Below are 115,391 nucleotides of genomic sequence, written 5' to 3'. Positions count from 1 at the left end.
TCTTAGGTATATTTTGTATGTAGCAAATTTGTTTGTGCTCCATGCCACCCTAGCTATGCTGGTGGGAAACCAGTTTTTGTTTTATTTCCTTGTAGGCTTCGTCTTTCATCTTTTGTTGAAGGTTCTTTCTGTGTAACCAGAAATGTCTGCATATTTACTACTGTATAATGTTCTTCTCACAACCTCTCCTCATTTGAAGTAGAACAGAGTAGATGGAACTATACTCAATATCTTGTAATAACCTACAATGGAAAAGAATCTGAAATATATATATATATATATATTTATATTTATATATCTGAATCAATTTGCTGTACACTTGAAAGTAACAGGATATTATAAATTAAATATACTTCAATAATAAAAACAAAAGCAAAGAATGCCTGTTCTTCCCTTCCCCTCTTCCCCAAATAATTGAAAAAGAACATCTTTTTCATGTTTCTAAAATATCAAGAAATGATACTTTAGAAATTAAGACTGGAAGTTGGCTTGTCATGATGAAATATAATTTGGCCTTTGACCTGGGGCACCCAAGCCAGATGGTACAGCTGCACTGAGGTGGCGTTCTTGAGGGCCAGGTTGTCATCTACCCATCCATCCCCTTATCTATTCAGTAAATATCTCTTGAGTTCCTAATAGGTAATAGGAACTGTTTTAGGTTCTGGTGATAAAACAGGGAGTGAAAAACAAATGCAAGTTCTACAGAGATTTTATTCTAATGAGAGAGGTACATCTTTTTCTTGACCACAAATGAATGAATTAATAATCTGAGGTAAGACTTCCAGCTGAAAGGAAGACAGCATTTGGAGAGCATGTGTCAAGGAAGCCTAACAACAGCCAGGGGTTAGAGTGGGAGCTGTCAGCTGAGGCTTCTCTTGGTATATGACTTTTGTGCTAAACTCTGAAAATGAACAGGAATGGAATGTATCTTCAGTTAGAGGAAACACAGTGTGAAAAACACCTGTGGCAGGAGTTTGACTTTCTTAAGGGTTTGAAAGACAATGGGGGTGGCTGTGGTACAGAGAATCTCCGAAGGGTGGTATGATGCCTTGTAAGGCCTGTAGAACATGACTAGAATACTTTGTTTCCAGAAAAATCAGAAGTGATCGAACAAAAGGTTTTGAACCATAGAGTGATAATAGAGTTCATTTTAAACTGATCCTTCTAGATATTATTTGGCAAAAAATGAGTAGCCAATTTGACTTTGGGGAGAACAGCTATTGCCATAGGCCTGGATGAGATACTAGTAACTTTGATTTGGAAACGTAGAAAGATATACTGAATTGAGAGAGATTTGAGAAGTATTAAGACTTGGTGATGATTAGAAATGAAATGTTGGTGAGTAGGGTTTGTCAGGGAGTATATTTTAGTTTTATCCAAATAAGTTACCAGGTGAAATATACATATATATAAGTATATATATATACACATGTATATATACCTTATACATTAAATATATATAGGTATATATATGTGTAAATATTTATATTAATTTTTATTATAGTATATAAAAATAAAGAAGGTACACAGATTTAAGACTACAACTCAACAAATTATCAAAAAGTAAATGTAACATGATATATTGTCTTATTTATTTATTTATTTTAACTTATTTTATTTATTTTTTTACTTTACAATATAGTATTGGTTTTGCCATACATCAACATGAATCCACCACGGGTGTACATGTGTTCCCCATCCTGCACCTCTGAAGTCCCTTTTTTGCTCCAAGACACACTTAAAGATTGCCATTATATTGAATTCTAAGAGCAAAGATTAATTGTACCTATTTTTCAATATAAAAAGAATTTTACAGTTTAATCTATTTTGTATCTCTTTTCAAATGACATTAGTAGCCTGTAGCAGTTGTTTCCCACTCCATGTTCTTGCCTGGAGAATCCCAGGGACAGAGCAGCCTGGTGGGCTGCCGTCTATGGGGTCGCACAGAGTCGGACACGACTGAAGCGACTTAGCAGCAGCAGCAGCAGCAGCAGCAGCAGCAGCAGCAGCAGTTGTTTGTTCATTTTAATTTCTGTACATTTCATGTTTTAGTTTTATACATATAATATATGAGAGAGTCTACTGCTGATTGTTATTTGGGGACATTATGAATACTGCTGCTATAATCACATGTTCATTACAAATATTATAAACATTATATACATGTCTTTTCATTTATATGTATGTAAACATATGGGCTTCCCTGGTAGCTCAGCTGGTAAAGTATCTGTCTGCAATGCAGGAGACCCCAGTTTGATTCCTGCATTGGGACAATCTCCTGTAGAAGGGATAGGCTTCCTACTCCAGTATTCTTGGGCTTCCCTGGTGGCTTAGATGGTAACAAATCTGATTATAATGTGGGAGACCTGGTCCAGTCCCTGGGTTGGGAAGATCCTCTGGAGGAGGGCATGGCAATCCACTCCAGTATTCTTGCCTGGAGATCTCCATGGACAGAAGAGCCTGGAGGGCTACAATTCTTGGGGCTGTAAAGAGTTGGACTCGGCTGAGCGAATAAGTACAGCACAACATATGCAATCATAGAAGTATATATATATAATACTGTATATGTGTATAAATCTTTCACTTGACTATACATCTATGAATGGAGTTAATGGAAATAAGTTTAGTATATATTGAATTTTAGCAAACAGTGCCCAACTATTTTCCAAAGTGATGTAGCAGTTTGAAAATTTTACTTAGATCAGTTTTTAAAAAATCTTATTATAAAATATTTGCCATTTTAAAGAGTATTTTAATATGAATTTCTCTGACAACTTTTTTTTAATTTAAAAATCAGTATTTATTAATCTCCAAAGTACAGAAATGATATATCACCTATGTTAAACAAAACAATCTCTTTTTGACTAAATGACAATCCCCTCATGAGGGTCTCTTCTCTTTTGTACCTTTCAAATAAAGAATCTTCTTCTTGTTCCAAGTTCCCAAAATGGCCACTGCAATTCTATTTTTTTTTTTTATTATTATTTTTTAAATTTTATTTTATTTTTAAACTTTACAATATTGTATTAGTTTTGCCAAATATCGAAATGAATCCGCCACAGGTATACCCGCGTTTCCCATCCTGAACCCTCAACCTTCCTCCCTCCCCTCCCCTCCCTCTGGGTCGTCCCAGTGTACCAGCCCCAAGCCTCCAGTACCGTGCATCGAACCTGGACTGTTGAGGTTGAGCACAATTTGTATTTATATGGTGACTAGCCATTTGTATATCTTATTTGTCAAGTGACAATTCATTTTTTGCCTACTTATCTTGTGGTTTGTCTACCTTTTAAATACATGTGTATGAGAGTAATTTATATTCTGAACACCAGTACTTTATTTTATATATATATATGCACACATATAAAATATTGAAAAGTGAACCCCTTGGATATATTATTATCTCAGTCAATACATGGAAATCCGTCTGTTCTCTCACTTTGTGGCTTGCCTTTCACACTCTTAATAGTCCCTTTGGGGAACTGGATGAATTGATGCTGTGGTATGTTGTAAACACAGCTATCACACCTTGCATTGCAACCATGCAGATGCTCATCAGGAGGTGGAAATTCTGTTTCTTAACCTCTGAAACTGTATGTAGGCATGTGATTTGGTTTAGCCAATGGGGCATTAGGAAACATGGAAGGAATGAAAACTACTTGTACACGGGAGCTTGCCTTGTCTTATTCCTGGGAACCCTTCTGTCCTCATGTGAACAAACCTTGCTTACCCCTTAGGTGATGAGGCACCACAAGGGCTGAGGCCCCAGTTATCATAGTCTTCTCAGTCTCTCAGTTGAGGTCCCATACGAGTGTGAGATGTCATATGATCATCGAACTTCTCTGAGCCAATCACTATTGCAGAAACTGCTTGGGCAATCTACAGTATTATAAGAAATAATAAATGTTTGTTGTTTTAAGCCACTAAGTATGGAGTGGTTTATTGTACAGCAAAAATCAACTGATGCACTCCCAGTCTTTTGTGGTATTATTCAGTTCAGTTCAGTTGCTCAATCATGTCTTGACTGCAATTCCATGGACTGCAGAATGCCAGGCCTTCCTGTCCATCACCAACTCACATAGCTTGCTCAAACTCATGTCCATCGAGTTGGTGATGCCATCTAACCATCTCATTGTCTGTCGTCCCCTCTCCTCCCACCTTCAATCTTTCTGAGCATCAGCGTCTTTTCCAATGAGTCAGTTCTTTGCATCAGGTGGCCAAAGTACCAGGGCTTCAGCTTCAACATCAGTTCTTCCAATGACTGCTATTATTATTATTATATATTTCACCTCTGCATGTTATAATCACATACAATGTCATCAATATCATCATCATCAGTGTCACTGTCCTCATCACTGTTGTGATATTAAACTGCCAATACTCTTCATATTTACCCATGTATTTGACTTTTTAAGTGTTCTTCATTATTTCATTAATTTATTGCTTCTGTGTAATGTTTCTTTCTTATAGTCTGAATAATTCCCTTTGTTATACCCTACAGTAGGTTTCTGATTAATGTATTCTTGTAGATAAACATTTGTATCTGACTTCCATTTTTGAAAATACTTTATATTGCTTTCTTATTCTTTCAGTGCTTCAAAGATGTCCTTATAATACCTTCTAGAACATAATTTCTATTGAAACATCAGCTATTGGGCTTATTACATTTCCTTTCAATGCAATGTGTGTTTTTCTTCTTAGATCTTTTAAGATTTTTCTCTTTGTTTTGTTTTCCATCAGTTTGTCTGTGATATACTAAGTTGATGCTTTCTTTGTATATTTTCTGCTGATGGTTTACTAAGCTTCTGAAATCTATGCATTGATTCCCTTTAAGTTGTTGGCAAACTCTCAGCCACCATCTCCTCAAATATTCCTCTGCTCTGTTCTCTTCCGCCTTGGAATTCCACAAACAGGACATGTTGAACACTTTCTACGTATTTCTTTATGCTCTCTTCTGTTTTTTCATTCTATTTTTTTCCTTTGTTTGATTGTGTTTTTGTGATTTCCATTGACCAGTTTTCTAGATAATCAATGTTGTCATCTGCTGTATTCAGTCTTCTCTCCAGTCCTTCCAATGTGTTGTTAAAAGCAGATATTGTATTTTCATCTTTATAAGATACATTGGCTGCATGTACATACATCTTTATAACATACATTACCATCTTTTATAGATGGTAATTCTTTGTTGAAATGATCTATTGACATTTTCATCAGTATTATATGCATCATTTCCTTTCTTTAACATGACAATCTTAGTTATTTTAAAACTCATATCTAATTCCCTAATTTTGTCATAGGTGGTTTTGCTTGTGTTGCCTTCATTTTTCTTGATTATGACTCTTTAGATTCTTGGTTCATCATTTTTTTTTTCTTGATGTTTTCTCATGCTTTTGAGTACTATTCTTCTAAATAAAATTTTCTAATTTTTGTATTTATTTTCTGTGACAGGATTTGTTCCTAATAAGTAAGCCCATCATTGTCAGAGGCAGAATGTGTTCATGTGTCATTATATTCCTATACCTCCATATCCGAAGGATTTACCTGCTGCTACAATATGCTGATGCAGTTGCAGGATGTCTGTGTGTGTGTGTGTGTGTGTGTGTGTGTGTGTGTGTGTATAATCCCAGGGCAGGTTTTGACTCAAGATAATTTTACTTTATTCCTGAGGGGAAATAATATTTACATTCTCCTCAGATGTCTATGTTCAATCTCTTTGGGTTAATATGTGTTTGCTTACTTTTAACTAGTTGATAATAAATACAAACAGAAAAAAGGAACAAAGCTAGTGAAAGATCAAGCTGAAGTGATGCCTGATGCTTCTGCAGTTCCCAGAAGTCTCTCGTCACATTAGGTGTGATGGGCAAGTGGAGGAGCCTCAGTCCTTGTCGGAGCATCCTCCAGTCACTGTCCTTGTCATGTCCCACATTGGAGTCCTCTGTTCTCTATCATACAACATGCAAGTAAAGAGAGCAAGGCTATAATATGAATGGTACATCTGGGTAACAAAAAGAGAATTCATTTTCATTGGATTAAACATCTATTGAGCTCCTAATCTCTGCCAGGCTCTGGGCATCTTAACACATTGTTACAGGGTAGATTCTATCAGAAGAAAACTCTGAGATAGACAGTGGTTTTCAGGCAATACCTGTGAGAGTGCTCTCAGGATTAGTACTTGGGAAGGAATGATGTAGGAGAAGAGCAAGAATTTCAGTTCCATTGCATCATGACAAAGACCCCAGCCACTCCACAGGGAGCTCAGAAGCCGGGAGTGCCTTTCAGAGTTGTCATGATTTAGGTGCAGAAAGGAAGATCTTTAGGCACCTGTGTTAAGATGATGTAGCCTCCTCAGGCAAGAGTGATGACTGGAGAGGGTCTTGGCTTCTGGAATGATTATCTTTTCTATAAAGGAGCAGGCTTCTCAGGTGGCTCAATAGTACAGTATTTCTCTCAGTTTACAAGGAGATAAGATTCATACGCAAGTGGTACCTTCTAGTTATCAGTAGTGAAAATACACATTATCCAACTATGGGTAAGTGGTATCAAAGATGAATCTTTGAGTAGACTTGAGTGAATCTAACTGGCCACCTGATGTGAAGAACTGACTCATTGGAAAAGACCCTGATGCTGGGAAAGATTAAAGGCAGGAGGAGAAGGGGATGACAGAGAATGGGATGGTTGGATAGCAACACTGACTTGATGAATATGAGTTTGAGTAGGCTCTGGGAATTGGTGATGGACAGGGAAGCCTGGCATGCTGCAGTCCATGGAGTTGCAAAGATTTGGACCGACTGAGTAACTGAACTGACTGAGTGAATCTGACATTTTCCTGAACTGGTTCAGATAGTCTGTGTCACTGTCCATCAGTGTCCTCTAGTGAGTAGACATGTCCTGCACTCCAGGTCCTAGTAGAGATCCCATTCAGAAGTGCCTACAGTTTTCCTTGTACATATAATTTTTTTCCTCTATTTTCCTTTGACTCTAGACAGCAAGTTCCTTTTCAAAAGCAGCATTTGCTTCTAAAACAACCCACTTCCTCATAACTTATCTCAGTTAACTTGGAGAAGAACAAAGAAAAAAATTAGTATTAATCTTGTCACCTAGAGAAAACCTAGTTGATATTGGTAACTATCTAATGTGTTTGTATGTGTGACTTGTTTCCTCAATAAGAAAAACATTGTGTATTCTGTTTGGGGCCTTTACTTTTTTGGGGTCAATTATAACAGTTGACCTCACTATTCCTCTAAGGCAGTTTTAATATTTATATAGTGCTTTATTGTTTGACTATAGCAAATTTTACTTAATTAAATCCCTATCCATCTGAATGCAGAGTTCCAAAAAAGTAGGAATGAGGATAAGAAAGCCTTCCTCAGCGATCAATGCAAAGAAATAGAGGAAAACAACAGAATGGGAAAGACTAGAGATCTCTTCAAGAAAATTAGAGATACCAAGGGAACATTTCATTCAAAGATGGGCAAAATACAGAACAGAAACAGTATGGACCTAACAGAAGCAGAAGGTATTAAGAAGAGTGGCAAGAATATACAGAAGAACTGTAAAGAAAAAAAATGGTCTTAATGATCCAGATAACCACAATAATGTGATCACTCACCTAGAGCCAGACATTCTGGAGTGTGAAGTCAAGTGGGCCTTAGAAAGCATTACTATGAACAAGGCTAGTGGAGGTGATGGAATTCCAGCTGAACCATTTCAAGTCCTAAAATATGATGCTATTAAACTGCTGCACTCATATGGCAGCAAATTTGGAAAACTCAGCAGTGGCAACAGGACTGGAAAAGGTCAGTTTTCATTTCAATCCCAAAGAAGGGCAATGTCAAAGAATGTTCAAACTACCACACAATGACACTCATTTCACAAGCTAGCATGGTAATGCTCAAAATCTCTGAAGCTAGGCTACAACAGTACATGAACTGAGAGCTTCCAGATGTACAAGTTAGATTTAGAAAAGGCAGGGGAACCAAGAAATCAAACTGCCAACGTTGTTTGGATCATAGAAGAAGCAAGAGAATTCCACAAAAGCACCTGCTTCATTGACTACACTAAAGCCTTTGACTGTGTGGATCACAGAAAACTGGAAAATTCTGAAAGAGATAATAATACCAGACTACCTTACCTGCTTTCTGAGAAACCTATATGCAAGTCAAGAAGCAAAAGTTAAAATCAGACAAAAACAATGGACTGATTCAAAATTTGGAAAGGAGAACATCAAGGCTATATATTGTCACTCTATTATTTAACTTATACGCAGAGTAAATCATTTGAAATTCTGGGCTTCATGACTCACAGCTGGAATCAAGATTGCTGGGAGAAATATCAATAACCTCAGATATGCATATGATACTAGCCTAATGGCAGAAAATGAGGAGGAATTAAACAGCCTCTTGATGAAAGTGAAAGAGGAACATGAAAGAGCTGGCTTAAAAACTCAGCACTCAAATAACTAAAATCATGGCATCAGGTCCCATCACTTCATGCCAAATAGATGGGGAAACAATGGAAACAGTGACAGATTTTATTTTCTTCAGCTCCAAAATCACTATGGACAGTGACTGCAGCCATGCAATTAAAAGATGCTTGCTCCTTGGAAAAAAGGCTATGACAAGCCTAGACAGCATATTAAAAAGCAGAAACATCACTTTGCCAACAAAGGTCCATATAGCTAAAGCTACGGTTTTTCCAGTAGTCATGTACTGATGTGAAAGCTGGACCATAAAGAAGGCTGAGCGTCGAAGAATTGATGCTGTTGAACTGTGGTGTTGAAGAAGACTCTTGAGACTCCCTTGGACAGAGAGGAGATCTGACCAGTCCATCCTAAAGGAAATCAGTCTTGAATATTAATTGGAAGGACTGATGCTAAAGCTGAAGCTCCAATAGTTTGCACACATGATGTGAAGAACTGACTCACTGGAAAAGACCTTGATGTTGGGAAAGATTGAGGGCAGGAGAAGGGAACAATCGAGGATGAGACTGTTGGATGGCATCATCGATTCATTCAATGGACATGAATTTGAGTGAACTGCAGGAGATAGTGAAGGGCAGGGAAGCCTGGTGTGCTGCAGTCCATGGGGGTCACAAAGAGTCAGACACGACTGAGTGACTAAACAACAAGAAATTATTTCAATTTTTGTAACTATAAATAGCAAGATGTAATGCTTTTCTATAAACCTTAGTGGGTAGCTTCTTATTTCTAAGGGTAAATTTATAAACATACAATTGATTCTTCTTTTTAATTCTTCCTATAACTCACTCATAGAATCTCTGACTTAGGTCATTCCCTTTGCTCAAATTTAGCTTAATCTCTCATTTTATCAAGCAGAGGAGTGTTTCTAAAAATTTGGGAAGGTTGTGCAGATATTTCAGCTCCCTCACTTATCTACCATTCAGTTTAGTTCAATTGCTCAGTTGTGTCTGACTTTTTGTAACTCCATGGACTGCAGCATGCCAGGCTTGCCTGTCCACCACCAACTCCCAGAGCTTGCTCAAACTCATGTCCATTGAGTCAGCAATGCCATCCAATCATCTCATCCTCTTTTGTCCCCTTTTCCTTCTGCCTTCAATCTTTCCCAGCATCAGGGTCTTTTCCAATGAGTCAGTTCCTCTCATCAGGTGGCCCAAGTATTGGAGTTTCAGCTTCAACATCAGTCGTTCCAATGAACACCCAGGACTGATTTCCTTTGTTGTCCCAGGGAATCTCAAGAGACTTTTCAAACACCAACTTGATTCTAGCTTGTGCTTCATTCAGTCCAGCATTTCACATGATGGAAATGCTGCATATAAGTTAAATGGAAATGCATATAAGTTAAATAAGCAAGGTGACAATATACAGCCTTGACGTACTCCTTCCCAATTTGAAACCAGTCCATTGTTCCATGTCCAGTTCTAACTGTTGCTTCTTGACCTGCACACAGATTTCTCAGAAGGCAGAAGGTGGTCTGGTATTCCCATCTCTTTAAGAATTTTCCACAGTTTGTTGTGATCCACACAGTCAAAGGCTTTGGCATAGTCAATGAAGCAGAAGAAGATGTTTTTCTGTAACCCTCTTGCTTTTTTGATGATAGAAGATGTTTTTCTGGAACTCTCTTGCTTTTTTGATGATCCAAAGGATTTTGGCAATTTTACCCTGGTGCCTCTGCCTTTTCTAAATCCAGCTTGAACATCTGAAGTTCTTGGTTCACGTACTGTTGAAGCCTAGCTTGGAGAATTTTGAGCATTACTTTGCTAGTGTGTGAGATGAGTGCAATCATGTGGTAGTTTGAATATTCTTTGACATTGCCTTTTGGGAAGGTTGGAATGAAAACTGACCTTTTCCAGTCCCGTTGCCACGCTGAGTTTTCCAAATTTGCTGGCATTTGAGTGTAGCTGTTTAACAGCATCATATTTTAGGATTTGAAATGGCTCAGCTGGAATTCCATCACCTCCATTAGCTTTGCTAATGATGCTTCCTAAGGCCCACTTGACTTTGCACTCCAGGATGTCTGGCTCTAGATGAATGATCACACCATTGTGATTATCTGGGTCAATAAGATCTGTTTCTGTTAGGTCCATACCATTTCTGTCCTTTATTTTGCCCATCTTCGAATGAAATATTCCCTTGGTATCTCTATTTTTCTTGAAGAGATCTGTAGTCATTCCTAGTCTATTGTTTCTTATATTTCTTTTATTGATCACTTAGGAAGGCTTTTTATCTCTCCTTGCTATTCTTTGGAACTCTGCATTCAGATGGGTATATCTGTCTTTTTCTCCTTTGCCTTTTGCTTATCTACCGGAGTAAAATGAATATTCAAGACAGTATTTGGTGGAGGATTGAGAACATCTTGTGCTCTAATGGAGTCAGAAGAAGAAGATAGGATGAGAGTCACTTTTTTGCCTTAATTTTCAATGTCTCAGAGGTCTGATGTGCTCTTTAAATATAGTAGAAAAACAAGGATGCAGATCAGGGAGTCTGCCTGCAAACTCTCTTCTGAACACAGGACATGAAATCTTCCCTAAAAAGGCTCTTGTCAGTCTAGATCTCATATCTCTTTCTGACTCCTCTATGTCTCTTCCTTTGACTCCACCTATCTCTGGCTGGCTTTCTGAGGTTTATCATAAAGAGTGAAGAAAAGTCTCCTTAATTGTATCTTTTTTACTCAATCTAATATCTTTCTTCTGTTGCCTTCAACCTTAGCAGAAATAGATGGTGGTCCATCAAGAATTCATCAGGCAAGAGTGTTTCAGAAGGGCCCTGTGGCAGTCATGGTACTGGAAGCAATGAAGGCCCAAGAAAGGGAAGCAGGAGATGTGTCATGCTGCAGTGTCTACTGAGAGTGAATTCTTTTCTTGTAAAAGTTTTCAATAGCAAACTGAAGGATAAATTCACTCCAAGCAAAATAATTATGATATCAAAATATTATTGGCACAGTTGTTTCCTGGAAGTGATGCTGAATTTCCCTGGTGTGTGACACTGAATTTGACCAGATCAGTGTCTCAAAGCATATTATCAGAAAAGATGGTGATACCGTAAGGTCAATAAACTTCAATTTCAGCCCCAGAGAACAACTTGTGAATGGGCTGTTTGTAGTCTAGGTAGTTTTCTATATATAATCTAAAATTGATTTGTAAGAATAACTTATTCTCAGCTATGAGCTTGGAGAGATTTTAGAAATTATTCATTTAAAATATTTTAAAATAAAAAAAGTAGATAAATGAACCCCCAAAACTAAAAGAGCTGTAGAGTGAATGTACTAAAACTGAAATACATTAGAAACATTTTTATTTTCAAGAAGATGTCATTATCCTGTTTCGAATTTCTCTTCTTTTTGTAGCTTCTGAAAAAGCACTTGCCTGAGTGCTAATTTGCTGGAATCAAGATTGCCAGGAGAAATATCAATAACCTCAGATATGCAGATTTCCACCCTTATGGAAGAAAGTGAAGAGGAACTCAAAAGCCTCTTGATGAAAGTGAAAGTGGAGAGTGAAAAAGTTGGCTTAAAGCTCAACATTCAGAAAACGAAGATCATGGCATCTGGTCCCATCACTTCATGGGAAATAGATGGGGAAACAGTGGAAAGAGTGTCAGACTTTATTTTTTTGGGCTCCAAAATCACTGCAGATGGTGACTGCAACCATGAAATTAAAAGACGCTTACTCCTTGGAAGGAAAGTTATGACCAATCTAGATAGTATATTCAAAAGCAGAGACATTACTTTGCCAACAAAGGTCCGTCTAGTCGAGGCTATGGTTTTTCCAGTGGTCATGTATGGATGTGAGAGTTGGACTGTGAAGAAAGCTGACCACGGAAGAATTGATGCTTTTGAACTGTGGTGTTGGAGAAGACTTTTGGGAGTCCCTTGTACTGAAAGGAGATCCAACCAGTCCATCCTAAAGGAGATCAGTCCTGGTTGTTCATTGGAAGGACTGATGCTGAAGCTGAAACTCCAATACTTTGGCCACCTCATGTGAAGAGTTGACTCACTGGAAAATATCCTGATGATGGGAGGGATTGAGGGCCGGAGGATAAGGGGATGACAGAGGATGAGATGGGTGGATGGCATGACCGACTCGATGGACATGAGTTTGGGTAAACTATGGGAGTTGTTGATGGACAGGGAGGCCTGGTGTGCTGTGATATATGGGGTAGCAAAGAGTCGGAAATGACTGAGTGACTGAACTGAACTGAACTGAATATCTATTAACTATATATCTGCTCGTTTCAAGCCTGTATGTGTGTGTGTGTATATATATATATATATATATATATATATATATATATTTTTTTTTTTGCCTTATATCTCTTTCTGGAGGCTGTTGATGACTTCTGATGTCTGATTGATGTGGCATTCCTTAGTCAGATTACCAAAAGTTTGGTGTTGGTTTTATCTTTTCAGAAAGCAGAACAGAAGATCATATATTATGTGACCTAAATGACAGCACAGGAATGATAGAAGTACTGATGCTTGGAAATGAGGAGAAAATCCAGTGCAAGGAACGGAATAAACTTCAACTTACATTCTTAGAGCTATCAAAGACTGGAGAAAAACTATACCTGAAATCTAGAGTTCATAGTTTCATTAACGGAGAAGGCAATGGCACCCCACTCCAGTACTCTTGCTTGGAAAATCCCATGGATGGAGGAGCCTGGTTGGCTGCAGTCCATAGAGTCGCTAAGAGTTGGACACGACTGAGCGACTTCACTTTCACTTTTCACTTTCATGCATTGCAGAAGGAAATGGCAACCCACTCCAGTGTTCTTGCCTGGAGAATCCCAGGGACGGGGAGCCTGGTGGGCTGCGGTCTGTGGGGTCGCACAGAGTCGTTCACGACTGAAGCAACTTAGCAGCAGCAGCAGCAGCAGCAGTTTCATTAAGGTGGGAACTTAATGAAGGAAAGTCAACTCTCCAAAGGGGTAATGTTTTGTGTTTGTTTTCAGCAAAATGGACAGGTGCTATTGAACAGAATGTGGAAGACCCTGATATATAGTAAATCTACAGCTCAGAGAACTTAGGAGCCTCCTTGTTAGAAAATACACACCCTAGATACACAATTAGGAGAACATGGGCTTCATAAGGTTAAGACACATGCTGTGGTATCCATACAGCCCTACAAACAGTTCTTTGGTAACACTGTAAGTCTACTTCCTCAGAGTTAGACAAATACTTCTGAAAGACATATTTACAAGTAGACACAGCCCAGCTGTACCTTGAGGACATGATATATTGAGGATATCTCTCAGAGTCAATTTGGCCATCCCTGCATCCTGAATAGTCCAGGAAAATTGAGTCAGGGTATCACTGATGACTGACATCCTTGTTTACTGATATGGCAGGAAATACTTCATTTCTCAATACCTTTAAACCATGAAAATGCAAGCCATAGATTGAGACATAATATTTGCTAGACACATAGCTAGTAAAGATTCTGTACCCAGAATTTATAAAGAATTCTCAGAACTCAGTATTATGAGAAAAAACAGCTGAGTTTTTAAGATAGGCAAAAAAAAAAAAAAAAAAAGATACACAGGCAGTAAATATGCACATAAAAAAATACTCAACCTGATTTATCTTTAGGGGAATGCAAATTAAAACTACAGTGATATACCACTATGCACCAATTAGAATGACAAAAATTTAAAAACACTGACCATATCAGTGGTTAGTGAGGATGAGGAGGAATTAGAATTCTCATACAATGGTAAAATGTTAAATGGAACACTTCTTTGTAAAAGAGTTAGACTGTTTTTTAAAATTAACATTCATCTACAATCTTAAACTCTGAGGAGGATACAGAGCAACTGAAATTCTCACAGATTGCTCTAGGGAATGAAAATTGCTACAGTCACTTTAGAAAACTGTTTGGCAATTTCTTATATATTTGAAATACATTTGTCATTTGACCAACAATCTCACTCCAAGGGTTTCACTCATTGAAATGATATCACAGGTAACCACACAAAAATTTGCACGTGAATATTTGCAGCAGTTTTATTTGTAACTATGCAAAAGTGTCAACAATCCAATTGTTTCTCTCTTGGGGGATGGATAAACAAATGTTAGTGGGTCGACGCATTGAATTCTACACAGCAATAAAAAGGAATAAACCAATACACACAACTTATAGATGAATCCTAAACTCACTATATTAAATGAAAGCAACCGGATTAAAAATGCTATATATATTTTAATTTCCATTTTAGGAAATTATGGAAATGAGTAAAGTTTATAAAAGTTTTCTTATTAAAAAAAAAAAAACTATGTTAGTGGTTACCAGGAGCTTGGATTGAAGGAAGCACTGACAATAAAGTAGCGTGGAGGAAATTCTTGTTATGAAGGAACTTTTCTAATCATTAGAAATATTATCTTACCTTCTGTTCCACACTTTTCTTATGAAAGAAATACAGTATCAACCTTCTAGAGCTAGTTTAAAATTAAGTGATATGAAATAATTGTAAAATATCAGGTATCAAGTATGTGATCAATAAATACACTGTAAGGAAGATACATTTAATGTCCTATAACAAACTATCATGGAAAAGAATACAAAAATAGAACATTAAAATGTACAGCTGAATCAGTTTACCATGTAGCAGAAACTAACAGATTGTAAATCAACTGTACTTCAATAAAATAAAAGTTAAAAAGTGCATTATAAGTTTCAGTGTTAGATATCCACTTTCTGTCACTGTATTTCAATGTAAATTCTTCAGTGTTTGCCTAATGCAAATCTCTGCCTGGAGCAGCTTCCTCATAGGATTCACACACTGAGGACCAGAAAGCGTAGCTGGAAAGCTACTGACCTATTGTACCTGAATAAATAAGTTGAAACAGTTATTTCACATCAGACAGGGCTAGAGTTACTTCCAACATATAGTACTGACTTCATGTAAAATATCAGAAGCTGTCTTATTTGGTTCTTAAATTACCTAATTATGGCCCTTCCACGAGTCCAATTCTAAAATGTACACACTCTATATTTAAAATAGATAACCAGCAAGGACCTACTGTATAGCATATGGAACTCTGCTCAGTGTTATGTAACAGCCTGAATGGGGAGGTGAGGGGGAAGTTTGGGGAAGAATGGATACCTGTATGTGTATGGCTGAGTTCCCTTCTCTATTCACCTGAAACTATCACAACATTGTTAGTTGCCTACATGCCAACACAAAATTAAAAGTTTTAAATAAATAAATAAAAATATCCTTGTTTTGGACTGAAGCAATCCACCCTAGGACAGGGGTTGGCAATTGAAGCACAGACTGGATTGCAGCTGGTGTGCAGAAACCCCTTAGGTTTCTCTAAGGAGAGCACATCTTAGTCGGTCTGTTCATACTTGACCTGAGTTATATCCTGTAAAGACCATACTCAAGCCCATACCATGCTTTGGACCTTAGTGTCCTTCTCTGGTTTTCAGGCCACATAATATTTGTTTTTAAGAAACAAACCAATGACTTAGACTTCTAAGGAGGCATGCCTTTAGGGAAAAACATGATGTCTATTATTTTTCTAAATTATAAAAGTTATAGATGCAAAATTAAGCATTGTAATAGACATATAAGTACAAAAAAGAAAATGAAAAGCACCATAAGATCCCATTCCTAGGAGTTAATAGGTAGTTGTATGTTGCTGTATTGTGTGTGTATGTATGTATATGCATATATGCTAAGTCACTTTCATCATATACAAGCCATATGTCAGCCATGTATAAACCTACTGGGAATGTTAAAAGACAAAAGTAGTAAAATCAGCTACACCTGCAATAAGTTATCAGGGGATACACAAAACAAAAGTATGTGAAATATGATGGCAAACCTCTTCATGGATCATTGCCTAGTCATGGCGAGAGGGGCTTGTGTAACTCAGTGAAGCTATGAGCCATGGCATGCCAGGTCACCCAAGACAGATAGGTCCAGATGTACAAGCTGAGCTTAGAAAAAGAAGAGGAACTTGTATAAGTTAGTTTTAGAAAAGACAGAGGAACCAGAAATCAAATTGCCAACATTTCCTGAATCATAGAGAAAGCAAGGGAATTCCAGAAAATATCTACTTCTGCTTCATTGATCACATGAAAGCCTTTGACTGTGTGGGTCACAACAAACTGTGGAAAATTCTTAAACAGATGAAAATACCAGACCATCTTACCTGGCTCCTGAGAAACCTGTATGCAGGTCAAGAAGCAATAATTAGAACCTTACATGGAACAACTGACTGATTCGAAATTCAGTTCAGTTCAGTCGATCAGTCGTGTCTGACTCTTTGCGACCCCATGAACTGCAGCACGCCAGGCCTCCCTGTCCACCACCAACTCCCGGAGTTCACTCAGACTCACGTCCGAGTCAATGATGCCATCCAGCCATCTCATCCTCTGTCATCCCCTTCTCCTCCTGCCCTCAATCCCTCCCAGCATCAGAGTCTTTTCCAATGAGTCAACTCTTCGCATGAGGTGGCCAAAGTACTGAAGTTTCAGCTTTAGCATCATTCCTTCCAAAGAAATCCCAGGGCTGATCTCCTTCAGAATGGACTGGTTGGGTCTCCTTGCAGTCCAAGGGACTCTCAAGAGTCTTCTCCAACACCACAGGTCAAAAGCATCAATTCTTCGGCACTCAGCCTTCTTCACAGTCCAACTCTCACATCCATACATGACCACAGGAAAAACCATAGCCTTGACTAGATGAACCTTTGTTGGCAAAGTAATGTCTCTGCTTTTGAATATGCTATCTAGGTTGGTCATAACTTTCCTTTCAAGGAGTATCTTTTAATTTCATGGCTGCAATCATCATCTGAAGTGATTTCGGAGCCCCCAAAAATAAAATCTGACACTGTTTCCACTGTTTCCCCATCTATTTCTCATGAAGTGATGGGACCAGATGCCATGATCTTCGTTTTCTGAATGTTGAGCTTTAAGCCAACTTTTCACTCTCCTCTTTCACTTTCATCAAGAGGCTTTTGAGTTCCTCTTCACTTTCTGCCATAAGGGTGGTATCATCTGCATACCTGAGGTTATTGATATTTCTCCAGGCAATCTTGATTCCAGCTTGTGCTTCTTCCAATCCAGCATTTCTCATGATGTACTGTGCACAGAAGTTAAATAAGCAGGGTGACAATATACAGCCTTGACGTACTCCTTTTCCTATTTGGAACCAGTCTGTTGTTCCATGTCCAGTTCTAACTGTTGCTTCCTGACCTGCATAGAAATTTCTCAAAAGGGTAGATCAGGTGGTCTGGTATTCCCATCTCTTTCAGAATTTTCCACAGTTTATTGTGATCCACACAGTCAAAGACTTTGGCATAGTCAATAAAGCAGAAATAGATGTTTTTCTGGAACTCTCTTGCTTTTTCCATGATCCAGCGGATGTTGGCAATTTGATCTCTGGTTCCTCTGCCTTTTCTAAAACCAGCTTGAATATCTGGAAGTTCATGGTTCACATATTGCTGAAGCTTGGCTTGGAGAATTTTGAGCATTACTTTACTTTGGGATTGAGCCTTTCTTTGGGATTGGAATGAAAACTGACCTTTTCCAGTCCTGTGGCCACTGCTGAGTTTTCCAAATTTGCTGGCAAATTGAGTGCAGCACTTTCACAGCATCATCTTTCAGGATTTGAAATAGCTCAACTGGAATTCCATCAGCTCCACTAGCTTTGTTCATAGTGATGCTTTCTAAGGCCCACTTGACTTCACATTCCAGGATGTCTGGCTGTAGGTCAGTGATCACACCATCGTGATTATCTGGGTCATGAAGATCTTTTTTGTACAGTTCTTCTGTGTATTCTTTCCACCTCTTCTTAATATCTTCTGCTTCTGTTAGGTCCATACCATTTCTGTCCTTTATCGAGCCCATCTTTGCATGAAATGTTCCCTCGATATCTCTAATTTCTTGAAGAGATCTGTAGTCTTTCCCATTCTGTTGTTTTCTGTTGCATTGATTGCTGAAGAAGGCTTTCTTATCTCTTCTTGCTATTCTTTGGAACTCTGCATTCAGATGCTTATATCTTTCCTTTACTCCTTTGCTTTTCACTTCTCTTCTTTTCACAGCTATTTGTAAGGCCTTCCCAGACAGCCATTTTGCTTTTTTGCATTTCTTTTCCATGGGGATGGTCTTGATCCCTGTCTCCTGTACAATGTCACGAACCTCATTCCATAGTTCATCAGGCACTTATCTATCAGATCTAGGCCCTTAAATCTATTTCTCACTTCCACTGTATAATCATAAGGAATTTGATTTAGGTCATACCTGAATGGTCTAGTGGTTTTCTCTACTTTCTTCAATTTAAGTCTGAATTTGGCAATAAAGGGTTCATGATCTAAGCCACAGTCAGCTCCTGGTCTTGTTTATGCTGACTGTATAGAGCTTCTCCATCTTTGGCTGCAAATAATATAATCAATCTGATTTTGGTGTTGACCATCTGGTGATGTCCGTGTGTAGAGTCTTCTCTTATGTTGTTGGAAGAGGGTGTTTGCTATGACCAGTGCATTTTCTTGGCAAAACTCTATTAGTCTTTGCCCTGTTTCATTCTGTATTCCAAGGCCACATTTGCCTGTTACTCCAGGTGTTTCTTGACGTCCTACTTTTGCATTCCAGTCCCCTATAATGAAAAAGACATCTCTTTTGGGTATTAGTTCTAAAAGGTCTTGTAGGTCTTTATAGAACCATTCAACTTCAGCTTCTTCAGCATTGCTGGTTGGGGCATAGCCTTGGATTACTGTGATATTGAAAGGTTGGCCTTGGAAACGAACAGAGATCTTTCTGTCGTTTTTGAGACTGCATCCAAGTACTGCATTTCAGACTCTTTTGTTGACCATGATGGCTACTCCATTTCTTCTGAGGGATTCCTGCCCGCAGTAGTAGATATAATGGTCATCTGAGTTAAATTCACCCATTCCAATCCATTTGAGTTCGCTGATTCCTAGAATGTCTACATTCACTCTTTCCATCTCTTGTTTGACCACTTCCAATTTGCCTTGATTCATGGACCTGACATTCCAGGTTCCTATGCAATATTGCTCTTTATAGCATCGGACCTTGCTTCTATCACCAGTCACATCCACAGCTGGGTATTGTTTTTGCTTTGGCTCCATCCCTTCATTCTTTCTGGAGTTATTTCTCCACTTATCTCCAGTAGTATATTGGGCACCTACTGACCTGGGGAGTTCCTCATTAGGAAAGAGTATGACAAGGCTGTATATTGTCACTCTGTTTATTTAACTTCTATTCAGAGTACATCCTGTGAAATGTAAGGCTGGACAAGTTATAAACTGGAATCAAGACTTCCAGGAGATGCAACGTCAGATATACAGCTGATACCACTCTAATGGCAGAAAGAGAAGAAGAACTAAGAGCCTCTTGATGAGGGTAAAAGAGAAGAGTGAAAAAGGTGGCTTAAAACTCAACATTATACATGTTACAATGCGATTCTCCCAAATCATCCTACCCTCTCCCTCTCCCACAGAGTCCAAAGACTGTTCTATACATCTGTTTCTCTTTAACCAATACAATATTGTAAAGTAATTAGCCTACAATTAAAATAAATAAATTTAAATTAAAAAAAAACCTCCACATTAAAAAAAAAAAAAAAAGATCATGGCATATGGTCTCATCACTTCATGGCAAATAGAAGGCAAAAAAGTGGATGCAGTGGCAGACTTCCTTTTCTTGGGCTCCAAAATCACTGTGGATGGTGAATGCAGCCATGAAATTAGAACACACTTGCTTTGTGGAAAGAAAGCTACGACAGACTTAGATGGTGTATTAAAAAGCAGAGGCATCAATTTGCCAACAAAGGTCCATCTAGTCAAAGCTATGGTCTTTCCAGTAGTCATGTACAGATGCAAGAGTTGGACCATAAAGAAGGCTGAGTGCTGAAGAATTTATCCTTTTGAATGGTGGTGCTCAAGAAGACTCTTGAGAACCCCTTGGGCAGTAAGAAGATCAAACTGGTCAATTATAAAGGAAATCAGTCCTGAATATTCATTGGAAGGACTGATGTGGAAGCTGAAGTTCCAATACTGTGGCCACCTGATGCAAAGTGTTAACATTTGGAAAGACCCTGATGCTGGGAAAGATTGAAGGCAAAGGAGAAATGAGTGGCAGAGGATGAGATGGTTGGATGGTGTCACCAACTCAATGAACATGAACTTGGGCAAACTTCAGGAGATAGCGAGAGACAAGGAGGCCTGGTGTGCTGCAGTCCATGGGGTTGAAAAGAGTTGGACACGAGTTAGTGATTGGACAACAACAATGAATGATGACACAAACATTAAACATATTGATGAGGAAATGCAGTGATGATGATGAAAATGATGATAATGATAGTGAAGATTTTAGCTCAGGAAAGTTTTCTTTTGTGTATCTTCCCTTATTCCTTCTTTTGTTTTGGTCTTTTTATTCTGAAGGCTATTTGTCTAAAATTGGCTAATGTTCAGTTCAGTTCATATTAGTTCAGTTCAGTCACTCAGTCTTGTCTGATTCTGTCACCCCATGGACTGAAGCATGGCAGGCTTCCCTGTCCTTTACCAACTCTCAGAGCTTACTCAAACTCACATCCATAGAGTTGGTGACGCCATCCAACCATCTCATCCTCTGTCATCCCCTTCTCCTCCTGCCTTCAATCTTTCCCAGCTGATGCTGGTCTTTTCCAAGGAGTCAGTTCTTCACATCAGGTGACCAGAGTATTGGAGTTTCAGCTTCAGCATCAGTCCTTCCAATGAATATTCAGGACTGATTTCCTTTAGGATGGACTTATTGGATCTCCTTGCCATCCAAGGGACTCTCAAGAGTCTTCTCCAACACCACAGTTAAAAAGCATCAATTCTTCTATGCTCAGCTTTCTTTATAGTCCAACTTTCACATCCATACATGACTACTGGAAAAACCATAGCTTTGACTAGACACACCTTTGTTGACAAAGTAATGTCTCTGCTTTCTAATAAGCTGTTTAGTTTGGTCATAACTTTTCTTTCAAGGAGCAAGTGTCTTTTAATTTCATGGCTGCAGTCATCATCTGCAGTGATTTTGGAGCCAAAAAAAATAGTTTGTCAACTGTCTTAAGGGAGGTAAAAAAGCCATGTTTTGCATATCTGTGTTTGTGGGATTGAAAATTGCTCTGCTCTGTGAGCGCATGTTTTCTAAAATTAGAATAATGCCATACAGTACAGTTTTATATCCAGTTGCATTTCTTTTTTTAACTGAATATTATTTTCTGAATTTTTTATCATGCCCCTATTGGACTTTTACCCAGGCCTCCTACCAAGTTTCCTGTGCATCTTTTAGGGAAGGAAACCAAACTCTGTTTCTGAATATAACTCACACTGATAGTTGCCTGGGGAATACATCTTAATATCTTCTATTGTCAAAATGCATCTCCCTTCAGGCTTCAGGTGCAGTGGAATAAAATGTCTATTATTTGGCTAGGCAGTAAAAGATTAGAATCAAGCTACTTCTGTTTTCACTTTCCTCAATGTACTTGATACCAAACTGTTCCCCCCAAATTCTTCATGACTAAAACTCCCTTTGTCATCTTGAGGTTACCAATCTGGTGCCCACAGTTCTCTACAGAAATCCCTACTGGTCTTACCTCAGTGGAAATATGTTCAACAGTATTCCAAATCTTGAGGTTTTCCTTAGAAATGCAGGAATCACTGCTCATTTTCTTTAGGTAGGATGATAAATTGATAAAGCTCTCAGAGATTGAATTGTGGGATTTTGTAATCTCCTGAAGGGCAGAGGAAAAAGAACTATTTTGAAAAATTACAAGGAAAAAGGACATTGGCTAGTTTTCAAAAAATGCGATTCAGTGCTGGTTACCTCATACTGTTCTTTCCCAGAGAGAAAGAATTTATGAAACAACTTTGAGATTCCTCATACCAATGTTCTTAGATTTTGATTTCCTTAGAGAAAATATACAGTTTATTTTCTATAAATATCTTAATCAAAATGAAAAATTATGGCAAGGTTACACTCAAAGATTTTTATTATGAATATCAGTAGATGAAAAGTTTTAACATTAGAACTTTCTTATCCAGCAGACTTACATGAGAGTCATTAAAAATCTATATTCATTTAAATGCCTCTCAAATATAAGAGAAGTAAGGTGAGTCACCTGGCTACTTACCCTTTATTTCTTGTTTTCAGAGTAGCAGTGGCAAGAAGAGAAGTTGGAAGAGCCATCTATCTCTACTGTTTTTTTGACTGAAACTTCTGGTTTCCCTGTTGGATTAGATGGTAAAGCATCTGCCCACAGTGCAGGAAACCGGGATTTGATCCCTGGGTCAGGAAGATCCTCTGGAGAAGGAAATGGCAACCCACTCCAGTACTCTTGCCTGGAAAAATCCCATGGGTGGAGGAACCTGGTAAGCTACAGTCCATGGGGTTGCAGAGTGTCAGATCTGACTGAGGAACTTCACTTTCGTTTCTGGAAGAGGGTGATTTTTTCTATAAATTAGGTATTGGTTTAAATAAGACCTAAAACACTCACCCAGTTAATTATTGACACACCTGGAGGTTGATAGAAGAAGAAGATCATTACAAATACATGGATCCTTCCTCAGATGCTAGAAAGATATGAGGCGCTAATTGCCCTGTTGACTCTATCTACTTAACCTCACTGATTAAATTCACAATTACTCATCATGGTTTCTGCATTAGTCATGGATAAACAGAAGTGAGCAGGGGGTTCATATCATGACAGCGTTGAAACCTTACAAATTCTGGATGAACACTCAACCTCTGGAATGAGAAGTCCCAATAAATCTTTGGGTGTTACTTCTGTGAAGGACAGTGGATGCCTTCCAGAGTACCATAAGCCCTAAGACATCAAATAAATGACACCAGCCAGAAGACATTATAGTAGTTACTCACCAGATGACCTGCAAGTAGAATCAGGTCATGACTGTAAATGGTTCCTAAAAGACAGTCAATGTTCGTAGATGACCCATGGTCTTCTAAAGAAAATAAAACCGATCAGTTCCATCCAAACTAAAGTCATGAGGGGATATTGAAGTCTGGGTTTGAAACCATCTGAATAACCTTTCTAAAGTAGGGATAAGTCAGGAAAAAACAAGGAGGATCTGGACTGATGTCCAGAAAAATCTGTGAGTGTTCACTGTTTCCTTTCACAGGTTGTAGGCTGCTGTAGGATGCATGGAGCTGGTGTTGAAGTAATGGATAAAGAAGGAATTCAGGGATATCAGGAAAGCCCATTCCAGAGATCAGAGGTTAGAGGACATGGGAGAAATCACCATAATTCAGAACATTTTCCTCCACCTTACCTTGGAAACAGTTCACGCGGAATAAAGTTCTCAATTGAGACTTCAGTGTACAACACACAGTATTGTTCTCAATAAACACAATTCAGAACAATGTTTTGTAATTCTAATTGTGCAGTTGGCATTTTAATTGATGATGCAAAGGAATGCTAAACAATGTGCATTTTTCCTCACTCATGGGCAGTGGCAAACCATGGGTGATTTGTGCTATCACATAGAAAGCTGACTAGTAGAATGTACAAGAATCCTGATTCTGGGGAAAATGTCTGGATAAGCTTGAACGACTTTATCATCTGAAGCATTAATTCACAGGGTCATTCAAAATTCTCAGGAAAAATCCCTACCAAATTGATGTCATAACTAAGATATAGGCAGTTTATAGGCTGTGGGAGAAATTAAAACACTGTGTTTAGAAAAGATGTGCTTTTTGCAAAGAAAGTTTTATTGGAACACTTATAGCTCACTCATATATATATTGTGTATGTCTGCTTTAAGGTGTAACCAAGTGGCAACAGAGTCCCTCTGACTGCTGAGCCAAAAGATTTTAACTATTTAACTCTACAAAAAAAAGTTTGTCAACCTGTACCCTAAATCATTAGTCTAGATAGCAGAGAGGATCTCGATTAAGGAGGAGATACTTGACACTTTTGAAACATGATATTCTTTAATAAAAGAAATACATTTTTGTATATTATGTACATTTTGTGTACAAAATAATTTTTTTTTATTCCCAACCCTTCACATATTTATTGCTGGATGGGGGTGCAGCAGAAGACACATTTTACTTTCTAGTCTATGTATTTCTGTTTTATTCAACTTTTTAAAAAGAAGATTCTATAGAATGTAATGTTTTCATAAAATACAAAAAAGCATTTACAAAAATACAGAAGAGTGTAAAGAAGAAAAGTTAAAAAAGAAAGCAACCCAATCCATTACTCAAATATAAAACTCTTCATATGCTGGGATATTTCTACTGCATTTCTTATTTGCCTGAGTCTGAACTTTTATAAAATCATTATGCATACCATGTAAGTTTTTTGATAGGAGCTTCTTTACTTCAGCTTCCAGATTTAAATTGGAATTTATTTCTCCTTTCTTTCTTTTCTACTCTTGATTATCCTGAAAGAGAGATAAGAAAGCCACAGTTTTTGTTGCCCACACAGTTTTTCCTCCCCATAGAGCACACCTTTCCTCTGGTTCTCTCAAAGGCAGTTCATTCTCTTACCTATCTCCTTTAATACTCTCTTTAATCTCTTTTCTTTTACGTCTCCTCACTTTTCTTTAGACACTGAAAAGAGATATAGTCATGTCCAGTATGGGCACATTTGGATAGGGCAGTTGTCCCAGAAAGGAGATAAGGGAGAACCACAGGAGAGAGGAAATGGTTGCTTCAACCACAGCATGGCATTGCAGGGAGGTCCTAATCGGAGCAGCAAAGAGAGAGGTGGAGCCCTAGAATAAGGATAATCTGGGTGCAAATGCTGTGACTTAGAGATAGAATACAGGGATTCTTGAATTAAGGGATCTGAGAAGCGGAACAACTAATGTGCATGTACCTGTCTGTGTGCTTGGTTATGTCAGTATTTCTACTTGAATTATTTGCATTGAAACTTTAGCTTTGATTAGCGTAACCAACAATCCAATGGAGGATCTTTGTGAGTGTGTATATTTCTGTGTTTATGCGACTGAGAGAGTGATGCCGTGTTGGTCCTATCACATCTTTATAAGTGTGCAAAAATGTGTATTTTAATAAAGACAGGTACCTTTTGTACTAAGATGCAGTTATTGTAGACTCAGGGACCACCAACTGGTTACTCAGTTATCTCAGCCCTAAAGTCCCATAGGCATCTCAAACATGATGTAGCACGTTTGAAATGCCTATAGGCATCTCCCGTGCATATCTCTTATGCTAATCTTCTCCCATGCATATCTCTTAGACTATGGTAAATTGATCCTCCTTACTTATTTTTGTTTACCACTCAAGTTTCTAAACTAGAAACTGAAGATATTTGTTGTCTCTTTCTCTTTTTCTCTTTCATCTTTAATTATTAGTGACTGCCTGTAGATCAATCACCCTAAGCTCCAATTCCTCCTCTTCTATACTATCTTTTCCATTTTGTGATTCCTTAAGACCCTAGTATATATCTTGAAAACTCAAAAGCCAAACATAAAATATGTTATGTTGAGAGCAATTTAGATTTATCATGGACAATATAATTCTTTGGTCAGAAGGGAACTTGAGAAGGCACAAGATCCAAATGCCTGCATCTGTGGTGGACCACACACCAACCATGAACCTTTTTCTCTTTAGAGGGAGAAGGGCATGGTAGAAAAAGCATGACTTCTGTAATCAAATATATGGAGGCTTTCCAGGTTCCACTATCGACTGTGTATTATTGGACAGATTATGTAGCTGTTATGATTTACAATTCCCAGGTTTTTAAAATGAAGACGATAATATTATCTACATCAGGGCATTCTTCTTTTGATTGTCATACAAAAATAATCACTGAGCCTAGACTCTGTGCCAATCACCCTCACATATGCTGGGAATATAACAGGAAATGAGATAAAGTTTTTTATCCTTATGGAACATACATTCTACCAGATAAAGACAAATAAATACAAAGACCGGTTCCAAATAGGAAAAGGAGTACATCAAGGCTGTATATTATCACCCTGCTTATTTAACTTCTATGCAGAGTACATCATGAGAAACGCTGGACTGGAAGAAACACAAGCTGGAATCAAGATTGCGGGGAGAAATATCAATAACCTCAGATATGCAGATGACACCACCCTTATGGAAGAAAGTGAAGAGGAACTCAAAAAGCCTCTTGATGAAAGTAAAAGTGGAGAGTGAAAAAGTTGGCTTAAAGTTCAACATTCAGAAAACGGAGATCATGGCATCTGGTCCCATCACTTCATGGGAAATAGATGGGGAAACAGTGTCAGACTTTATTTTTTTGGGCTCCAAAATCACTGCAGATGGTGACTGCAGCCATGAAATTAAAAGGCGCTTACTCCTTGGAAGGAAAGTTATGACCAACCTAGATAGCATATTCAAAAGCAGAGACATTACTTTGCCAACAAAGGTTCATCTAGTCAAGGCTTTGGTTTTTCCAGTAGTCATGTATGGATGTGAGAGTTGGACTATGAAGAAGGCTGAGCACCAAAGAATTGATGCTTTTGAACTGTCGTGTTGGAGAAGACTCTTGAGAGTCCCTTGGACTGCAAAGAGATCCAACCAGTCCATTCTGAAGGAGATCAGTCCTGGTTGTTCATTGGAAGGAATGATGCTAAAGCTGAAACTGCAGTACTTTGTCCACCTCATGCGAAGAGTTGACTCATTGGAAAAGACTCTGATGCTGGGAGGGATTTGAGGGCAGGAGGAGAAGGGGATGACAGAGGATGAGATGGCTGGATGGCATCACTGACTTGATGGTCATGAGTCCGAGTGAACTCTGGGAGTTGGTGATGGACAGGGAAGCCTGGCGTGCTGTGATTCATGGGGTCGCAAAGAGTTGGACACGACTGAGTGACTGAACTGAACTGAATTGAAATACAAAGAATAAAATATATAGAATATATAATAGAAAGTGATATGTTCAAACCATATAATCCTGGGGAAAAAATCTTTCAGACAGGAAAAAAATCAAACAATTACAATTGTTTTTGAAATTAAATTCTGATTGTGTGTGTGTGTGTGTGTGCCACGCTACTACTGTGGCTTCATAGTATAGCCTGAAGTCTGGGAGTCTGACTCCTCCAGCTCTGTTTTTCTTTCTCAAAATTTCTTGACAATTCAGTCTTTTGCATTTCCGTATAAATTTTAAAAAGTTTTTGCTCTAGTTGTGTGGAAAAGTAATTTGGTAAGGATTTAACTGATTTTGTAGATTGCTTTGAGTACTATAGTCATTTTGACAATACTGCTTCTTCCAGTCCAAGAACATGCCAGTGACTCTGTGTGCTTCTTGGAGTTGAGTGAGTGTTTCCTCTCTCATGTTAGGGAAATTTTCTATGAGAATTTCTTCAAATATTTTCTCATTCATTTTATCTCTCTTTTCTCCTTCTGGGATCCCTATAATGTGAATGTCGGTGCATTTAATGTTGTCCCAGACATCTCTGAAACCATCCTCAGTTTTTCATTCTTGTTTCTTTATTCTTTTCTGCAATTTCTACCATTCTGTCTTTCAGCTCAATTATTTGTTCTTCTGCCTCATTTTTCTGCTATTGATTCCTTCTAGTGTATTTGTCATTCATATTGCATTGTTCATCTTTTTTTTTTCCTTCAATTCTTCTATCTCTTTGTTAAAGATCTCTTGTAACTTCTTGATCTGTGCCTGAATTCTTTTTCTGAGATCTTGGGTTATCTTTACTATCATTACTGTAAGTTATTTTTCATGTGGGCTGCCAATCTCTTTTTCATTTAGTTGTTCTTGTGTATTTTTTTCTTGTTTCTTCCATCAGAATGGATTTCTCTGCCATCTCATTTTGTCTAACTTTCTGGGTTTGTGGTCTCCTTTCTGCTGACTGGAGGACTGTGACACCTTTTGCTTCTGGTGTCTTTTCTGGTGAGTGAGCTTTGTTCTGAGGCTTGTGCAGGCTTCCTGGTGGGAGGGAAGGGTGGACCTAAGTCTTGTCCCTCTGGTGGGCAGGGCTGTGTCAACGAGAGTATTTATAGGTGACTGTGAGCTCAGTATGGCTTCAGGTACCCTGTATGCTGGTGAGTGTGTGTCTGTTTCCTATCCTGATGGTTGTTTGGCCTAGGGCATTCCAGTACTGTGCAGGTTTTTCGGGAAGGCTGGGTCTTGATGCCAAAAGTGTGACCCCAGAGGAGCTCTCACTGATCAATATACTCTGGGGGTTCTGCCATCAGCATCCTTTCTCCCCCACCACCCCAGTGAGCCACAGCCAACCCCACCTTCCCAGGAGACTCTCCAAGACTCATAGTTGAGTCCTGCCTCCTATCCAGTTACTGCTTTGTCCCAGAGTATGTGAATCCTTGTGTGTTCCTTCCAAGTGTGGAATCTCTTTTCCCCCCAAGTCCTGTTGGAAATCCTGCACTCAAGTCCTGCTGGACTTCAAACCCAATGCTTTGGGGATTCCTCCTCCAGATGCCAGGCCCTCAGGCTGGGGATCCTGATATGAGGCTCAGGGCTCTCACTCTTATGGGAAAACCTCTGCCATATAATTATTTTAAAGTTTGTGGGTTACCCACCTGGTGGGTATGTGACTTGAGTATGTCACAAAAGTGCCTCTCCTGTTGTCTCATTATGGCTTCTTCTTTGTCTTTGAATGTAAAACATCTTTATTGGTAGGTTCCAGTCTATCAATATTTGTTCAACAGTTAGTTGAATTTTTGGTGTTTTTTGCAAGATGAGATGAGCTCAAGTACTATTCTACATGCTTTTCTAGAATGGAGGAGTTGCTTTTAGTTTGGATGCTTGCTACCCCTTTCCTAAGTGTGTGTTGGCCATTTCCCCTGTGATAGGGGGTGTGCAAATACAGCAGCCCTTGCCTGATCCCAGGACAGCAAGGGCAGTTCTGAGACCTGCTGTGGATTTCCTAGGGGAGGGTTCTCTTTGAGCCCTCCTAGGACAGTGGGGGCTAGGTCCTGGCATCTACTGATGAGTTTCCTAGCAGCATGAGCTCTCCATGAACTCCTGGAATAGCAGGGGCAGGTCCTGGTGCCTACTTGTGAATTTCCTAATGGTGGGAGGTACCTATGTTCTCCCAGGATACAGGAAGCATTTCCTGGCCCCTTTTTGCTTTGATAGGACAGCAGACCTCAGACAGGCACCTGCTCACGATTTCCTGGTGGCAAGAACTATTTTACTTAAAAAAAAATTTCAACTAATATAAAAAATCTGGGGCAATTCTTGTGGCAGAAAAGGTATCAGTGGCTCTATGGTTATTTTCCCCATTTTAAGTGGAATAAAGATAGGACTCAGTGTTGGAGCAGGAGAGGGGAGCAAACCTCTATGAAAACATCAGGGGAGATATAGCTAATTTCTGTCCTACTGTACACACCTAGAAATGGTAACATTAAGCTCATCTTTATAGCACAGCATAGCACAGGGAAAGTATATGGATGAATACAGTTCCTGGTCATCATAGCTACTGTTCTCTTGTCTTCACCATAGTGTACAAAGCATACTTTCCTACCTCTTTTGCTTTTATCTCTGATATTATCATCCCCTATTTAATCATTTTGTCTGAGACAGATCATCCTCCAGGAGGGCTTCTGTGATGATCCTTGCTAGAATGAGAATTCCTTTACTCTGCTTTATTTTAGGATTTCCTTTTTACTTTCAATGTTTTCTCTCAACATTTTCTCAACAACTCTTAACTTGGAGGTGAGATGCTTTATTCTTGCAAACAGTGAACTCTCCATTCTAAATGTCTAATTTGGAGATTCTTCCATTACTAAAATATAAAATTTACATATTATGTCTATATAAGATTTTCTCAGCCAAGAAGGCAGAGTGAATTGGAACTATTCACACTATTTTTTGCTTGATATTTATTGACTTATCAAGATGAAGAAAATTTCTTAAAAGTACTGGAGTAGTGGTGTTTGAATTCAGAATTCCCTTTTAGTTTCATACTTGGGCTTAAGAATTTTGGGCACATGGGAAACTCTTATGCACCCAAATAAATGTTCCTACTTTCTTAAAATTGTAAAGCTATTGCCTCATAAGTGTCAGAAGGAAAACAAATGGGAATTATTTGCATACAACTGGTAGAAATTTAATGGAGAGAATGTTTACTGACAGCGGCAGTCTTGCTCCCTGGCTATGACAAAGGCTGGACTGCTTGTAAGAATTATGAAACCAAAAACTGAGGCAACCAATTCACTCTAAGATTCTAGTATTGGGAACCAACTAGCAAAGAGTAAGATCACTTTGGGAACAGAGATATAGCTGCTCCAGGGATTTGAAATATGGCAAGTTATTGCTTCTTAGTGTTACAACGGTAATTTTGGGCTTGTGCAATTTTGTAGTTTCAAAATGTATTGATATAACAAAAATAAAAATATGACCGTGGCATAAATTATTATTGTATTCACCACTAAAAATATGGCTAGAAATTATTATTAGCAAAAATGCATTCAAATTACTCCAAGATTGATTTGGTATCAGTCTACTTTACAAAAGAACACAAACAGGATTATTTTCAGTTCAGTTCAGTTCAGTTCCTCAGTCATGTCCAACTATTTGTGACCCCATAGACTGCAGCACACCAGGCCTCCCTGTAAATCACCAACTCCCAGAGCTTGTTCAAACTCATGTCCATTGAGTTGGTGATGCCATCCAACCATCTCATCCTCTCTCCTCCCACCTTCAATCTTTTCCAGCATCAGGGTATTTTCAAATGAGTCAGCTCTTCACATCAGGTGTCCAAAGTATTGGAATTTCAGCTTCAGCATCAGTACTTCCAATGAATATTCAGGACTGATTTCCTTTAGGATGGACTTGATGGATCTCCTTGCTGTCCAAGCAACTCTCAAGGGTCTTCTGTAACACCACAGTTCAAAAGCATCAATTCTTTGGAGCTTAGCTTTCTTTATAGTTCAACACTCATATCCATACAAGACTACTGGAAAAACCATAGCTTTGACTAGACAGACCTTTTTTGGCAAAGTAATGTCTCTGCTTTTTAAAAAATATGCTGTCTAGGTTGGTTATAACTTTCCTTCCAAGGAGTAAGTGCTTTTTAATTTCATGGCTGCAGTCACCATCTGCAGTGATTTTGGAGCCCCCAAAATAAAGTCTCTGATTGTTTCCACTGTTTCCCCATCTTTTTGCCATGAAGTGAAGGGACAAGATGCCATGATCTTAGTTTTCTGAATGTTGAGTTTTAAGCCAACTTTTTCACTCTCCTCTGTCATTTTCATCAAGAGGCTCTTTAGATCTTCTTTGCTTTCCACCATAAAGATGGTATCATCTGCATATCTGAAGTTATTGATATCTCTCCCAGCAATCTTGATTCCAGGTTGTGCTTCATTCAGTCCAGCATTTCTCATGATGTTCTCTGCATATAAGGTAAATAAGTACGGTGAAAATATACAGCCTTGACATATTCCTTTCCCGATTTGGAACCAGTCTGTTGTTCCATGCCCAGTTCTAACTGTTGCTTCTTAACCTGTATACAGAATTCTCAGGAGGCGCATCAGATGGTCTGGTGCTCCCATCTTTTGAAGAATTTTCCACAGTTTGTTGTGATCCACACAATCAAAGGCTTTGGCATAGTCAATAAAGCAGAAGCATATGTTTTTTTCTGGAACTCTCTTGCTTTTTTGATGATCTAGCATATGTTGGCAATTTGATCTCTTGTTCCTCTGTCTTTTCTAAAACCAGCTTGAACATCAGGAAGTTCACGGTTCACATATTGCTGAAGCCTGGCTTGGAGAATTTTGAGCATTACTTTACTAGCATGTGAGATGAGTGCAATTGTGCAGTAGTTTCAGCATTCTTTCGCATTGCCTTTCTTTGGGATTGGAATGAAAACTGACCTTTTCCAGTCATGTAGCCACTGTTAAGTTTTCCAAATTTGCTGGCATATTGAGCAAAGCACTTTTACAGCATCATCTTTTAGGATTTGAAATAGCTCAACTGGAATTCCATCACCTCTAGTAGCTTTGTATGTAGTGATGCTTCCTAAGGTCCTTGACTTGGCATTCCAGGATGTTTGGCTCTAGTGAGTGATCATACCATTGTGATTATCTGGGTCGTGAAGCTATTTTTTGTGTAGTTCTTCTGTGTATTCTCGCCACTTCTTCTTAATATCTTCTGCTTCTGTTAGGTCCATACCATTTCTGTCCTTTATTGAGCCCATCTTTGCATGAAATATTCCCTTGGTATCTCTAATTTTCCTGAAGAGATCTCTAGTCTTTCCCATTCTGTTGTTTTCCTCTAGTTCTTTGCATTGATCCTTGAGGAAGGCTTTCTTATCTCTCCTTGCTATTCTTGGAATTCTGTATTCAAATGGATATTGTTGGAGATAAGTCTCCGGGACTTGGAAACAGTGAACTTGAAAGAACAAAACTTGGACAGTCTCTGCAAGGACTGATAAGTTTATTTCTGCAGTCAAGCCTTTTTATAGGAGCAAGGAACAAAGAGTTTAGAGCATACAGCCAGCAGAACACGTATAAGGCTAGGATATAATCAGTAAAAGATATTTCAAGGAAGAGCGTATTCTTAACCACCCATGTATTTATCCATGACCCATTTTCTCAAGCAACGTCTTTAATGTTTAATTGTTAAATCTAGGCGCGGAGCATAGCCAAAAGCAGGAAATGTTCTTCAGCAATCAGTACACAAATGCCTGGGTACTTCTGGCCCTTCGCCATTTTCCCACGGACTTTCTCCTTCAAGGCTATTTAGCACTGTGCCTCCCAACAGATATATCTTTTCTTTTCTCCTTTGCCTTTCACTTATCTTATTCTCATAGCTATTTGTAAGGCCTCTTCAGACAACCATTTTGTCTTTTTGCATTTCTTTTTCTTGGGGATGGTCTTGATCACTGCATCCCATACAGTGTTACTAACCTCCGTCCATTGGAGCACTGGAGCAGCAGTTGTGCAGCACTGGAGTGACTGTAAGGAGATATCCCATGTCCAAGGGAAAAGGAGAAGCCTAGAAAGATGGTTCAGTTCAGTTCAGTTCAGTCACTCAGTCATGTCCAACTCTTTGTGACCCCATGAATTGCAGCATGCCAGGCCTCCCTGTCCATCACCAACTCCCTGAGTTCACCCAAACCCATGTCCATTGAGTCAGTGATGCCATCCAGCCATCTCATCCTCTGTCGTCCCCTTCTCCTCCTGCCCCCAATCCCTCCCAGCATCAGAGTCTTTTCCAATGAGTCAACTCTTCACATCAGGTGGCCAAAGTACTGGAGTTTCAGCTTCAGAAAGATGATAGGGGTGCGAAATTGCATTTAGAATCAAACCCCATACTAGCCAGAGACTCTTAGAGGGCTCAAACGTACCTTCTGTACACCAGGACCCAGATAACCCACAGAGACTGAGAAAGAACTGTGTTTGTGTGTCTCCTGAGGTGGTATGGATCAGCAGTGGACTGCTGTGTGGACAGGCGCTCTGGGTGCAGTAGATCTGGGTATGGTATAAGCCCTCTTGGAGGAGGTCATCATTAACCCATCATAGAGCTGCCAGAACTTACACAGGACTGGGGAAACAGACTCTTGGAGGGCACAAACAAAACCATGTGTACCAGGATCCAGGAGAGAAGAGCAGTGATCCCACAAGAGACTTTCCCCAGACTTGTCCTGAGTGTCCAGGAGTCTCTGGCAGAGGCGTGGGTCTGTGGTGGCCTGCTGCAGGGTTGGGGGCACTGAGTGTAGCAGTGCATGCATGGGATATTTTGAAGGAGGTCACCATTATCTTCATTACCTCCACAATAGTTTGGCCTCTGGTCAAATAACAGGGAGCGAACATAGACCCACCCTTCAACAGAAAATTGGATTAAAGATTTACTGGCCATGCCCATCAGAATAAGACCCATTTCCCCCCTCAGTCAGTCTGTCCCATCAGGAAGCCTCCATAAGCCTCTTATCCTTCTCCATCAGAGGGCAGCAGACTGAAAACCACAATCACAGAAAACTAACCAATCTGATCACTTGTCTAACTCAATGAAACTATGAACCATGCCATGTAGGGCCATCTAAGACAGATGGGTCATGGTGGAGAGTTTGACAAAGCATGGTCCACTGGAGACGGGACTGCCAAACCACTTCAGTATTCTTGCCTAGAGAATCCCATGAACAGTATGAAAAGGCAAAAAGGTAGGACATTGAAAAATGAACTCCCCAGGTTGATAGGTGCCCAATATGCTACTGGAGATCAGTGGAGAAATAACTCTAGAAAGAAGGAAGAGACAGAGCCAAAGCAAAAACAACACCCAGTTGTGGATGTGACTGGTGATGGAAGTAAAGTCCAATGCTGTAAAAAGCAATATTGCATGGGAACTTGGAATGTTAGGTCCATGAATCAAGGGAAATCGGAAGTGGTCAAACAGGTGATGGCAAAAGTGAACATTGACATTTTAGGAATCAGTGAACTAAAATGGACTGGAATGGGTGAATTTAACTCAGATGACCATTATATCTACTACTGTGGGCAAGAACCCCTTAGAAGAAATGGAGTAGCCATCATAGTTAACAAAAGAGTCTGAAATGCAGTACTTGGATGCAATCTTAAAAACAACAGAATGATCTCCATTCATTTCCAAGGCAAACCATTGAATATCACAGTAATCCAAGTCTATGCCCCAACCAGTAATGCTGAAGAAGCTGAAGTTGAATGGTTCTATGAAGACCTACAAGACCTTCTAGAACTAACACCCAAAAATCCTTTTCATTATAGGGGACTGGAATGCAAAAGTAGGAAGTCAAGAAATGCCTGGAGTAACAGGCAAATTTAGTCTTGGAGTACAGAAAGAAGCAGGGCAAAGTCTAACAGAGTTTGTCAAGGGAACACACTGGTCATAGCAAATACCCTCTTCCAACAACACAAGAGAAGACTCTACACATGGACATCACCAGATGGTCAATACTGAAATCAAATTGATTATATTCTTTGCATCAAAGATGGAGAAGCTCTATACAGTCAGCAAAAACAAGACTGGGAGCTGTGTGTGGCTCAGTTCATGAACTCCTTATTGCTAAATTTAGACTTAAATTGAAGAAAGTGGAAAAAACTACTAGATCATTCAGGTATGACCTAAATCAAATCCCTTATGACTCTACAGTGGAAGTGACAAATAGATTCAAGGGATTGGAGCTGATAGACAGAGTGTCTGAAAAACTATGGACAGGATTATTTTAAGTTTCCCTATAATATGTTTTACTTCTTTCTTATAACCTAGATTAGCTCCGATAATGGTACTATAGAAAGCTGGATTGTTTTCTTTTGGGATAAATGTTTCTAAGTCACTTACTTCAATACTTTTTACCTAAAATTCTTAGATTTTAACAAACCTTCTCAATCTTTCTTCTTTTTGAAATCATCCTATAAGAAATATGAGTTGACCACAGAGATGTTTTTCTGACTTTCATCTACACTATTCCAGGCTTAGAAAGCCCAGTTAGAAAATACATAAGGAGGGGAAAAATGTAAATGATGACTATAAACAATGGTATAAGCACATGGTTCTGCACTGATATAAATTGTTATCTAGTTTCTAAGGCACTTTACAGAGGAACTGATTGTGTCTTTCATTTTCCTTCACTCTGTGAAGTTAGGAGGTGTAGACTGTAGAGATGGCCTCAAGGTGGCAGTGATTACACGTAATAGCTCCAAGAAACCCAAAGCCCTGTGATTTTCTGAGTGTGAGTGTTAGTGAACATTGGCTGAAAATACTTAGGAATATCTTTTATTTTTTCTCTCAATGGAAGAATTCATTTCTCTCTGTCAGCACAGCACCACATTTGCCACACTACAATCTTTCCTCCTTTTGCTGTTGCAATGATCCTAGAATTTTATTATCCTGACTAGGTAAAAATGATCCAATATGAAATGAAATGGTAATTACTGAAATGGTAATTTCAGTAAGAGAAATTATCAGTACAGAATTACTTGTAGCTCTATGCCACATATAAGAAGTCAATTAGGTTCCTTTTTATTTTAAGTTCCATCCTAGATTATTCTTAGATATACTTTGTATGAAGCAAATTTGTGCTCCATACCATCCCTAAGTATTCTTGTAGGAAACGAGTTTTTGTTTTGTTTTCTGTAGGTTTCATCTTTCATCTTTTGTTGCTGGTTCTTTCTGTGTAACCAGGCATATCTGCACACTTATTACTGTACAATGTTTTTCTCACAACCTCTCATGTGAAGTAGAGGAGATCTGGAGCCCAGGGATTTATACTCATTATCTTGTAATAACCTATAATGGAAATGAATCTTAAAAAAATCATATATATATATATGATTTTTTAAAGATATATATATATATATATATCACTGATTCTGTTCGTGATGTCAATTGTCTTGCTGTTCACACTGTTCATTGAACCCAGGGTAGGCAAGACACAAGCTAAAGGGCTGAAAGAAGACTCAAGGAGCCATAGGAACGCAGACACATTTATTCTTTCCTGGCTGGCATAGCAGCCATAACACAGCCTCTCTCCTGGCTGACACAGCAGTCACAGCAGCAGTCAGAGCATAACCATAGTGTAGCAATAACTAGCCATGACATACCTCATATAACATAACCATGATGCCACTCCAGTGTAGCCCAAATGTCACAGAAGCCAGGGCTTTTGTGATGAAGCTCTTACAGGTATACCGCACAAAGCAGCTTATAACCAAGAGAATACTTCATGTTGCATATGTGCCATGCTATAAGTGATCTCAGCTGTTACAAAAGCATTATTTACAAAATATGGAGCAAGCAAGAGTGAGAGACTATGGGGTGAGAGAGCCTGACCACATCATCTTGGCTAATTTGCCACCCCCCCCCCTCTCTCTATATATAATAGATTCACTTTGCTGCATGCTCAAAAGTAACAAAATGTTGTAAATTAATTGAACTATAATATAAAAACAAAGAATGCTGTTCCATACCCCGTATCCCCAAATAATTAGAAAAGAACATGTGAAACATGGTATTTTAAAAATCAAGACTGGAAGTTGGGTTTTCACAATGAAATAAAACTTGGCCCTAGACCTGGGGCACCCAAGCCAGATGATCCAGCTCCACTGTGGTGGTGTTCTGGAGGGGCCAGGTTGTCATCCACCCATCCATCCACTTATCCATTCAGTAAGTTTACCTTGAGTTCCTAATAGGTAAAGGAACTCTTTTAGGTTCTGGTGATGAAACAGGGAGTTAAAAAGAAATCCAAGTTTTACAGCACTTACATTTCAATGAGAGAAGTTTCTTTTTCTTGACCACAAATTAATAAACTAACAACCTGAGGTAAGAGTTCCAACTGAATGGAAGATAGTCTTTAGAGAGCATGTGTCAAGGAAATCTAACAATAGCCAGGGATTAGAGTGGGAGCCAGTCAATTGAGGATTCTCTTGAGAAGTGACTTTGGGCTAAACTCTGAAAATGAACAGGAATGAAATGTGTCTTCAGCCAGAGGGAACGCAGTGTGAAGATGGCCTGTGGCAGGAGTTTGACTTGCTTAAGGTTATGAAGGCAATGGCACCCCACTCCAGTACTCTTGCCTGGAAAATCCCGTGGATGGAGGAGCCTAGTAGGCTGTAGTCCATGGGGTCGCTAAGAGTCGGACATGACTGAGCGACTTCCCTTTCACTTTTCACTTTCATGCATTGGAGAAGGAAATGGCAACCCACTCCAGTGTTCTTTCCTGGAGAATCCCAGGGACGGGGCAGCCTGGTGGGCTGCCGTCTATGGGGTCGCAGAGTCGGACACGACCGAAGTGACTTAGCAGCAGCAGCAAGGGTATGAAAGACAACAAGCAAGGCTGCATTTCAGAAAATCTCTGAAGACATGGTATGATGCCACTTGAGGGAAGACTTTGTAAGGCCTTGTAGAACATGATTAGAATTCTTGGTTTCCAGGAAAATGAGAAGTGATTGGTCAAAATGTTTTGAGCTATAGAGTACTACTAGAATTCATTTTAAAGTGATCCTTCTGGAAATTATTTGGGAAAAAAATGAGTAGCCAGTTTACTTTGGGGAGAATAACTATTATCATAGGTCTGGAAGAAGTAATAGTAACCTTTGATTTGGTTATAAAATGGAATAGAGGAAAATATACTGAATTGAGAGAGATTTGAGAAGTATTATGATTTAGTGATAGATTAGAAAAGAAAGGTTAGTGAATAGACATTCAGGCAGGATACTCTAGTTTTAATAATTTAAGTTTCTAGGTGAAATATACAGAAGTATACATACACCTTATATATGTAAATATATACATATACATTTATGAACAGGTCTGTGTATTTACTTACTACATTTAACTGTAGCATGGGCTTCCCCTGTGGTTCAGCAGTAAAGAATCTGCCTACAATGTAGGAGACCTGGGTTTGATCCCTGGGTCTGGAAGATCTCCTAGACGAGGACACAGCAAGCCACTCCAGTATTCTTGCCTGGAAAATGCCATGGACAGGAGCCTCGTGGGTTACAGTCTGTAAGGTTGCAGAGAGTCAGACACGATTGAAGTGACTGACCACACACACACGGTAGTGTATCACAAACACAGAAGATACACAGATTTTAAGAATACAGCTCAACAGATTATCAAAAGTAACTGGAAGATAACATACTATCTTAGGCAGTAAATTTTACTAGCACCACTGAAATCCTTTTTGTGCCCCCTCTAAGACTTACACTTAAAGATAGCCGTTATCTTGAATTCTAATCCCAGATATTAGTTTTGCCTGCTTTTGAATATAAAAGGCCTTTTACAGTGCAAATTATTTTGTCCTTTTAAAAATATTGTTAGCAAAATTTAATCCATGATGTAGTTTGTAGCAGTAGTTTATTCACTTTAATGGTCTATAACATTTCATGTTTTGTGTAATATATATTTGTATTCAGTTGCTTCAGTTAGGTCCAATTCTTTGCAACCCTATGGACCATAGCCCCCAAGTTCCTCTCTCCATGGGATTTTCCCAGCAAGAATACTGGAGTAGGTTATCACTTCCTCCTCCAGGGGATCTTTCTGACCAAGGGATTGAACTCCTGTCTTCTGCATCTCCTGCATTGCAGACAGAGTCTTTATTGCTGAGCCACCAGGGAAGCCGCATATACATATACATGAAGAAAGTGAAAGAAAGAAAGTGAAGTCGCTCAGTCGTGTCCTACTCTTTGTGACCTCATGGACTGTAGCCTACCAGGCTTCTCCGTCCATGGGATTCTCCAGGCAAGAATACTGGAGTGGGTTGCCATTTCCTTCTCCAGGGGATCTTCCTGACCCAGGGATCGAGCCCGGGTCTCTTGCATTGTACATATTCATATGTATATGCATATATATGTATGTACAAAATTACATATATAGGTTTGTACACACACACACACACACACACACACACACATATATATATGTGAGAGAGTCTACTGTTAGTTTTTGTTTGGGGCCATTATGAATAATGTTGCTATAATCATTTATGCCCATTTTAAATATTATGGATATTATGTACATATCTTTTCATTTATATACATGCATACATGCATAGTTATATAAGTATATATATAATACTGTGTGTGTGAATCTTTTTCTTGCCTGTAGACCTGTGAATAGTTATTGTACAATAGAAAGTGAAAGTGAAGTTGCTCAGTCGTGTCCGACTCTTTGTAACCCCATGGACTGTAGCCCACGAGGCTCCTTTGTCCAAGGGATTCTCCAGGCAAGAATAATGGAGTGGGTTGCCATTTCCTTCTCCAGGGGATCTTCCTGACCCAGGGATTGAACCCAGGTCTCCCACATTGCAGGCAGACGCTTTAACCTCTGAGCCACCAGGGAAGCCCTGGGTTGTACAATAAGGTTAGTATATATTGAAATTTAGCAAGCAGCCCAACAGAAAATAGCCTATTTTCTGAAGTGCTGTAGCAGTTTGAGAATTCATAGTTCACATTAAAAAAAAAAATCTTATTTACTTAAAAACTAGTCACTATTTTTAAAAGAGTATTTAATATGCATTTCTCTGGCAACTTTTGAAGTTGAGCACTGTTTATGTTCATGTGATTTATCCTTATGTTCATATGGTTATATGCCATTTGTATATCTTAGTTAGCAAAACAATTCTTTTTTTTTTGCCTACTTATCTGGTGATATGTCTGCCTTTTAAACATGTGTGTATGGGAATTATATATATTCTGGATACCAGTATTTTGTTTTATATATATATGTATACACATAAGATATCAAAAAGTGATTAAGGAAATACCTGAATGTAGGCATGTGACTTGCTTTAGCCAATGGGGCATTAGAAAACATGATGAAAAAACAGGTATGAAAGCTGCTTGAGCATTGTTTACTCTTATTGCTGGGAACCTTTCTGCCTTCATGTGAATAAACCTTGCTTAACCCTTAGCTGAGGAAACACCGCAAGGGATAAGGCCCCATTTATTATAGTTTTCCCAGCACCTACACTGAGGTTCCAGACATGTGTAAGAGACATCATTTAATCATTCAGTTTCACTGAATCAGTCAGGTTTGGAGAAACTGCTCAGACAATCTACAGAATTGTAAGAGATAATAAATGTTTGTTATTCTAAGACAGTAAATTTGGGGTGGTTTATTCCACACTCAACGCAAATACATTGGTGACCAACCAGTCAGTGTACCAAAGCACGTTATCAGAAAAGCTGGTGAAACCCCAAAGATCATGGGCATCAAATTCAGCCCATTGGAACAATTGTGAATAAGCTGTTTGTTGTCCAGAAGGTAATTATATATAATTTTATATTTATTAGCAGAAAGTTCATTCTCCACTATAATCTTGGAGAGACTTTAGAAATTAGCCTTTTCAAAATAATTTCATATAGAAAAAACTAAAACAAATTAACCCCTCCCAACCTAAAAAACTATAGAGTGGACGTTCTAAAATTGAAATGCATTAAAAGTGTTTTTATTTTCAAGAGGCTGTCACAATCCTGCTTCAATTTCTCTTTGTCATTGTAGTTTCTGAAAAAGAGATGATTTCATATGCAAGTAATGTTTGCCTTCTAGGTTATTTTTATATTTATACACATGATCTTTATTCCAACTGACTATCGTTATAAATTCAGAATTACTATAGTTGAGTGATAAACTAGATTAATTGACTCAGAAGGCCAATACATAGGGCAGGATTACAGAACTGTGCTTAAAAAAAGAAAATAGAAGACAGAGTTAGTATAAGGAAATTTATTAGAAGTGAGAAATAATAATGTATTCTGACTCTGAGCCCCAGGGAACTAGCCTTGTGTGACTGCTTCCAATATAGGCTGGCACCAAGAGCCCCAGAGAGGGAACCTGCTGATTCTGCCTCCAGGAGCTTAAGGCTAAACTCCACTGTCTTGGGTTTAGTGAAGAGGACCTGATAGGAAGAATCTATCTTCCTGAAAAATTCAAGCTAAAATTAACCTTGGGTAAGAAGGCCATGGTCTTTACCCTAGTTTTGAGCTTTCAATTTAGCCCACTATCCACAAATATATATTCAATGAGCCCAGCAAATTAAGCCTAAAATAAAATAAATCTCCTAGGCAACTGAACAATTAACTAAAAGTGTAAAAAATCCAGTTGTTCCTCACTTGAGGGATGGATAAGCAAACTTTGATGGGTCCACACACTGAATTCTACACAGCGATAAAAAAGATCAAGTGATACAACTGTATGCATCCTAAATGCACTATACTAAGTGACAGAAGTTAGACAAAATGTCATACACATTTACATTTCCTAGAAAATGCTGGAAAAGTGAAAAATTTAAGAAAACTACATCAATGACTTCCAGAAGCTTGGATTGGAAGAAGCATTGACAATGAAGTAACATGGAAGAAATTCTTATTATGATGACAGTGAAAGTGAAAATGTGAGTTGCTCAGTTGTGTCTGACTCTTTGCAACCCCCGGACTGTAGCCCACTAGGCTCCTCTGTCCATTGAATTATCCAGGCAAGAATACTGGCATGGTCAGCCTTTTCCTTCTTCACAGGATCTTCCCAATTCAGGGATTGAATCCAGGTCTCCTGCATTGCAGGCAGATTCCTTACCATCTGAGTCACCAGGAAAGTCCATAGTATAAGATTAAGTGACACAGAATAAATGCAAACACCAAGTACCAATTATGTGATCAAGAAATACACTGAAATATATTCAGTATCCTATAATAAACCAAAATGGAAAAGAATATGAGAAAGTACTTTTTTTTGTATAATTGAAACACTTTTCTGTACAGCAAAAACAGTACATTATGATGTTACAAGATTGTATATCAACCATACTTTAATAAAAAAAATATATTGTAAATTTCAGTGTTAGATATCTACTTTCTGCCATTACGTTCTAAAGTAAATTAATTATTCCTCAGTGTTATTCTTCAGAGTTTGCCTAATGCAAGTCTTTGCCTGGAGCAATTTCCTCATAGGACCACACATGTGAGGACCAGAAGTTTAGCCAGAGAACTACTGTGCTGTTGATATCTGAATAAATAAGTGGAACCAGTTATTTCACATCAGACATGGCTGGAATTACTTTCAACATATACTAGTGATTTCATGCAAATCACCAGAAGCTGCCTTAGTTTGTACACAAATTATGTCCCTCCAGGAAACCAATTCTGAAAAGATAGCATTGTTTTGGGCTAAAGCAACTCCACTGTAGAACATGGGTTGGCGATTGAAGCAAAAACTGGCTTTCAGCCTGTCTGCAGCCCTCCTGGGTTTCTTTGAGTGGAGCACAGCTTGTTCAACCTATTCATTGTTTTTCTTTCTTTCTTTCCTTTTTTTTTTTTTTGGATAAAAGACAATTTTATCTTCTTTAAACAACTCCACAGAAAAGATGACTACCATGGTCTAAATAAGACTCACTTGATATCAATAGCATACATTATATGAAACTTGGAATCTCAAAGGAATTAAATATTCCACTGACATTTTGCTTACACAAGTTCACCTAACAAATGCTCTTCCTTCACCATGAAGTTAGACAATGACTCAGTCCCAATGTTTGGTTTATTTTGACTCACTCAAAATAGATGGAAATCTGGATATGGGCTCCAGACTCTGTCCTGTTCCATCATGAGATAAACTGGAAGTGAGTATGAACACTGTCATCTACTTTGGAAAGCTTTTCAACTGGTGTTAGCTTTATAAAGCACCAGTTCTGTTGAAGCATCAATCTGTTCGTTCTTGACCACAATTATATCCTGGAAAGTTCATACCCAAAGTATAAATCCAAATATTGCTTGGGGCTTAGGTGTCCCTATATGATTTGAAAACCACAGACTATTTATTTTTAGGCAACAAACATATGAATTAGACTCCTAGGAAGGCAGACACTTAAAGTACAGCAAATGATGCTTAATTTTTCCAAATTATAGAAGTTATAGATTTAAAATATGGCAGTGAGATGATACAGAAAAGTATATTAAAAAAGAAAGTGAAAAGCACCCTTAATATCCCATTCCTAAGAATTAATAGCTGCTGTATATATATTGCTGTATTTCAAATATATGTATATATATATTTTTATGTAATTAAATTTATCACAATCAATATCAATATTAATGACATCAAGGTCTTATCTGAACACAGACATGAAAATAGAAGAGCTTCTGTATAGAAGAAGACCTCTAGTCAAGTTTCCATATATGAATCAAGATTGAATGGTTGTTCCTTCCTTTCCTTATACTTGGTGACCTTGAAGAAGAAAGAGACAGAGATCAACAATGAGATGACCCTGATTGTACGTCTCTTCCTTCAGTCACACTGTGTCAGCTTGCTATAGGCCACATCCCTTTTTCTCTTTCAGTCTAGAAGGCTCTTCTCCCACTCTCACCTAGCTTCTTTAGTGAATTTCTCTTTTGAGTCACCACCTCCAGTTCTTCATTGGGACCCCCAAATGAGATAGGCATTCATATCCAGCATGAGTGCATGTGGACAAGTAGGAGTTGTTGAAGAACAAGAGAGGAAGAAGCAATTGTACTCAAGGTTAAGAGTTGAAGGAAAAGTTCTTACTGGGAGGAAAGGTGGAAGGAATGGGCAAAAGGTATTTCTGGTGCCACGCTGTGAAGGAAGGATTGGGATGTCTCATTGGGAGTCTGAGAACTGGCAAGACTAAAAAGCATGTGCATTTCTGAGTGCTTGGATATGCCAGCCTTTGTATCTGATCTGTTTGCATTCCAGTACAGGCACACCTCAGAGATATTATGGGTTCAGTTCCCGATCACTGTGATAAAACAAATATTGCGAAAAAGGGATACCTAATTTTTTGCTTTTTCAGTGCATAAAAAAATTATGTTTTCACTATCCTGTAGCCTATTGTGTGCAAGAGTATTAATGTATATACTTTAATCAAAAAATACATTAATGTTAAAAACTGCTAACCCTCATCTGTCTGTCAGTTCTCATGGAATTGAAGAGTGCTAGGGCCTTACCCTGCGAATACTGTGGCTGATTTAACCTTCTATCCAGGCTACTAAAATTTTTTCCATATCAACAGTAAGACTGTTTTTCTTTCTTACCATTTATGTGTTCACTGAGATAAAAATTTTAATTTCCTTTAAAAATTTATTCTGAGCATTCACAAATTGTCTATTTGGTACAAGAGGCCTAGTTTTTGGTACAAGAGGCCTCTTTTCTTCCTTCCTCACTAACCTTAACCATTTCTAGTATTTGATATAATGTAAGAGATATTTTTCTGCGCTCCAAAATCACTGCAGATGGTGACTTCAGCCATGAAATTAAAAGACGCTTGCTCCTTGGAAGGAAAGTTATGACCAACCTAGACAGCATATTAAAAAGCAGAGACATTACTTTGCCAACAAATGTCCATCTAGTCAAAGATATGGTTTTTCCAGTAGTCATGTATGGATGTGAGAGTTGGACTATAAAGAAAGCTGAGTGCAGAAGAATTGATGCTTTTGAACTGTGGTGTTGGAGAAGAGACTTGAGTGTCCCTTGGACTGCAAGGAGATCCAACCCATTCATCCTAACTGTGATCAGGCCTGGGTGTTCATTGGAAGGTTTGATGTTGAAGCTGAAACTCAAATACTTTGGCCACCTGATGTGAAGAGCTGACTTATTTGAAAAGACCCTGATGCTGGGAAAGATTGAGGGCAGGAGGAGAAGGGGACGACAGAGGATGAGATGGTTGGATGTCATCACCAACACAATGGACAAGGGTTTGGGTGGACTCCAGGAATTGGTGATGGACAGGGAGGCCTGGCGTGCTGCGGTTCATGGGGTCGCAAAGAGTCAGACACGACTGAGCGACTAAACTGAACTGAACTGAAGAGATATGTGACTCTTCCTTTCATTTGAACATTTAGAGGCTTCTGTAGGGTTCCTAACTGGCCTAATTTCAATATTCCTTTGTTTCAGGGAATAGGGAGTCCCAAGGAGAGAAAGAGAGAGAGGGGAATGGTCCATCAGTGGAGCAGTCAGAACACCCATAACATTTATCAAAGAAATTATCCAACTTAGGAGGGTGTGTAGTTCACAGCATCCCAAATGATTTCAGTAGTAACATCAAATTCACTGATCTCAGATCACCATGACAAATATAACAATAATGAAAAAGCTTGAAATATTTTGAGAATTACCAAATATGAAAAGAAGACTCAAAGTGACAAATGTTTTGGAAAAATTGTGCCAATAGATTTGCTCTACACAGGATTGCTACAAACCCCCAATCTGTAAAAAAAAAAACAGAGTACTTATGAAGCACAATAAAGTGCAGTAAAGCAAGGTGTGCCTGTATTAGCCTTTGTTAGTGCTCCAGGAGTCTTTCCTACATGGATGCATGCATGTGAGTGTGACAAAGACCATGGGGTTTGTCCTGCAGGATTAACAGCTTCTGTTGTAGACAAGCATGTGTATCTCACTAAAGGCAGGTAACTTTGTGTTCTGAAAGGCTTAGGGGCATCCTTCGTCATTTAAGTCTGAAATGAGCTCTGATAACTTTCCTCTGGGTAAAAGGTATTCCTTCCATTCTATAGATGATGGATCAGAGGTTCCTAGTATTTCAATTATTCAATTCAATTCAGTCTCTCAGTCGTGTCCGACTCTTTGCGACCCCATGAATCGCAGCATGCCAGGCCTCCCTGTCCATCACCATCTCCTGGAGTTCACCCAAACTCACATCCATCGAGTCGGTGATGCCATCCAGCCATCTCATCCTCTTTTGTCCCCTTCTCCTTCTGCCCCAAATCCCTCCAAGCATCAGAGTCTTTTCCAATGAGTCAATATCTGAATGCAGAGTTCCAAAGAATAGCAAGAAGAGATAAGAAAGCCTTCTTCAGTGATCAATGCAAAGAAATAGAGGAAAACAACAGAATGGGAAAGACTAGGGATCTCTTCAAGAAAATCAGAGATACCAAAGGAACATTTCATGCAAAGATGAGCTCGATAAGGACAGAAATGGTATGGACCTAATACAAACAGAAGATATTAAGAAGACATGGCAAGAATACACAGAAGAACTATACAAAACAGATCTTCATGACCCAGATAATCACGATGGTGTGATCACTGACCTAGAGCCAGACATCCTGGAATGTGAAGTCCAGTGGGCCTTAGAAAGCATCACTACGAACAAAGCTAGTGGAGGTGATGGAATTCCAGTTGAGCTATTCCAAATCCTGAAAGATGATGCTGTGAAAGTGCTGCACTCAATATGCCAGCAAATTTGGAAAACTCAGCAGTGGCCACAAGACTGGAAAAGGTTAGTTTTCATTCCAATCCCAAAGAAAGGCAATGCCAAAGAATGCTCAGACTACCACACAATTGCATTCATCTCACACGCTAGTAAAGTAATGCTCAAAATTGTCCAAGCCAGGCTTCAGCAATATGTGAACCGTGAACTTCCTGATGTTCAAGCTGGTTTTAGAAAAGGCAGAGGAACCAGAGATCAAATTGCCAACATCTGCTGAATCATGGAAAAACAAGAGAGTTCCAGAAAAACATCTATTTCTGTGGTATAATTGTTTTCCAGTTTGTCACCCACCCAGCATGAATAGAATTTGCTTTCATCATGATTGTGCTTCTTCTACCATCTCATTGTGGCTTCTTTGATTTTGGATGTAGGCTAATTTTTTGGTAGCTTCTTTTTTTTTTCCCCAATGGTTGTTCAGCAGTTAGACGTGATTCTGGTATTCTCATAAGAAGTAGTGAGCACATGTCCTTCTACTCTGCCATCTTGAGCTTCTGAGGCCTCTCCTTCACTACTGAGTGATATTAATAACTTTTCTAGGCAGGCTATTTTTGGTTGGCAGTTTTTCTTTAAGCACTTTGAATATATCATTCCACTCAGCCTGTAAGATTTCTGCTAAAAAGGATATGAAACACTTCGCAAATTTGCACACTATTCTTTCATAGCAGCAAGGCTAATCTCTGTAATCATTCTAATTTTTGTGTTGCCAAAATTAATAGTCTCATTGTTGTTTTACCTGCATCCATACAAAGACTCAGCCAATGAATGTGCCAGTTCTCTCTACCTTTCTTCTCTCCACATTTGTCTCATGTGGGGTTTTAAATGATTCAAATCAAAGCAAAACATGAATGCAAACAATGCATGTCCAAATACTGATATGTTCAGGCACATCCAAGTCCACTTAAGTCACCTTGCTTATTAGAATCCCTGAATTGGCCATCCTTGCATTCAATTTAACAACAGCAATTAAACAAAGAAAAAACTTTACTTGATGTACTCCTCCAAATAATTGTCCTATATAAGGGTCTTTCACACTGAAGTTTTAATTTTCTAAAAACCAAAGGTCACTCATTTTCTGGCTCCATACACTCCTCTCTAGCTTCATTTTCCTGCACACTTCTCTATCTACCAAAATTTAATTTGTACAAAACTCATTAGGCTGTTTCACACTTCTGAGTATTTACATAGGACATTTCCTCTTAGGCACTCTCAGTTTCTCTGTTTTGCTAAGAATAATAGTATCTACTAATTTCTCAAAATGTGTCAGATCTGTAATAAGTAATACATATGCATTATCTCATTTAACTTTTAAATCATCACTATGAAGTAGAGAGTTCCCTTATTTTAGAGAGTTCCATTTAAACTATTTTCCCAATATCATGTAACCAGTGAGCAAAAGCCAAGACTCAAACCAGGTCTGATTTATTTCATGACCCCACTTTTGAATGCTAAGTAACATCACTTCTCTGTCATGCTAATTTCTACAAATCTTTTCACATTTAACCAAGGTTTCATATCCTCTGAAGCCTATCAGAATGTGATTTTCTTAATTTATTAATAAAAAAATTATCCCACTGGGATTCTTTGGTGGTCCAGTGGTTAAGACTCCATGCTCCCACTACAGGGGACACAAGTTCAATCCCTGGTCAGGGAACTAAGATCCTGCTTTCCATGCAGCATGGCAAAAAAACAACAGCAACAACAAAAAAAACCTTCCACCTAAAATGTGAGTACAAAAGAACTGTTTAAATTCTTATGCTTCCTGGTATCTGGTATAGGTGTAAAACAGTGATCTAGTTTCCCAAAGCCTAAGCCAAATGGTTTGCCTTTTTGAAAAACTGATCTATCTGAAGTAAACTTTGCCTATCCATTTACCACTCTGATGAAATTATAAATTTCAGGTATCAGCTTTGACCTCTGGTCTGTTCTCAGTCAAACCAAAAGAATAAAATTTACCTCCCTCCATGTTTGTGATGTGCTGTCACTCTCCATTCCACACTATACTTACATTCAGTATATTATCCTTAATTTCAGAGATTGTAGCTTTCTTATTCATTGTTTCTGCAACAGAAAACCTACATACAGTTTTACATTTTTTTGAGAACATAGTAACTACCACTTATAAGGAAAGATGCTTGTGAAAGCATAAATAGAATATATAGGACAATGATTATAGATGCAGATATACTTGTGAGCTTCCCTAGTGGCTCAGATGGTAAAGAATCTGTCCAAAATAGAGGAGACCCAGGTTCAGTCCCAGGGTAGGGAAGATGCCCTGCAGAAGGGAATGAAAACCCACTCCAGTATGTGCATCAGGAGAACTCTATGGACAGAGGAGCCTGGTGTGCTACAGTCCATGGGGTCACAAAGAGTCAAACACAACTGAGTGACTAACACACACACAAATACATGTATCTTAGACTAAGTCTTATTACACAGCACTCCTTTTAGGGAACCATTTTAAAGCTTGTGCTAAGTCTCTTTTCCTCTGTAATACCAGTGTCATGGGTGGCTGCTGCTGTGTAGAGGGTCCCCATTCTACCATGAACTACTACCACGTGACTGTGACAAGACCCTCGGGACCCTCCACTACCTCATTGCTTTCAAGAAGAGATTCACCTAGAACCCAGACTCCAGGTGATTCACAGACTGGTGGGGATCCTTTACAGATGTGACTGAAGCAGTTAGTATGGAGGGGTGTAGAGTCCCATATAGGAGGATTCTTAAGATGGTGAAGTAGAAGGACGTGTGCTCATCTTCTCCTGTGAGAACTCCAAAATTGCAACTCACTGCTGAACAACCATTGACAGGAGAATGTTGGACCTCAACAAAAAAAGATACCCCATGTCCAAGGTCTAAGGAGAAGCCCTAACAAGAAGGTAGGAGGGGCAAAATCATGTTTAGAATCAAACTCATACCCACCAGAGGTGCTTGGAGGGCTCAAACAAAACCTTGTGCATGCCAGGACACAGAGATGCCACAAGAGACTGAGCCAGACCTGCCTTTGTGTAAATGAGTGTCTCCTGTGGAGGCACATATCAGCAGTGTCCTGCTGTGGGGACAGGAGCTCTGGCTGCAGCAGACCTGGGAGGTGCAGCCTGTGGCATAAATCCTCTAGGAGGAGGTCGCCATTAACCCCATCATAGAGCCACTGAGTAGATGACCCACAAGCTATAGAACAATTATATAAAAGTAGTTTTCACACTGTTACAAAGTTCTTGGGACCACAACAGATTTCCCAACCTGAGGATCCAGCAAAGGGACTGAGAACTCCTAGGATATTTGACTTTTAAGACCAGTAGATTTGATTACAGAACTTCCACAGGACTGTGGAAACAGAATTTTGGAGGACACAGACAAAATGTTGTGTGCACCAGGACCCAGCAGAAAGCAGCAGTGAGCCCAGAAGAGACTGAGCCAGGCATGCCTGTGAGTCTCCAGCAGAGGCGTGGGTGGACAGTGTCCTCCCTCTGGGTCAGAGGCACTGAACAAAACATTCCTGGGAGCCCCAGCATGCTAGCATAAACCTTTGTGAAGGAGGTCATCATTACTCCTGCCATAGTTTCACCTCACACCAAACTACAGGTATGGAACACAGCCTGACCCATCAACAGAAAATTGGACTAAAGATTTACTGAGCATGGCCCAGAAATTCAGAGCAAGACCCAGATTCCCGCAAGGCCAATTCCACACACCAGGAATCTTCCACAATCCTTTTATCCTTATCTATCAGAAGACAGATAGAATAAAAACTACAATCACAGAAAACTAACCAAGCAAAAACATCTACTGCTTTATTGACTACACCGAAGCCTTTGACTATGTGGATCACAGCAAACTTTGGAAAATTCTTCAAGAGATGGGAACACCAGACCACCTGACCTGCCTCTTGAGAAATCTATATGCAGGTCAGGAAGCAACAGTTAGAACTGGATATGGAACAACAGATTGGTTCCAAATAGGGAAAGGAGTATTTCAAGGCTGTATATTGTCACTCTGCTTATTTAACTTATATGCTGAGTACATCATGAGAAATGCTGTGCTGGATGAAGCACAAGCTGGAATCAAGATTGCTGAGAGAAATATCAATAACCTCAGACATGCAGATGACACCACCCTTATGGCAGAAAGTGAAGAAGAACTAAAGAGCCTCTTGATGAAAATTCAGTTCAGTTCAGTCACTCAGTAGTGCCCGACTATTTGCGACCCCATGAACAGCAGCACGCTGGGCCTTCCTGTCCATCACCAACTCCAAGAGTCCACCCAAATCCATGTACATTGATCTGGTGATGCCATCAAACCATCTCTTCTTCTGTCGTCCCCTTCTCCTCCTGCCCTCAATCTTTCCCAGACTCAGGGTCTTTTCAAATGAGTCAGCTCTTTGCATCAGGTGGCCAGAGTATTGGAGTTTCAGCTTCACCATCAGGCCTACCAATGTACACCCAGGATCGATCTCCTTTAGGATGGACTGGTTGGATCTCCTTGCAATCCAAGCGACTCTCAACAGTCTTCTCCAATACCACAGTTAAAAAGCATAATTTCTTCAGTGCTCAGCTTTCTTTATAGTCCAACTTTTACATCCATACATGACTACGGGAAAAAACATAGCCTTGACTAGATGGACCTTTGTTGACAAAGTAATGTCTCTGCTTTTTAATATGCTGTCTAGGTTGGTCATAACTTTCCCTCCAAGGAGGTAAGCGTCTTTTAATTTCATGGCTGCAATCACCATCTGCAGTGATTTTGGAGCCCCCCCAAAATAAAGTCTGATACTGTTTCCACTGATTCTCCATCTGTTTGCCATTAAGTGAGGGGACTGGATGCCATGATTTTAGTTGTCTGGATGTTGAGTTTTAAGGTAACTTTTTCACTCTCCTCTTTCACTTTAATCAAGAGGCTTTTTATTGCTTGTAGACTTTTGGATCGCAGCCATTCTGACTGGCGTGAAATGGTACCTCGTAATGGTTTTGATTTGCATTTCTCTGATAATGAGTGATGTTGAGCATCTTTTCATGTGTTTGTTAGCCATCTGTATGTCTTCTTTGGAGAAATGTCTATTTAGTTCTTTGGCCCATTTTTTGATTGGGTCATTTATTTTTCTGGAGTTGAGCTGTAGGAGTTGCTTGTATATTTTTGAGATTAGTTGTTTGTCAGTTGCTTCATTTGCTATTATTTTCTCCCATTGTGAAGGCTGCCTTTTCACCTTGCTAATAGTTTCCTTTGTTGTGCAGAAGCTTTTAAGTTTAATTAGGTCCCATTTGTTTATTTTTGCTTTTATTTCCAATATTCTGGAAGGTGGGTCATAGAGGATCCTGCTGTGATGTATGTCGGAGAGTGTTTTGCCTATGTTCTCCTCTAGGAGTTTTATAGTTTCTGGTCTTATGTTTAGATCTTTAATCCATTTTGAGTTTATTTTTGTGTATGGTGTTAGAAAGTGTTCTAGTTTCATTCTTTTACAAGTGGTTGACCAGATCCCAGCACCATTTGTTAAAGAGATTGTCTTTAATCTATTGTATATTCTTGCTTCCTTTGTCAAAGATAAGGTGTCCATATGTGCGTGGATTTATCTCTGGGCTTTCTATTTTGTTCCATTGATCTATATTTCTGTCTTTGTGCCAGTACCATACTGTGTTGATGACTGTGGCTTTGTAGTAGAGCCTGAAGTCAGGCAGGTTGATTCCTCCAGTTCCATTCTTCTTTCTCAAGATAGCTTTGGCTATTCGAGGTTTTTTGTATTTCCATACAAATTGTGAAATTATTTGTTCTAGCTCTGTGAAGAATACCATTGGTAGCCTGATAGGGATTGCATTGAGTCTATAAATTGCTTTGGGTAGTATACTCATTTTCACTATATTGATTCTTCCAATGCATGAACATGGTATATTTCTCCATCTATTAGTGTCCTCTTTGATTTCTTTCACCAGTGTTTTATAGTTTTCTATATATAGGTCTTCAGTTTCTTTAGGTAGATATATTCCTAAGTATTTTATTCTTTCTGTTGCAATGGTGACTGGAATTGTTTCCTTAATTTCTCGTTTGGTTTTCTCATTATTAGAGTATAGGAATGCAAGGGATTTCTGTGTGTTGATTTTATATTCTGCAACTTTACTATAGTCATTGATTAGTTCTAGTAATTTTCTGGTGGAGTCTTTAGGGTTTTCTATGTAGAGAAAAGGGAATCCTCTTACACTGTTGGTGGGAATGCAAACTAGTACAGCCACTAAGGAGAACAGTGTGGAGATTCCTTAGAAAACTGGAAATAGAACTGCTTTATGATCCAGCAATCCCACTGCTGGGCATACACACTGAGGAAACCAGAATTGAAAGAGACATGTGTACCCCAATGTTCATTGCAGCACTGTTTATAATAGCCAGGACATGGAAGCAACCTAGATGTCCATCAGCAGATGAATGGATAAGAAAGCTATGATACATAAACACAATGGAGTATTACTAAGCCATTAAAAAGAATACATTTGAATCAGTTCTAATGAGGTGGATGAAACTGGAGCCTATTATACAGAGTGAAGTAAGCCAGAAAGAAAAACACCAATACAGTATACTAATGCATGTATATGGAATTTAGAAAGATGGTAACAATAACCCTGTGTACGAGATAGCAAAAGAGACACTGATGTATAGAACAGTCTTATGGACTCTGTTGGAGAGGGAGAAGGTGGGAAGATTTGGGAGAATGGCATTGAAACATGTATAATATCATGTATGAAACGAGATTCCAGTCCAGGTTTGATGCATGATACTGGATGCTTGGGGCTGGTGCACTGGGATGACCCAGAGGGATGGTATGGGGAGGGAGGAGGGTTCAGGATGGGGAACACATGTATACCTGTGGTGGATTCATTTCAATATTTGGCAAAGCTAATACAATTTTGTAAAGTTTAAAAATAAAATAAAATTTAAAAAAAGAGGATTTTTAGTTCTTCTTCAATTTCTGCCATAAGGGTGGTGTCATTTGCATATCTGAGGTTATTGATATTTCTCCCGACAAACTTGATTCCAGCTTGTGCTTCATCCAGCCCAGCATTTCTCATGATGTACTCTGCATATAAGTTAAATAAGCAGGGTGACAATACACAGTCTTGACATACTCCTTTACCTATTTGGAACCAGTCTGTTGCTCCAAGTCCAATTCTAACTGTTACTTCCTGACCTGCATACATGTTTCTCAAGAGGCATGTCAGGTGATCTCGTATTCCCATTTCTTTCAGAGTTTTCCACAGTTTCTTGTTCCACACAGTCAAAGGCTTTGGCATAGTCAATAAAGCAGAAATAGATGTTTTTCTGGAACTCTCTTGCTTTTTCGATGATCCAGCAGTTGTTGGCAATTTGATGTCTGGTTCCTCTGCATTTTCTAAAACCAGCTGGTCATAGCAAACACCATCCTCCAACAACACAAGAGAAAACTCTACACATCGACATGGTCAACACTGAAATCAGATTGATTATATTCTTTGCAGCCAAAGATGGAGAAGCTCTATACAGTTAGCAAAAACAAGACTGGGAGGTCACTGTGGTGCAGATCACAAAGTCCTTATTGCCAAAATCAGACTTAAATTGAAGGAAGTGGGGAAAACCACTGGACCATTCAGGTATGACCTAAATCAAATCCCTTATGACTATACAGTGGAAGTGAGAAGTAGATTTAAGGGACTAAATCTGATAGACAGAGTGCCTGATGAACTGTGGTCAGTGGTTCATGACGTTGTACAGGAGACAGGAATCCAGACCATTTCCAAGAAAAAGAAATGCAAAAAAGCAAAATGGCCTTACAAATAGCTGTGAAAAGAAAAGTGAAAAGCAAAGGAGAAAAGGAAAGATATACCCATTTGAATGCAGAGTTACAAAGAATAGCAAGGAGAAATAAGAAAGCCTTCCTCAGCAATCAATGCAAAGAAATAGAGGAAAACAATAGAATGGAAAAGACTAGAGATCTCTTCAAGAAAATTAGAGATACAAGGGAATATTTCATGCAAAGATGGGCTCAATAAAGGACAGAAATAGTATGGACCTAACAGAAGCAGAAGATATTAAAAATAGGAGGCAAGAATACACAGAAGAACTATACAAAAAAAGATCTTCATGACCCAGATAACCACGATGGTGTGATTACTCACCTAGAGCCAGACATCCTGGAATGTGAAGTCAAGTGGGCCTTTGGAAGTATCACTATGAACAAAGCTAGTGGAGGTGATGGAATTCCAGTTGAGTTATTTCAAATCCTAAAAGATGATGCTGTGAAAGTGCTACACTCAATATGCTGGCAAATTTGGAAAACTCAGCAGTGGCCACAGGACTGGAAAACGTGTTTTCATTCCAATCCCAAAGAAAGGCAATTCCAAAGAATGATCAAACTACCACACAATTGCACTCATCTCACATGCTAATAGGAGAAGGTGATGGCACCCCACTCCAGTACTCTTGCCTGGAAAATCCCATGGACAGAGGAGCCTGGTGCGCTGCTGTCCATGGGATCGCGAAGAGTCGAATACGACTGAGCGACTTCACTTTCACTTTTCACTTTCTTGCATTGGAGAAGGAAATGGCAACCCACTCCAGTGTTCTTGCCTGGAGAATCCCAGGGACGGCGGAGCCTGGGGGGCTGCCATCTATGGAGTCACACAGAGTCGGACGTGACTGAAATGACTTAGCAGCAGTAGAAGCACATGCTAATAATGCTCAAAATTCTCCAAGCCAGGCTTCAGCAGTACTTGAACTGTGAACGTGAAAGAGGAGAGTGAAAAAGTTGGCTTAAAACTCAACATTCAGAACTAAGTTCATGGCATCTGGTCCCATCACTTCATGGAAAATAGATGGGGAAAAATGGAAACAGTGAGAGACTTTATTTTGGGGGGCTCCAAAATCACTGCAGACACTTGCTCCTTGGAATAAAAGTTATGACCAACATAGACAGAACATTAAAAGGCAGAGATGTTACTTGGTCAACAAAGGTCCATCTAGTCATAGCTAGTTTTTTCCAGTAGTCATGTATAGATGTGAAATTTGGACCATAAATAAAGCTCAGTGCCGAAGACTGATGCTTTTGAACTTTAGTGTTGGAGAAGATTCTGGAGAGTCCCTTGGGCAGCAAGGAGATATAACCTGTCCATCCTAAAGGAAATCAGTCCTGAATATTCTTTGGAAGGACGGATGCTAAAGCTGAAACTCCAGTACTTTGGCCACCTGATGCAAAGAACTGATTCAATTGAAAAACCCTGATGCCTGGAAAGATTGAAGGATGGAGGAGAAGGAGACAACAGAGGATGAGATGGTTGGATGACATGATCAACTCAATGGACATGAGTTTGAGTATACTCAGGGAGTTGGCAATGGACTGGGAGGCCTGATGTATTGCAGTCCATGGGATCGCAAAGAGTTGACATGACTGAGTGACTGAATTCAAGTAAACTGATACAACTCACAACAACAAGAATGAAAGAACTTGGTTAAAGAATAAGTAGAGAATCTGAATGGACAGTTTTCCAAAGAAGATATACAGAAGTCCAATAGGCCTGTGAAAAGATGTTCAATATCACTAGTTATAAGAGAAATGCAAATCAAAACCACAATAACTTATCACTTCACAGTTATTTGTTATAAAGACTATTATCAAAAAGGTAAGAATGAACTAATATTGGAGAGTACGTGGAGAAAAGCGAACCCTAATACACTGTTGATTGGTCTATAAATAGTGCATCTACTCCAGAAAACTGAAATTTCCTCAAAAAAACTAAAATAAGAACAGAACAATCACATGACCCAGCTATTTCACTACTGGGTATTATCCAAAGGACAACCAAAACACTTACCTGAAAAGATATATGCAATCCTATGTTCATTGCAGCATTATTTACAAAAGCCAAGATATGAAATGATCTAGGTTTTTAGTGATGTATGGATAAAAATAAAGAATGTGGGTTACATATACTAGTAGAATTCTACTGGGACATAAAGAAGTATAAAATCCTTCCATTTGTAACAAGGATGACTCTTGAAGGTGTTATTCTAAGTGAATTGCTTTAGACCAAAAAATAAAAATACTGTATGATTTCAGTCATATGTGAAATCTGAACAAACATCAAAAACAAACATATAAATAAGAACAGTTTAAGGTCTACCAGAGGGAAAATGGATTGTAGGGTGGGTAAAATTGGGAGTCAACAGTATTGTAATGATGGTAAGAAGATTTGTGGCCATTATTCAGTTCAGTTTAGTTCAGTTGCTCAGTTGTGCCTGACTCTTTGTGACTCCATGGATTGCAGCATACCAGGCTTCCTTATTGATCACCAGCTCCCAGAACTTGCTCAAACTCATGCCCATCGAGTTGGTGATGCCATCCAACCATCTCATCCTCTGTCGCCTCTTCTCCTTCAATCTTTCCCAGCATCAGGGTCTGCAATGCGGCAATGAACATTGCGATACATGTGTATTTTTCAGTTTTAGTTTCCTCAGGGTATATGCCTAGGAATGGGATTGCTGGGCCATATGGTAGTATTGTTACTAATTTTTAAAGGAATCTCCATACAATCTTCCATAGTGGCTGTATCAATTTACATTCCCACCAGCAATGCAAGAGGGTTCCCTTTTCTCCACACCCTCTCCAGCATTTATTGTTTATAGACTTTTTGATGATGACGATTCTGACTGGTGTGAAGTGGTATCTCATTGTGGTTTTGGCTTGCATTTCTCTAATAGTGATGTTGAGTATCATTTCATGCATTTGTAAGCCATTTATATGTCTTCTTTGGAGAAATGTCTTTTTAGGTCTTTTTTCCACTTCTCGATTGTTTTTTTTTTTTTTTTTTTCTGATATTGTGTTATATCAGCTGCTTGCATATTTTGGAAATTAATTCTTTGTCAGTTGTTCCCTTTGCCATTATCTTCTCCCATTCTTAGTGTTGTCTTTTCATCTTGTTTGTAGTTTCCTTTGCTCTGCAAAATCTTTAAGCTTAATTAGGTCCCACTTGTTTATTTTTGTTTTTTATTTCCATTACTCTAGGTGGTGGGACATGGAAGATCTTGTTTTGATTTATGTCATTGAGTGTTCTGCCTATGTTTTCCTCTGAGAGTTTTATAACTTCTGGTCTTACATTTAGATCTTTAATCCATTTTGAAAAGACCCTGATGCTGGGAAAGATTGAGGGCAGGAGGAGAAGGGGACGACAGGATAAGATGGCATCACCAACCCAATGAACATGAGTTTGGTTGAACTCCGGGAGTTGGTGATGGATAGGGAGGCCTGGCGTGCTGCAGTCCATGGGGTTGCAAAGAGTCAGACACGATTGAGTGACTGAACTGAACTGAACTCTATCTTTTTCCATTGCTTTATATTTCTGTTTTTGTGTCAGTACCATACTGTCTTGATGACTGTAGCTTTGTATTATAGTCTGAAATCAGGAAGGTTGATTCCTCCAGCTCCATTCTTCTTTCTCAAGACTGCTTTGGCTATTTGGGGTCTTTTGTGTTTCCATATAAATTGTAAAATTTTTTGTTCTAGTTCTGTGAAAAATGCCATTGGTAATTTGATAGGGATCACATTGAATCTGTAGATTGCGTTTGGTAATATAGTCATTTTCACAATATTGATTCTTCCTACCCAGGAACATGGAGTATCTCTCCATCTGTTTATGTCGTCTTTGATTTCTTTCATCACTGTCTTATAGTTCTCTGTATACAATTCTTTTGTCTCCTTAGGTAGGTTTATCCCTAGATATTTGATTCTTTTTGTTGTAGTGATGAATATGATTGATTAATTTCTCTTTTTGATTTTTCATTGTTAGTATATAGGAATGCAAGTAATTTATGTGTATTGACCTTGTGTCCTATGACTTTGCTGATGCTGAATTCACAGCTCTAGTAATTTTCTGATAGTTTCTTTTCAGTTTTCTCTGTATAGTATCATATCATCTGAAAATAGTGAGAGTTTTACTTCGCCTTTTCTGATCTGGATTTCTTTTATTTCTTTTTCTCCTCTAATTGCCATAGCTAGGACGTCCAAAACTATGTTGAGTAATAGTGGTGAGAGTGGACACCCTTGTCTTGTTCCTGATCTCAATGGGAATGCTTTTAGTTTTTCACCATTGAGAATAATGTTTGCTGTGGGCTTGTCATATATGGCCTTTACTGTGTTGAGGTAGGTTCCCTTTCAGCCAAGTTTTTTAAGCGTTTTTATCATAAGTGGATGCTGAATTTTGTCAAAGGCTCTTTCTGCATCTATTGAGATTACCCTATAGCTTTAATCTTTCAGTTTGTTAATATGGTGTGTCACATTGATTGATTTGTATGTATTGAAGAATCCTTGCATCCCTGGAATAAACCCAACTTGATCATGATGCATGAGCTTTTTATGTGTTGTTGAATTCTGTCTCCTAGAATTTTGTTGAAGGTTTTTGAGTCTGTGTTCACCTGTGATATTGGTCTGTAATTTTCTTTTTTTGTGTTCTCCATGGCTGGTTTTGGTATCAGGGTGATTGTGGCCTTGTAGAATGAGTCTGGAAGTGTTCCTTCCTCTACATTTTTTGGGGAAGAGTTTAAAAAAAACAGGCATTATTTCTTGTCTAAATATTTGATAGAATTCCCCTGTGAAACCATCTGGCCCTGGGCTTTGTTTTTGGGGAGGTTTTTGATCACAGTTTAGATTTCAGTGTTTGTAATTGGCTTATTCATAATTTCTATTCCTTCATGGTTCAGTCTTGGGAGGTTGAACTTTTCTAAGAATCTGTCCATTTTTTCTAGGCTGTTCATTTTATTTGCATATAGTTGCTCATAATATTCTCTTGTGATCCTTTGTATTTTGATGTTGTCTGTTATAACCTCTCCTTTTTCATTTCTAACTTTGTTGATTTGATTTTCCTCCCCTTTTTTCTTGATGAGTCTGGCTAGTCAAAGACAAACTTGAGCAGAAGTAAAATGCAACTTATCACTTACAAGACAGCTTAAATAAAATTATCAGCAGATTTCTCAGCATAAGCCTTACAGGCCTGATGGTAGTGGGATGATCTATGAAGTGCTGAAGGAAAAATCTGTCACTCAAGAATTCTATGTCTTACAAGTCTGTCTTCATAAATGATTGAGAAAGTCAGGACTATCCAGATAAATGCAAACTGAAGAAATTCACTACCAGAACTCCCCTACAAAAACATGCTAAAAGGAGTTTTTTAAACTGAAACAAAGGGTACCACTCTGTTATTTAAACCCATCCAAAAATATAAATTTCTCTGCTGAAGTAAATATATTGGACAAATAGTAAATTTTGTATTATAACAATTTAAGTCTGTAACTTTATGTCTTTAATTATTTTAGGGTTTAAAAGATAAAAGCATAAAAATTATAAATCTGTGTTAATATATATAAAGATATATATATATATAAAGTATATAGATGCTTTACATACATACATATATATATATATATACAGTATATAAAGATATATATTTGTGACATCAATTACATAAATATATGTATGGAGCTCAAAAGGTGTAGAGTTTTTGTATGTAAACTTAAAATTAAGTTTTTATCCATTGAAAATAGATTGCTATAACTTTGAGATTGTTTTTTGTAATCTACATCGTGACCACAAAGAAAATAACTATTGAACATACACAAAAGGAAGTGAGAAGAGAATCAAAATACATCAGTACAAAAATTCATCTAAACACAAAGGAAAACAGTAAGGGAGTACTAAATGAGATTCAAAGACATTTTAAGACATATAGAAAGCAAATAACACAATGGCAATTGTAAGTCCTTATTTAGAAGTAAATAGTTTAAATATAAATGAATTAAACTAATGGGTTAAGTTAAATTCTTTAAAATATTGAAAAGCATTATTGGCAGTATGAATTTTGAAAAATCAAGATTCAACATTACAGTCTACAAGAGATATTTAGATCTGAGGGCATACATAGGTTGAAATTTAAAGGATGGACAAAGACATTCCATGCAATAATAACCAAAAAAACAGCAGAGGTGTCTATATTAATATCAGACAAGGTTAAGTTTAAGATTAAAAACTGCTACAAAAGACAAAGAAAGACATTGTATAGTGATAAGTGGGTCAATTCACCAAGAAGATACAATAATTATAAAATGTATGCTTCAAACATCAGAATATATAAACACAGGGAGCAAATATTAACAAATTTGAAGGAGGCAATAGACTTCTATAAAATGATAATATTGAACTTCAACACCCTACTTTCAATAATGATTTATACCAAACAGAAGATTAATAATGACATAGCACTACAGACAAATCAAGCCTAAGAAATATACACAGAATACTTCACCCAACAACAGTGGGAAAAACATTTTTCTCAAGTGCACATGGAACACTGTCCAGAGTATACAATAAATTAGACCACAAAATAAGTATTAATAAAATTTAGAAGTTTGAAATAATATGTATTTTCCAATCAAAATGGAATAAAGCTAGAAATCAGTAGCAGAAAAGAAATGACAATGACTTTGCAGAAATCCATGTATGTAGAATTAAACAGCACACTTTCAAACAAGCAATCAATCAAAAAATAAATCACCAGAAAAAATTTTAAAACATTTATAGAAATGAAAGCACAAAATATCATTTTACTGGATGCAGTGAAAGCAGCTGTAAAAGAAAAATTTACAGATACAAACCCTTACAAATAAGAACACTCTCAAATCAACAACCTAACTTGATACCTCAAGGAACGAGAAAAAGGAGAAAGAATAAACTATCCAAAATCCAAAGCCAACAGAAGGGAAAAAATGGTAGGATAAACAAAATAGATATTAGAAAACAATAGAGAAAATTAATTAAAATAAGTTATATTTTGAAGAGATAAAATTGACCAACTTTTAGCTAGACTAAGAAAAAAGAGAAGACTCAAATAAGATTATTAATGACAAGGGGACATTACAAATGATGTCACAGAAATAAAAAGGATCCTGAGACAAATATGAACAATTGTACACCAAAATTTGTATGACATAAGTGGAAGGATAAATTCCTAGAAAAAGACAACCCTGCCAGACTTAATCATTAAAAAATAGAAAATCTGAACATCAATGACAGATAAAGAAGTTGAATAAAAATTTAAGATCTCTTAATATTACCCTGATAGAAAAGCTAGACAGAGGCACTACCAGAAAAGAAAACAACACATCAATATTCCTGACAAATATTGATGCAAAAATCCTCAATAATATAATAAACAATACAATAGCACATTGAAAGTATCATACAGCATCATTTAGTGGGATTTATGTCAAGAAGGTAAGGAAGTTTTACCATATGAAAATTGATAAATGTGTTAATATACATTAAGAGAAAAAAAGGACAAAAATATTATCATTTCAATAAATACATAAATTTATGGAATATTCAATACCCTTTCATGAATTCTCAACAAATTGTGTATGGAAGAAAACCACTTCAATATAATAAAGGCATATATTACCATCCCATGGCTAAACTTCATGCTTAATGTCCAAAAGCTGAAAACATTTCTCTAAGTTCAGGAACAAGAGAAGTTTGCTCATTCTTACCACTTCTCATCAATATATCACTGAAAATCCTGGCCAGAGCAATTAAGAAAAAAGAAAGAATCCATTCACAGTAAAAAGGAAGCCAGAAAATTACCTGTGTTTGCAGATGCCCTATATATAGAAAACTTTAAAGACTCCACCAAAATCTTAGCACTAATAAACAAATTCAGTCAAGTTAAAGGATACAAAGTTAACATACAGATATCAGTTGCTCTTTTTTACATAATAAGAATGAACCATCCAAAAAGTGATAGGGACAAAGTGAAGGGAAAAACAGATGATTAAATAGCTAATCCCACTAGGAGATTATAAACAAAAAATTCAGAGACCCTTGTAAGTTAATGATTACTTAAGAAAGGAGGTTTGCTTAACAACAAAACCAAGCAGGCTTGCTTAGCAACATAACCATGCAACTGACACGTAAGACATGTCCCCAAACAATAGAACAATGGTGGTATGAGACCCACCTACTGCCCAGTGAGCTCAATAAGTTAGCGATCCTTAGGACGTGCTCTTTGCACACACAAAAAACTAATTTGTGGACTGACCTAGTTTGACTATGTAGGGAGAAAACTCCTTTGCCCAACCTGGAGGAGGAGTTCATGATGGAAACATGATATCTATTCAAGAAAGACAAAGAAGTTCTCCCCCTGCCCACCTCTCCTTTGATTATAAAATTGTAGCCCACTAAGTTTTCAGGTGTGGGATTTCTTGCCCATTTGCTCAGTTGTGTCCAACTCTTTGCCACTCCATGGACTGTAGCCCACCAGGGTCCTCTGTCCATGGAATTCTCCAGGCAAGAATACTGGAGTGAGTAGTCATTCCCTTCTCCTAGGGAGCTTCCCAACTCAGGAATCAAACCTGGGTCTCCCACATTGCTGGCAGATTCTTTACCACCTGAACCACCAGGGAAGCCCCTTGTAAATCTCAGCTCAGTTCAGTTGTTCAGCAGTGTCTGACTCAAGGACTGTAACCCACCAGGCTTCTCTGTCCATTACCAACTCCTGGAGCTTGCTCAAACTCACATCTGTCAAGTCGGTGATGCCATCCAACCATGTCATTCTCTGTCATCTCCTTGTCCTCCTGCCTTCAATATTTCCCAGCATCAGCGTCTTTTCCAATGAGTCAGTTCTTTGCATCAATGGACAAAGTATGGGAGCTTCAGCTTCAGCTTCAGCATCAGTCCTTCCAATGGATATTCAGGACTGATTTCCTTTAGGATTGACTGGTTTGATCTCTTTGAGGATGGACTGGATTGATTTCCTTGCTGTCCAAGGGATTCTCAAGAGTCTTTTCCAACATCACAATTCAAAAACATCAATTATTTGGCACTCAACTTTCTTTATGGTCCAACTCTTACAACGATACATGACTACTGGAAAAACCATAGCTTTGATTAGATGGACCTTTGTGAGCAAAGTAATGTCTCTGCTTTTTAATATGTTGTCTAGGTTGGTTATAGTTTTTCTTCCAAGGAGTTTTTAAGTTTCATGGCTGCAGTCACCATCTGCAGTGATTTTGGAGCCCAAGAAAATAAAATCTCTCAATGTTTCCACTGTTTCCCCATCTATCTACCATGAAGTGACGGGACTGGATGCCATGATCTTTGTTTTTTGAATATTGAGTTTTAAGCCAGCTTTTTTCATTCTCCTCTTTCACTTTCATCAAGAGACTCTTTAGTTCCTTTTTGCTTTCTGCCATAAGGGTGGTGTCATCTGCATATCTGAGGTTATCGATATTTCTTCCAGCAGTCTTGATTCCAGCTTGTGCTTCATCCAGCCCAGCATTTCACATGATATACTCTACATATAAGTTAAATAAGCAGGGTGACAATATATAGCTACTCCTTTGGAAATTTGGAACCAGTCCATTGTTCCAAGTCTGGTTCTGTCAGGAACCATTTAACAGGAGGCTTCCTGTGTGCTGTTTTGGATCTGTCAGGAATTCTCTGCTCCTTATTAATTCCTGAATATTCAGGAATTAAGAGGAGAGGCAAGCCTCTCCCGGGACTGAGAAATCCAGGCATTTCCTTCATTAGTGTTTCTATATGGTGATAAGTACCCTCTTCCTTCTTGTGATCCATATGGTAAAAGTGATTGTTTACAAATCACTCTCTTTAATATGGATTGCCTATGTTTTGTAAGTCTGGAATTTTAATCTTTATCTTTGCTGAGAATAACTACTTTGTAAGACGGTATATATGCCCACACCATGTTGATTAAAACATCTTTGCTCCATCAGAGCTCTGGTCCCCGTGTCTTTCTTTCTTTCTCTCTCTCTCTTTTTCAGGCTGATCCCCTGGAGCACAGAGGCTCTCTGAGTTCACTTTCCTGCCCGGGCTTCTAAGACCCTCTTGAGAAGGTGCTCTGCACCTTCAACCCATCGAGAGGGTGCCTGAGGCCTTCGTGAACAGAGTAAGCCCCATGCAGGGGCTTTATTGGCTTTCTGTGTAAACCAAGGAATATCAGCCTCTTTCTCTCCTTTACTTTCTTATCGTCGACTCCGGACCACCAAGTTCTGGTCCATTAAAAGACCTCAACAAGTGGCGCCCAGAACAGGGACTTGGTACACATAGGCAGATTCTTGGACGGAGTGACCCCAGGGCCTATTGAGGCTGGTAAGTACTAAGACATGGGTAATACAGCTGGAAAGCCCCATCACTTTTCTACTTTACTTCATCACTTATTTAAAGTTCAGGGAACTAATGAAATGTATGCTGATTTTTTAGCTAGATTAGAAACTGCTATTTCCCATACTGTAATTGGAGAAGAAGCCAAAAGGTAACTAGAGAAATTACTTGCTTATGAAAATGCAAATCAGGAATGTAAAAAAGCTATAGCTCCAATTCGTGAGACACGGACTATTATTGATTATTTGAAGGCTTGTTGCAATCTAGGATTAGAAACTCAAAAGATGCAATTGGTAGCTGAAACAATATCTGCTGCCTTAAGAAAGGGAAATAAAGGATGATTTACATGTGGAAATAAGAACCATTTAAAAAGGGACAGCCCTAAGAAAGCTAAAAAAAAAGAAAAATAAAAAGAAAAGAAAAAAATAAAAAACCCTCCACAAATCTGCCTTGCTACCATAGAGGAATGCATTGGGCCAAAGATTGTAAGTCTAAATTTGACATTGAAAGAATACCTATTCCGGAAAACTCCAAGCAGGGACCCCCCAGGTCCCCTTCAACAAAAACCTGGGGCAAATTCCATCTTTTACCTGAAATCCTCAACATCTGGCAGTGCTGTCATCGATATACCAGCTTTGTTTTTAGACAATATGAAGTTAATGAGCTATTTAAATTCAAATTCACATGAACTGAAAAATGTTCAATATATAATGTTTATTTAAATATAAATATAATTTAAATATAATTGTTTGCTAATCTAATTAAGACATGTCTTACATACTTAAAGTGATGAAAGAAAATAACCTACAGCCCAGATTACTGTACCCAGCAAGGATCTCATTCAAATATGAAGGATAAATCAAAAGCTTTACAGACAAGGAAAAGCTGAGAGAATTCAGCACCTCCAAACCAGCTCTCCAACAAATACTAAAGGATATTCTCTAGACAAGAAACACAAAAAGGGTGTATAAACTCGAACCCAAAACAATAAAGTAAATGGCAACAAGATCGTACTTATCAATAATTACCTTAAATGTAAATGGGTTGAATGTCCCAACCAAAAGACAAAGACTGGCTGAATAGATACAAAAACAAGACCCCTATATATGTTGTCTACAAGAGATCCACCTCAAAACAGGGGACACATACAGACTGAAAGTGAAGGGCTGGAAAAGATTTTCCATGCAAATAGAGACCAAAAGAAAGCAGGAGTAGCAATACTCATATCAGATAAAATAGACTTTAAAACAAAGGCTGTGAAAAGAGACAAGGAAGGTCACTACATAATGATCAAAGGATCAATCCAAGAAGAATATAGAACAATTATAAATATATATGCACCCAACATAGGAGCACCGTAATATGTAAGACAAATGCTAACAAGTATGAAAGGGGAAACTAACAATAACACAATAATAGTGGGAGATTTTAATACCCCACTCGCACCTATGGACAGATCAACTAAACACAAAATTAACAAGGAAACACAAACTTTAAATGATACAACAGACCAGTTAGACCTAATTGATATCTATAGGACATTTCATCCCAAAACAATGAATTTCACCTTTTTCTCAAGCTCACACAGAACCTTCTCCAGGATAGATCACATCCTGGACCATAAATCTAGCCTTGGTAAATTCAAAAAAATTGAAATCATCCCAAGCATCTTTTCTGATCACAATGCAATAAGATTACATCTCAGTTACAGGAGAAAAACTATTAAAAATTCCAACATATGGAGGCTGAACAACACGCTGCTGAATAACCAACAAATCACAGAAGAAATCAAAAAATAAATCAAAATGTGCATAGAAACGAATGAAAGTGAAAACACAACAACCCAAAACTTGTGGGACACTGTAAAAGCAGTCCTAAGGGGAAAGTTCATAGCAATACAGGCATACCTCAAGAAACAAGAAAAAAGTCAAATAAATAACCTAACTCTACACCTTAAACAACTAGAAAAGGAAGAAATGAAGAACCCCAGGGTTAGTAGAAGGAAAGAAATCTTTAAAATTAGGGCAGAAATAAATGCAAAAGAAACAAAAGAGACCATAGCAAAAATCAACAAAGCCAAAAGCTGGTTCTTTGAAAGGATAAATAAAATTGACAAACCGTTAGCCAGACTCATGAAGAAACAAAGGGAGAAAAATCAAATCAGTAAAATTAGCAATGAAAATAGAGAGATCACAACAGACAACACAGAAATACAAAGGATCATAAGAGACTACTATCAGCAATTATATGCCAATAAAATGGACAACGTGGAAGAAATGGACAAATTCTTAGAAAAATACAACTTTTCAAAACTGGACCAGGAAGAAATAGAAAATCTTAACAGACCCATCACAAGCATGGAAATTGAAACTGTAATCAGAAATCTTCAGCAAACAAAAGCCCAGGTCCAGACGGCTTCACAGCTGAATTCTACCAAAAATTCAGAGAAGAGCTAACACCTATCCTACTCAAACTCTTCCAGAAAATTGCAGAGGAAGATAAACTTCCAAACTCATTCTATGAGGCCACCATCACCCTAATACCAAAACCTGACAAAGATGCCACAAAAAAAGAAAACTACAGGCCAATATCACTGATGAACATAGATGCAAAAATCCTTAACAAAATTCTAGCAATCAGAATCCATCAACACATTAAAAAGATCATACATCATGACCAAGTGGGCTTTATCCCAGGGATGCAAGGATTCTTCAATATCTGCAAATCAATCAATGTAATACACCATATTAACAAATTGAAAAATAAAAACCATATGATTATCTCAATAGATGCAGAGAAAGCCTTTGACAAAATTCAACATCCATTTATGATAAAAACTCTCCAGAAAGCAGGAATAGAAGGAACATACCTCAACATAATAAAAGCTATATATGACAAACCCACAGCAAACATTATCCTCAATGGTGAAAAATTGAAAGCATTTCCCTAAAGTCAGGAGCAAGACAAGGGTTTCCACTTTCACCATTACTATTCAACATAGTTTTGGAAGTTTCAGCCACAGCAATCAGAGCAGAAAAAGAAATAAAATAAATCCAAATTGGAAAAGAAGTAAAACTCTCACTGTTTGCAGATGACATGATCCTCTACATATAAAACCCTAAAGACTCCACCAGAAAATTGCTAGAACTAATCAATGAATATAGTAAAATTGCAACATATAAAATCAACACGCAGAAATTCCTTGCATTCCTATACACTAATAATGAGAAAATAGAAAGAGAAATTAAGGAAACAATTCCATTCATCATTGCAAAGAAAAGAATAAAATACTTAGGAATATATCTACCTAAAGAAACTAAAGACCTATATATAGAAAATTATAAAACACTGGTGAAAGAAATCAAAGAGGACACTAATAGAAGGAGAAATATACCATGTTCATGGATTGAAAGAATCAATATAGTGAAAATGAGTATACTACCCAAAGCAATTTATAGATTCAATGCAATCCCTATCAAGCTACCAACGGTATTCTTCACAGAGCTAGAACAAATAATTTCACAATTTGTATGGAAATAAAAAAAACCTCGAATAGTCAAAGCAATCTTGAGAAAGAAAGGCAATGCCAAAGAATGCTCAAACTACCGCACAATTGCACTCATCTCTTATGCTAGCAAATTAATGGTCAAAATTCTCCAAGCCAGGCTTCAGTAATACGTGAACCCTGAACTTCCTGATGTTCAAGCTGGTTTTAGAAAAGGCAGAGGAACCAGAGATCAAATTGCCAACATCCGCTGAATCATCAAAAAAGCAAGAGAGTTCCAGAAAAACATCTGTTTCTGCTTTATTGACTATGCCAAAGCCTTTGACTGTGTGGATTACAATAAACTGTGGAAAATCCTGAAAGAGATGGGCATACCAGACCACCTGACTTGCCTCTTTAGAAATCTGTATGCAGGTCTGGAAGCAACAGTTAGAACTGGACATGGAACAACAGACTGGTTCCAAATAGGAAAAGGAGTATGTCCAGGCTCTATATTGTCACCTGCTTATTTAACTTATATGCAGAGTACATCATGAGAAACGCTGGGCTGGAAGAAACACAAGCTGGAATCAAGATTGCCAGGAGAAATATCAATAACCTCAGATATGCATATGACACCACCCTTATGACAGAAAGTGAAGAGGAATTAAAAAGCCTCTTGATGAAAGTGAAAGAGGAGAGTGAAAAAGTTGGCTTAAAGCTCAACATTCAGAAAACGAAGATCATGGCATCCGGTCCCATCACTTTGTGGGAAATAGATGGGGAAACAGTGGAAACAGTGTCAGACTTTATTTTTTTGGGCTCCAAAATCACTGCAGATGGTGACTGCAGCCATGAAATTAAAAGACGCTTACTCCTTGGAAGGAAATTATGACCAACCTAGATAGCATATTCAAAAGCAGAGACATTACTTTGCCAACAAAGGTCCGTCTAGTCAAGGCTATGGTTTTTCCTGTGGTCATGTATGAATGTGAGAGTTGGACTGTGAAGAAGGCTGAGCACCAAAGAATTGATTTTTTTGAACTGTGGTGTTGGAGAAGACTCTTCAGAGTCCCCTGGACTGCAAGGAGATCCAACCAGTCCATTCTGAAGGAGATCAGCCTTGGGATTTCTTTGGAGGGAATGATGCTGAAGCTGAAACTCCAGTACTTTGGCGACCTCATGCCAAGATTTGACTCATTGGAAAAGCCTCTGGTGCTGGGAGGGATTGGAGGCAGGAGGAGAAAGGGACGACAGAGGATGAGATGGCTGGATGGCATCACTGATTGATGGACGTGAGTCTCGGTGAACTCCAGGAGTTGGTGATGGACAGGGAGGCCTGGCATGCTGGGATTCGTGGGGTCGTGAAGAGTCGGGCACGACTGAACGACTGAACTGAACTGAACTGAATGCATATATATGGACTTTAGAAAGATGGTAACAATAACCCTGTACACGAGACAGCAAAAGAGACACTGATGTGTTGAACTCTCTTTTAGACTCTGTGGGAGAGGGAGAGGGTGGGATGATTTGGGAGAAATGCACTGAAACATGTATAATATCATATATGAAACGAGTTGCCAGTCCAGGTTCTATGCACGATACTGGATGCTTGAGGTTGGTGCACTGGGACGACCCAGAGGGATGGTACGGGGAAGGAGGAGGGAGGAGGGTTCAGGATGGGAAACACTTGTATACCTATGGCGGATTTATGTTGATATATGGCAAAACCAATACAATTTTGTAATGTTAAAAAATAAAGTAAAATAAATTAAAAAAGAGAAAAAAAGACATCTTAAGTCATCAACATTTTATAATACTTTTATTATGAACTCTTTATATATATATATATACACATATATATAAATATATAAATGAGATAAAAACTTTTAGATAAACTATTAAAATAATTATATTTTAATAAAACAATCTATTATAATCTGTTATTATAATCTACTATAATCTCTTAAGTTTGGGATAACTTAAATTTCTAGAGTTATACTCAATTAAATAATAAAAGTTTATTAAATAGCTAGGTCATTTCCAAATAAAATAAGATTTTAAAACTTTAATTACTAAACATTAACTTCCTCTTACAAAAAGTTTCTGACAGAAAAACTAAAGAGATTTTAAACTATTAATAAATATATAATGTAATATATTGATATATATAAATATAAACATATATTTATATTTATAATAAATATATAAAATATAATATAATAAATATATTCACCGATCTATAAAATGCTAATATACAAGACACTTCATAGTTGCTAAGGAAAAGTACAAGTTTGCTTTTTAATATACCTTTACACCCTTTAGAACTAGAGAGATTCGCTTTCTCTCTCCCTTATCCTAATCATATTGGACCTCATAAATGGTACCAATGGACTGTACTGCCACAAGGGATGATGAATTCTCCCACCATGTGTCAGTACTACGTAGCCAAAGCCCTTGAGCCTGTGAGAAAGCAATTTCCTAATTTTCTTGTTATTCACTATGTGGATGATATATTGTTTTCGGCTCCATCTATCTTAGAAACTCAACACATGTTTGATATAGCTCAACTATGCTTTAAAAACTCTAATCATTGCCCCTGAAAAAATTCAAACCTCTACACCTTACCATTAGTTGGGGTTCGTTGTTAATAGGCAATGCATTACTCCCCAACTAACTCAGATCTGTACTGATAAATTATCAACCTTAAATGATTTTAAAAAACTCTTAGGTGATATTAATTGGATTAGACCTTGTTTAGGCATTGCTAATTATCAACTGAATAACCTATTTAATACCTTAAAAGGAGATCCTGATTTAAATAGCCCTCGTTCACTTTCTCAAGAGGCACGAGAGGAACTCTGGTGCTAAATAAATTACAGAAACAATTTCTTACTCGCATCAAAATAGATTTACCTCTAGAATTGTTTATACTCCCTCTCACCATTCTCTCACAGGACTTCTTGCCCAACAAGAACACCCAGTACAATGGATCTATACCCATTTTAGGGGAATGAAGTCACTTACACCCTACCTTAATTTAATTGCTCTAATCATTATCAATGGAAGAAATAGGACTAAAACTCTAATTGGCTCCAATCCTCATTAAATTGTAATACCTATCAATAAATCTCAATTTGAGAATGCTTTACAAACTTCTACCAATTTCCAAATAGCTTTTCTGGAATATTTTGGAGAAATTTCATTTCATTATCCTTCTGGTAAGCTGTGAAATTTCTTCAAAAATACCGAATTTATTATTTCTCACATTATCAGCTCACAGCCTATACCACAGGCCGAGGTTTTTTTATATAGATGGGACTAAAAATGCCAAAGCTTCATTCTGGTCTCTTAAAGAATATAAAGTCTTTTATACTAAATTTCATTCTGCTCAACAAAATAAATTATGTGCTCTTATTTAAGTTATTTGCCTACATCCTTACCCCATTAATATAGTCTCTGACTCTATATATTCTGTTTTTGTATTAAAAAATATAGAAACCTCCACCATAAACTCCAATCAACCTATTATTCAACAACTGTTTTTCAAACTATAATCTGTTGTTAAAAACCACAATTCTCCCATTTATATTACACATATTAGAACGCATTCTTGTCTTCTGGGCCCCATGACTTATGATAATGAACAAGCTCATAAACTGATTTCTTTTGCTACTCCAGAGGAACAGCATGCTCTGTTCCATAACAATGCTGGCTCCATACACCAGCAATGGAAAATCCCATACCGCCAAGCTAAAGAAATTATTAGTAATTGCTCTACTTGTAGACTCCTACATCTTCGACTCATTGCACAAGGTATCAATCCTCACGGTTTACAACCTAATGAACTATGACAAATGGATGTAGTAACTCATTGCCCTGAACTTTCTCCATTTTCTTTCCTACACGTTTGTATAGACACAAATTTCTCTTTTATCTGGGCCACACCTCTTCGTGGTGAAGCTACACAACATGTTATACCCTGCCTATATTTCGAGACACTTTAAACTTCAAACAATTTTTACAATCTTTTCCCATTATACATATTACAGGTATTCCTTATAATTAGGACACAAGATATAGTCAAACACATCACACACTAAAGTTACAAATAAAAAAAAATTTAAAAAAGGGGAATACACAGGTACAGTACTGTCTTCCTTATCTAAAGCAGACTTTACTAGATTCCAACATATTTTCTAAACCTATAACTATTGTTAATACAGCTTTATTTGTTTTAAATTGTTTAACCTCTTAAGATTTGACCCAAGGGGGCCCCCGTCATTCAAAATGGAGATGAAACAAGAACCCCAGGAAGAAGAAATTCCAATATGGGCTATGTATGCTCTAAAGATCTCCAGAAAGCACTGCCCTTGGAGGCATGACCCCTATGATCTTCCCACTTGGGGACAAATAAAAACCCTTACTAACTGAGCTGAAAATTTGGTCTCTCAACAGGGATTGCCTTGGAGTCCTGAATACATTCTCCTGGCAATGCTCAGTCTTTTGGCCTGTACCTCCCCCAGCTCGAGCTCAGACTAATACCCAACCCTCCCTTTATTATAGATGGTTGAATGGACAGAGAGCAGACCAATCGTTTCAACTAATGACTCTATACTTTAAAGGGTCCTCACACCCTGGGGGGTAGGGAAAACTAATTAACATTTCTTTAGGATATGCAGTCCTTCCCTTGTGCAGGGGCCTAGGGAAATTACACATAAATGTCAGCTGACAAACTTGAGTTTTCATCCTGCCTCCAAAAGAAGACCTTCGGAAACTGCTTGGGTTATTTACTATGAACCATGTTTACACTACTGAAACTTTAGGGAAAGAGTTAAGGAAAGAACAAAAAACAATATGAAAAAGGTTACTAACAAAACATTACCATGACAAAGGACTTCTTGGCTGACTTGACGGTGGAATGACACCCCCTCCTCCTCGAACAATAGGCCATTTGGGCCTAAACAATGGGACATTTGGGCTGCGAGCACCAAAAAGCTTGGAACTTGGACCAGACATTTTACAGGGGCCAGTCGTGGTCATAGTAACTATTTCCATAATCAGTCATATGTTATTCAGGCCTATGTCCCACTTCCTTTTGTTATTGCCATAGGAAATTTACAATAAGACTTTACGTTCTGTAATTTGTATTAATTGTAAACTATATACTTGTCCTAACTCCTCTATCTCTTTAAGAAATGATTCCCTTTTGCTTCTTTGATCTGTACGTAATTTGTAGTTAGCAGTAAATCTCCAACGACCCTGGGAGGAAGGTCCTATGGTTGGACTTGCTTCCAGATTACCTCAATATTGTGTTACTCTTGATTCATTATAATCATAGTGCCTACAACTGATACAAATCAAATTTCGTTTTACAAATATAATAAAATAGGGGGAATTGTCAGGAAGCATCTAACAGGAGGCTTCCTGTGTGCTGTTTTGGATCTGTCAGGAAGTCTCTGCTCCTTATTAATTCCTGAATATTCAGGAATTAAGAGGAGAGGCAAGCCTCTCCCGGGACTGAGAAATCCAGGCATTTCCTTCATTAGTGTTTCTATATGGTGATAAGTACCCTCTTCCTTCTTGTGAACCATACGGTAAAAGTGATTGTTTACAAATCTCTCTCTTTAATATGGATTGCCTATGTTTTGTAAGTCTGGAATTTTAATCTTTATCTTTGCTGAGAATAACTACTTTGTAAGACGGTATATATGCCCACACCATGTTGATTAAAACATCTTTGCTCCATCAGAGCTCTGGTCCCCATGTCTTTCTTTCTTTCTCTCTCTCTCTCTTTTTCAGGCTGATCCCCTGGAGCACAGAGGCTCTCTGAGTTCACTTTCCTGCCCGGGCTTCTAAGACCCTCTTGAGAAGGTGCTCTGTGCCTTCACCCCATCGAGACGGCGCCTGAGGCCTTCGTGAACAGAGTAAGCCCCATGCAGGGGCTTTATTGGCTTTCTGTGTAAACCAAGGAATATCAGCCTCTTTCTCTCCTTTACTTTCTTATCATCAACTCTGGACCACCAAGTTCCCGTCCATTAAAGGACCTCAACATGGTTCTAACTGTTGCTTCTTGATTTGCATACATATTTCTCAGGAGGCAGGTAAGATGGTCTGGTATTCCCATCTCTTGAAGAATTTTCCACAGTTTCTTATGATCCACACAGTCAAAGGCTTTAGCATAGTCAATGAAGCAGATTTTTTTTCTGGAATTCTCTTGCTTTTTCTATGATCCAATGGATGTTGGCAATTTGATTTCTGCTTCCTCTGCCTTTTCTAAATCCAACTTGTACATCTGGAAGTTCTCACTTCATGTACTCTTGAAGCCTAGCTTGGAGAAAATCTCACAAGCATCTTATTCTAATAAATCACTTCTTATCTATCACTTTGCTTTCACTGTATTCTTTGTGCTGAGATCTAAAGTACTATGGTACTGGAGCTCTTCAGAGCTCCTGAACCACAGACAAAGTGTTTCAAAAGGAAATTAAGAAAACAATCTCAGTATAATAGCATTGCAAAGAATAAAATGCTTAGGAATAAACTTATCCAAGTACACAAAACACTTGTACACTAAAAACTGCAAATATTGACAAAAGAAATTAAAGGAGAAACAAATAAATGGAAGGATATCCTGTGTTCATTGATTGTCCATACTACTCAAATTTACAGATTCAATGATATCTACATCAAAATCTCAATTGCATCTTTCACAAAAACTAAAACAAAAAATCCTAAAATGTATATGAAATCTCACAAGACCCAGAATAGCCAAAACTATTTTGAAAAAGAAAAATAAAGCTGGAAGTATCACATTTCCAGAATTCAAAATATATTACAAACTGTGCTAATAGTTAATACAGTATGGTAGTGGCACAAAGACAGTCATACAGAAAAATGGAACAGAATATAGACATGGAAATAAACCCATGAATATACAGTCAACTGAGCCAACTGATTTTTTACGAGAGTGCCAAGAATATACACTGGATAAAGCATAGTCTCTTTCACAAATTTTGTTGGGGATTGTAGATATCCACATGCAAAAAAGGAAAGGAACACTACCTTATAACATATAGAAAAAACAACTCAAAACTATATGATTTTATATGCATAAAACTCTAAAGATTTCACTATTAGACCTAATGAATGAATTCAGCAAATTTTCAAGACAAGAAAACATGCAGAAATCAATATATTTTTATACAATAGCAATCTAAAAAATAAATTAAGGAACAATACAATTTATGATGGCTTAAAAAACAAATAAAGTAGTTAGAAATAAACATAGCTTAAAAGGCAAAAAACATATATACTGATAGCTACAAACTGTTTCTGAAATGAATCAAAGTCACAAATACTTGGAAAGCTATCATGTGTTCATTGATTGGAAGACTTAGTATTGTTAACATGTCAATACTATACAAAGTGATCTACAGAATCAATATAACCCCTACCAAAATACCAATGTCATTTTTTTTTGTAGATAGAGAAAAATTCATCCTAAAATTTATACAGAATGTCAAAGAACTCCAAGTAGCCTAGGCAATTTTGGAAAGGAATATCAAATTTGGTGGTCTCCCACTTCCTGATTTTAATCAAAGCAGTGTGGTATTGGTATAAAGGCATACATGGAACAGACCAATGGAATAAAACAGACAGCACAAAAATAAACCCTCACATATATGGTCAAATTATTTTTGACACAGTTATCAAGATCATTTAATTAAGAAAGGACAGTTTTGTTTGTTTGTTTGTTTGTTTGTTTTAATGGTGTTGAGTAATAAGTATACTGCTACTGCTGCTAAGTCACTTCAGTCGTGTCTGACTCTGTGCGACCCCATAGACGGTAGCCCACCAGGCTCCCCCGTCCCTGGGATTCTCCAGGCAAGAACACTGGAGTGGGTTGCCATTTCCTTCTCCAATGCACGAAAGTGAAAAGTGAAAGTGAAGTCGCTCAGTCGTGTCTGACCCTCAGCGACCCCATGGACTGCAGCCTTCCAGGCTCCTCCATCCATGGGATTTTCCAGGCAAGAGTACTGGAGTGGGGTGCCATTGCCTTCTCCGGAGTAATAAGTATATTCACTTGCAAAAGATTTAAACTGAACACTTACTTACATCATATACAAAAATTGATTCAAGTTGATCAATGATCCAAACATGAGTTAAAACTATGAAACTCTCAGAAGAAAACATTGGGGAAAGTTTCATGACATTGGATTTGGCAATGGTTTCTTTATTGTGACATTCAGTGTGTAGTCAAAAACAAACAACAACAACAACAAAATAGATAAATCCGAGAACATCAAAATTAAAAACTTCTATGTGTTAAAGTAAGCAGTCAACAGAGTGGAAAGGAAGCATATAGAATTTTTAAAAGTATTTGCAAACTATATATCTGTAAAGGGATTAATATCCAGATATGTAAAAATTCTTATAATTCAATGAGAAAAATCAAACAATTTGATTAGAAAATATATGAAAAATTTGAAATAAATCTTTCTCTAAAGATGCTATATGAATGATCAATAAGCACATGAGAAAGCACTTAATAACAATAATCATTATGCAAATTAAAATAAAATACAATAAATTACCACATCACATTCATTAGAATGACTGCCATATATATATATATATATATACACACACACACACACACACAAAGAAAATAGAAAATAATCATTATTGTTGAGGATGTGGAGAAACTGGAATCCTTGTGCTCTATCAGTGGGAATGTAAAAGAGTGCATGTTGTGGTCCATATGTGGGTTGGAATGAGAAGAGAATAAAGTGTATTAGAGTCGGAGATGCTGTACCCTTTCACAGGCTTGCAGCCCATTTTTGTAGCCTCAAGAAAGAAAAAAAATCCTACTGGAATGGTGGCATTATGTGATTGGTTAGGATGCTATACGGTGGATAGAAGGGTGGATATTTTATATAATGCGCGGCCAGGGAACTGGCCAGTTTAGATATGGAAGCTCATGGCAACAGTTGTAATGGGGCTTGGTCGGTTCCTAAGATTTTTATCCTGTGACCTTAGTACAGGGCTCCACAGTACAGTTGTATGGAAGACAGTATGGAGAGTCCTCAAACACTTAAAAATTAAATTATTATGATCCAGTAATTCCACTTCTAGGCATATACCCATATACCTCAAGATGTGAAAGTACAATCTTAAGGGAATATTTACACACCCATGTTCACTGCAGTATTATTCACAGTAGCCAAAAGGCTAAAACAATACAAGTGTGCATTAATAGATAAATTAATAAACAAAATGTCATATACACATACAATAGAAAATAACTGTATCTTAAAAAGAAGGACATTTTGACACATGCTACAACATGGATGAACTTTGGGAACCTTATGTTAAGTGAAATACATCAGCCACAGAATAGCAAACGGTGTATGATTACACTCAGAAATTGTTGCTTTCTGGTATTTGCCAGAATCTGGGGGGAGGTGGAATAAAGGAATATTGCCTAATTGGTATAGTTTCTGTTTTGCAGGATGAAAAGAGTTCTGGAGATTAGTTGCACAAAGTCAACATACTTAACACTCTTGAATTGTATACAAGTGTACCCTGCATATATTGTGTGTTTGTTTTCAGATGATTACAATAAAGCAAGTGATATGATTTTTTTTTTTCTTTTGGTTTCCCAGTGCATATAAGAGTTATGTTTACATTATACTGTGGTTTACTGTAAAAATAACATTATATTAGTTTTAAAAAACAGTAAACTTGCCTTGAAGTCGTTCAGTTGTGTCTGACTCTTTGTGACCTGATGGACTATACAGTTCATGGACTTCTCCAGGCCAGAATACTGGAGTGGGTAGCCTTTGCCTTCTCCAGGGGATCTTCCCAACCCAGGGATCAAACCCAGGTCTCCTGCACTGCAGGTGGATTCTTTACCAGCTGAGTGACAAGGAAAGCCCAAACATGCCTTAATTTAAATATAATGCTGTTGAGAAATGGTGTGGATAGATTTACAAGAACTTGGGTTGCCACAGACCTGCAATTTGTAAAAACACAATATCTTCCAAGTTCAATAAAGTGAATCACAATAAAATGAGATATGCCTGTGTTTAAAAATGGCTATATTTATGGTATGCATTTTAACATAGTTAAACAAATCAAAACAATTCTCAATATTCAAAGTTTCACTAGTTTTGCAACACAAAATCCCTCATCAACAACTGTTTGGGAAGAGCTTTTCAATAAGAAAATAAATAAATCTAAAAAATATTGGCAGCCAGAAAAAAAAAAAAAGTAAGTGTGAGCAAATGCCTTCATTAGATGTCTTATAAATAAGTAAAGCCAGAACAAAAGAGAACTCCTAGAGGAAAACATAGGCAAAACACTCTCTGACATACATCACAGCAGGATCCTCTATGACCCACCTCCCAGAATATTGGAAATAAAAGCAAAAATAAACAAATGGGACCTAATTAACCTTAAAAGCTTCTGCACATCAAAGGAAACTATAAGCAAGGTGAAAAGACAGCCTTCAGAATGGGAGAAAATAATGGCAAATGAAACAACTGACAAACAACTAATCTCAAAAATATACAAGCAACTCCTACAGCTCAACTCCAGAAAAATAAATGACCCAATCAAAAAATGGGCCAAAGAACTAAATAGACATTTCTCCAAAGAAGACATACAGATGGCTAACAAACACATGAAAAGATGCTTAACATCAGTCATTATCAGAGAAATGCAAATCAAAACCACAATGAGGTATCATTTCACACCAGTCAGAATGGCTGCGATCCAAAAGTCTACAAATAATAAATGCTGGAGAGGGTGTGGAGAAAAGGGAACCTTCTTACACTGTTGGTGGGAATGCAAACTAGTACAGCCACTATGGAGAACAGTGTGGAGATTCCTTAAAAAACTGGAAATAGAACTGCCTTATGATCCAGCAATCCCACTGCTGGGCATACACACTGAGGAAACCAGAAGGGAAAGAGACACGTGTACCCCAATGTTCATCGCAGCACTGTTTATAATAGCCAGGACATGGAAGCAACCTAGATGTCCATCAGCAGATGAATGGATAAGAAAGCAGTGGTACATATACACAATGGAGTATTACTCAGCCATTAAAAAGAATACATTTGAATCAGTTCTAATGAGGTGGATGAAACTGGAGTCTATTATACAGAGTGAAGTAAGCCAGAAGGAAAAACACCAATACAGTATACTAACGCATATATATGGAATTTAGAAAGATGGTAACAATAACCCTGTGTACAAGACAGCAAAAGAGACACTGATGTATAGAACAGTCTTATGGACTCTGTGGGAGAGGGAGAGGGTGGGAAGATTTGGGAGAATGGCATTAAAACATGTAAAATATCATGTAAGAAACGAGATGCCAGTCCAGGTTCTATGCACAATACTGGATGCTTGGGGCTAGTGCACTGGGACGACCCAGAGGGATGGTATGGGGAGGGAGGAGGGAGGAGGGTTCAGGATGGGGAACACATGTGTACCTGTGGTGGATTCATTTCGATATTTGGCAAAACTAATACAATTTTGTAAAGTTTAAAAATAAAATAAAATAAAATAAAAAGAGAAGAATGCAGAAAGTATGTCAACGTGGTAGGGTTGGAGTTTGGGGGGACCAGAGAATATGAGAATTCTCTAAGGCATTTGTTCTTAAAAAGAAGATAAAGATTTTTAAAGAAACTGACAAGAAAGGAGAAGAAAGCATATACTATGTGTTACAAATTCTAATGAAGTAAGATGGAAGAATCAAGCTAAAATATATACATAAAATAGGTACATAAATGGACAGGAGATAATTTTTTTCAATTTCGATTAAAAAGAAATCCAGCTGTGTGTTGTTTACAAAATACACATGAAACATAAAGTCACTTAAAGGTTGAATACATAGATATATATGTCATGGTCCGTGCATGGGCTGGAAAAGAATTTCCAGACATGAGGCAGAATGAGAGGAGAATAAGGTTTATTAGACTGGGAGACAAGATTAGAACAGCTGGTCTGCTCAAGGGAGAGCCAAAAGGCTTTCGCAGGCTGGTAGCCAATTTTTATAACCTCAAGACAGAGAAAGTCCCTACTGAAATGGTGGCATTAGGTGATTGGTTAGGATGCTATAGGATAGGTAGTAGGGTGGGTATTTTACCTGATATGGGGTCAGGGAACTGGAGGGTTGTGGCAACAGTTGCTATGGGGCTTGGTCAGTTCCAGAGATTTTTGTCCTGTGAACTTGGTACAGGGTTTCACATAATAGTGTAGCTTAAAATAGAGTTTTGGGGAAAAAAAATCAATACAGATAGGGTAGATTTGTAGATTTCACTACGTAATTACAATATAGTCAGCCCTTGGGAAAATATGATTTAATTTATGTGTTCATACCAAATATATGTGTACACATATTTTACATTACTCAGTATAACAGCATATCATATTTTTTTCTTTTTTTGTGACCCCATGAACCACAGCACGCCAGGCCTCCCTGTCCATCATCAACTCCTGGAGTCCACCCAAACCCATGTCCATTGAGTCGGTGATGCCATCCAACCATCTCATCCTCTGTCATCCCCTTCTCCTCCCGCCTTCAATCTTTCCCAGCATCAGGGTCTTTTCAAACGAGTCAGCTCTTTGCATCAGGTAGCCAAAGTATTGGAGTTTCAGCTTCAACATCAGTCCTTCCAAAGAAATCCCAGGGCTGATCTCCTTCAGAATGGACTGGTTGGATCTCCTTGCAGTCCAAGGGACTCTCAAGAGTCTTCTCCAACACCACAGTATTTACTAGTATATACACTTGTATTTGTACAGGTATCTTCTGCTTTCCAAAAGTTCATATTATGCCACTTCACTTTTAATAAACATCCATATTGGCACGATAATGAAATGGGAAACTGGGTTCTGTTCATGGAGTTAAAGAATGAATTCCTCCTCAAACTCAGCAAACACACATGCATGCAAAGTTTGTTTTAAAGGATGGAGATACAAAGCCCTCAGCATAGATACTGAGAAGGGGTGAAGAGAGCTCCCAAAGGCAGGAATAACCTCAGTTTTTATATCTTTATTAGAGTTGATCTGTTCACTTTTGGTTGGCTCAGAGTTAGACATGTGATATGTGTAATTTCTGACAAATCAGTTTAAATGTTGCAATATTCAGTTTGTCATTTTTATGACTTTCTTGGATCCTCCAGTTTCTCAGTTTTTTCTAGACATTGCAACATCATCCCTTGACCCTTTCTCAAGACACCCAGACCATTATTGAGGGGCTAGATGTGTGTTTAGGAGCTAATTGCCTACCTGGAGTTTTTACTCCTTGATAAACTGGACAGCAGTTAGTGATTGTCTTGTCCTGGGTCTGAATGTTTTATGACCCTCCAGACCAGGGAGGCATTCCTTTGAATGCCTGGAAACTAAAGGAGTAAATATAGCTTTTAATGAAGCAAAATGCTTGTGTATGAAAATTAAAATTGAAATTAGAAATTAGAAAAAGAACCACAGCTCTGAGTTCTACACTGACTGCCTAACAATTTTTACCTCAATAAGATTTTGTTTTTTGTTTTTTTTGTAAAAGTGAAAATTCTCTTTGTATTTCTTTCAGTTAACAAAAAATGTACTAATACAGGTTTTTGGCAAAAGTAAAGTGGTATAAGGCAAACTTTTGCAAAGTGGGGAGTACTTTTTGCTTTACTCCATTTTTTGTCTTATGAAAGTTTTCAGAGCAATACTCTCCTTTCAGATAGTAGGTAAAAGCTGTAAATATATAAACTATATAAAAATGTATGGAAAAATTCAAAAGAATTACAATGAGAAATTGACAAAGTTACCATTATAGCTGGAGATGTCATCATCTCTTTCAATTGTTGAAACAACAAGGCTAACAAATAGTTATGATTAAGATTCAAAAGATTTGGTTAACACAATGACCAGCTTAAGAAATTGTATCTGACATGGAATTTTTGAATCCAACATTTATAAACTGTTCTCAAGTACACATTAAATAATTAGAAAATATTTATCATGTAAAAATGGCCAGTTTTACCAGTACCTAACATAGTCCATTCTAACACATGTATACCTGTGGTGGATTCATTTCGATATTTGGCAAAACCAATACAATATTGTAAAGTTTAAAAATAAAATTAAAAAAATAAATAAATAAATAAAAGATATCAGTCCTGGGTGTTCTTTGGAAGGACTGATGCTAAAGCTGAAACTCCAATATTTTGGCCACCTGATATGAAGAGTTGACTCATTGGAAAATACTCTGATGCTGGGAGGGATTGGGGGCAGGAGGAGAAGGGGACGACAGAGGATGAGATGGCTGGATGGCATCACTGACTCGATGGACATGAGTTTGAGTGAACTCTGGGAGTTGGTGATGGACAGGGAGGCCTGGCGTGCTGCGATTCATGGGGTCGCAAAGAGTTGGACATGACTGAGCAACTGAGCTGAACTGAACTGAACTTAACATAGTATAGTGTTTAGTACCTAGGTGCTCAACAATTACTGATGAGTGAATTAATGAATGAATCAGTGATCCTGTTATTTGTGAGTAGGAGGAAATACTGGGAAATAATTTGAAAGGGAGAGAAGTAACTCATATACGGTGCAGGGATTCTGTTCCCAAGCAGACAACTTCCAATCAAATTCATCCTAAACAATTCAACTTTTTGGTACATAAACAGAAAGACTCCTTCTCCATCTCTCCTACCATCCCGCTTACAACCCACACTCTGGTCTGCTTGCCCTTTGTCAGAAGAAGAGTTCAAATCCTCAAAAACTACTAAAACTTAGTAGGTTTACGAAATGGTGCTGACTGCTTTTAAGCAGCTTGGTCTATGAGTGGTTGACACTTCTGCAGGGACACTGTAACTCTACAGAACTAAGACTTTGAGGATTTTCCCCCCTTGTTAAATTCCTCTGATGAATTTTAATCATCTCCTTGGTTCTATTAGGTATTAGACATGTAACTATAGTGCTAATAATAATAGCAATCAACAAAGTTTGATTTTATTTTTTAGCACTTACTGCATTCCAACATAAATTATCTTAATTCTCCCAACAACCTAAAAGACAGCTGTGAATAACATTTTAGTTTTGCGGGGTTAGCTAAATTGTACTGTATTTTAGAACTGCTGCATTGTGATTGTTATTTTACAACTGTTGATTCAAACCCGGGGTTTTCTTACTGTGTGTTCTTTAAACCATTGCATGTGTGCGTGCTGTCACTTCAGTCACGTTCATCTCCATGTGACCCCATGGGCTGTAGCCTTCCAGGCTCCTCTGTCCATGGGATTATCCAGGCAGGAATACTGGAGTGGGTTGCCGTGCCCTTCTCCAGGGGATCTTTCCAACCAAGAATCAAACCCGGGTCTCATGTCTCCTGCACTGGCAAGCAGATTTTTTATCACTAGCACCATCTGGACAGCCCCTTTATATGATTACCAACACTGAAAATTCTACTTGTAATTCTGATTTTTTGGTGCTGTCTGAGAGTTATAGTGCCATATATGTGTCTATTGGTCTGTAGACAAGCAGAGATGTGCAGACAGGCAGATGATTAGAACTGTTTCATTTTTTTCTGAAAGAAAATTATAGAATTTTTTTTTTACCCCAAGCAGGAAATGAGAATTTAAAAATTGTTCTGAAAGGGGCAAGTAAGTGTGGAAACACATTCCTTTGTTTGAACCTAGATGGTATACACCCCTCTTCTGTTGGGGTGTGGTATCTCTTGGGGCTTATATTTATCTTACTCTTATATTCTCACTTCTCCCTTTACTTCCTTTACACTCAATAAACTTTTTTGTTTTTTAAAGCAGAAGTGAGGCTACTACACTCTTGTTTCTTGATGCTGTTACCCTGGGTATCAGAATGAAAACCACAATGAAAATCGTAATTCATAAAATTACAGCTCAAAGAAACCAAGTAATTCATGAAGTCCAATTTCCATATTTTAGTATAGGTCAGGAAAGGTGTGTGACCCACTTTGGATCTGAGTTAGCTAGTGACGAGCCACGATAAAGCTCAGGCCTCCTGACTCCCACTCTATGTCCACAGGGCCTCCTATGAGTGTAGGGAACACATGCCCTTCTGCATGGTTCAGACAAAGCTGGGAGGCTGGTGTCTCCCTGCAGGCCTGAGGAAAGGATTCCTAGGAGGACTGTTTTCTAGAGCTGCTTTTTTTCACTTCCTGCTCTGCATACTCACCTTCACAATTAGTATTAATTGAGGAAGGTAAGAGGAGAAACCTGGGGCCTCCCACAAAGCTCCCAGATCCTCTATTCAGGCAGGGAGAAGTCTCTGCAGAGAAAAATGCTGATAATCACTGAAGTTGAGGCTCAGCTTCATTAAGCAGACACAGCCTCTCCTGGGAACAGTTCCCTAGCCTCACTCTCTGGTTTCCCCAGTTCAACTAAACTGCTCCTCATTTGTCTTCTCATTAAAAAACTAGTTAGCACATTGCTCTGTTCCCCTGAGTTGCTCAGAAGAAAAGTTTTGTGGGAGGATTTCCTTAGCTGCATAGATCTGGCTCTCATGCTTCCCCTAAGTGAATCTCAGTATCCAAGTCCTTCAAACAAGGGGTATGCAGCAGTAATAATTCAGCAATGGGCAAGGCTCCTCTGTTTGACCAAAGGGAAGTGGAAGGAAAGATCTGGGCTGGCTAAGAATATGAAAGTTCAATACAGCTGTCTGAGATCTAACTCAGAACAAGGGGAATGTGAGACTTGTTTGGACACACTGCTCAAAGATTTCCAGGCTCAGCTTGTGCTGTTGAGCCTCTGAGCAGGTGTCCATCCCATCTGGACTCCTCCCCACATACAGAATTCCTACAGACTGTGCACACTGGTACAGCTCTTCACATTCACCACACACTCTCACATTTCAGCATGAACAGTATGAAAAGGCAAACACACAGAACAGAGAGGAAAAAGTGTTGGCCCAGATCCCTTTTTGGTTATATGCCTGCTTCCTGCTAAGATGCTTCAATTATGTCCAACTCTTTGCAACCCATGGACTGCAACGCTGGTGGACTGTAGTCCGCCAGGCTCCTCTGTTCATGAGATTCTCTGGGCAAGAATACTAGAGTGATTTGTCATGCCCTCTTCCAGAGGATTGTCCCAACCCAGAGACTAAATCCACACCTCTTATGACTCCTGAATTGGCATGCAGGTTCTTTACCACTAGTGCCACCTGCTGCTAAGTCACTTCAGTCGTGTCCGACTCTGTGTGACCCCACAGACGGCAGCCCACCAGGTCCCCCGTCCCTGGGATTCTCCAGGCAAGAACACTGGAGTGGGTTGCCATTTCCTTCTCCAATGTATGAAAGTGAAAAGTCAAAGTGAAGTCGCTCAGTCGTGTCCGACTCTTCGCGACCCCGTGGACTGCAGCCTACCAGGCTCCTCCATCCATGGGATTTTCCAGGCAAGAGTACTGGAGTGGGGTGCCGTTGCCTTCTCCAAGTGCCACCTATATGATTCCAAATTTAAAAAAAGGTAACCTCTGTCTGAGCAACTGTTTCCTTGATTTTTTAAAGAAAAATATTTATAACGATCACCACACAGTTCTCTAAAGATTAAAGGAAACCAAGCATTTAAAGTGATCAATGCTTAAGTGTTCTTGATACTTGTTACTCTATAAATAATAAAAAGCTTTATTATTTTAGAGGCAGGGCCAGGGACTTTGAAGCTTGGTTCCTGAATTCAGTCATTATCTCTACCACTTTTTTTATTTATGACCTTAAACAATTCACTTAACTTTCCTATTTTCCATATGTAAAAGACTCCCTCATCTGTAAAATGATGAGGGAGTAGACCTTCATTCAAAGAATTCTTTTGAGGACTGTTGTTGTTCCTCAGCCATTAAGTCATTTCTGATTCTTTGTGACCTCATGGACTATAGCACACCAGGCTTCCCTGTCCTTTACTATCTCCTGGAGTTTGCTTAAACTCATGTCCAGTGAGTCAATGATACCATCCAACCATCTCATCCTCTGTGGCCCCCTTCTCAGCAAACAGAATAGTAAATATTACATATGAGATAGTCATTATTACTACAAATTCATCACATAAATTTCTGCAGTGGGAATTTATTCCCTTAAGTTTGCTTGATTTTACACATATCTCACATTTTTGTCACATGTGTGGGTCAATAGAACTGATGATAATTCAAACTTGGGCTTAGGTGTCCAAAATCACCCTAGAACATCCTGTGTGTTTCTCCTTGCCCTTGTGAAATTTATACTATCCCTCAATACATGGCTTTGGGGCCCTTATCCTCTTCCCACTCTCTTTTCTCCTACCCCAAAGTTATCTCAACTTGTCTTTATTGGAGTGGTCGTGGGTTGCAGAAAAATACTATTTGGTAAGCACATTACCAGGTGGCAGTCAAAAGAATCACTAGCAATGGGGATTCCCCTTAGGCTCAGTGGTAAAGAATCAGCCTGCCAATGTAGGAGACGTGGGTTTGATTTCTGGCCTGGGAAGACCGTACATGCCACAGAGCAACTAAGCCCATGTGCCACAACTAGTGCTTTAAAGCCCAGGGGCTGCAACTATTGAGTCCATGCGCCCTAGAGCCTGTGCTCCACAGCAAGAAAAGCTTCTGCAACAAGAAGCCCTCGCGCCCCAACTAGAGAGTAGCCCCTGCTTGCTTCAACCTGAGAAAAGCCTGAGCAGCAATGAAGACCCAGCACAACCAAGAATAAATAAATAAAATTTTAAAAAAGAAAAAGAATCACTAGCAATTTCTTGGGTCACATTAATCAATACTGTGTAATGAGCTTGAGGGCTTACAATCCTATTGTAGATACATCTTATAATTCAAAGAAGCATATATTTCATCAGTGATTTCTGATATGGTACCTGGTATATTCTTTCATTTATGAATAAATGAAGAAAAGAATGAATGGATGAGTGAATAGATGGACTCTTAAGGAGCAAATAAGATGGTAGAGATTGTTTCTTTCTATAAGCTTACCAGGGGTCACTCCTCTTTTTTAGATCAGTTCCATGCTTCCAAATCATCTTATCTTTTACTGCACAAACTTATATGCTCTCAGACCTTCTGAGGTCCTTCCTTTCAGACTGTCCTTAGTTTCCCAACAAACATAGGTAATAGGTGGGTTGAACTGCCCATCTCCCTCCACCTCACACTTTGAGTGATAAGATACAACCTGAGGAAATTACAGACTTTAGACAATTAACACTTAAGCAGACTTATTCAGTTCAGTTCAGTTCAGTCGCTCAGTCGTGTCTGATTCTGAGCAACCCCATAGACGGCAGCCCACCAGGCTCCCCCGTCCCTGGGATTCTCCAGGCAAGAACAGTGGAGTGGGTTGCCATTTCCTTCTCCAAAGCATGAAAGTGAAACGTGAAAGCGAAGTCGCTCAGTCATGTCCAACCCTCAGCGACCCCATGGACTGCAGCCTACCAGGCTCCTCCATCCATGGGAGTTTTCAGGTGAGGGTATTGAGTGGGTTGCCATTGCCTTCTCTGCAGACTTATTAACACTTTTTAAAATTTACTAAGATGTGAAAAGAAGTAGGAAGCAATGCATGAATATGACACACTGGGGTGAATGCCTCAGGAACAACTCTTTGCCTCCTTCCTTTTTCCATGTTCATAGCAGTTTATTACTCTAGAAAGAGTGAAATTATATATATAAGAACTCTGATTGCAAACTTTGAAGGAGTATCAAAGTTAGCATTCTATCACATAGTATGTATGTGTAGTTTATCATGAAAGTAAAGCCCACGTGTTTTTAAGAATAAAGCAGGGCACTGTTAATAATTATCCTGAGCAACAGGCATTAACCAGAACTCACTTGAGCAAACCAGGATGTGTGATTGCACTATGTCACTGTATTCACATTTATTTTAAGAATATACCTACATTATTAAAAATCAAAATAACTCATAAAAAGGTATATAAATCAATAGAAGACTATTTCTCCAATCCAGGTCCATCTGCCCCATGCTATTTTCACTCCCCACAATAGAAAACAACTTTCATGTGTGTTTCCTAAAACTGTGCAGTGTTTCCTTACATAAAAACAAGTAAATATGAGTATTCTCATAAGTCCCTTAGAGACCATTTCTGATCACTGTAAAAAGTCCTTGCTCAGTTTGATAAATAGTTCATTGTGTGCTTAATTTACACAGTTCAGTGCTGAAGGGCTGATGAGTTCCAGTCTTGCTATTACAGTCAGAGCTACAAACAACCTTGATACACAAGATATCATTTCATATACATATATGCAAGATGAATTCCTAGAAGTGGGATTGCTAGGCACAAGTGACTACGTAGTTTACATAAAGATTGATCAATTTTTCTCCAAATTTATTTCATTATTTTGTTCTCTTATGAGAAAAGTATGAAAAGTCTATTTCCCTGCAGTTGGCTCAATAAACTGTGCTTAAAACATCTGGATTTTTGTCAGTCTGAAGGTGATAGAAGTATCTCAAAGTAGTTTAAAGTTGCATGCATCATTATGAGTTAAGATGAATATCTTCTCATGTATTTAAGCATCCTTATTCTTTTATAAATGCCTATTTGGGGAAGGATTGCCCACACTCCAAATTAAGCATCTTGAGGAAAGGGATTATGTTTTATTCATTTCATAACTTTGCCCAGTAAGAGGCATGGGAAATAAGAAGCATTTACTAAACATATTTCATGAATAACAGAATCACTGGTTTCCCCTCTCCATGCACTATTGCTGCTTTTTGTTAACACTTTTTTCTAACCTTTGGATCACATTTTTTCTTGGAAAACAGTATTTCAAGTAAATGTATGCCTATATAGAATATATGGATAGATAAAATTTGAATTACTTATACAATTATTTTTAAAACAATTTTTCACCTATTCCTTTCTAATAATTTCTTGTAACACAGGCTTTTTTCAAATATTAATAATCATTGTACAATGTTGAAACTTGAAATACTGTTGTTGTTTTTTTTTTTCACTTAACACTCTAACAGATGTTCTTCATTATCTCCTTTGCTAAATCACGGATCTCTTGATGGAGGTATCACACCTCGTTCTTTTCTTTTGCTCCATTTCTAATACAGGATACGTATTAGTTAAGAGAGCATGTTTTGCTGGTGGGGGATGACATGTGAGGAAAATAAACAATTTCCTAAACTTGGAATGCTCTAACTTCTATTTTCCCTCTTTGTGCTATCTTTAAGACATATTTCACTCATTTATCTACAATGCCATATATTTTGCATATGTATTTTGTATTGATTTGGGTTTGTGTTTGAACTTCTTATAAACAAGTATTTGTATCATAGTGATTGTTTTCTGAAGGCAAACAAACAGCCTTATATACTGTTTTAGTGCAAGCCATGATGGTATACAATTGAGTACTCCAAAACATGGGGAAAGTCTGTCCCAGAATCTGTCTTATAGATCCATAAACGCAGCTACAAATTAGGAGTGTTTTTGTATTTGGGAATGCGAAGGATACAGCAGTTTCATCAATGGTAGTTGTAACCATTTATCCTGGAGAAATGCCAGTTGTTTCATTTGAAGTGGAATCTCTACAAAAGGCTAGAAAAGACTGAACAAGATCCTTTACATGCCCAAGCATCAGAAAAAATTTTACTCAAGGATTAATTCTTCCAATCTTAAGGTTACATTATTTTCTAAAGAAAAACACTCAAAATCACATATCACACTTTAATGTCATTAAAACAACTCCAGATCTCACAGGAAGATTTTCCTGGATGATTTGAGGAGTTGAGGAATGAATTCTCTCAAGTTTATGTGGTCTATCTGCAAACCTTTCCTGGTTAATGTTCTGATAGCCAATTTAATTTTGCTGTTATTTTTTCTTCTGCTTCTGCTTCCTAAATGTGAAACCATATTTACACTGACCTATGATGCAAATCTACTATTCCCCAGTGGATTAATTCTTTCAATCTGTTACTTATGTGACTTTTATATCCAAACAGTCCATGCCTATGTAAAATGCCCAATCAAGGTCAGAATTTAAATGAACTGATTGTAGGGCTTTTACGAAGATAATGCTGATGGTAATAAAAAATGACATGACTATGGAAAACTGAAAAAGCATTATGTTCAGTTCAGTTCAGTCTTTCAGTCATGTCCAACTCTTGGCGACCCCATGGACTGCAGCACGCCAGGCTTCCTTGTACATCACCAACTCCTGGAGCTTGCTCCAACTCATGTCCATTGAGTCAGTGATGCCATTCAACCATCTCATCCTCTGTTGTCCCGTCCTCCTCCTGCCTTCAATCTTTCCCAGCATCAGGGTCTTTTTAATGAGTCAGCTCTTTGCATCAGGTGGCCAAAGTATTAGAGCTTCAGTTTTAGTATCAGTCCTTCCAATGAATATTCAGGACTGATTTCCTTTAGGATTGACTGGTTTGATCTCCTTGCAATCCAAGGGACCCTCAAGAGTTTTCTCCAATGCTATAGTTCAGAAGTGTCAATTCTTTGGTGCTCAGCTTTCCTTATGGTCCAACTCTCACATCTAGACATGACTATTGGAAAAAACATTATGTGGATGTTCCATTTAATTATAATTGTGGTAGTGGTATAAATGACAGCAATGCTGGTGGTTTTGTGGTTTAGAATGGTGTTTGGTACATAGTAAATATTCAACAATAATAGAATTAATGGATAAATTGATTTCCTACTCCAGGGGCTTTCCTGACCCAGGGATTGAACCTGCATCTCCTGCACCACAGGCAGATTCTTCATCACTGAGCCAAAAGGGAAGGTCGTGGTAAAGTTGGTGGTTTAGCCACTAAGTTGTGTCCAACTCTTGTGACCCCATGGACTGTATCCTGCCGGCTCCTTTGTCCATGGGATTCTCCAGGCAAGAATACTGGAGTGGGTTGCCATTTCCTTCCCCAGGGAATCTTCCCGACACAGGGATCAAACCCAGGTTTCCTGCATCGCAGGCAGATTCTTTACCAATTGAGCTACAAGGGAGACTTGTAGTAAGTTTAGCAGTGAGCAACTTTGCCGGAGTCCAGCTCCAGTGGCCAGGGATTCAACCTGAAGAGATGAACGGTGTCAGTGAGTAATGAGACAGCCTCTCAGTTTTCTTGGACTGCCTATTTATTTCAAGTTTAGGATTCTCTTTTATACTTTTACAAAAACAGTAAGTCAGAGGTTTGACATTTTCAGTTCCCCCTCTCCCAGATTTATTATCTCCCTAAATCACTGTTGCTCTTCAAACAGAGTTCCTGCTTCAGTGATTCTCTGGAATCAGCCTTATCATCTATTATCTACCTCCTCTAATGTGTCCTATAGTTACCTTGTGATTACATTGTAACTCATGCTACATTCCTCAGTTTACTACATATCTTCCTAAATCCTGTTTGCCTGTAACATCCTGAGCTCACTTTCTCTTAAAAAGTCTTCTAGCTATAGTGTCTCTAAAATTCCTAACTTCTATAAGTTATAGTAAAATATACTAACTTTACAACATTCCTTAAATCTTTAATTTCTAACTATTTTAATTATTTCTAAGCCCTAAATTCAGTAAACTCCTTTGCCATAAACATTCTCCTAACAAATAGGCTTCAGATGGCAATCCCTCCCATGGCCTCAAGCTATGGCCTATGTGCTCATCCTGGAACACTCTTTTGTAAAAGTCCTTAAACAAATGTCAATGATTAACTTTATGAATTATTCTCTGAGCACTGCTGCAGAAGACTTTGTGCCTTCTCATGCTCCTCTCAAGAACAATAAGCACCTTAATATTCCTTTTCAGTCAACTCAGCCGAGGAGAGGAAAAAACAAGTCAGAATTACAAGGCCTAACTCCTTCATCCAGGGTCCTTGCCTGCGGAATGAGGAGAGGGGTCTGGGGCCGTGCCTCCATTTTGTCAGTAATGCCTAAGGTGGCTCCCAACACAACTTGATGATTTACTCTTCTTAGATCACCTAGCTCTTATTATTGGAGTTGCATGGAAATGAAACTGAGAAATCTCCTTGCAATGCAATTTTTCAGAAGATGAAACTCACTTCTGGGGCACTCAGTGTGCTATTCTGTATGTGTGCATAAAATTATGCAAGATGGGTTGTCTCTTGCCATAGAAAGCTATATGGAATTTTTGCAAAGTTTTCAAAGTGGCCTAGAAAAGGCAGTCTCCTTAAGACTTGATCCCAGAGCTCAACAGTCAGGGTTGCAAGGTTTAGAAAAGTCATTTGAGAAATAGTGCTACTCTGCATCACTTTTCTGTGCCCAACAACCTTCCCCCAGAGGAACCTCTATTGAGAGCTCATCATACCCAACAACACCAATGAACACACATTATACATCCCCTGGGAAGCCAGCATTTCCAGGAACAAGAGATATAAGTACAGAAGTGTCTTGGGGTAAAAGAATGATGAAGGAAATTCTACAAGTCTTAATTTCATCCAGACAGTAATTTGGGATAGTGTATCAGAGATGAGTGGAGCTGAAGAAGAGGATTAGGGGATGAGAAAAAAATGTTAGGAACCATGGTGCTGATGTTTCCCATAGCCCATAAACATTTTCAGTGGTTTTGGGGAACTATAAATTAGCTGTGTTGTAAGTTTTAGAAAACCTCAGTTCAAACTTTTTTATGTTAGAGAAAAAGAAGTTGCTTAGCCCAAAGTTTACTGCCTGTTAGCAATAGAGTAAGTTCTCAAAGCAGAATCCCTGACTTAGAGGAAGGCCTTTTCTTTTTTAAAAATAATAGGACTTGTTGCTGGGTGTTCTGTCTTCATGGTTTTCCTCTTTGAAAGTTCCTGGCACATTTCTTCTCTGTGGATCATCTTTCAAAGTGAGCTATTATCAGGCACTATGGACCTGAAATTTTGGGAACAGTTCTTAGAAATTTTGCATTTCTTTAACTTCCCATCCTTTTTTCTACTCCTTAGAAAAATGTCTATAAACTCTAGAGGGTATTTCTGAAAGAGGCTTCAACACAGCCCTATATGGCTGTTTTTAATCATTAGAAACTATAGGAAAGATGGAGGTAAAGGTTTTCTTCTCTCTCTTATTTTCCTTTATACACACACACACACACTTAAAGTTGAAGTATAGTTGATTTATAATATTGTATTAGTTTCATCCCAAAAAATGAATGTGCTGTACAGTAAATATATTATATATATATATATATTCATTTTTAGATTTACATAAAGGTTTATTTACCTTACATAAACGTATATTTCTTAAACTTTGTCATCTTAAGGTACTAAGAAAATTGAACCTCTGCTGTATGTATGTGTGCTTCTCTATTTCTTCTTACTGTCTGCAAATCTCAGTAAATGACAGTTTAAGTTTGAAGACTGTTGTCTATTTCCTCTGCCCTCTCTACCATCCTTTGGTTTCACTGTTTTCAACCAGCAGTTAGGTGTCTCCTGCTTCCTGATGGTGTAGCAGGAAAAAAATACAGTTTCTAGAGTCATAAGAGCACAATATTATGGTGTAGAAAAGAATAGAACTGGCATGAGGAGCCTTGATTTCTATTTCCAGTTCTGGAAACAACAGTTTCTGTTGGGTCCCACCATGTGTGCCTTTAGGGCTGCAACTCTTCTATTGCAAAGTGAGGAGCATTGTTTAGATAATATCAAGTTCCTTTAAGGTGCTCAAATTGAGTATTCTTGACATTAGAGACATTTTCTGAATAGAGGAAAAGCCTTGATGTTTATTAATCCTCTGTTTTTACTCCTTGTTCCTAGAAATCATGGACCTTGTCAATCACACATGGACCCAGAGTTTTCTCCTTGCTGGTTTCACTACTGCTGGAGCCCTGCGACCTCTTGCTTTCCTGGGGACACTGTGCATCTATCTCCTCACCCTGGCAGGGAACTTGTTCATCATTGTGCTGGTTCAGGCAGATTCGAGACTGTCCACACCCATGTACTTCTTCATCAGTGTCCTCTCCTTCTTGGAACTCTGGTATGTCAGCACCACAGTGCCCACACTGCTGCACACCTTGCTCCATGGGCGTTCACCCATCTCACCAACTGTGTGCTTTGTCCAGCTCTATGTCTTCCATTCACTGGGCATGACTGAGTGCTACCTGTTGGGTGTCATGGCACTGGACCGCTACCTTGCCATCTGTTGCCCACTGCACTACCATGCTCTTATGAGCAGACAGGTACAGTTATGGCTAGCAGGGGTCACCTGGGTGGCTGGCTTCTCAGCTGCACTTGTGCCAGCAAGCCTCACAGCTACTCTGCCCTTCTGCTTAAAAGAGGTGGCTCATTACTTCTGTGACCTGGCACCACTAATGAGGTTGGCGTGTGTGGACACAAGGTGGCATAATGAGGTCCACGGGGCAGTGATTGGTGTGGCCACAGGGTGCAATCTTGTGCTCATTTTAGGACTGTATGGGGGTATCCTGAGAGCTGTGCTGAAGCTGCCCTCAGCTGCCAGCCGTGCCAAAGCCTTTTCCACCTGTTCCTCCCACATAACTGTAGTGGTGCTTTTTTATGCTTCTGCCTTCACAGTTTATGTGGGCTCACCTGGGAGTCTCCTTGAGGGCATAGACAAACATATTGCCTTAGTGTATGCCTTTCTTACTCCCTTTCTCAATCCTATCATCTATACCCTTCGAAACAAGGAGGTGAAGGATGCTATGAAAAGGGTCAGGGTCAGGATACGGACCATTTTGCAGGAAGTTTGACAATCTCTGTTATCATTTTGAGGTTTCTTGGTAACTGTAGGAATGAATCACCCAGTTGGTTAGTCAATTATCTTCCCAGAGTTAAAGTAAATGCCAGGGAAATAAAATCACTCATGGAAGAAGACATAAGCCTGGATTAATCAGAGTTGGATCATATAGAGAGAAAGGAGGTATGTCTTTGGTTCCATTCCAAACAAATTGTAGAGATATGCCACAAAGGAAGAAAAACAAACCAGAAAACATGCAAATGTTTTTGAACTTATGGCTCAGGGAAAGAGTAAGATACTGAGAGAAAGAAAGCAAACTAAAGCCGAGAGGTGGCACTTTTGTCCAGTTAAGATTCCTAGAATAAGATAGAAAAGGTGGAAAACAAGACTGGCCAAAAATTATAACCTGTGTAAGTTTCAGATGTGAAGTCATGAGCCATAGGCAGAAAACTTATCAAGAACCCAGTGATCTGGGGAGATCATGTGATCAAAGGTGTCTCACTGGAGAAGACAATGACCCTATTGGGTAGGAGGCTAGAAACTTTAGATAATAATTTACTGTCTAATGGGGAGAGACACGGAGAAGGCAATGACACCCCACTCCAATACTCTTGCCTGGGAAATCCCATGGACGGAGGGGCCTGGTAGGCTACAGTCCATGGGGTCGCTAAGAGTTGGACACGACTGAGCGACTTCACTTTCACTTTTCACTTTCATGCATTGGAGAAGGAAATGGCAACCCACTCCAGTGTTCTTGCCTGGAGAATCCCAGAAACGGAGGAGCCTGGTGAGCTTCCGTCTATGGGGTCACACAGAGTTGGACACGACTGACATGACTTAGCAGCAGCAGGGGAGAGACAAAAGTGTTGGAGATGAGAGTGCACTATGAATTCCTTTCTAATACTGTGGAATATGCCTTAGAGTGATCTGGAGCCATATTCCATTAATAAATAAAATAAAAACCAAGCAACAAAGAGACAAACAAAAAGCTTTGCAAGCACACATGTACAATGTAGAAAGCATGCTGAAATAAAAAATAGACATGGGGACCTGTAGCTATGACATGGGGACCTGTAGCTATGACCTCATTCTCTTCCTTCTCTTTTCCCCCAGCTCCCTTACCACTTTTTCTGCCTAGCAAAATTTGAAAATTATTGCTCAGGTTTAATTTTTGTACTTTGGCAATATGTGAACTGTAGATCTAGCCCCTGCCAAAAGATGTCAGGGTTTTGAGGAAGAGAGGACCAGGATCTTGGTAGAGACTGGGTCACTGTGTGGGATTTAAATACTCCCTCTAGTTTTCATCCTTATGTAACTGCTAAAAAATCAAATCAATTATTTTTGGTATGTCTGTCCTATGCCAGAATAGTGACAGCTGCTTTCAAATGTATTTTTAATTTAATCTTCATAAGATCTTTTGAAGAAGAAAGACTCATCTCACTACCTACATGATGACACTAGAAAGATTACCACACTTGCTGTCAAGAGATATGGATTTAACCCCAGATCCACTTCAGTGGGCTGGGTGAACTTAGCAAGACTCCCTCAGTTGGACTCTTTGCCAGATTTCAATAAGGAGCTAATGACTGCTTATATTCCTTCCTGCTTAGCAAGTTTTGATTCTGTAATTGCAACATATCTTAAAGAAAGCAGGATCTGGACCAGACTCAGATGGTAAGATCTGAAAATCCAGAACAGAGAGAGGAAAGTAACTGTCCAAATCCAAGTTTTGCTGTTTTTGACTATGTCATCCTGATGTCAGGTGGCCTCCACCTGTGATGGTTGAAGCAGGATTTCTGTCTCCCGCCAGAGATTGAGGCCTATGGCGGTGACAGTGCTGAATCCTAGCCACCAGGCCACCAGGGACAAGTGAGTGGCCAGTAACAAAGCCCTGGCCCATCAGCTGTGTAGAAATGAATTTCCACATAGAGATGAAAAGTTGTGAAACAAACTGTTTATTAGGAAGAAAAAACATATGTATGGATAGACACACAGGCGGGGTCAGAGATTCTCACCCTTTTAGTAGTTTAAACCACTTCACATGGGGCATGTCTTTCAGGTTTCCTCTGGCCAATCATCTTGCTTTGCCTGATTCTGAGTTTATATTTGGTTTATGTCAGGGTCCGCCCATGTGTGCATGTGCATCTCTTAGCTAAGATAGATTCTATCAAAGATGTCTATGGGTAGATTGACATCACCTACTATGGAGTTGTTCCTCTCTCCCTTTTTGACCTTAAAGGAGATTTTCTGCTTGTGTGTAGTAAGGAAAATCTCCTTGACTTCAAGAATAAGGAATATGTAGCCTTTTATCTCTTATCATAGAAGGGCTTAACTTCTCCTATCCACTATTTTGAGTATCTGTCCATAGGGAACAAACTTCAGCTGTACAGCCTGAGGCCCATCTATTTTGCCTCAACCCTGTCAGAAAAGAAAGTAAATTCTCTCTGATCTTAATTTTTTCTTCCTTAAAATATTCTATAACAAAGAGTCCTAAAGTTTAAATAAAGTAACACATGCTAAGTGTTCAATTCATGTTAGCTTTATTATCCCAGAGGCAGAGCAATGTAGTAGTTAGAACGTGAACTTTGATGCCTGCCTTCCTGGGTTGAAACATTAATTCTACCACTTAATTGCTTTGTGACCTTAAGCAATGCACGCAACTTTTCCTGTGTCTCGTTTCCTGTTCTGTAAAGTGAGGACATAGTAGAATCCTAAATACCATATAAATGTTAATTATTACTACTTCAAAGATTTTCCACTTACATTTCTGCAGTGGGAATTTCATTCCTTGAGAATACTTAGTTTCACACATATCTCACGTTTTCATTATGTGTAGAATCATTAGAATTGATAATTCCCCAAGTGAAGCATTTCCTTTTGAAGTGTCCAAGTCAACTTTCTATAGCCTCAGGAGTCCTGGCTTTCATGAAGTCTATGCTCTTCCCCCAAATACAAAATGCAGTACTCCATTCTGCTGAACTACTAAGTCTACTTCTTTTGAATTCTGATCCTTTCTCTCCTCTCATAACTTGTTTCATTTAGAAGCTCTTTATGCAGGAATGGTTGTGGGCACTCCCTGTGGAGGCAGCACCAAAAATGGCTGGAAACTGCTTTCCCTAGCAATGACTTGGGTCATGTTAATTAACAGTGGATCTGTATTGTGTGGTGAGCCTAGGGGTTTATAACCCGGTTTCAGAGACATCAGTTATTAACAACTCAATGCAGCACCATTGATTTCTAACACAGTGCTCGGTATTCATTCTTTTAATGAATGAACTCTCAAATGTTAAATTAGTGTGATAGAAATTTAAATGCTCCTTTTACAACTCTGGGACTCCCTGGTGGCTCAGATGGTAAAGAATCTGCCTGGAATGCACGACAGGACAGCCAGGTTTGATTGTTGGGTCAAGAAGAAACCATGCGGAGGGAATGGCCACCCACTGAAGTAGTCTTGCCTGGAGAATTTCATAAACAGAGGACCCTGGCAGATTACAGTCCATGAGGATGCAAAGAGTGAGACGTGACTGAGTGAATAATTTTACAAGTCTAGCAGGAGATAGTCTCTTTCTTAGATTTTTCATAGCTTCAAACTCCCTTAGCCTTTAGTTTATAATCTTTCTGCTCTTGTAACCTCCTCAGGTCTTTCTCTTTAGAATATAAAGTTTAGATAATCCTTAGTGCAGAGTTTCCCAACTGGTATAAATAATGGGATGTCGAGTAACTGACTCCCTACCCCTCACACATGACTTTCAAATGTTCATGTAGGGCCTGAGGGAACTAGAGTCCCTGGACTAGTTGCCTCTATGGAAAACAGCCTTTCTATAAGAGTTGATTCGTTGGAAAAGACTCTGATGCTGGGAGGGATTGGGGGCAGGAAGAGAAGGGGACAACAGAGGATGAGATGGCTGGATTACATCACTGACTCGATGGACGTGAGTCTGAGTGAACTCCGGGAGCTGGTGATGGATAGGGAGGCCTGGCGTGCTGCGATTCATGGGATCGCAAAGAGTCGGACACGACTGAGCGACTGAACTGAACTGAACTGAAATGTTCCTTGGACAGCAAGGAAACCAAGCTGTTGCAGGAAGGGGGACCTCTTCCAGGGCCCGAAACTGGGCTCTTGCCTAACACTTGGAAATGAATTGTCTGAGGAGACACATGTGCTGACAAAGCAAGATATTTTATTGGGAAAGGGCACCAGGGTGGAGAGCAGTAGGATAAGGGAACCCAGGAGAACAGCTCTGTCACATGGCTCACAGTCTTGGGTTTTATGGTGATGGGATTAGTTTCCGGGTTGTCCTTAGCCAATCATTCTGACTCAGAGTTCTTCCTGGTGGTGCACGCCTTGTTCAGCCAAGATGGATGCCAGACAGAAGGATTCTTGGAGGTGGTCGGACATGTGGTGTCTCCTTTTGACCTGTCCTGAACTCTTCCGGTTGGTGGTGGCGTATTAGTTCTTTGCTCCTTACCAGGACCTCCTGTCGTAAAACAATTCATGCAAATGATTACTATGGTGCCTGGCCAGGGTGCGCGGTTTCAGTCAGTGTGGTTCCCCTAACAAAACCAGTCAATCCTAAAGGAGATTAACCCTAAATATTCATTGGAAGGACTGATGCTGAAGCTGAAGCTCCAATATTTTGGCTGTGAAGAGTTGACTCATTGGAAAAGACCCTGATGCTGGGAAAGATTAAGGGCAAAAAGAGAAGGGGACGACAGAGGATGAGATGGTTGGATGGTATCACTGACTCAATGGATATGAGTTTGAGCAAACTCAGGGAAATAGTGAAGGACAGAGAAGCTTGGTGTGCTGCAGATCATGGGGTTGCAAAGAGCTGGACATGACTTAAGGACTGAGCAACAAAAACAAAATGTTCTCTGCAAGTGTTATCACTTTTTATATATGCTAAGATCCAAAAAAGATGCCCTTTTCATTATAGGGGGCTGACTGGAATGCAAAAGTAGGAAGTCAAGGAACACCTGGAGTAACAGGTAAATTTGGCCTTGGACTACAGAAAGAAGCAGGGCAAAGGCTAACAGAGTTTTGCCAAGGGAACACACTGGTCATAGCAAACACCCTCTTCCAACAACACAAGAGAAAACTCTACACATGGACATCACCAGATTGTCAAGACCAAAATAAGATTGATTATATTCTTTGTAGCCAAAGATGGAGAAGCTCTGTACAGTCAGCAAAAACAAGACTGGGATCCGACAGTGGCTCAGATCATGAACTCCTTATTGCCAAATTCAGGCTTAAATTGAAGAAAGTGGGGGAAAACCACTAGACCATTCAGGAATGACCTAGATCGAATCCCTTATGACTATACAGTGGAAATGAGAAATAGATTTAAGGGACTATATCTGATAGACAGAGTGCCTGATGAACTAGGGATGGAGGTTCATGAAACTGTACAGGAGACAGGGATCAAGACCATCCCAAGAAAAAGAAATGCAAAAAAGCAAAATGGCTCTCTGAGGAGGTCTTACAAATAACTGTGAAAAGAAGAGAAGTGAAAAGCAAAGGAGAAAAGGAAAGATATACCCATTTGAATGTAGAGTTCCAAAGAATAGCAAGAAGAGATAAGAAAGCCTTCCTCAGGGATCAATGCAAAGAAATAGAGGAAGAAAACAGAATGGGAAAGACTAGAGATCTCTTCAAGAAAATGAGAGATACCAAGGGAATATTTCATGCAAAGATGGGCTCAATAAAAGACAGAAATGGTATGGACCTAACAGAAGCAGAAGATATTAAGAAGAGGTGGCAAGGTTCTTTGTATACACAGAAGAACTATACAAAACAGATCTTCATGACCCAGAAAAGCATGATGGTGTGATCACTCACACTCACCTAGAGACAGATATCATGGAATGTGAAGTCAAGTGGGCCTTAGGAGGCATCACTACGAACAAAGCTAGTGGAGGTGATGGAATTCCAGTTGAGCCATTTCAAATCCTGAAAGATGATGCTGTGAAAGTGCTGCACTCAATATGTCAGCAAATTTGGAAAACTCAGCAGTGGCCACAGGACTGGAAAAGGTCAGTTTTCATTCCAATCTCCAAAAAAGGCAATGCCAAAAAAATGCTCAAACTGCCCCACAATTGCACTCATCTCACATGCTAGTAAAGCATGGTCAAAATTCTCCAAGCTAGGCTTCAGCAATACGTGAACTGTGAAATTCCAGATGTTCAAGCTGGTTTTAGAAAAGGCAGAGGAACCAGAGATCAAATTGCCAACATCCACTGAATCATCAAAAAAGCAAGAGAGTTCCAGAAAAACATTTATTTCTGCTTTATTGACTATGCCAAAGCCTATGACTGTGTGGATCACAAAAAACTGTGGAAAATTCTTCAAGAGATGGAAATACCAGACCACCTGACCTGCCTCTTGAGAAACCTGTATGCAGATCAGGAAGCAACAGTTAGAACTAGACATGGAACAACAGACTGGTTCCAAATCGGGAAAGGAGTACGTCAAGGCGGCATATTGTCACCCTGCTTATTTAACTTATATGCAGAGTACATCATGAGAATCACTGAGCTGGAGCAAGCACAAGCTGGAATCAAGATTGCGGGGAGAAATATCAATCACCTCAGATATGCAGATGACACCGCCCTTATGGCAGAAAGTGAAGAACTAAAGAGCCTCTTGATGAAAGTGAAAGAGGAGAGTGAAAAAGTTGGCTTAAACTCAACATTCAGAAAACTAAAATCATGGCATCCGGTCCCATCACTTCATGGCAAATAGATGGGGAAACAGTGGAAACTGTGGCTGGTTTTATTTTTGGGGGCTCAAAAATCACTGCAGATGGTGACTGCAGCCATGAAATTAAAAGATGCTTACTCCTTGGAAGGAAAGTTATGACCAACCCAGATAGCATATTAAAAAGCAGGGACATTACTTTGTCAACAAAGGTCCGTCTAGTCAAGGCTATTGTTTTTCCAGTAGTCATGTATGGATGTGAGAGTTGGACTATAAAGAAAGCTGAGCAAAGAAGAAATGATGCTTTTGAACTGTGATGTTGGAGAATACTCTTGAGAGTCCCTTGGACTGCAAGGAGATCCAACCAGTCCATCCTAAAGGAGATCAGTCCTGGCTATTCATTGGAAGGACTGATGTTGAAGCTGAAGCTCCAATACTTTGGCCACCTCATGAGAAGAGCTGACTCATTTGAAAAGACCCTGATGTTGGGAAAGATTGAAGGCAGGAGGAGAAGTGGATGACAGAGGATGAGATGGTTGGATGGCATCACCGACTCAAAGGACATGAGTTTGAGTGAACTCTGGGAGTTGGTGATGGACAGGGAGGCCTGGCGTGCTGTGGTTTATGGGGTCACAAAGAGTCAGACAGGACTGAGTGACTGAACTGAACTGAAGATGTGAAAAATATGTTAGAGAAGCAACACCTTATTGTGTGACATATTGGGGTAAGTGCTCAAGTTAAGGGATTTCCAGGTGGCTCAGTGGTAAAGAATCTGTCTGCCAATGTAGAAGACATAGGAGACCTAGGAGACTCAGTTTTGATCCCTATTTTGAGAAGATCCTCAGGAGCAGGAAATAGCAATCCACTCCAGTATTCTTGCCAGGAAAACCCCATGGACAGAGGGATGGACCACAGTCCATGGAGTCACAAAGAGTCTGACGCGAGTGAGCAAGCACACATGCATGCTCAAGTTAAGGCTCAATTTTGGCCACTTGTCCCCTGGTAACATGTGGATAATGACTAGCAGGAGAGACAATGAGAAGAAGCCAGAACTGAAATATATTATAAACAGACCATTCACTCTGTCTTTCATTAAGGCTAACATTCTACCCTGCAGAGTGTTATACAGTTCATCATCCAAGTGCAAATGTATTAAGAGTGCGTCAATAAGACGCTGGGCTTAATAAACCACAGTTATCTGTGGCAAACAAGGACAAAAGCCCACAGAACACCACTGAACTGGCATTTCTTTTTTCTTAAATGTAATTTCTTTTTTAAAAATGCAGTTTCTTTGCTTCAACAAGTAATACACATAAAGGATTCAAAATCAAAAGCATCTAAAAATATTTACATAGAGAAATCTTGCTACTCCAGTTTCCCAACCTCTCTGCTCCTTCTTGGTCTTCAACCAACCCTGTTAGAAGATCACTTTTAATGTTTCCTGATTGATTACAATGCTTCTATTTGGAAACCTCGGAAGATAAGAATATTTTATAATCCACCTTTCTTAAGCATAAGGCCCCATACTATATTTGTTCTATCTTTGCTTTTATCTTTTTTCCATCGCCTTGTAAGAGTGCTTTAAAAAAAAAAAAAAAAGTTCCATAGTATTCCTTTGTGATTTTAACTTGACTAATCCTGTATTGAAGGACTCTTGGGTTGCTCCAGTCTTTGGCTATTAAATACACAACTGGAATGAATAATCTCGTGTGTGAATTATTTCATACATGGGCATACAAATTCCTAGGAATGGAATTCTTGGGTCATGGTGCAAATGCACATATTATTTGAGTAAATATTCTTAAATTTGGTCTAAAGGGATTATGCCATTTAGTTTTCCCAATCAGCAGTGGATGAAAGCATGTTTTCACATAGCACCTTTTATAAAGTACATATTCAAACTTTTGGACATTTGTAAATATAATATTTGATAAACAGTATTTTTTTTTAGTTTTATGTTTCAAATTTATCTCATTGTGTATGAGGTTGCATTTTTTTTCTTGTATTTGAAAAACCTATTTTTTTATATATTAGTAAGTGACCAATTTGAGAGTCTGTCTCTGATGGTGCTTGTGAAGAACTAGCCTGCCATTGCAGGAGACTTAAGAGATGTGGGTTAAATCATTGGGTCAGGAAGATCCCCTGGAGGAGGGCATGACAACCCACTTCAGTATTCCTGCCTGGAGAATCCCATGGACAGAGGAGCCTGGTGGGCTATGGTCCATAGGATCACAAAGAGTTGGACACAACTGAAATGACTTAGCACTCATGCGCTCCCAAGTGAAAAGAAAAAGTGAAAGTGTTAGTTGCTCAGTTGTGTCTCTTTGGAATCCCATGAAATGTAGCTAGTCAGGCTCCTTTGTCCATGGGATTCTCCATTTCCTTCTCCAGGATATCTTCCCAACTCAGAGCTTGATCTTGGGTGTCCTGCATTGCAGGTGGTTTCTTTATCATCTGAGCCACCAGGAAAACTCTGCAGTAAGCCCTCTAAGGGAAAGGACTGTGTTTTATGCATCTCATTTTCCCAGTTCCTAGCATAAGGCCAGCTCATAAAAAGTATTTGAAAGATGTATTAAATAAATAAACAAATGAGTGACTGCGATTTCCCATATTTCTTCCATTATTTTAGCTATACTTGATATGTTTCTAACCTCTCAATCATGCTTTTTAAAATGTATTACATAGAAATATAGCATATAAAATGTTTAGATGAATTTTAAAGTCACTTATAATAACATTGCTTTAAAATTATCTATTCATTTTTAACTTCTAATAAATATACACTTTTTCAAATATTATCAATGGTACTGTGAGTTTTCTAACACACTAAGCTTACTTTTTTCAATTTTTTAACTTAAATCTTAAGTTTATATCATTGTAAATGTCATCTTCCACCCCCCCTCCCCATATTATGAATTATCTGATGGAGGTGTGAGGTATCATTTTTTCTCTTGTTCCATTTCTTATTTTATTTATTTATTTATTTATTTGGTCCACACAGCATGTGTGGATTTTAATTTTCTGACCAGGGATGAAACTCACACCCCCTGCACTGGAAGTGCAGAGTCTTAACTACTGGGTCACCATGAAAGTCCCTCTTGTTCCATTTCTGATACAGAATAATTGTTAGGTGTGTGCATGCATGCTAAGCTGCTTCAGTTGTGTCCAACCCTTTGCAACCCTATGGACCATAGGCCACCAGGCTCCTCTGTCCATGGGATTCTTTAGGCATGAAGAAAACTAGGGTGGGTTGCCATGCCCTCCTCCAGGGGATCTTTCTGATCCAGGGATCAAACCCATGTCTCGTGCAATGGCTGGTAGGGTTCTTTACCACTAGTGACACCTGGGATCCCAATTGTTAGGTAAGCACTCTCTACTGAGAAGCGATGATGCAAAAGAAGAAGAAACAACTTTCTTGGTTAGGCAAGGCTTATATTTGAAAACTTCTAATTCTTTAGCATATATCTCTCATTTCTGTACTACTGACCCTAGATAGTCTCTATGATTCCTATGCTCCAGTATTTATATCACATTCAGTTCAGTTCAGTCACTCAGTAGTGTCCAACTCATTGCAACCCCATGAACCACAGAACGCACGCCAGGCCTCCCTGTCCATCACCAACTCCCAGAGTTTACCCAAACTCATGTCCTTTGAGTCGGTGATGCCATCCAACCATCTCATCCTCTGTGGTCCCCCTCTCCTCCTGCCCTCAATCTTTCCCAGCATAAGGGTCTTTTCAAATGAGTCAGCTCTTCACATGAGGTGCCAGAGTATTGTAGCTTCAGCTTCAACATCAGTCCTTCCAATGAACACCCAGTCCTTCCAATGAACACTTCCAATGATCTCCTTTAGGATGGACTGGTTGGATCTCCTTTCAGTCCAAGGGACTCTCAAGAGTCTTCTCCAACACCACAGTTCAAAAGCATCAATCCTTCTGTGCTCAGCTTTCTTTATAGTCCAACTCTCACATCCATACATGACTACTGGAAAAACCATAGCCTTGACTAGACTTTGTTGACAAAATAATGTCTCTGATTTTTAATATGCTATCTAGGTTGGTCATAACTTTCCTTCCAAGGAGTAAGCGTCTTTTAATTTCATGACTGCAATCACCATCTGCAGTGATTTTGGAGCCCCGCAAAATAAAGTCAGCAACTGTTTCCACTGTTTCCCAATCTATTTGCCATGAAGTGATGGGACTGGATGCCATGATCTTAGTTTTCTGAATGTTGAGCTTTAAGCCAACTTTTTCACTCTCCTCTTTCACTTTGATAGCCTTCTAATATAGTAAGTCAATGCCAAGACATTTAGATATGCATCTGGACACTACAAATGAATAAGGAAGTCTATTCTGAGGACCTTATAAAGGCCTTATAAAGAGAGAAGACAGGAATATCATTGTGATGTGAATATATAGAGAACTAAAAATAAGTAATACAGTGGCTACTCTAAGTATAGCATAATCATGTGTTTGAGGATTCTAGATAAATGGCTAATTTCTACAGCTCAATGAAATAAGAATGGAAACAAAGAGCCTTTGGCGTTTAGGACTGGGGAGGTTGCAGTAATTTGGTGAAAGGGCAGTGGCAGCTATCCATCCTGGAGAAAGGTCAGGTATTTCAGGTGAAGTGGGGTGTAGACTCAGTGCTGGTTAAGATTGAAGGAAGCCCTCTGATTTCCAAATACTTGAGGTTTTTTTTTTTTTTTTTCTCAAAGAGACTCTGTGAATCCTGCAGGTACATTAGTAAACTTAGACACGAATATTTTTTTCTTTCATTCAAAAATCTCCAGCTCCCACAGAAGTTTCTGAATCTCAGAAAATTCAGTGACTTCCTTCATTTTAGTGTTGATATACTAGTTAATCTTTTATGGTTATCTCTCTATCTTAAATTAGGAAGTAAATTGTCCTTAAATTTGATTCTGAAAAAAAGTACATTTGGATGTATGAATGATTCAAATGCATTACTTCCAGCAGTGCTTTTATTCTATTATTTTTTTGGATTCCACATCCACCCAAGAACATGCACCACAGGTAGTACTCACCTGAGGTTACATCTCCAATGTTGAGGATGTGGCTATAGATAAAATGGATCATAGCAAAATGAATAAGCATCAAGAGGATAATGGTGCTGATAAAAGTAATAGTAATAATACCAGTAAAGGAAACTTTGAATAGTGCAGTTAGAACAGAATTTTAGATATTTAATAAACAATGGTTGAATCAATGAATAAACAGTAGAGGACTTGATGAAGGTAGAGATGGTGGTGGGATCAATGGAAGTGGAGATGTTCAGCACAGAAGTGATGGTGGTGCCCATGCTGACTGTATTTATATGGTGATGCAGGTGGTGGTAGTCAGAAAAAGAGCTGGATGAGAAATCTTCAAGAAATTAAAAACAAAAATTCACTTCTTTTAAGATGCTCAAAGTGTGACTCTCAATGTGTACACATGTTTATACAAGGTGAATTGTTTCTTCTTAGAGAAAGCTATATGGAAGTTGCAGAAAGTTCTAGTGGTCCAGAGGACCCAAGGGTTTTGAGACTGGATTTCAGAGCCCTATGGTCAGGGTTGTAAAGTTGAAAAAGTCATTTGAGAAACAGTGCTACTCTGCATTGCTTTCCTGCACCCAACATTCTGCCCCAGGGGGACCCCTACTAAGAGCTAATCAAACCCAGCAACCCCAGGGAGGACAGCAAGGAGCCCCTGGGAAGCCAGCATTTCCAGGAACACAAGACATAAATAGGGAAGTGTTTGGAGGTAAAAAGGGCACTGAAAAAGAAGCTATAAGACTTTTAATGCCATCCAAGCAGTCAGGTAACAGTCAGGGACAGTGTAGCAGAGATGAGAGGTACTCAAGAAGAAGACTGAGAGAGGGCTTTGACCTTTCCTAGTGAAGCTTGTTATATGTGTGGGAAGAAAACTCTTGGGACCTTAGTGTAGAGCTCCTATCTCCACCCTCATCCCCAAAACATTTTTCAGTAGCTTTAGAGAACCACAGACTACCATGGCTGTAAGGGACTTCCAGGCACCTATTTAAACTTCTTCATTCTAGACAAGAGCAAGTCGAGGTAAAGAGAAGAGAAATGTATCATATAGTAATTGTCCTCCAATAATTGTGTTTTGTTCTGTACTTCTCAAAATTGTACAATTATAATCTTTGATAATTTAAAAAAGAAAAAAAAAATAGGAGAAATGGCCAGGCTCAATATCCATTTAGTGGCCAAGCACATTTAGAAAGCTGATTCCAAGAGAATGTGTTTTATCTTACACTACAACCCCTCTACACCAACATCGTAGGGTCTGGACTATATCAATTTACACACACACCTCTTAGAGACTTCCCAGTACATAATTCTATTTGAGAATCCTTCCTGAAAATGCACTGTGCTTACTCATTGTTTCCTCATCTGGCCTGATAGCTCTTATAGTTGAGGAACTCTCCAGAACATTCACATTTCTTTCTTCTTCCTCTTCTTCCTCATTCGGTCCACACTGAGAACATTTCTGAATTCCAGAAAGGCTCCCTGAAGGAAGCTAGTAGTCACATTTTAGAAAGTATTTGTCACCTTTTCCCACAGTTAACAACTGAGTTTGGATACAGAGGAAATGGTACAGGTGGATGTCTTAAAGAATCGTGAGACCTTTCATTTGGACTAAAAGGAGATGAACATGAAAATTTCTTATCTCTTCTATTGAATGGATATACAGGAGAATATCCTGGGGCCCCTGACTCTGGTAACATAGTCTATACAAACAAGTCCTGGACTGAGATTCAGGACACCTGGACTCCACTCCAGTTCTGTCAACAACAGACTGAGATATTGTGCAAATCACTTCTGCCTTCTGGGCTTCAACTGTCTTTTAAAAAGTAAGGTTTGATAATGTGTAAGTTATTTTCAAGGTTATATGTTCAATATTTTTGGTTCTGGAAATATTTCTCAAGAAGACTCCTGAAGTAGTTAATCTTCTATCTTTACTTCTTGCTCTTAGGAACCATGGACCTTGTCAATCACACGTGGACCCAGAGTTTTCTCCTTGCTGGTTTCACTACCACTGGAGCCCTGCAACCTCTTGCTTTCTTGGGGACACTGTGCATCTATCTCCTCACCCTGGCAGGGAACTTGTTCATCATTGTGCTGGTTCAGGCAGATTCAAGACTGTCCACACCCATGTACTTCTTCATCAGTGCCCTCTCCTTCTTGGAACTCTGGTATGTCAGCACCAGAGTGCCCACACTACTGCACACCTTGCTCCATGGGCGTTCACCCATCTCACCAACTGTGTGCTTTGTCCAGCTCTATGTCTTCCATTCACTGGGCATGACTGAGTGCTACGTGTTGAGTGTCATGGCACTGGACCGCTACCTTGCCATCTGTCGCCCACTGCACTACCATGCTCTTATGAGCAGACAGGTACAGTTATGGCTAGCAGGGGCCACCTGGGCAGCTGGCTTCTCAGCTGCACTTGTGCCAGCAAGCCTCACAGCCACTCTGCCCTTCTGCTTAAAAGAGGTGGCTCATTACTTCTGTGACCTGGCACCACTAATGAGGCTGGCGTGCGTGGATACAGGTTGGCATGTTCAAGTCCACATTGCAGTGATTGGCATTATCAATGCTTGCAATCTTGTGCTCATTTTAGGACTGTATGGGGGCATCCTGAGAGCTGTGCTGAAGCTGCCCTCAGCTGCCAGCCGTGCCAAAGCCTTTTCCACCTGTTCCTCCCACATAACTGTAGTGGTGCTATTCTTTGCCTCTGCTTTCATTGTCTATGTGGGGCCACCTGAGAGTCTCCCTGAAGGCACTGACAAACTTCTTGCTTTGGTGTATACTTTTCTGACCCCTTTTCTCAACCCCATTATTTACACTTTTCGTAACAAAGAAGTGAGAGAGGCTGTCAGGAGAGTCACCCAAAGCATTAGGGCTATGATGAAGAGACCCTGAGGATCAAGCCATAAGCCCTTCATTTAGTAAGGGTAGGCTTTAGCTGGTTAGTCAATCAACTAATTAATTTGTCAAATATACTGCATATATCAATTTAAATGTATTGAGTATTATATCAGGACAAATTGGGAAATTTGTAAAGGTGGAAAATATGGCATCTGAACCCATACCTATCTAATATGGGTGAAAGATCACATAAATTAAAAACAATCAAATAATAAGGATGTAAATTCCAGGGTAGATTTAAAACTCAGAGAGATAAATGTGTTTTTAAGAATTTAGAAAACAAACTAACTGTGAGACTTTTCTCAAGATGGAATTTTTGGAGAGCCATTGAGAAAGTAGTAGAGGAGGTTGTGTGCTCAGTCGTATTTGACTTTTTGCAATCCCATGGATCAAGTGTATTTTGAGATTTTCCTCAAGTCTCAGATTTTGGGATCCTAATACCCTGGGCACTGCCTTGGTAGTTTTCTGAAAGTTCTCTTCAAATCAGACATGAAACTGTAGCATCCACCTCGGAGATTCCATGTATCTGGATAACATGGTCATAAATATACTGAAAATATAAGAAGAAAATTCATTTAAAAAATAATTCTTCTGGACAGCATTTTTTGAAATGACTGAGTATACAATTTTAGAGCTTCCTGTATTTGCCTAATGACGTTGAAATACTTTATTTCTATCACAAGGTTAACTTTTTACTGGGAGAAGATATGTATAGAGTGACATACAGACTGTTTTTCCCATAGAATAATTCTCCTATATGTATAGAACATGGCTGCCATGGATTTAACAAACATGTCTCTGGTCAGCCTTTCCGCTAGAGGCCTCTTGCTATCTCTTCTCTCTTCTCTCCAGAAGTAGGAATGGGCTGCCAACTTCCCAGAACCATCCCATGCTCTTGCCCAGTTCCATAACCTCTTCCAAAAATATACCATTTATACCTGAATATTTGGTATTCATTTTCTCATCAAATCTCTCATAGAGGCAAAATGGATGAATGTCCTTCCAAAGTCATTTAGTAAGTCAATTTAAAAGAAAAAAGTTAACTTTACTGAGTAAGAAGAATGAATAACATCTTTTAAAAGAGAGGGTCTGAGTCTTCACCTCCCCTATCATTCCTTTCAGCTATGGATTTTTCATATTCTGTATGAAACTAAGAATCAGACTATGTATGACTTATCACTTAAATGTAGGCTAACTAGAGGAAATCTTTCCACGCATGATTTATATGAGCTAGCAGAGTTAGTTTTGGAAAGGTATTTTTTTCCCTACAGTCATAAAGTTCTAGAAATAAGAAATTATAGGTAATTCCTTTAGTTCTTTGATTCAGTGAACAAGGCAGTAAGCTTTTTTAAGCTTTCCCAAACGCAGAATTATTGATTAATTGTGAGAGAAATGAAGCTCGACACATCACCTGGAATCTTCTCAGGTAAAACCTTAATCATAGATTTGGAGTTTTAATTTTAATGAGAATGTGCATCAGAGAACTTTTAGAAACTTTGAGTCTGGGATGTAACAATTTGTATTTTAGCAAGCCTCAAGGCAATGTGAAGCAAATTCAAGTCTGAGAGCCATTTATCTAATCTGATCGGTGAGACTGATGGAGGAATTAGGCACGTGTAGCCCAGTCATCTCTTCCTCTTCTTGGGAACCAACTTGCCCGGTTTGTCTGTTCTGCTCTCTGCCATGGAGGAGGGCTGCGGCTTTCAGCGTTTGTGGCAATCAGGAGGGGAAACTGTCAGGAAAGCTAACACACGCACTATCATAGTAAAATGTTTGAAAACCCTCTCCTGAGTAAATATTTACCAGGCAGATATGGTGAAGGAACATAGATAGAATACAGATGGACTTCAAGTGCAAGTCAAATTAAACAAATGTTAAGCTATAATATAAAGCCCACTGAAAATGTATATTTTTTGTTCTGGAGATTGAGCGTACAGCATGGCGACCATCAATGATACTGTAGTGTATGCTTGAAATTTACTAAAAGGGCAGGGTAGTTCTTAAGAGTTCTATTTAAAAAAAGAGAAAGGAAGGGAGGAAAGGAGGGAAGGAAGAAAGAAAGAAAAATCATTAGTGTGTAAGGTAATGGATATTTTAATTAGTTTGATTATGGTGATCATTTCACAGTGGATACCTATAGCAAAACATCAAGCTGTATACCTTAAAATATACAGTTTCTACTTGTCAGTTGTATGTCAATAAAACCAAAAAATAAGTGAAAATAAGCCTTGACACAGTTAAGAGAATTAATATTATGTTGATTAGTTTCTAAATCATGATGTAATCAAATTAGTAATAAATAAATGACAAATTTAAAATATCCTTTTGTTTGATATTAAAAAACACTTCTAAACAATTTATAAATCTAAGAGTATACTATAAGGGAAAGTAGAAAACATTTAGCCTTGAACAATAATAAAAATTATAATTTTGAAACTAATGGGATAAAGCTAAATTATTTCTTAGAGAGAAATTCATAGCTTTAAATGTTTACATCATAAAAAAATTGTGCAAAATTGATTAGTGAAGCAAGCATCCAAATTTTAGGCACTTGGAGAAATAATATTAGGAAGAGAAAACAAAGAAAGTAGAAGGGAGAAAAATATAAATATGGAACAGAAATCAACAATAAAAATTAGTATATAGCAAAGGAGATATATAAATCAAAGAGTTGGTTCTAAAACAAAAGTAAACCCTTGACAAGACTAACAAAGAATAAAAGTGGAAAGGAGTAAAAATAAGAAATATTAAAAATAAAAATTTGATACAAATACAGGTTTAAACTACAAAATTTAAAGTGATAATAAGATGATGGTGTTAGTGGTAAAGAAGCCACCTGCCAATGCAGAAGATGCAAGAGATGTAGGTTCTATCCCTGGGTTGGGAAGTTCCACTGAAAGAGTGCACGGCAATCCACTTTAGTATTCTTGCTTAGAGAATCCCATGTACAGAGGATCCTGGCAGGTACAGTCCATGGAGCTCACAGTCAGACACGACTGAAGCAACTGAGCACAGCACATTAACAACATACAGTCAACAATTAAAATTTTAATTAGCTAGATTCATTTTCTGAAAATTGAAATTACTAGTATCAACTTCAGAAGGGCTTCCTTGGGCTCAGTGGTAAAATAATCTGCACGCAATGCAGGAGATGCAGGAGACACAGTAGATGTGGGTGATCCCTGGGTCTGGAAGATCCCCTGGAGAAGGGCATGTCAACCCACTCCAGTATTCTAGCCTGGAGAATTCCATGGACAGAGAAGCCTGGAAGGCTACAGTCCATAGGGTCACAAAAAGTCAGACAGGACTAAAGTGACTGAGCACACACAACTTCAGAAGCAGTAGGAAATCTTAGTAATATTGAATTAGAAGTTAAAATATTACTAGAAAGAAAACATTGGGCCAAGATGGCTTAATAGGCAAATTCCTCCAAATACTGAAGAGAAAGGTAATTTCTTTCTTTCTTTTTTTTTTATAGAACTTATTCAGAAAGCAGATACACTGGAAGTACAACTTAACACATTTTAGAAATCTTGGTGGATGCTAATACTGAAATAAATAAAACCACTACATGAAGAAAAGAATCAGAGGCCAGTCTCACTCATTAACATCAATGCAAAATTCGCCATCTGAAAAGTCCTAAGCCACATGTCAATAATTATCAAGTAATGACTGAATTTGGCTTAATCTCAGAAATAAAAGATTAATCTAACATTTGAAAAGTGCATAATATAATTGATAATATTAACTGTTTAAAAAATAAAACCCATGATGATTATCTCTTGATCAAGAATAAACACCATTAATGATTCATAATTTAAAATAAGACACAATAATAAAATTACAAATGAAAATAGCTTCCTTATTATAAAGGGCACTTTTAAAAATCATACAGCAGAACTAATAGTAATGTATAAAAACATTTCTTTTAAGATCAAGGACAAAACAAAATTAATGAGTAATACAACTTCTCAGTTCAGTTCAGTTCAGTTGCTCAGTCATGTCCGACTCTTTGCGACCCCATGAACCGCAGCACGTCAGGTCTCCCTGTCCATCACCAACTCCCGGAGTCCACCCAAACCCATGTCCATTGAGTCAGTGATGCCATCCAACAATTTTCATCCTCTGTGGTCCCCTTCTGCTCCTGCCTTCAATCTTTCCCAGCATCAGGGTTTTTTCAAATGAATCAGCTCTTCGCATCAGGTGGCCAAAATATTGGAGTTTCAGCTTCAACATCAGTCCTACCAATGAACACCCAGGACTGATCTCCTTTAGGATGGACTGGTTGGATCTCCTTGCAGTCCAAGGGATTCTCAAGAATCTTCTCCAACACCACAGTTCAAAAGCATAGATTCTTCCTTTATAGTCCAAATCTCACATCCATACATGACCACTGGAAAAACCATAGCCTTGACTAGACAGACCTTTGTTGCCAAAGTAACATCTCTGCTTTTTAATATACTGTCTAGGATGGTCATAACTTTCCTTCCAAGGAGTAAGCATCTTTTAATTTCATGGCTGCAATCACCATCTGCAGTGATTTTGGAGCCCCCAAAAATAAAGTCAGCCACTGTTTCCACTGTTTCCCCATATGTTTGCCATGTGATGGGACCGGATGCCATGATCTTCGTTTTCTGAATGTTGAACTTTAAAGCCAACTTCCTCACTGTCCTCTTTCACTTTCATCAAGAGGCTTTTTAGTTCCTCTTCACTTTCTGCCATAAGGGTGGTGTCATCTGCATATCTGAGGTTATTGATATTTCTCCCAGCAATCTTGATTCCAGCTTGTGCTTCCTTCAGCCCAGCGTTTCTCATGATGTACTCTGCATGTAACTTCAAATCTACCTTTTATAGGTAGTCCTGGCTACTACAGCAAATAAGCAGAAAGAATAAGAAATTAAAAGTATAAGCACTGGATAAAACTTGAATTATTTTTAGATGATATTTACACTGAAGCATAGATAACCATGGGCTTCCCTGGTAGCTCAGCTAGTAAAGAATCCTCCTGCAATGTGGGCAACCTGGGTTTGATCCCTGGCTTGGGAAGATCCCCTGGAGGAGGGCATGGCAACCCACTCCAGTATTCTTGCCTGGAGAATCCCCATGGACAGAGGAGTCTGGCTGGCTACAGTCCATGGGATCACAAAGAGTAGGACACAATTGAGCACTTACACATTTATAGATATAGGTACCATCTAAGCACATAGTTAACCATCAGGCTTCCCTGGTGGTACTAGTGGTAAAGAAGTGCGTCAGCTGTGACGGACTGAGCAGAAGCATGGTGGAGAGGAGCTACCCCTCACCCAAGGTCAGGGGCAGCAGCCAAGAGTAGCTACCCGACGTCCAAGGTCA

General features: G+C 38.6%; 3 protein-coding genes across 3 annotated transcripts; all 3 read left to right on the top strand.

Moving 5' to 3' along the window:
* The first annotated feature begins 907 nt into the window (after window positions 1–907).
* On the top strand, window positions 908–92,640 carry LOC102279174 (interferon-inducible protein AIM2). The gene is given in 6 exon segments (XM_070368716.1): window positions 908–1,039; window positions 11,279–11,329; window positions 11,331–11,438; window positions 11,440–11,514; window positions 12,842–13,076; window positions 92,513–92,640. Coding segments are annotated over 6 exon segments (729 nt in total).
* A 1,819-nt stretch (window positions 92,641–94,459) lies between these two features.
* LOC102278893 (olfactory receptor 6N1) lies at window positions 94,460–95,404 on the top strand. The gene has a single exon (XM_005896949.3). The coding sequence runs from the start codon at window positions 94,460–94,462 to the stop codon at window positions 95,402–95,404; it is 945 nt and encodes a 314-aa protein (XP_005897011.2).
* Window positions 95,405–109,088: 13,684 nt separating this feature from the next.
* On the top strand, window positions 109,089–110,033 carry LOC102278618 (olfactory receptor 6N2). The gene is made up of 2 exons (XM_070368715.1): window positions 109,089–109,307; window positions 109,389–110,033. The coding sequence occupies exons 1-2, from the start codon at window positions 109,089–109,091 to the stop codon at window positions 110,031–110,033; spliced, it is 864 nt and encodes a 287-aa protein (XP_070224816.1).
* The last annotated feature ends 5,358 nt before the right edge of the window (window positions 110,034–115,391 follow it).

The sequence above is a fragment of the Bos mutus genome, chromosome 3 (assembly GCF_027580195.1).
Source record: "Bos mutus isolate GX-2022 chromosome 3, NWIPB_WYAK_1.1, whole genome shotgun sequence".
Lineage (NCBI taxonomy): Eukaryota > Metazoa > Chordata > Mammalia > Artiodactyla > Bovidae > Bos > Bos mutus.
Note: the sequence above shows the minus strand (reverse complement) of the source record. Positions and strands in the feature narration are given on the sequence as shown.

What these genes read in the sequence shown, in the direction of transcription:
- LOC102278893 (XM_005896949.3), top strand. Translation starts at nt 94,460, where the DNA reads ATGGACCTTGTCAATCACACATGGACCCAGAGTTTTCTCCTTGCTGGT.
- LOC102278618 (XM_070368715.1), top strand. Translation starts at nt 109,089, where the DNA reads ATGGACCTTGTCAATCACACGTGGACCCAGAGTTTTCTCCTTGCTGGT. An exon ending in CCTTCTTGGAACTCTGGTAT is followed by an intron (nt 109,308 to 109,388) that starts GTCAGCACCAGA and finishes TGCTTTGTCCAG; the next exon opens with CTCTATGTCTTCCATTCACT.